Source organism: Phacochoerus africanus, chromosome 3 (genome assembly GCF_016906955.1).
Source record: "Phacochoerus africanus isolate WHEZ1 chromosome 3, ROS_Pafr_v1, whole genome shotgun sequence".
Classification (NCBI taxonomy): domain Eukaryota; kingdom Metazoa; phylum Chordata; class Mammalia; order Artiodactyla; family Suidae; genus Phacochoerus; species Phacochoerus africanus.
In genome coordinates, this window is record NC_062546.1 from 55,587,724 (window position 1) to 55,731,902 (window position 144,179).

General features: G+C 38.2%; 1 long non-coding RNA gene across 1 annotated transcript; it reads right to left on the minus strand.

The window, feature by feature from the left end:
- Nucleotides 1-48,650: 48,650 nt before the first annotated feature.
- LOC125122131 (uncharacterized) lies at nucleotides 48,651-119,639 on the minus strand. The gene is made up of 3 exons (XR_007133704.1): nucleotides 119,554-119,639; nucleotides 89,961-90,031; nucleotides 48,651-49,511 (listed from the first exon to the last, which is right to left on the minus strand). It is a non-coding gene; the product is annotated as an uncharacterized LOC125122131 (long non-coding RNA).
- Between the last annotated feature and the right edge of the window lie 24,540 nt (nucleotides 119,640-144,179).

The following is a 144,179-nucleotide window of genomic DNA, read 5'->3' on the forward strand; positions in this document are numbered from 1 at the left end:
ATTCAAAATAAATAAACATACAAAACTAAAAACTCACTTTTGAAAAATGTGACCTCTTATTGAGCTGGATGCTAGCTAAAAAGCCTTCTGGATCAATTCCTATAATCCAAGGTAATTTTCCAACAGGAAACCATGTACTAAAGTTCCAGTTCCCTTGTTCTAGAAGTGTCTTGGCTACTGGAGCACTTGTAGTGTTATCCAGCATTAGACACAGAACACACACACGCACACACATATTCACACTCTCAAATACCCATGCACACCTAATTTCTTGATAATATGAAAATAAAAGACAGAATAGAGCTAAAGATGAAAAGACAAGCTTTAGACAATATTTGCCCAAGTACTGAAGTCTGTACTTGAATTTGATGACTTATATACTCATTCTTAGTACAGTTAAGCTAACTTTGTTAGGCATTCACTGGACATTTAAATTATTATATTTAGTAGTTCTATAATATTAATATCTGCATGGTAAGAAATTTAGTCATTCAAAGAAATAATTTGTATGCAAATTTGATAAAGAAATGTGAAACTTTAAAGATTTCAGTCATTGGAACCATGTTATAAAACTATACAATTTTGGTTCCAAGCTTACCTACACTTAAAATTTTGAATCTGTCTCATTCAATGTATGTATCTATCTCAAAAAATGTATATATTGAACACATGTTATGTTCTCATTAATTAATAATAAGATATTATAGATTATGGATTAAAATGATAAACTGGGGAATTGGAAAATCCTGGTTTTGAAGAATCTTTTAAGCATTGGATTTTCCACATATACAGTCTTGATATGGTTGAAGTTTACTTTCTTGCCAAGCTTCAAAACTTTCATTTATTTTTCTTGCTTAAATGAATTGGATAATACCACCTGTACAATGCTGACTAGTAGTGGTGTGAGTGAACATCTTGATCCTATTTCCACAGTCATGGAGAAAACATCAAATTTTCTCCAATAAATATGATATTAGGATTTCCTGTCATAGCACAGCAAAAACGAATCCAGCTAGGAAGTGTGAGATCATGGGTTCGATCCCTGACCTCGCTCATTGGGTTAAGGATCCGGCATTGCCATGAGCTGTGGTGTAGGTCACAGACGCAGCTCAAATCTGGTGTTGCTGTGGCTGTGGTGCAGGCTGGCAGCTGCAGTTCCAATTCAACCCCTAGCATGGGAACCTCCAGATGCCCCAAGTGTGGACCTAAAAAAGTAAAAAAAAAAAAAAAAAAAAAAAAGGACCTGTTCTTCATATGTGCATATGGTCTTTGTAAATATGATGTTAGCCATAGTTTTCTGGACATCCTTTTTCAGATTGAGGAAGCATCAGAAATGTAGGGTTTTGGCTTCAAAAAACTTGAAAACTGTTGCCCTAGAAAAACTCAATTCAAAACAATTCTCTTTGTAACCTTGCTGTTGTTGCTCTTTCTTGCCCATTCATCATTGTGCCGTTGGGTACCACTCTACCAAACTGCATGTTTAATAAGCTTCTTCTTGTTTCAAAGCACAGTAAATGTACCTATAAATATATAAACCACAAAGTAGGGCTCAAAGAACGTTCATGTTCCTGCAGCCTTTATTTGGGTCAAAAACGGTAGACCTTAGTTGTTTCCTTTATGCTGCGTTGCAGTCTCTGATCCTCTTCCCAAATAATCAGTGTCCTGATCGCTACTGTCATTGATTACTTTTGCCTGTTTTGATAGTCTGAAAAATGTATATAAGTTAAGTATTCTTATATGCCTGAGCTATCTGCCATCATTTACTCAATATTGTGTTAATGAAATCCATCCATACTAGAGTGAGTAGCATGGTTTTGTTCATTTTCATTCTTGGATAATATTCTTTTGTATGACTGTATGTAAATCTGTTTATCTATTATACTGCTGATATACATGTGGGTTCATTACATTTTTGATTATAGAGATAATGTTACTATAAATATTCTTGTACATATCTTTTAGTAACCATAAGTATACATTTTCCTTAGGCGTATATGAGAAGTGGAATTTCTGAGTTTTAGATGTTTCACTTATATTAGCTTTAATGGGCCCTGCCAAGTGTTTCCTCAAAGTGGGGTCACTAATTTACTTTCCTATCAAAAAACATAGGTGAGAGTTCTTGGTGCCACATAACCTTGACAACACTTAACTACTGAATTTTTTTTTTTTTGTCTTTTTAGGGCTGCACCCATGGCATATGGATGTTCCTAGGCTAGGGGTCGAATCAGAGCTATAGCTGCTAGCCTGCACCCCAGTCACAGCAATGCCAGATCCAAGCTGCATCTGCAACCTACACCACAGCTCACAGCAACACTGGATTCTTAACCCACTGAGCAAGGCCAAGGATCAAACCTGCATCCTCATGAGTGCTAGTCAGATGCACTTCCATGGAGCCATGACAGGAACTCCTGAAAATTTTATATTATATTTAAATATATTATATTTATTCTGATAGGTGTTTAGTATTGTTTCTATCCTTAACTATGGCAAAACCAAACCAAAAAAACCCCAAAACAAAATAAAAAGCAAACACAATTTTCACTGTATTTTAATTTTCTTTATTTTTATTTTTATTTTGCTAAAAAAATAGATATTCTTATTCTTATGTAATTTTTTTCAGAGGATAGTTTTACAAAATCAATAGATAAGAAGTATATAATCTTGATATCAAAACAAGGACAGTTTGAGAAAGGAAAATTACAGGCTAATCTTGGACATGAACATGGATGCACAAAACCCTAAAAATATGCTAACCAAATACAGCAGCAAGGTATATAACAGGCAATCTATTGTGACTAAGTTGGTTTTATTCCAGAAAGCAAAAATACAAAATATATTTCTTCCACAGTAACAGCTTAAAGGAGAAAAGTATATATTCAGATCAATACTTATAGAGAAATCTTTCACTTAAATTCAATGCTTTTTTATGATAGAACCTTATTTTTCTCAAACTCCAGAACAGTAATGAGATTCTAAAAACCTTACAAAATATCATACCCAAAGGCAAAATACTTAAAGCATTTCTTCAAGCCAAAAATGCTCTCTATACATCTTCTATTCAGCATTCTACTGGAAGAACTAAACAGTGAAATAAGACAAGAAAAATAAGTGAATATATACAGATCAGAGGGAATAAATAAAACTTTCAGTATGTCCAGAATGGTATGATCGTCTTAGAAAAATCCAAAATAACGTAGAGACAAATTGTACAATTCATTGGAAAGTTTAGTAAGATTACTGGATTTAAGATTAACATAAAAGTTAATTACATTTTTACACACCAACACCAATGAATTAAACATTCTAACTAAACAAAGGCAATTTACAAATAGCAATGTCAATAAAAAGAAACTAAGAATAAATCTGATGAAAGCTATGTAGAATCTTTTTTTATATATTACTCAATGAATTTTTTACATTTATAGTTGTAAAATGATCGTCACAACCCAATTTCATAGCATTTCCATCCCACACCCCCAGCCCATCCCCCCACCCCCAAACTGTCTCCTTTACAAACCATAAGTTTTTCAAAGTCTGTGAGTCAGCATCTGTTCTGCAAAAAAGTTCATTCTGTCCCTTTTTTTCAGATTCCACATGTAAGTGATAGCATTTGATCTTGGAGTCTCATTGTCTGACTGCCTTCATTTAGCATGATAATTTCTAGGTCCATCCATGTTGCTAAAAATGCTGATATTTCGTTCGTTTTAATGGCTGAGTAATATTCCATTGTGTGTATGTACCACATCTTCTTGATCCACTCCTCTGTCGATGGACATTTAGGTTGTTTCCATGTCTTGGCTATTGCAAATAGTGCTGCAATGAACATCGGAGTACATGTGTCTTTGCAAGTCGTGGTTTTCCCTGGATAGATGTCCAGAAGTGGGATTACTGGATCAAATGGTAGTTCTATTTGTAGTTTTCTGAGGAATCTCCATACTGCTTTCCACAGTGGTTGCACCAATTTACAATCCCACCAACAGTGTAGTAGGGTTCCTTTTTCTCCACACCCTCTCCAGCACTTAATGTTTGTAGTCTTTTGGATAATGGCCATTCTGGCTGGTGTAAGGTGGTACCTCATAGTGGTTTTGATTTGCATTTCTCTAATAATGAGTGATGTTGAACATCTTTTCGTGTGTTTTTTGGCCATCTGTATGTCTTCATTGGAGACTTGTCTGTTTAGATCTTCTGCCTATTTTTTGATGGGGTTGTTTGGTTTTTTTTTTTTTTTTTTTTTTTTTTTTTTTTTTTTTTTTTGGTGTTGAGTGGTAAGGAGGTATTTATAAATTTTGGAGATTAATCCCTTGTCAGTCAATTCATTTGCAAAGATTTTCTCCCATTCTGTGGGTGGTCTTTTCATTTTGTTTAGAAAGCACAAAAGACCCTTTGCTGTGCAGAAACTTTTAAGTTTAATTAAGTCCCATTTCTTTATTTTTGTCTTTACTGTCATTACTCTAAGAGGTGGATCTGAGAAGATGTTGCTGTGGTTTATGTCAGAGAGTGTTTGCCCTATGTTTTCCTCTGAGAGTTTTATAGTGTCTGGTCTTATATCTAGGTCATTAATCCATTTTGAGTTTTATTTTTGCATATGGTGTTAGGGAGTGTTCTATTTTCATTCTTTTCCATGTGGCTGTCCAGTTTTTCCAGCACCACTTTATTGAACAGGCTGTCTTTTCTCCAATGTATATTCTTGCCTCCTTTGTCATAGATGAGTTGACTGTGGGTGTGTGGGTTTAATTCTGAGCTTTCTATCCTGTTCCACTGATTCATATTTCTGTCTTTGTGCCAGTACCATGTGGTTTTGATGATTGTTGCTTTGTAGTATAGTCTGAAGTCAGGGAGCCTGATGTCTCCAGCTGCATTTTTCTTTTTCAGGATGTCTTTGGCGATTCTGGGTCTTTTGTGCTTCCAAACAAATTTTAAAATATTTTGTTTGAATTCTTTGAAAAATGTCCTTGGTAGTTTGATAGGGATTTCATTGAATCTGTAGATTGCCTTGGGTAGTATAATCATTTTGATAATATTGACTCTTCCAATCCAAGAGCATGTATTTTCATTTTTATTGGTATTGTTTGATTTATCAGTGTTGAACAGAATATTGTAATTTTAATGTAATTTAATTTTTAAATATAGTGATTTAGTACTTTTGGTGTTTGGTTTCAGTAGTCTTTGCCTAGACAAAGCTCATTATTCTCTTGTGTTTACTTCAAGAAACTTTACTATTTTATAATTAACAGTTAGATCTATAATTCTATATAATGTGAGTTAGGTGTATATATATTTTTTTCTTTATATATATATTTCCAATTTCCCCACATCAATTTTTGAAAGGTCTACACATTTTACTATGAGATGCAATGCCATCATTATCATAAACTTAGTTTCATCTATGTGAATCTATTCTGGACTCTCTAATGTTCCTTTTGTGTGTTTTTTTTTTTTTCTCCTTACATCAAGCAATGTTGTTTTAATTGCTATAACTTCATAATGTCTTGAAATACAGAGTTAAGTTCTTTAGTTTTGATTTTCTCCTTAAAAATTGCTTGGCTGACTTATTGTCTCAGCCATGACTGAGTAGCTCATAAGACTAACCTTCCTTCTGACAATAGGAAACCTTGACAAAAATATAAAAAACAACTCTTTGAAGACATTGGAGAGCAAGAACGCAGAAACTACCTGAAAAAAAGAAATTAGAGAATTACCTTAGTTTATGCCCTTGGGACAATGGCCCAAGCAGAAAATAAGAGCTTCACTGTGTTCTGGAGGCAAAGGTAGGCAGCCAAAATTATTAAAACCTGAGAGGCAGAGACAGAGAAAATCACAAACTCCCAAATATGAAAACATATTTAAGTCTTTTATACTTACCTGCTTATTTATCATTTCAGATATTTGCCATTCTTTCCTTCCAAGTCTTCCTTAAGTATTATTTCCCTTTATTCTGAAGAGGTACTATTATTTCTTGCCGTGAAGATTTACTGTCAATGGATTCTCTCAGGTTTTGTTTACGCGAATCTCTATTTGAATCATATTTTGAAGGATATTTTTATTAAAAATAGAATATTATAATTCTGGCTGGTACTGTTTTCCTTAAAACCCTTTAAAGATATCATTCCATTATCTTCCAAACTTTATTGTTTTCGATAAGTAAGCTCTCAATTAAATCATTGTTCTTCTGTATATATATTATCTTTTTCCTCTTGCTGCTTTTAAGATGTTTTGTTTTTTTTTAATTTTTCAGCAGTTTGATTAGATGTGCCTAGATGTGCTTGTCTTTGCATTTATCTTGTTCTGAGTTTGCTGCAATTCTTGGATCTGGGCTTATGAAGAAAATCCAAGCTATCTTATTTATTTATTATTTATTTTTTTCTGTCTTTTGTCTTTTTAGTGCTGCATCCATGGCATAAGAAGGTTCCCAGGTTAGGGGTTGAATTGGAGCTGTTGCTGCCAGTCTACAGCACAGCCACAGCAATGGCAGATCTGAGTCGCATCTGAGACCTACACCACAGCTCACAGCAACGTCGGATCCTTAACCCACTGAGCAAAGCCAGGGATTGAACCTGAAACCTCATGGTTCCTAGTCAGATTTGTTTCTACTGCGCCACGATGGGAACTCCTGAGCAGTTATTTTTTTCAAGAATCTTTTGGATTACTCTTTCTGGCATAAAACATATATAAGTATTATACTGCTAATGTCATTTCACAAGTAACTGCACTTTTTATTCTGAAAGGAAGCAGAGAAATGAGACTGTACCTGGACAGAATTTGGAGTAGGGTTCTCTCATTTTTAACATGATAGATCTGAAATCAATCCAATATTAAAAGATTTGTTGCATAGCATAGGACAGGAACCGAGAAGGAAAAACTAGTTTTATCATTCTAGTTTGATGGCTTCTGGAAAAGTGATACTTGCAGTCTTGAAATGTTATGTGAAATAAGGCAATGAGCATTACATGGTCAGTTGACTTTATTTTGCCTTTAGAAGTGTAGTCTTTAAAAAATCCTATTATACTGAGACTTCTCTGTTTCAGAAATTGTTGTCAAGCTCCTTAATTTATTTTTTTATTATTTATTTATTTTGTCTTTTAGGGCCACGGCATATGGAGGTTCCCAGGCTAGGGATTGAATCAGAGCTGTGGCCACCAGCTTACACCACAGCCACAGAAATGCCAGATCTGAGACACATCTGTGACCTACACCACAGTTCACGGGAAGGCTGGATCCTTAACCCCCTGAGCAAGGCTAGGGATCGCACCTGTATCCTCATGGATACTAGCCAGATTCCTTTCTGCTGAACCATGATGGGAACTCCAAGCTCCTTAATTTTTACTAATAAACTTGAAATCAAGGATTAGTCTTCGAAAATACCCATAGACACAGAAGAAGTTAAAGGAGGAATAACTCAGAGCAGGACTGGGATAGGGAGTGAAGAGGGTCATTCAATTCTGTTGAGTACAGAGTATAGATCGTGGGAGAAAGGCTGTTGATTTCTATCTAGGAGAAAATGCAGGTTTCAGTGACTTTAGGGAAGATGGAAACCAAGTTGCAGAGAAAAGTGGATGTTCACTGGGAGGGAACCATCTCCTCAAAGCAATGTTGGCACCATTCTCACCATGTAGGAGAGAAATGAAGGGTAGAAGGGAGAGGGAGAAAAAAAGTCAATCCATCATTATCACCAAATGAGAAAAATGTGATGGTTTTGGGCACTGATCATGGCCCCCCCCCACACCCACCTATAACTTTTGGCTCTCCCCAAAATTTAACTACTAATACCCTACTGTTGACCAGAAGCCTTACTTATAACATAAACAGTTGATTAGCGCATGCTTTGTTTGTTATGTGTATTATACACTATATTCTTACAACAAAATAAGCTGGAGAAAAGAAAACACTACTAAAAAAAATCATAAGGAGGAGAAAGTAATTTACAGTATTATACTGTATTTGTTGATACTGTAAGTTTCCACTGTCTGTTTATAAGACCAATCCTCTGTCAGTACCTTCTTAATGACATATTATATGACCCAAAACACTATGTTATATGTCTTACTCATACTAGACATCAAAAAATGAAAAGATACTGTGAAAAAAGTTTGTATTTATTTACAAGCATAATAATTCATGCATTGATAACCAAGAAGTAGCAATATGATTGCTTTATGGTAGCCTTGTGTAATCAATAGGATTGCTTCATGGTAGCCTGGTCTTTACAATAATGAATGAATTGTTATACAATTTTTGTGGCATACAGTATTGTCAAATTTATAATACTGTATTGGAAATATTGTTACAATTAAAAAAAAACACCTATGATGATAGACTGATGTGTTTTTTTTTTCTCCATTTACAGGAGAGAGAGATGGTAATATGAGTCTTTGAAAACAAAGTTATAAAACAGTAAGAAAACCAATGTATTATTAATTTTATATTAAATACCACTCACTTTATGTCTCTGAAATTGTGGACTACTAATGACATTTATTTTATGCATTCAGAACATAACTTTTTCTTAATTTTTTGATATTTCTAGGCTACCTACATGTGTCATCTGAGAGCTTTTTTCAAATTATTGCAAGTCTCAAAATTTTTTCAAAATATTTATTGAAAAAAAACCTCCTTATAAGGGGCCCTGCACAATTCAAGGGGCAACTGTAAAATTTCCCTGGTGGCCTAGTGATTAAGAATTAAAGGCTGTCACTACTGTGGCTCAAGTTCTAACCCTGGCCCAGGAAATTGTGCATGCTGTGGAAACATGCATGTAGCCAAAAAAGCGGCAGGGGGATTATATACAAAAGTAAACATGTCGACTTTTTGGTATACTTAGAATCTTTGTTTTTCACTGAAAATGTTCATAAAGGCACCCATATCATCAGATGAAAATGAAAGCAACGTTCTAGAGAATTTTTGGCTAAAAAATTCTCTTCATAAGGAATTGTGAATTTTGTTTTGGAATTTTATTGTGTGCCTGCTCTCTAAATCATCCAATTTTGTGTAATAAAAATAAAATCGAGCTGTGGATCAGAAGTTTTACTAAAAATGAACTATAACCTGGCAGGCTTCGGCTTTCTTATTTATAAAGCAAATGGTTTAGATTAAACTGTTTTGAAGGTCTAATTCAGACTAAAAAATGCCATGATTCTATAATTATTATATTTGCAGTTTTGAAGTTGGATACAAAGGTGGATGAAAAATATGAAGGGATCACCAAAGGCAAAAATGAAGATCTTGAGTTCTATAAGCCAGAAGAGGTCCTGCAACCAACGGATATTTTTTTCTTGCCTACAGATATAAGATGTATGGAAGAATCAGAAGAGATTATCTTAACTCTTAATTCTTTTTTTTTTTCCTTTGGCTTTTTAGGGCCACCCGCACCTGTGGCATATAGAGGTTCCCAGGCTAGTGGCCCAATAGGAGCTATAGCTACTGGCCTAGCCACAGCCACAGCAATGCCAGATCCAAACCGCATCTGTGACCTACACAAGAGCATCCTTGACCCACTGAGCGAGGCCAGGGATCGAACCTGGGTCGTCATGAATGCTAGTCAGATTCGTTTCCACTGAGCCATGACAGAAATTCCAGGATCTTAATTCTTAATTTACATTGAATACAGGCTCTATGAATGGAACCATATATATATATATATATGTATATATATATATAGGTTTTTTTTTGGTGTAGTTTCTGTGGTTGCCTTATGATTAGTAGCATGTGTGGATTAGCATAAAGGGATTTAGTTTTTTGAGAGCTTGGAGACATTATCTGATTATTTAATACTTCTTTGATTGATGCTGAAACCAGATAATAGTAACCTGGTGTTTGTCACTATTCAAATCTTACTTCAAGTGCTCAGTGTAATCCTAGTAATCTTAGCAAAGAGTTACAATAAAGATCAAGCTAACACCTGACAACTGTTCAACATTTCATTTGTTTTTAAAATACAAAGCAAACATTCAAATTGAATTATTGCCTTAATCCACGTGGATCACTTTAGTCATGAGCAAACTAGATGAAAGTCAGCAAGACTCAATACCGTAGTGCTAAAAAGATTTTGCCACTCTAATATTGAAGAATATAACATTCAGACGGCATTCTTTTTTTTCTTTTTCTTTTTTTAATGCACAAGCTTTGAAAAAAGCAGCTGCTCACTTGTGGACACTTCAGTCATCCTGTAAAGGTAACTGGGAAGAATGTATCAGACAGAGATTAAGTGTTTGTCCTGGGATCTCTCCTTGACTGAAAAGTGAAATTCCCAAGGTGTTACTTTGACTCCAAGAGGGGTTTTTTTGGCAATTATTGCAGCACTAGCTGCCCTTAGCCCCAAGTAGGCCAATTAATTGTCATGACCCAGAATAGAGCATGAAAAGGGACATATTAGAAAGCAAACCCCTCAATTTACACATCCTAATCACAGCAGTCGGATCTCTAGAAAGACGTTAATAAAAGCAGCTTTGTGTTTCTCCAGATCCTTTCAGGCAAATAATCCCAGGGCTCTGATTGCTGCATTCATTTTCTGTAGCCAATGTAGAAGGTACAGTCTTTTAACAGGCCCAAGTAGACCTGCACTGTTTTCCATAAAGTAAACTTTCCTTTGTAAACCAAAATGTAAATCTTAGAACAAGAGAGTTTGTAGAACACCCTGATCACAGCCTTCCAACTTTTACCCATAGTGATTTTTCCATGATTGTGTTCAAGCACGTATCTAAAACAGAAAGTAATATTTTGCTCTTTTCTGTGACACTAGGTCCTGGAGTTATTCTAATGTACTCTGAGAATTAAAAGAAAGAAATTAGAGCCTCTTTCTTCTTTCTATCTGCTCCTGTGGGATGGACTCAAGGTTCAATGAACTGGGCCTTGAAATATATAGTTTGAATAACTTTAGGATCAAAATCATTATGGCATAAAGCATCTCTAAGAATTTGGCATATGGCAAAATGGCATATAGGTTGGTTATAAGTGTCTATAAGTGGATGGAGTATGGTAGAAGTCAAAATTTCCAGAGAAAATGGCCTCATTTTGTGACTTCCTCATTATTCTCTGGGTTTATCATAACTGTATAAGCCAATGCTAGTATATGAGATAATTTATTTATTCTATAGACTGACATTAATTTTAGATAAAGAAAAGTCTCTATAATTATTCCAATCTGATTAAAACTTTCAGAGACATCATTCTTAAAGCTCAGCTTCTTTTCTTCTTTTGTTAGCTGGAATATTGCTGGATTTGGTTTTCTCTGAAAATATGGATTTATAATAATTAAATGAAAATGTTTTTAATGTTACATAATGACTCATCATGCATTAATGATTAAACTTATGGCAAGAGAAAACAGTAAGTTGATTGTACATAGATTGGTATTTTTAATTAATTAAAGCATATAGATTAGCCTGGGTTAGTCCACTATATAGCAGAAATTACTCACAAATTTATGAAGTACAAGGCTGTCAAAATTTACCCTCCTCCAGTAAATCAAGCTGGCCCTGAGCATATGTTTTCCTTTTAATTATCACTTAATAATAATTCTGGGCCTTGCTTATAAAACACATTGGCAAGATAATTTGGCATAGAAGTTGACATATTTTGTTTATTGGCAAGTTCCATCTAGCTTCTTTCCTGTATTGTTGTGTTTCTTTAAACAAATCTGTCAATACTCCCAGAATTAGATAAATTAGAATCTGAAAAATCTTCCTGCATGATGGAGGCTTTCCTCTGACTCATGCCAAATTTCTGCCTACAGATTTTTTCTTACCATTTGGGTTGGTTTTACCATATTAAGAGTAATGTATGTGAACTCACTTTCACTCATGTCTATCCCAGATTCCCTGGTTAAGGAATGACTATTTTTAATATTTCTGTTTTGCTTCTCAAAACCTATTTTTCCAAATTGGATTCTGTTAACATTACATTGAATCATTTTGTTCGCTTTTTGGTTTCTAGGTTTGCACGTTCCACCAAAGAAATTGCATATGGTAGTGTTGCTGGATAGCCCATCCAATAGACTTATGGGAAGATCTATAGGATCATTTTATTGCAGACTATTAAGTTGCCAGGATTCCTTTCTAGAACCAAAGGGAATAGAAATGCATAAACAGATGAAACATTTTAACCTCTAAGGTGAACCAAAATTGTAGAATTGATTTCTCCATTCTGCTGTCCTTTCCTTTCTCATGGGTCCTCCTCCCTCACCTATCCTGGTGTCACACTGAAATGTCTACTAATTGAGGGACCCAGAACCCCTCTCTCAGGCTTCCATGGATTTGTACATTCTTTTTTCTCTTCCTAAAATGGTCTTCTCTTTATTTTAAAAAATAATATATTTATTCATTTTTAACAACTTTAAGGTATAATGGGCACACAATAAACCACACACATTTAAGGTGTGCAGTGTGATGAGTTTTTGTTTTCCAACGTCATTGATATATAATGGACATATAATACTGTGTAAGCTTAAGATGTACAAACATAACAATTTGAGATTTGTATATATTGCAAAATGATTACCACAATAAGGTTAGTTAATACATATATTAGTTCATGTAACTGCCATTTTTTTTTCTAGTAATAAAGTTTAAGATTTACTCTTTACTCTTCTAACAACTTTCAAATGTACAATATAGGATTGTTAATTATAGTTACTGCACTATACATTGCATCCCTAGAGTTTATCTAATAATTGGGAGTCTGTGACCTTTGACCAACTTTACCCATTTCTCCCAGTCCCCTCCCTGCCTCTGGCACCAGCAGTCTGTTCACTGTTTCTGTGAGTTTGTTTTTTTTAGATTCCACATATAAGTGAGATCGTAAAATATTGGCCCTTCTGCCAAATAACCACCATGGTGAGAGATCCCCAGAAGGGTTTCACCATGGATCAAGCTTATACTCAGAAGTAGCCATAGCACCAGTCACCAAGGAATGGTCACAGTCCTCAAACAGAGTAACTAGAACAAGTGACAATTTCACTTGGTCCTTTGGAACAAAGACAAGTGCAGATGCAAATATAAACTCATTGACTTAAGTCTCTCTCCCCCTTTTGCTAAGAGAGCATCTGATTTCCTCTTCATTCACCTGGATACCATCTCGTGAAGGAGCTGTCTGTATGTATTATATGCATTTATAGTTTGTGCATGTGTGTACATACATGTACTATGTACATGCCTGTGGGAGGGTTGTGTGAGCTGCAATCCAAAAGACTGAGCCTTTATCCAAAGTAGGTGAAGTTAATGCACAATCACTGTTTAAATAACAGAAGAATGACATATACCCCCCCCCTTTTTTTTTTTTGGTCTTTTTGCCATTTTCTTGGGCCACTCCCACAGCATATGGAGGTTCCCAGGCTAGGGGTCCAATCAGAGCTGTAGCCACCGGCCTATGCCAGAGCCACAGCAACGCAGGATCTGAGCTGCGTCTGTGACCTACACCACAGCTCATGGCAATGCTGGATCCTTAACCCACTGAGCAAGGCCAGGGATCGAACTCGCAACCTCACGGATCCTAGTCAGATTCATTAACCACTGAGCCACAACGGGAACTCCCAAGAATGACATATACTCTTAATGGTTAAATGAAAGTACTCTTTTTCTTCTACTTCCCAGTTGAATGATGTGGAAGAATGTTAGACCTATTACAGAAAATTAAAAACGTTTTACTTCCAAGCATGTATAATTGTGGTTGTCACCCTGTAACCCTGAGGTTAAATATACAATTTCTTTGGGGAAAGAAGAGTAAAATTATATTAAAATGTTTAAATGTGTTTTTTTTTCTAAAAATGGAATCAATTATTATGGCCACATCCATTCAATTTTCTGTCAGGTTGTTTATGCACTTTCTATATAAATAGTCATCAGTGTCTGAGAAGGAGAAGATGAGGGCATTTCTCTGTGATGTGATTCTGTTTCCTGCTGGCTGTGCTTTTGTGAACCAGGTTTATCTTGCCGCCTCTGGTCCTCCTTAGGGAACTATCACACTTTGAAGGAGACAAGCTCAATAAGACAGGGTCCTTGTGCTCAAGAATTGTATGCCTTATTAAGGGAAATAAGTCAGACATACACAAATCGATAAAATCAGGAAGTAAGGCAGTGTGTGACAAGTGCCTGGTGAACAGAGCGAGTCAAGTCTATGCCTCAGGCAGGGGAGACCGAGTCTTACTGAATTTATTTTCACTTAAGTTACATCCCAAGCGCTCCACCTGTATTTCATGGAGGAAAAAAAAATAAATGATAAAGGAAGATTTCTAAGGCGAGATGATTTAACAAACTCTTACTTTTATTTTATTTCTGATCTTTAGGGCCGCACCTGTAGCATATGGAATTTCCCAGGCTAGGGGTTGAATCGGAGCTGTAGCTGCCAGCCTACACCACAGCCACAGCAACTTAGGATCTGAGCTGCATCTGCAGTCTACACCGCAGCTCAGGGCAACATGGGCTCCTTAACCCACTGAGTGAGGCCAGGGATCGAACCTGCATCCTATGGTTACTAGTCAGATTCGTTTATGCTGCACCACATCAGGAACTCCCTTAACAAATTCTTTAAAAGAATTAGTAAAAAGTATATTTTGATTCATAGCAGTAGCTGGAGAGAGACACTAGATTTTCCCATTTTTCGGTATTTGATCCTACATGCTCCAGAATAAATGGGTCTTCTTTTGATTTTCCCTTTGATTTTAATCTTTATTCTTTCCACTCCTGCTGACCTAGCGAACACCCCTTCATTCTATCTGATCCACAAGGTCTCTGGGTCACCTCTGAAAAAGACTGGTGTTAGAACAGCATCAAAGCCACTGGCTCCCCTTAAAGGAGGAGGGCTAGCTGTCAGGAGACGGTCATCCCTGGGGGTGGGATTTTTGACCCTGGGATTCCCATAGTCATAAAATTCTTATTTTTGGAAGACTACGTAGCTATTTCCAGAGCAGGCTGAGTTCTTTCTAGGAGTCGTCATACACAGCATTGCTTTTTTTCTGTGAGAAAGTAAGCTAATCCCCTTGGGGATGCTGTGGGAATAATAGCCACAGTGTTAGAACTAATCTACTTGAAAAGCCTAATTCTTAAAAGATGCATTTTACAATTTTTAAGACATATTATTTTCACAGTTGAAGCACTCAGGGTAAAGGGGCATCCAGGATATTTTTAAAAGATTATGCAGTGTATTTTGTTGGGACATTTTTTTCCCTATGATTTCATAGCCTCTCCCTCCTAGAAGGGAAAAACAATGTTTCTTTTTCTCCCCCTTTTCTTGCTTTTGTAACTGTACTCAGCTAGGGGACAGGAAAGGGTTTAAAGATGCTTGAGCCATGCGCTGGTCAGTAATTAGATTTTGATTTCCCATGTAATGTGTGTAGAACTTTGTAACCAAGCTGATATCTGGGCTAGATGCCCAGTGGAAATTTTAGGAACAGAGGACAGTGTGTCTCTGTACGTTGTTTCAAATAACTCTCCTTGGCTTCTTTCAGGAGATATAGAGGCGTTCACATTAGGCCAGAAGGTTATTAGATCTCCATGAGGCTCCGTCCGGCTACATGCCATGCATATTATTCTGTCAACACCAATGTCATTAGAACCTGCTAAAACTGAATGACTCTTAGCAGCTTTACGGCTGTCTCACAACGTTTGACAATGACCAAGAAACGCAGCTGGGCATCGATGAGGATTCTTCACTGGGCTGGTTTCTATCTAAAAAGTGTGGGAAATGAGGTGGAATAACAGTATCACTGTTTCAATGTAAAATGTTTATAGAATAAGTATTGAGTTTTTTCTCTCCAAGGCTGGGATTGATTTTCCAACACCACCCACACCCCTCTCCCACTACCTTTATAGCCCCAGTGACTATAAATAAGTTGCAGGAAAATTACTTCTCTACTATTTCACAATGCTTTCCTTATCTGACTGCCACAGCTGTCACATATCCAAATGCTCTTATTTAAGATGTCTAAGGATGGAGACGCTATTGCTTGTGTTCTGCAGTAGCTGAAGAACAATCTCGTAGTATTTTTATGAATGTAATTCATTTCTTCTCTTTTGCTTCACTACTATTTTACTGTCTAGTTCTCTCTCAAATATATTCACATAGATGTTCTCTAGTCTCTTCTGTATGGTTCTCCTGTCTACTGTTAATATTTATTCAAAAGAAAAATGAAAGATTTTAGAAGAATCTGTGAATCTGAGCTTCAAAACTTGCTCTTAGATTTCAGTATTTCTAATGTGAATTCACAAATAATGCTGGTCCTTTTCATTATTAGTAATAAATCTTCAAGGTCATTGTTCAGGCTCCCAAATATTCAACAGTAAGCATTTTCACACTTTCTTCTCCACATTGTTCTGTTTTCTTCAAAATTAGATGCCCTTAAAAATGCACACAGAGAATGAATACTGCCTAGAATGAAACACTCATAGAATTTGAAAACTCATAGGATTAAAGAAATTTCATGTAGTTAAATTCTGTATACTTATGTTTCCTTTAAAATTTACTACTGTTAAGTTTTCCCTTTAGTTAACATTATTTATTCCATCTGAGAGCTCTTGTTATCTAACGTATACATTCTGAGTTTAAAAAAAACAAAATGACGTAAAAATATCACATAGAAGATGCTAAGTTATTATTTTATAGTATGTTGTTCAAGACCTAGAAGGATCTACACCAGTACAAATTTCACTAAATATTCTTTTCCAATAATAACTCTCTTATTATTTATTTATTTATTTATTTATTTATTTATTTATTTATTTATTTATTTATCTTTTAGGGCCATACCCATGGCATATGGCGTTTCCCTAGCTAGGGGCTGAATTGGAGCTATATGTGCTGGCCTCCCCCGTAGCCAGAGCAATGCCAGGTCCGAGCCACATCTGTGACCTACACCACAGCTCACAGCAATGCCGGATCCTTAACCCACTGAGTGAGGCCAGGGATTGAGCCTGTGTCCTCATGAATACTAGTCAAATTTGTCCCCGCTAAGTCACAATGGGAACGCCCTCTTATTATTTTTAAAGTATTACTCTTGGATACCTAGCATACTTTGATAACTTTCTCAGGTAAATTAAAATCATTTTAAAAATCATTTCATCTTGTCACTGAGTCTTAGAATGAGGTAAAGAGTAATTTAGATTAGTTACAAGAATTAGGGAAGACTATTAGTGAAGTTTATAGAAACAGCAGAATTTTACATGGAGCACTGCAAGATTCTGCTTTGTAAACTTTCCTGCAAAATTATTTATATGAGAACTATATCATCTATCAAGTAAATGGTAAATATTGAGAGAGGGTCAAAGTTATTACAGAAAGAAAACACCCAAATCCATGAGGAAAAACACTGCAAGAATGTATTATGAAATTATTTTCCACAACTCTTCAAAGTCTACAGAAAAAGCCCCTGGTGTCAGGTAGAAAGAAATAGAAAGCCTAGCCATTATTTTGAGGATTTGATCAAACTAGACACTTAACTGGGGTCATTGTAGGCAAAGTCCTCCCACTTTCTCCACTGTAGAACTAGTCTTTAGTTAAGTTCCTCTTCCTGAGTTGTCAGAATAATTGTTACAACTCAAGTCTTTCCCTTTTCCACCTCAACAGTGGATTATTTCTCATCCCTAACTCTAATTTCTTCTGAGTGTCTGGGTGTCATGTTGTGATTGGTCCAACAATGACTTCTCACCATTCACAACAGATGTCAAACAGCATAAAAATATGATCAGGTGTCTTTCAAAAAATATAATTGCTGGTGTAACTATAGAAGACCCTGTTAATTGTGGAGGAAGATGTTGAATTCTAAAAGTGAGGAAGAAATCGAGGGAGTTGACATTAGGTTGGAGTGTCAGAGAATGAAATTTTTTATTATTTGGAGGGAGGAATTTTAGTTTACAAGCAATAAGAGAGATTATAGAAATATAGAATATAGAACCAAATATAGAACCAAATTCGACTAGATTTGGTACTAAAGCTTAACTAGAAGTTACTAGAAGGTCTCCACTAGAAAGGCAATGTAGAAGGATGTTTTTTATTAGACAAATAAAAGGTGTGAACTCTTACAAATCTTTCAAAGTATAAATAGTCACATCAGAATGGACTTAGAACATACCACATACACTGTTTATACTTAGAGATATATTCTAAGGTTAAAAAACAGAGTTCTCATTTGGCTCAGTGGGTTAAGAATCTGACTAGTATCCATGAGGATGTGGATTCAATCCCTGACCTCACTCAGTGGGTTCAGGATCTGGCATTGCCGGGAGCTGTGGTGTAGATCGAAGACGCAGCTCAGACCCTGTGTTGCTGTGGCTGTGACATAGGGTGGCTACGGCTCCGATTCTACCCCTAACCTGGGAACTTCCATATGCTGGCTCTAAAAAGACAAAACAAAAGAAGAAAAAAACCCAGAAAATGCAGGGGACTCAAAATTATCTCAGCTGTTTCATTTTCATAGTAATAGTCATATTAAGACCCGAGAGTTGCAATAAAATAGAAAAGAGATATACATGAAAATTATTAAAAAGTTAAAAAAATGTAATGTTAAAAGTTGAAAAGTAGCAAATAAAAGTATAATTTTACAAATGTTCTAGCTCTATCAAAAAAAAAAATCTAGACACAATAATGTTCTGGTGGCAATCAGCACTCCCCTACTCATATTTCATTTCCCAATTATTATTCACACTGAAGGAATCAGAGACCTTTAGGAAATGGATGATTCTAAAGGGGGAAGCAAAGAGGTGAGAGGGTGTGGTAACAGCTGAGCCTTTAACAGCATGAATATCTTACATATTCCGAGAAAGAAAGTATTCAGGGACAAACGGATTGTATTAAAAGGACACAGTTGCCAGCCTGAAGTACTGGTCCAAATTGGGAGTATTGAAACATCAATAATAACAACGGTAATTATAATTCATTGGAATCCTTCACATAAATACATATCATTGAATTAATAGTAATACCAAGAAAAAGGGGAGTTCCTGCTGTGGCTCAGCGGGTTAAGGATCTGGTGTTGTCACTGCAGTTTTTATAATAAAGATGTTATAATAAAAAGTACATTAGCTTCATTCTCTGATCGCTGACCTAGGAACGTCCACATGCTTTGCATGAGGCCAAAAGAAAAAAAAAAAACTAAGAAAAAAGAATAAAAAGCAAACTCACATATTACCACTGGAGATGAGCACCATACCAACTTCTTACTTTGAAAATGGGTAATTAAGGGATGAGAACAAAATACGATTTCCTATTTTTTCAATAATAACAATAGATTCAAGGATTTTTAAAATGTGACCCCAGTTGATTAAAAAAAAAAAAAAGCTTTTACTTTGAGAAGAATAAAAATAAATGTAAAAAAATAGAATTAGAAAATCACCATTTGATAACCTTTTTCGTGTGTGTCTTTTTTTTATTTTTGGGGCCGCACCCATGGCATATGGAAGTTCCCAGGCTAGGAGTCTAATCAGAGCTGTTGCTGCTGGCCTAAACCACAGCCACAGCAAGGCCAGATCCGAGCCAGGTCTGTGACCTACACCACAGCTCACAGCAATGCCAGATCCTTAACCCACTGAGTGAGGCCAGGGATCGAACCTGAAACCTCATGATTCCCAGTTGGATTCCTTTCCGCTGCGCCACAATGGGATCTCCACCATTTGCTAATCTTAATGAAACAGATAAGGGAAGAAACTTCCATGGATGGAAACACTTTTTGGTAAAATGTTGGTAAACAAAATATTCACAGATTGCTGAGTGTCTTTCCATGGATTACTTTTTTTTTTTTTTTCGTCCTTTTGCTATTCCTTGGGCTGCTCCCGCGGCATATGGTGGTTCCCAGGCTAGGGGTCCAATCGGAGCTGTAGCCACCGGCCTACGCCAGAGCCACAGCAACGCGGGATCTGAGCCGCGTCTGCAACCTACACCACAGCTCACGGCAACGCCGGATCCCCAACCCACTGAGCAAGGGCAGGGACCGAACCTGCAACCTCATGGTTCCTATTCGGATTCGTTAACCACTGCGCCACGACGGGAACTCCGGATTACTTGTTAATTGCAAAGGATAAAGCATACGTTATGGTGGAAAGGTGTGACTATAACAAAATTAATCCAGTGGCACCATTTAATTGTGAACAACGCAGACATTCTGTAAATGAAATGCAATAAGAAATACAAATGTTCTCCATGAACTGTTTTTTACAAAAGCACCTAATTTGTATCTAGTCATGATGTTAGCTTTAAATTTCAGTTTATAGAAAATAAAGGTGATTAACACATAAATCATGAAAACACGATCAGACAAATGCAGAATGTAAGACATTCTACCAGACACCTGGTTTGATACCTTAAAAAAGTTAATACCTTGGAGAGAAAAAAAAGAGGTAGAAACTACTTGATTTAGAAAGACTTAAGAGACCATAACAAACAAATGCATTTAGTGCTTTTTTTTTCTTTTTTTTTTTCTTTTTTTTTTTTTTTTTTAGGGCTGCACTTGCGGCATATGTAAGTTCCCAGGCTAGGGGTCCTATTGGAGCTGCAGCTGCTGGCCTAGGCCACAGCCACAGCAACGATGGATGCGAGCCTCATCTGCAACCTAAACCACAGCTCACAGCATCGCTGGATCCTTAACCCACTGAGCAAGGCCAGGGATAGAACCCACAACCTCATGGTTCCTATTCAGATTTGTTTCCCCTGCGCAATGACCGGAACTCCTGCATCGAGTGCTTTTGATTGAATCCCAATGAACAGGCATTTCGGAAAATTGAAATATAGATGGGATATCCAACATTATTAGGGAATTATTGTTGATTTTGTTAGGTATGTTATTATGGTCCTATGGGGACCATTTTCTCACACACTAAAGAATCTATGAGAAAGAGTCATGATATCTTTGTATTATGCTAAGCGATATAGCCAAACAGATAAACACAAGTATGATACAAGCGTAGATTTACATATAGAGTATAGATCTAGAGTAACAAAACGGCAAAACGTTAACAGTTGTTGAATCTGGGTGGTAAGATAGCTCTTTTTTAATATTCTATTTTTCTGTATAGTTTTAAATTGTTATAGTACAATAGTTTTTATTTGTTTAAAAATGTGTGCAATCATAAAGTCTCAGAAGTTATAATAAAAAGTACAGTAGCTGGAGTTCCCGTTGTGGCGCAGTGGTTAACGAATCCGAATAGGAACCATGAGGTTGCGGGTTTGGTCCCTGCCCTTGCTCAGTGGGTTAATGATCCGGTGTTGCCGTGAGCTGTGGTGTAGGTTGCAGACGCGGCTCAGATCCCGCATTGCTGTGGCTCTGGCATAGGCCAGGTGGCTATAGCTCCGATTGGACCCCTAGCCTGGGAACCAACATATGCCGCGGGAGTGGCCCAAGAAATAGCTAAAAAGACCAAAAAAAAAAAAAAAAAGTACAGTAGCTTCATTCTCTCAAAGCCTTTGCATTAGAGATTCAAAGTCTGCTTCTATGATCAAAATACAAAGAGATAAAATTTTGACTTGGGCAAATCAGCAGCTCTAACATGAGCTCCATTATTGGAAACACTGGAACGCATCCCTATAAAATGGATTGTATGTAATTGTATGTAACTACCTTCAGGAGTTTAGAGTATTTAGGACAATTCTTGAGTCTGGAAGTTCTCTGGGCATTGTTTAAAAGTGGGATGGCCCCTCATGAGTCTGCACCCTCTCCTTGAGCCTTCCTGGAGCCAAGCTGTCCTGGTGGAAGTCCTCCAGGCCAGCACATGCCTGGAGTTCTACCTCCTAACCCAGATATTCCTAAACCAAAGGAAAAGCACTGTCTTGGAATTTGCTTTTAATTCCAGGAGAGCAGAAAGAGAGCCCCTTAAAGTCTCATAGCCAGGCTACCCAGTGTTCCCACATCAAATTCCCCCCTGGGTTGTCAGGTCGGTCAGATCCATCAACTCACTCTGTAACACTTGGCTAATCTGTAAATAAATGCCTCGTCACTGGGAAAATACATAACAGACAGCATCTTGTCTGTAAACTTCCACCTTGAGTCCAAACACTATAACTCCTTTGTGCTTTCAAGAGCCTCTTTTTAACCTTTCCAGTCTTAGGACCGATTCTCTACTTCCCACTTCTTTGAATACAAATTTCTGTGAGAGTCAATTGTTTTATTGGGAAACATGTTTTTCACCAGGCAGGAAATTCTTTTTATCTTACTACAGTTGGAACATAATAGTTTAGACTTTCCATTCTCTAAAACACAAAACATTTAGTGCACTGCCATTACCCTAACTACTAAATCAAAGTGCGCTTCTAAAGTAGAATGTATTAGTACTTAGAAAACTCACTAGGTCAGAAAGTACTCTCCAACCTCCTACAGTCTGCAAAGTACACTGTTGGTCACTTAAGGAAGTGGTCAATATTCACCTGACTCAATGTCTTCAGGGAGTTACAAATATTTATGGGAGAGAAGGTAACCAATTTAATGTCTTTTTTGAATCTATAAAACATTAATTTTGCTCATATAGGTTTTATATTTGGTTTCTTTAAAACCTTAATTCTGAGAGTTAAAACAATGAATGTCTTTTTGGATAACAGTATATATAAACTTTCTGAATTTTTTTGTTCTTTATTATCATGAAGAAAAATCTTAACAATGGTTATATTTAGTTACTAAAAAAGACTATGAATAAATCACCAGAGTTTTTGGCATGTGGATACATGTACTAAGCAGTAAAATCTGATTCTTCCAGGCCTAAAGTGTTGAATTTAACTTGCAGTTTCAGAAAATGGATTGCCATTACATGTTGCTTTTCAAACTATATATAGATGTAGATACAGATATATATGCATCAATGTTTACTAGATTGTATTTATCAAAGCTTCTAAACAATCTCTATTTGGTATCCAGTGTAATAATTTCTGAATTAAAACATTTGAGAGAGTTCCCTTTGTGGCTCACCGGTTAGTAAACTCAACTGGCCTCCATGAGGAAGCTCTTCTATCCCTGGCTGGCCTTGCTCAGTGGGTTAAGGATCTGGCGTTGCAGTGAGCTGTGGTGTAGGTTGCAGACTTGGCTTGGATCCTGTGTTCCTGTGGCTGTGGCATAGGCCAGCAGCTGTAGCTCCGATTAGACCCCTAGCCTGGGAACCTCCACATGCCACCGGTGCAGCTCTAAAAAGGAAAAAAAAAAAAAAAAAGATTGATTGTGCCACTTCCCCCGTTAAAGTGCTTTCATGGATTTGTACTGATAGTAGGATAAAAATAAATCTCTTTAAGCAGTCTGTGGATTTACCGCTGTAGCTGCATCCCGAACCACACTTGCTCTAGTTCCTAGCTCTAGCCACCAGATGCTCTTTGACCAATATTTGCCCCAGACTCCACACAATGGTCTATTTGGGAAGTACTCTGCTCTTTCTCTCGCTCCCTTAGCCCCTGCTCATTCTTTAGTTCTCAGCTGAGCTATCTTGCCCCCCAAAATCCTTTCCCTGACCACCCTGACTAGATCAGCCCCCCAAATACAAATACACATCAGAGTATAGATCTTTTTGTCATACTACTTTCCACACTTATGCTTAACATTTCTTTCTTTTTTGGGGGAGGGTGTTTTTGTTTGTTTGTTTTTTGTCTTTTTGCCCTTTCTTGGGCCACTCCTGAAGCATATGGAGGTTCCCAGGCTAGGGGTCGAATTGGAGCTGTAGCTGCCAACCTACACCAGAGCCACAGCAATGCAGGATCCAAGCTGCGTCTGCAACCTACACCACAGTTCACGGCAACGCTGGATCCTTAACCCACTGAGCAAGGCCAGGGATCGAACCCACAACCTCATGGTTCCTAGTTGGATTCGTTAACCACTGACCCAGGAGGGGAACTCCGGCGCTTTACATTTCTATTGTGTGACTGCATCTTTCTTCCCCACCAGGGTCTAAGTACAGGGTACTTCCGTGAGCACAAAGCTCGTGTCTGATTTGTTCACCGTTATACTCAGCATCCGGCATGGAGTATGGCCCAAAGAAAACCTTCATAAATCCTTGTTGAATGAATGAATGATAAACCCTCCAATCTCTTTAAACACACATGCTAATGCGCTCCGCATTTACTCATGCCCTGTACACGTGCACTTCTCCCTTCTTTTAGGTCTGCAGCCATTTCCCCAGGAGAACCAATTTGCAGCGGTGGTCCCGGCAGCGGGCAGCGGCGGTGATGGTTCGTAGACGCTGGATTTGTGCGTGGTGAGAAATGACATCACATAATTCCCATGACTGTGGAAGGAAAGACACCTCAGGGGTTGCTACAACCTCGTATTGTTGGAAACAAAGTTCCCTTCTGAGTCATTCTTTTATGGTCTATGTCAAATCCAACTTTAATACATTCAGATTCCACTGCATCTTACTCAGATTAAATTTAAAATTCCATATCTGACCCAGTCTTCAACCAATAGACTGAATGTTTGTGCCCCACAAATGCACATGTTGAAATTTGAACACCCCAAGTTTATGGCATTAGGAAGTGGGGACTTTGGGAAATGACTTGGTGATGAAGGTAGAGCCTCCATTTATATTTTTGTTTAAAAGACACCCAGTTTACGGTATTTTTATCACAATGATCCAAATGAACGGAGAAACTTCTATAATATATATAACTTCTCAACTATTCAAGTTATGTTAAGCTTAGTGGCTTTGGGGTGGGCAGCCAGAAATCCTCCACAGATTTTTAAAATATTATATTTTGGCTGATCTAATATTTTTGGTAATGAAGGTTTTTAAGAAACAATTTCTAAATACAGATCAAATATCTCGAATTCTTTTAGTGCAGAGACTGTTAAAAAAAAATTCCTTGATTGTGCTAGAAATGGGCTCCCTTATATTTAAATCCAAAGCCATTACAGTGAAAAGAATTTTGACATACACTTTGTTTTGATGTTATTTTGATGCCTATTTACCTGTATATGCAACATCTGTCTTTCAGAATTTCTTATAAATAATCTGAAATCTGAAATCGATCTACCACATAGTTGCTAACTTTGTTCCAGAGGCACCACAAATTAAAATTAAAAAAAAAATTTTCTGATGGATTGTATGATACACACGAATCCATCATGCCACTTGGGAAAACCGTCAGTGGAAATTTCTTTGTGTGGGGAAGTTGGGGCATACGTTGTCTGCTTTTTAGAGAAATAGTTCTATTTGGGAGGAACTTTTTCAGGCAGTAGAAAGGAAGTTCCATATGGTGCTGCAGAGGTAGGAGTTGATGAGCAGTCCTTTGAGACTATCATTAGATAGAAGAACTGGTACTATCCACAACAAAATGCCTAAATTCCACACTGAGACTGCTCCGCTTGAGTCTTAAGAGTGGCTGCTGGTAGAAGTTAGGGCTGAGGTGGGGGTCGCCTCCTGCTTCAGGTGGAGGAACTAATGCTGATTTATGGATCGGTTTCTCTTGTTTGTGCTGTTGTTCAAAGCTTTTTTGCTACCCTTCACTTCCGCTATGATAAAACGGGGCACTTTAGGTCCAGTCCATGAATGCAATTAATGATAAGGATGACTACTCTTTGGCTTCAGAATTCCTAATGTACCAAGTGAGAACTTAATGAGAAACAGAATTATCCTTGGTTATAAATACAATTAAAACCACATTGTATCTAATAGGCTACATCTATAGGAGAGTATTTTTAATAAGATACTCTCAAGATGATCTTAATTGTATCAAGAGAAAGAAAGAAGGGGAGAGAGTTTACTTTTGATCCCTGATTATTATGGAACTAATACTAATATTAATATTTAATTTTAAAATCTACATGTGCTTTTTTATGAGATGAAAGGAAAGCTTTGGTGCCCATCAGATAAATTTCTCAAAGAAGAATTCAATGAAAATATATAAGATGAATGCTCTGGACTAATTGGGTGAAATGAAATATGTGCAACACCATGCTTCTGAAGAGTCTTAAAAGGTATTCCCCACTTAAAAGCAAATATTCAGTGCTCTGCATGCATTTACAGTGTGAATAATTTCTTTACTGTGGAAGAATGTTTGATTCTTATCATGAGATTTTATAAGTTAAAGTAATTGGAGTTCCCGTTGTAGCTCAGCGGAAACGAATCTGGCTAGTATCCATGAGGATGTAGTTTTGATCCCTGGCCTTGTTCAGTGAGTTAAGGATCCGTGGTGTAGGTAGCAGATATGGCTTGGATCTGGCATTGTTGTGGCTGTGGCATAGGCTGGCAGCTACACCTCCCATTTGACCCCTAGCCTGGGAATCTCCATATGCCAGGTGTGCAGCCCTAAAAAGACAAGAAAAAAATGTTAAGGTAATATTTTATACTTTGAAAAATATTTACAGGATTTTAAAATAATTTCATTATTTTAATCACTAGACAAGCAACTTAAATGCAAAAATTTTTACTTATTATTCATAATTAATAGCAGGAAATGTTGTTCCTACTATGCATTGATGTATAACTTTATTTTGTTCTTGTAATTTGACTGTGAATTGCTTTGTTTGTTCTCTCCCAATTTGTCATTAAAGGTTGGAATCCTCCTTTAAGCCATATAATCATAAATGAGAGGAAATTCTCCCTTAAATAACAAGACTCCCCCTTGAATTAGTTTACTGGTTCTGATATATTCACAACTGTATAGCAGGATCTTAACACTGTAAAACTTGTTTATATATCCACATTCCCCGTGTTAATTGGCCTGGTGTGTTCTTTGGATCCAGCAGATTTTGTTTTTATAGTGATAAACTGATTAAAAATATATTTTTAAAAAGTATTCTGGTGAGTTCCCTGGTGGTCTAGTGGTTAGGACTCGGTGCTTTCACCTCATTGCTGCAGCCTGGGTTCAATCAGGCTGGGAACTGAGATCCTGCATTAAGCTGCTTTATCCAGTGGCAAAAAAAAAAGTCTTCTGGTGTATTTTCCCCCTTATCCCCCTTATTCATTGTCTTCTCATTATGACTGATAAATATTCCAAGAAGTAAAGGCATTGTTTCACAGTATGCATGATATCACTTATTTTTTAGTCACTCTTATTGAGTGTCAGGACCTATATTAAGTATTTTGCCTAGAATATTTAATTAATGCTTACTTGAACCAAGCATTGACAGGGCCATCAGATAGATAAACAAAGTCTCAAGAGGGCATTTTAATTGCATACATCTCGACAAAATTAGAAGTAGTGATAGAACCAGAATTTAAACCCCTATTTAGCCTGACTTCAAAAACTGTATGCTTGGAGTTCCTGTTGTGGTTCAGAGGTAAGGAACCTGACTAGTGTCCATGAGGACACGGGTTTGATCACTGTACCCACTCAGTAGGTTAAGGATCCAGCGATGCTACAAGCTGCAGTGTAGGTTGCAGGTCTGGCTCGGATGCTGTGTTGCTGTGGCTGTGGTATAAGCGGATCTGATTAGACCCCTAGCCTTCAGATGTGGCCCTAAAAAGAAAAAAAAAATTGTATTCTTCATATATTTCAGAGATACATTCTGACATATTTAAAGATGACATTATAGGGTGTCTGGAATTTGCTCCAAGAGACTGAAAAATGGGAGGGAAGAAAATTTGATGAAACTATAAATAAATAAGATTGCCAGGAGTTGGTGTTTAAGGAAACTGGGTGATGGGACATGGAGGTTCACTGTGATATCCTTTTTTCTTTTGTTCGTTTAAAATTTCCCAAGGTAAAAAGTTTTTAAGCAAACAAAAAACCGTACTCTTTGAAATAAAACAGTTCATAAAATGATACAAAAAAACTGGCAAGAAAGGTGCTTAAGAATTCTTATCTATTTAAATAAGATAATTTACATAAAGTGTGCAGTATAGCACAGGCAGACCTCACGGATATTTCTAGGTCAGCTCCAGATCACCCAAATTAAGGAAATCTCTAAATACAAGTACATATACAAGATATGTTTACCCTATACTGTAGTCCATTAAGCAATAGCATTATGTCTGAAAAAAAAAAAAAAGTAAAACCTTAATTTAAAAATATGGTATTGGAGTTCCCGTCGTGGCTCAGCGGAAATGAATCTGACTAGTATCTATGAGGATGCTGGTTCGATCCCTGGTATTGATCAGTGGGTTAAGGATCTGGCATTGCCATGAGCTTTGGTGTAGGTTGCAGATGCAGTTTGGATCCTGTGTTGCTGTGGCTGTGGTGTAGGCCAGTGGCTACAGCTCCAATTCGACCCCTAACCTGGGAACCTCCATGTGCCATGGGTGTGGCTCTAAAAAGACAAAAAGACAAAAAAAATATACTATTGCTAAAAGGTGTTAACCATCATCTAAGCCTCTATCGAGTTGCAAGTTGCAATCTTTTTGCCACAGTAACATCAAAGATCACCAATCACAGTTCATATCACAAAAACAAATATAATAATGAAAAAGTTTGAGATATTATAAGAATTACTAAAATGTGACACAGAGACAGGAAATGAGTAAGTGCTGTTGGAAAAATGGCACTATTCGACTGATGCAAGGTTGTCATAAACCTTCAGTCTGTAAAATACACAGTATCTTTGAGGCACAATAAAGTGAAGTGCAATAAAACAAGGTATGCCTATACCTAACATAATAATAGAATTAGAACAAGTGATCACAACTTTTAACTAAATAGTTAGAAAAGTTGTATTTTACAGGTGTATTAGGAAAGACTAATTTCTATAAAGAAACTGACACTAAAATCACAGTTACTTAAAATAAAATTTATATCTTGCATCTATCACAATCCAATCAGCAGGGTCAAGATGGAGGGCAGTGGCTCTTTTCCATGAAGTTACTCAGGGATCAAGTTTCCTTCTATGCTGTGGATCTGAAATCTTTGTAGCTATTCACTGGATGACTCCACCTTTGCCCAGTTGGTGAGGAGAGTAATCACAGAGGCTCCTGTATGATGCTATAGGAGTCAAACCTGCAAGTGGTGTAAATCACTTCTACAAACATTGGTCGTATGGCCCCACTCTAACTCTAAGCTAGACTGGGAGACAGTCTTGTTGTGTCCCAGGAGGAAAATAGAGGAAGGTTTCATGACCATATAGCTTTATCTCTGCCTCAGGAAGCAAAATACATCATTGTCAAAATCATGAATGGGGACTGGAGTTTTGGCAATGAAGTTGAAATCCCAGTGAATAGGGATAATGTTAGAGGTGAGAATAAAATTCCTCCCTTTGAGAAGAAAACTAGTCTTGTTTCCAAAACTATAAAATGAGCTTCCAAAGATTATTCATTTAATTTAGTATTAAAAATGTGTCTTACCAGTTTGTCCTCTTTTACAATGCCAGGGGAAGCTAAGTCTGAGTGTTCTAATTATAATGGTGCTTTTGTTGCAAATTTAAATAAAATTGACGTGTTTAATAAATGTCCAAATTATGACATCGTTTTCCGGGACTATTAATTCACACCCTATTAAATGTGAAGACTATGAAATTAGAGCTTGTCTTTAGAAATAAAAAAACTAGTTTTCTTAAAATTGTAAATTGTGTCATTCTTGAAAGGAAGAAAAAGACTAATGATAATATCTTGTGCCCAAATATAGTAGAAGCAGCAGTTGAAAAACTGCCTTCCTCCAACTTTGCCAAAGTACACAATTTCTGAGATATATCACCCCACCCTATTTACTGTCCTTGGCTTGGCTTCAGCTGTAGACTGCCAATTCTTTTTGAGACAGCCAGAAATTTGTGGCAGCCTTATTACAGTCTATTTTTTCCCATGGAAATATTTCACTCCCTGTATTTTTCTATAGTATAACTTTGCAAAGAACTTTGTTCCAAGATGGTGGCAGTTGGACACTTCTACCACACACTTATCTACTAGGTACTCAGAAAATAATTTCTAGAAAGGAATTTTTAATATTAGGACTGTTGACATTTTAAATTCCAATTCCAAATTTCTTTCACCCACACATTTACCTATTCACTCCAGAATATGTTCGGCCTATCTTCTATGTGACCGGCACTCTGTTTAGTATTAGGAACCTAACTTGTATAGATCCTGACTCCCAACTCACACTCGTATGGGGGAGACAAGCAAGTAATCACATAAATAAAATAAAATCCAGACTGTGAAAAGAATTACAAAGAACAAATATAGGGTTCCTGGTCCTTATGTAATAATAATTGGGTCTCTATATTAGAGAAAAAAGTCTAGAGTACTTACTTCAAGATGGTTTGGAGAATGGAGCCCTTTATGGAAGTGAGGTTTAAACTGAAACTCAGTGGATAAGGATGATCTAGTCACATGAAAAGACAAGAAAAGAGGTAGGATTTACATTTTTAAAAAATTACTTCTGGGAGTTCCTGTTGTGGCTCAGTGGAAATAAATCTGACTAATATCCATGAGGATGTGGGTTTGATCCCTGGCCTCTCTCAGTTGGTTAAGGATCCAGTGTTGCCGTGAGCTGTGGTGCATGTCGCAGATGTGGCTCAGATCCTGTGTCACTGTGGCTGTGGTGTAGGATGGCAGCTGTTGCTCTGATTCCCTAGCCTGGGAATTTCCATATGCCTCAGGTGTGGCCCAAAAAAGCAAAAAAAAAAAAATTTACGTCTTCCTGGTTGAGAAGGTTGAAAGTTGTAAACACAGAAATTGGGAAAGCAGTGAATGAATAACCCAGGCAAAACATAATTATAATTTGAATCAGGGTGATGAGAGTGAAGGTAGAGGAGCTTAGGTGAGTATAAGATCTACATGGAAGAAACACCAGGATAGGCTGATGGGTGGATGTGAGGGATGAGAGAAGGGAGAGCTCAAAGTAAATCTTAGGTTCTTGACTAAATGAATGATGGTACCATTCACTGAAATGTGGATGACTATGCCAGGAATTTATCTGGGAAGTTCAGACAACATATTTGGAAACTTAAGCTACTTGAGATGCCTAAGAGGCATTTAACGTAGATTTCAAATAAACCATTGGATAAAAACCTAGATTGGAGTTCCCGTTGTGGCTCAGTGGAAACGAATCTGATTAGGAGCCATGAGGTTACGGATTTGATCCCTGGCCTCACACAGTGGTTAAGGATCTGGTGTTGCTGCCATGAGCTGTGGTGTAGGTCACAGACGCAACTCGGATCTGGCGTTGCTGTGGCTGTGGCTGTGGCCGGCAGCTGCAGCTCCAATTTGGCCTCTAGCCTGGGAAACTCCATATGCTGTGGGTGTGGCCCTAAAGAGCAAATAAATAAATAAATAAAACCCTAGATCTAGGAGTGCCTTTGAGGTTAATGATAGAATTAGTATTTTTCAGCCTAGAGATGTATTTCCATTCGGGGGGGGGGGATGGTTGAGATCAACCAGGACAGAATGTATAGGAGTAAGAAAAGAGTGCTTAGAACCTCGTTGTGAGAACCTTCAATCTTTACAAGGTAAGTAGAGGAAGAGGTTCATGCATAGAGTCTATATCCAAATGGCGGTGACTGAAAGAAAACAGAACTAAAAATCAATCGAGTGTTCTCTTTATCAGGAACTGTCTAAATTGTGGATGCTTGAGAAAATAAAAGAGATGTGATCATGTGTATCCACCAGATATTGGGTCAGCTTCCTTATTGTGAAGTCATATATAAGATGCTGTTTTAATGTTCATAACAGACTTCCTACCTAATGTATCATAATGTCCATGTGTATGGAGTTCCACAAAACCCTTACCATTTTTATTTATTTTGTCTCGATGTAAAGCAGACAGCCTGTCACATTATACATATTGTTAAATTTCCTGCAGCCTAATGTATACAGATTTCTGGATTTTGAATCATGGGAAGTTCATGAACATCTCAAGTTTGGTTTGTTTTGTCTTGTTCAAACCCTGGATATCATGTGTTTGCCGTGTAATGTATTTCTTGAGTGGAAAGAAATGTTTAGATTTTCATCTAGATGCAAGATTGTCAGAGAGAATGCGAGGTAAACATTTAGAGAAACAAAGGTAACATATCTTGGAAAATATTAGGAAAACTTTGGGGTTTTTTTGCCTTTTCTAGGGCTTCACCTACGGCATAGGGAGGTTCCCAGGCTAGGGGTCTAATCGGAGCTGTAGCCACCGGCCTACGCCACAGCCACAGCAACGTGGGATCCGAGCAACGTCTGTGACCTACACCACAGGTCATGGCAATGCCGGATCCTTAACCCACTGAGCAAGGCAGGGATCGAACCTGCAACCTCATGGTTCCTAGTCGATTCATTAACCACTGAGCCATGACAGGAACTCCCTGGAAAACTTTCAAAGAGTCTAGACAAATGTTTTCCAAATATTTTATTGTTATTCAAAAATCTAGACAAAAAAAAGGTTATCTTTGGAGAAAATTAGTGTATATTGTGGCCTTTTGCGGGGGCAGGGGTCATGTGGAAGTTCCTAGGCCAGGGATCAAGCCACACCAGAGCTGTGACCACAGCCGTAGCAGTGACTATGCTGGGTCCTTACCCTGCTATGCCATAAGGGAACTCACCATATTATGAGCTTAGACAAAAAATGATTATTAAGTGCTCTGTTTTTTTAATAACAAAATTTTTGGATCAATAATTCAACAGTAATTATACAGGGATAATAATGTTTAGGGACATTTTAATTTTCTACATTTTTATCTCATAGACTATTTCCATAAAAACCTGATCATCCACACTTGTCAAGCTGATAGGCGAGAAAGTCAACTTGACCTTGAATGCTAAATATTATTTCCAGACCCTTGAGTTGTCCCATTAATCCAATCCATTTTACATGCTTCTTACATGCCTCTTAGAAGGCCAATTTGCTTATATCTCTTCCTTAAAACCTATTCACCATCGTCCTCATTAATTAGCTCAGCATTTAAGGCTATCTACAATCTTGCTCTATCTGATCCAATCTATTTCATTTTCTACCCACCATTCCCATTGGAATCTCTATGTTATAATATGACCAATCTACTCATGGTTCTTTATGTCATTAAATTCCTGTTTAAGATACTTCCTATGTATTTCTTCCTCTGCATTGTGATCACTCCTTTGTGTCATCTACCCATTGACATGTGCTTCATTCTTTTATACAAGAGAAAGATCAGATTAGGTCTTATATTTTTTTGTGTTCCCCCACATTGCCTGGACTAGAGTTGTATTATAGACCATAGGTTATCTAAATGTTTCTTGGTTAACTAGACAATTTATATACAGAATGCTTTTGATGAAACGGATAAATAAACATGATCAGAGAGGTAGATGGAATTAGATTCAATTTCCCTTCAAAATTTACATCTTTTATACGATTTCACACTAACTCCCACAAAGAAAGAAAGCAATGCTACAGTCACATCCTAGATTCCTTTTTTTTTTCTCTAATATTTTTATGAGTAGAAATTTCCTGTTCAGTCTCCAGTGTTTTGCAACCAGAATGATCTCCTAATGCATGCAACATACAAAGGAATTTCAATTGAGAATATAAGGGGTTGGCAATCATAGCTATAATAGATTTGAGGAGACATCTCTTTTTCTTCCCTTTAGTTTTTCCAAATACTTCTTTTAGATTGGACTTCTGATAGCCAGGTAAAGAAAGTCCACTCAACGAAGAGATGGGATGTGTAGTTGATGCCGTTGTGTGCCACCTAGGACCACCCTTCCCCACGGGCTTCAGGAAGGAGAGAAGGGAATACCTGGGACTATTGGGTGCTGACATCTCATGGCTGAGTACTTATGTGAAAATCTCCCTTGACAGAAGGTAATCTCTCCGTCTAAGTCTATGTCTCCATCCCAGGAAAGCCTCCAATGTTGATCAATGAGGGCATATAAAGGACTGTTCCCTTGCCTCAATAAGGAACAGCTCTGTAGGTGTCTCAGGTGAATTCCCTGAAGATTCATTTGAGGTTTGTTTTGCAACTGCATCACGGTTCAGCCTTGCCATGTGCTCAATCCTGCTTCTTTTACTTTGTTGCATGTATAATTCCCCAAACCAACCCCCAATAAATTTACAACACACGAAAAGTCTCCAATTTAGAGTCTGTTTCTAGGGAACGAAGCTAAGAGAGCATATATTCATAACAGACATTAATAATAGCCTGTTCTCGTTCTTGCTCCTGCATACAGGAGAGATTTGAATGTGTAATATTTTGAGCCTTTGGGAGCTCAGTTTCTTTGCTGTTTTCTACTATCTCCCTCAAATTTACTGGAATTAATCTTAGTATCTTAGGGATGTATTCAATATTTCTTTAAAAAGTTATTTATTTATGCCTCTTATACCTTTGGAGAAGTAGCTTGGATAAAAGAACAAGTATACTCCTAGAACTCAGAAAACTTGGATTATACTTTATACATTATACTTTTTACTTACTCTTAACTTTTCTATGTCTTGGTATTTTTTACCTAAAAGTCAGTTTAACAGCATCTACCCTGTGGATTTCTGATGATATTCCAAATGAGGTTAGATACAAAAATAAATTTGTAAATTAGAAATAGTTATCATTTATAAACATAATATTTTTAAAAGAAAAATAGCAATATTAAAAATAATAGGTAAATTTTTCACAATCATACCCTCTTTAACTTCCTCTGACTTCTTTTAATCTGAATTTATATATGACTTAAAAGTATATTAATTAAGAGTCTCAGGAGACTTTAGACATTGTCTATTCCAATTCTCTTTTTCCCAGATGAAATGGAGGTACCATAGTGCTGAGGAATTGTCTATTGTTATATGATTAGTTAGAAAAAGATTCACAGCCTAGGAGTCCCCAGTTCCCACCACTTCATAGCTCTTTAGAATCTTTTCTATTTTTATTTTTTGCACAGCCACAGCAATGCGAGATCTGAGCTGTGTCAGTGACCTAACACCACAGCTCATGGCAACACAGGATCCTTAATCCACTGAGCAAGGCCACGGACTGAACCTGCATCCTCTTGGATACAAGTCTGGCTCATTACCACTGAGCCACAAAGGGAACTTCCAGTAGGTTTTATTTCAATCCAAAGGGAAAAAGAAACAAAGAAAAGAAAGAAAACAAAGCTGAATTATTCAAAATGGAAATAATGGACTAAATTTTACAAAACAATAAATACTTGTAAATAAAGATTACATGTCAAAAATAATTTGACCAAATTTCTATTATCACTGAAATTTTAAAAATGACTCTAGAAAGTTCCTGTTGTGGTGCAATGGAAATGAATCCGACTAGTATCCATGAGGTTGCCAGTTCTATCCCTGACCTTGCTCAGTGGGTCAGGGATCTGGCGTTGCCATGAGCTGTGGTCGCAGATGCGGCTCAGATCCTGTGTTGCTGTGGCTGTGCCGTGGGCAGGCAGCTGTAGCCCCAATTCGACCCCTAGCCTGGAAACTTCCATCTGCTGTAGGTACGGCCTTAAAAAGCAAAACAAAACAAACAAACAAAAACACTATCAAAGTGAGCTTACATAGGATTGTACTGAATATTGTCTCCAAAAAGAGCACACAAGCCCTTTAATATGAAATTGAGGTAATATTAAACATAGATTTGATTCAGTAAACTGACATCTTATCAAATGGTCTTTTTACCTCTGGGGACAAGTTGATGTGTGTGTGTGTGTGTGTGTGTGGTGCGCGCACACACACACGCATTGTAAAGAGTGGCATTTTCACTTTGCCAAAAAGCACTCTATGTAAGAAAATAAGTCACATTTGCCACATAGAAGTAGAAGCTCAGGGACTGGTTTTAGTTGATTTCTGTCTCTGATTTCTCCTTTGCCATTATTCTGTTTGACATTTCTGAAGCTAGTTTTACATTTTAGTGGAATGATAAATAATGGCAATAGCCTGGAAAAGTTGGAATATACCAGAATGGAGAAAAGCAATAAAGAACATATGCATGTTCTTACATTTAAAGGGCACGGGGGCATTAAATTTGGGGTAAACCCAGTTCTAAACAAAACAAACACACTGAGAGACTGGGAAAAAATAGTCTCTAGACCTCCAACCCAATAAGAGGGGGGTTCCCCCTAATCTTGAGGATGTTTCAAGGGTGTTCTACCAGGGCTCTTGCATGAAATGACCATGACATTTAGGCAAGTTTAAGGTGAGACGGGATCTGTCTTTAACCTGCCTACTCCTGGGGCAACTTTTCCCAAGTCCTACCCCCAAGCTGAGGCCTCTGCATTGAACAACTCCAGGGAGAACCACTTCCAGCTTCACCTTTGCTACAGGACCTGCTCCATCACCCTCGCAGCCCACACAGCTATACTGCAGCCCTGCATTAAGCCTTGTAGGAAAAGAATTCAACTTGCTTTCATTTTATTTTCTTTTGCTTGTTCTTTCTCGTGTTTATTTTTTGAGAAGCAGATATTTAAAATTCAGACTTTCCTTTTCCACAACAATGCAAAACCTATGCAATTCATTCACAATTTATAAGCTCAGCAGATATAGGCACTTCTGGGCATTGCCTGTTTTTAAATTTAGTTAAGAAAATGGCTCCGTATGGCTTGTTAGAGCTCAAAGGGCAGCAGAGTCTTGCCTCTGTCCCCAAACAGTATAACTAATGTTTTTCTTGTTTGTTTGGTTTGTTTTGTTTTGTTTTAGGGCCGCACCTGCAGCATAAGGAGGTTCCCAGGCTAGCGGTAGAATCAATCAGAGCAGCAGCTATGGGCTTAGGCCACAGCCACAGCCACTCGAGATCCAAGCCGAATCGGCTGTCTACACCATTGCTCATGGCAATGCCAGATCCTTAACCCACTGAGCTAGGTCAGGGATTGAACCCTCGTCTTCACGGATAATAGCCGGATTTTTTTACCCCTGAGCCACGACAGGAACTCCTAACTAAAGATTTTGAGACCATTCAATACTCTATTCCAAGAAGTGAGTGGTTTCCTAACAAGTTGCTGTTTCCCTGTGTGAGTAGTAACAAGCACAGCTACGGCTGAAGGCAGGCAGGAAAGGAGCCTCGGAATTCCTTGAAATCTAAAAATCTCACCTGCACGTTGTTTACAAGGAGGCTGGAACTGAGCTGAGGGTGGACTTCAGAATGGCCTGTGGAAGCCAAGGTGCCAGGGTGGCAGCATGCAGTTGGAAAGCCTGAGGGAAGCACTGCCTGGTAAGGACGATGATCTTACTGGTAAAGTGGAAGACTGAATTTCAAAGATTGAGAGGCGATTTGAAGTAAATGATTGTAAAGATTACAGAAAACACAGTGGTGATGCTTTAAAAACAAAACAAAATATAACTTTCCTGGCTGAGGAATGACAAGAATATGAAATCAGAAGCCTCAGTTGACATCCCTGTCCTGGTGTGGGAAAGAGGACAGGGATTTGGGTTAGGACTCAGCTACCCAGTTCATCTCCACACCACTGGACCTGAAACCAGATCATCATATTCTGTCTTTTCTTTCCAATTCATCCTTTGTCAAAAAGCTATATGTCCCTTCATATCAATAAAACCAACAAAAATGGCTGGGAAGTAAGTGTCCAGACATTTTGTGCCTCCCCAAAGCCAGGAAATTATATATTTCAACCAGTCATACTGATTTTTTTTTTTTTTTTTTAATGCCAAGCTACATGGCTCGGCTGTCGGAGCAGTGAAGTGAAAATCAAATTAGGGGCCAAATGCCTAAACCCTCAAGAAATGTCATGGAGAAGAAGCAAAAACAAGTAAGAGGTTTCCTTGTTACTATTTTCTTAATGTTTAAACATATGGATTTTGTTATCAGTGTTCTGAAAATGGAATCGGTGACCCATTGGACCCAATGCTTATGCTTAAGAAATGCCTTGAACTTTAAGTAAGCACCATTTTCTTTTCTCTTGGATTAATTTACTTGCAGATGTATGACATAGTTTGGGAATATATACCCAGCTGAAGAATGAAGACAAGGGCAGGGCAGAACCTAATTTTCTTACTATTGAGACTTTATTGAACAGACAACATAGCTTTCAAAGGAAACATGAACTTCTCTTTCTTATTCACTTCAGGGACAGAGAGATGGAATTGAAGGTAGAAATCAGTTTCCTCCAGTGACCACAAAATAGCATTTTAAAATCTTTGTAGTGTTTCATATTTGCTGCTGTTTTAATTTCTTTTTTCCCCCTCCTTGGCAGGCCTGTACATTTCTAAGCAGTCCAGTCCCCCTGCTTCCCTTGTCCTGTGCTTATTACAGTAAGGATGCATTAACAAGCTATGCTGCTGCCAGGGGTTCATGTCACTTCGCTGGGCCTCAGCTTTTCTCTGTAAACTGAATGAGCTGGACTAAATCATCTCCTGTTCCAGTGTTTTGGTCTGTTTTCCAGGTCTATGTGAGTTTATGGGTTTCATGTCCTCCTGTGGGGAGATGGACTCTCTTACTATAGCTCCAAATATTAGAGAATCAGCTAGTGAATGGGGGACAGCCAAAGAGAACATTCCCATCAATTTGTGAAAGAGACTGTGGGTAGTGATTCCAATCTACAGCCCTCAGAATCTAATTCCTCTTGTCCCTATTCCGAGCAGATGATTTTTTCCTGTTTTCAGTTTAGCAGTCTATAGATGTGTACTTCACTTTGGTATCTAAAGTAAAAGGCATAATCATTTCCATGGATGATTAGAAAACACAACCTTGAGAAATTAAATTCATACCAGTATTTTCACACTTAGAATAGTAGGGAAAATATTTATATTCAATGTGGAGCTTATGTTAAATGGTCAAACAGTGATTATAGGGAGGTCGCTGTCCTAGCTATACAGTATTTCCTTGGTATGATTCAATAGTTTAATATTTCAACATGATGTAAAATAATATTTTGTCAGGAATTCCAGTCATGGATCAGAGGTTAACGAACCCAACTAGGACCCATGAGGATGGGTTCGATCCCTGGCGTCACTCAGTGGGTTAAGGATCCTGCATTGCGGTGAGCTATGGTGTAGGTCGCAGATGCAGCTTGGATCTGGAGTTGTGACTGCTGTGGTGCAGGCTGGCAGCTGTAGCTCTGATTCAACCCCCAGCCTGGGAACCTCCATATGCCACAGGTGTGACCCTAAAAAAGCAAAAAAATAAAAAAAATAAAATAAAATAAAATAAAATTGATATCTTCTTGTCCTACAGTAACAATGATTTTAAATTTTGTTTTAATGGTTTTTTACACATAAGCTCTGTCTTAGTGAAATAACTTTTACTTACTATTAAAACTAAACATGTAAGCTTAAAGAGAATGAGTTAGAAGATGTATGGAATGTGTTAGTTTCCTAAGGCTGCTGTAACAAAACTGCCGAAACCAGGAAACCTAAAACCAGAGGAATTTATTCTCTCACAATTCGAGAGGCCGAAGGTCCAAAACCAAGTGTCAGAAGGACCACAACACCCCTGAAGACTCTGGGGGAGAATCCTGGCCTGGCCTTCATCTAGCATCTGGGGCTGCCCAGCTATCCTCACCACCCACTGGCTTGTCTAAGTATCAGTCCAAGCTCTGCCTCCATCTTCATATCATCTTCTCTTCTCTGTCTCTGCCTGTCTTCTCCTTTTCAGTCACCTAAGAGGACATCTGCCAATGGATTTGAGGCCCACCCTAATTCAGGATGATTTCATCTCAAGATCTTGACCCTATTTGTATCTACAAAGACCCTTATTCCAAATAAGCTTACATTCTGAGGCTTGGGGTTGACGTATCTCTTGGAGTTCACCATATATTTTAGTCTGGGTTGCAAGAGACTAAGTGGTTTAAACAATGAACACTTACTTCTCACAGTTCTAGAGGCTGGGAAGTCCAAGGTCAAGGTCACAGCGGTCCAGTGTCTGATGAGGGGCTGCTTCCTGACTTGCCATGTCTGTACATGTGCTCTGTAACATCTCTCCTTATGACGGCATGAACCTCATCCACAAGGCTCCATCCTCATGACTTAATTCTGCCCTCCCACCCCCCCCACCATATTCCATCACATTGGAGATTAGGCTTTCAACATATAAATTTGAGGAGTGACATGGACATTCAGACCATGACACCATTTAACCCACTCCCTAGGCGAAGGTCCTGGCACTCCAATAAAGAACCAGCGGCCAGGCTCAGAAAAGCCAGGGGAAAGAGCAGTTGGGAGTGTCCTTGGAAACCAAGATGGTTTTCTCAGTCATCCTCTCTCCTTCTAGGACTGCCCAGATCATCCGTCTGCTTCTCTGTGAGCATCAGTTCCCATCATTTTCCTCTGGAGCTGGGCTCCTTGAGGCAGAAGAGCACCCTGCAAATCTTAGACTTATATCCCTTTAGCACAAAAAGCCCACAGATAGTGACCAGCCTCTCTCAAGCCTACTTTCCTAAATCAAAATAACCTCAAGGGGCAGTTTAGATCAAGCCCCTCTCGTGGGTCCCTTCAGCTGCAGTGGTGGGGAGTGGGCAGGTGAGCAAGGTCCTGAAAGGGAAAGGCATGAAATAAAGTCACAACAACCTGGAGATTAGTCATAAATAAGAAGCTTTTATTCTCCCTCCAAAGTTGACTGAGAAACCATTTAAGCTTTAAAAACCCCTCCAAATAACTCAAAACCATCTAAAATTGTTTCTAGATTTAGACTTCCCAGACATGTATGATTTACATCATAACTTCATGATTGAGTTTAGTGTTCTGTTATTATAGTTGGAGCCTGCAAGGACTGTCATGGTAGTTTGACATGACTTTCCCTGAAAATCTTAAAGAAAATCCCAAGCTCTAGTGCCCGCATTTAGGAAATACACTGAGCTTTGGCCTGAAGGCTCCTTTTTTGAGTATATTGGGGAGGTGGCTTAAGGGGCCAATGAGATGTGCTCTCTTTCTCCTGAAGGAAGTTATGAAAGAACATACTCTGAAGTTCCCGTCGTGGCTCAGTGGTTAACAAACCTGACTAGTATCCATGAGGATGTGTGTTTGATCCCTGGCCTCACTCAGTGGGTTAATCATCTTAGCATTGCTGTGAGCTGTGGTCACAGACACGGCTTGGATCCTGTGTTGCTATGTCTGTGGTGTAGGCTGGCAGCCACAGCTTTGATTCAACCCCTAGCCTGGGAACCTTCATATGCCGTGGGTGCAGGCCCTCCCCCTCAAAAAAAACCTCTGAATACAGGGTATGCTTGGGGTCTGGTGGCTGGTGTGTGTGTGTGTGTGTGTGTGTCAATTAGTGTGGCAGGAGAAAAGTTCTCAGAAAACGTAATGGTGAGAGACAGAAATCAGAAGTGATATACTGGTTGGAAACAGAAAAATCTCAGGGAGACAGAGTAAAATATGATGATCACCATGAAAAGAAATGAGTTCTCTTTTTCCTTGACAAATCAGTGAGCTTTCAGAAGGGTGTGAAGCCTGAAAGTTTCAGACATGAAATGCAAACATACGGGTGTGAGGTGGCCACTGCTTACGGTACAGCCTCCAGCTCTCAGAAGGGTAGAAGGATAAACAACTCTAGGAACCTTCGTTTGGGAAATTCAGGTACTGGAGAAGCCTGGAGAGTCAAAGCACCATAAATTCAAACCTCATAAAACAGAACGGGCACATGTAAGGGAGGAAACTGGCTGGCGTGGGGAAAGCAGGGTTGTTAATTTCATATACCAGCAGGTGACATGATGCTGTGTGTGCTAACTGAACCCACCAGGAGAAGAATATGATCAGAAAAGCCATCGTGTTATGGAAATAGGACTAGAAATGAGAGAGAGAGTGTTTGGTAAGGGCTACACAGTGCGCTGGATGACCTGGCGATTCATTATAATAGATGATGTTAGTTTCCTAAATAAATGTGTGTAAGAGTGGTGTTGATATGGTTGTTGCATAGTATGGACTAAATTGTACCAATCCTACCCCACCCCATTTCTATGCTGAAGTCCCAACCTCTAATGTGACCGAATTTGGAGATAAGTGTTTTAGAAAGTAATTTAGGTTAAATGAGGTCTAATCTGATAGGGTCGATGGCTTTATAAGAAGAATTCCTCTCCCCACTCCCCTTCTCTTTCTCTTTGTCTCTCTCCACTCAAGGAGAGGCCATGTCAGGACACAGTGAGAAGGCAACCATCTGCAGGCCAAGAACAGAACTCTCACCAGAAACGGATCCTGTGAGACTTGACCATAGCCTCTAGAACTAGGAGAAAGTAAGTTTTTGTTATTTGACCCACTTGAACAACAACACAGACCCACCCAGTCTGTGATAGTTTGTTACAGCAGCTCAAGAAGACCAGTGCATATAGCCATAAACATCATCATAATTGTATACAGGTATGATACACGCTTACCTATTTTTTTCTTTATGGCATGACATTCCTCTGACATAATGCTCATATCTGGAGTAAAGAGATCACCTGCTGTTAGCTTCTTTTTTGGATGGGCACAGCACTTTGTGGGTAACTGCCTTCTGTTTGATGACATTCAGAGTCCGATTACCAATACAGTGGCACAGTGAGAGATAAAAAAGCCTGGAGGGTAGAAGAGGGGAGTGCTGAGGAGTTAGACAGACCAGGGAAGGTCATGCAGCCACTCCTGGCTCTTCTCCTAAGGAGAGATCTGGCCTTGCTGATCAGTGGTTTCCTCAGGAATCCAGAAGGGCACTGCTAATCTGCCCATACGTGTGTATATTTTTTGCGTATTTCTTCTGAATGGGTATGAAAAAGCCATGAAACACTGGGAAACAGAGATGCTCTGTTCTAGCAGGACCTTCCCTGGAGAGAACCCCAGGTGTGCATCTGTAGGGAAATATCAGGAACTTCGTCTCATTTTGCAGTGGTTGTTTTCGTGTGGTTTCTTCCAGCTGAACTCTAGGCCAGCCTTGCATGATGAACTTTCTGATTCCTTTGTCCATTCTGGGTTCTGTGCTGGGGCCAACCAAGTGCCATTTTAATACAGATAAGGTGGCCATTTCTCCGAGGATCATGAAATATTTGTTTTGAACTGGGGGAACATTTTAGTTTCCAAACCCCTCTCTAAGTAAAGACATAGGAAGAAAGCGGGGACTGCACTGACAGATTGAAGAAGGGTTCTTAGGCTTTATAGACCTGGTACCTATGGGAAGTTTGAGAATAAGAAACGAAAGAACAAGTTTATAAAATCAGCTTCAAAGGTTTCACAACGAAGATGCTTAAAAGGGATGGTTGAAAGCATTGAGCTACTAGAAGCAGGGGCGAACACAACTTACTGAATAAGTTTATTTGGAATTTAATTATGTTTTCTATTTGTGATTTGTATGTTGAACATATTTGCCAGATTCTTATCAGTTATGAAGATAGAATGAATGTGTGTTTTTTCTTCAAGCATGTGTTTCAGGGAGTTCCCTTCATGGCTCAGTGGTTAATGATCCTGACTAGGCTCCATGAGCCTGTGGTTCGATTTCTGGCCTTGCTCAGTGAGTTAGGGATCCAGTGTTGCTGTGAGCTGCAGTGGAGCTCACGGATGAGGCTTGTATCCCGCGTTGCTGTTGCTGTGCCATAGGCCAGCAGCTGCAGCTTCAATTCAACCCCCAGCTTGGGAACTTCCATATGCTGCAGGTGTGGCCCTAAAAAACAAAAACAACAACAACAACAACAAAAAGCATACGTTTCACTTGCCTTTCATTGAGGCAAAGTTAGTTTGCAAAGAGTGATCTGTTCATATGTTATCTGATCCCATAGCAGTAATAGATGGGACTTCTTGATTCTTTTCTAACTACGTAATAGTTCACTAAATCCTCACAACCATCATAGAAGAGAGTCAATATTTCCATATTCCAGGTGGGAACATTGAGGCTTGGGGAAATTCAGAAACTGGTCCAAACTTCACACAAGGAAGTAAAGGCAGTAGCACCAGGATATAGAAAAGATACCAACCTGGTTAGCCCCACTCCTTGTCACCTCCTCCTAACCACTTTATCAAACCAATTAGCCCATCATATTGTTTTATTGAAACTGTACGTGGTATTCTAGAGTTTGCAACTTAGATTCAGAATAATACCTATTTTCCTTATAGTCTGAGTTTTAGTCATCGAGTCCATTTCTACGGATCAGAGTATTTCTATCATCATGTCAATACAGCATCTAGGCATGAACACCGGATGTTTTACCTTGATTCACCTAAACCTGGCCAGTGGATTAAAGAGTCATTTGGCCACTACTTTTCCTCTTGACACTCTAGCTCAGGCCTTTTAAGGTGTAAGAGGAAATTGATGTTCTTGAAAGATCTCCAAAACCTCAACCTTGGCTAGAATGCATAGAAGCAAAATGCTGCTGAAGACAAACCGCAGGAGGGTAGCTGGGAGCATGAGAGGGCCACATGCCTGGGAGAGGTGTGTGGAGAACAGGAAGCTGGGGTCGCAGAAGACATTTGGGGTAGGAACTGCAGCAGCTCCTAGAGATAACAGGAGCACAGGTACATGTTAGAGCTGGAGTTCCCTTCGTGGCTCAGAGGTTAACAAACCCAGCTAGAATCCATGAGGTGCCATCCCTGGCCTTGCTCAGTGGGTTAAGGATCTGGCGTTGCCCTGAGCTGTGGTGTAGGTCACAGATGCAACTCCAATCTGGTGTTGCAAAGGCTGTGGTGTAGGCCGGCAGCTATAGCTCCAACTCAACTCCTAGCCTGGGAACCTCCATATGCCCGTGGGTATGGCCCTATAAAGCAAAAAAATAAAATAAATAAAAAGTTCAAGTTAATGTCTGCCTAGCCTGAGATGTGTACTGTTAACAGGAGAGGCAGCGGTCCAGGGTGTGGCCCACCCAGCCCTAGAGCATGCTGGGGGGAGCTCAGTCTTATCAGATCAGTGCTGGAAGCAGAGAGGGCCAAGGCTCCTTAGTTCATCCAGATCTTGTCTTCAGCTACCTGGCCTGGATTCCAGAGAGTTTGTGTGAATTAGAACCCTGAGGTCCCAGTAATAAAAATAGGATGAATATTGAGGGACTTGACTTTTTGCTAGTGAGCAGACTTCCCTGTGTCCACCATTTCATTCCTCATGACCTATCATGAAAGCCAGTGTGTATCTTTTTATTTTTTTTGGCTGCACCTGCGGCATGCGGAAATTCCCAGGCCAGGGGTCAAACTAGTGTCACAGCAGCAACTCAAGCCACTGAAGTGACAGCGATGGATCCTTAAACGCACTAAGCCACCAGGGAACTCCAGCCAGAGGGCATATCAAACAGCAGGCTCCGTGTTCAGAGCAATGTCTCTTGTGCCTGATCTTCGGAGGACATATGGAGGCTTCCTTTTGAAGCATAAATGCTGTTTGACATCCTAGGTTAGGTGGACACAATATGGAAAGATGAAGAATGGAAGTTTTGATGTGAAGCCTTGTGATACGGCTTCACAGTCTTATTTTCTGGTGATGAGTATTTTCAGGATTGCAGGGAACAAAAAAAGAAAGGGGGTGTTGAGGAAAAAATGACAGGGGCAAATCTTGATAAAAGTTTAATTCACTGACAGTCAATAGGAGAAAAGACATTACCAGCTGCATATATTAGCACATTATTAACACACCCACTCAGGTTTTGAAATATCCATTTAAACTAACTTAATTAAAACCCAGTTATAGAAACTTTCCACACTAACAATGAAACATCTATTTTATGATCATTCTGCATGTCAGTGGACTTTAATTTTTAAAGATGAACTGCAGTACCTTTTTAAAAAGAGCACTAAAAAGGGAAAACCTACGTAATAACCGTACTGTCTCAAAGATATTTTTGCCTTGATTTGAGAACACGAATCTAATCATCCCCTCTTAACATGAGAAAAACAAAAAGCATTTCAAGTAGAAGACGCCTGTCAGTATTTGTCCTGTGTGAAGAAATTTTAGGAGTTCCTGTCTTGGCACAGCAGAAACGAATCCGACTAGGAACCCTGAGGTTGAGGATTCTATCCCTGGCCTCGCTCAGTGGGCTAAGGATCCAGCGTCGCCATGGGCTGTGGTGTAGGTCGCAGATGTGGCTCGGATCTGGTGTTACTGTGGCTCCGGCATAGGCCGGAAGCAACAGATCCAATTAGACCCCTAGCCTGGGAACCTCCATACGCCACGGATGCAGCCCTAAAAAGAAAGACAAAAGACAAAAAAAAAACAAGAAATTTTAATCTCAGGCACATTAAGCAACTAAACTACAAAGTGTGAATTTTGACAACAGTGTAAAAACTAATTTAAAAATAAGTACATATTGTGTGCGATGTTTTTACAAGGTCATCCAATTTTAACTTTTTAAAAGTTTTTGCTTATAAATTTTTTTAAACTTCTTTATTTTAATTTTTTTTCTTTTCCTTTTTACGGCTGAACCTGCAGCATATGGAATTTCCCAGGCTAGGGGTAGAATTGGAGCTGCAGCTGCTGGCCTATGCCACAGCCACAGCCAGAGCCCACAGAAAGGAGGGATCTGAGCTGCATCTGTGACTTGCAGCAACAGTGGACCCTTAACCCACTGAGCCAGGCCAGGGATCGAACCCACATCCTCACAGACACTATGTCAGGCTCTCAACCTGCTGAGCCGCAAGGAGAACTCCTGGGTTTTTTTAGTTTTTTTTTTGCTTTTTAGACCAGCACCTGTGGCATAGGCTAGGGGTCCTATTGGAGCTACAGCTGCCCGCCTATACCACAGCCACAGCAATACCAGATCCGAGCAGTGTCTGTGACCTATACCGCAGCTCACGGCAACATCAGATCCTTAACCCACTGAGCAAGGCCAGGAATCGAACCCACAACCTCATGGTTCCTAGTCGAATTCGTTTTCACTGTGCCACAACGGGAACTCCTCCTTTTATAATTTTTTTCATAAATATTGCTTAGGCATTTTAGAAACCCTGAGACATGTAATAATACGAATATAAACAAGATTTCCAGAAAGTCGTTTCCCATTTTATAGTTTGGCCAATCTACTTTCAGCCAATATAGGGCTGAGCCAGACTTCACTGTGTGATGATGGTGCCCTTTCTTCCTGTTCACAAAGAATTTGGTGCCTCATGTTCCTCTGCTTGTTATTGTCTGAGTCTGGTTCAACAGCCCTGTGCGTGCTCTGCCCAGCATCCCGCTGGCCCCCATCAGAGCTTACACCAAGGCAAGTTCTCCTAAGCTGTCTATCAGATCCCACTAGATTGTTGTCTCCTTAAGATTTCTCTAGAGTGTGGGTTTTAGGGCTTCAGAAATAAGAATATAATTCCAAACCAAAAATAAAGTAGCACCAGTGTCTACTTTATCTAACTGCTCACAGATACAGTAACTACTGTGCACTTTCCCGTTGTCTTTTCCATGCTGTAGATGAAGCTATCACAGCCGCTGCCAGAATCTACATGTGACTGGATGGATTTTAAGCAAACTTTGAAAAGAAGGGTCCATGATTTTAAAGTTAATGCAAATTGAGACATGTGAAGATTCTCACTTAAGGATGTCAACACATTTATTTATTTCCTACCTCCTCCCAACAAATTTTTCCTTGCATGATATATTTGTACTGTAGGAGTGTGAAAACACATCCATGTTTACAGAGTGGAAAATGGGGATTTTAGCGTTATTGTTCATCACACTTTACCTACTCAGAACATTTAAGTTTTTCCTGATTCCCATGTCTTCCATCCCAAACTCCTCTGTCTGGTTGTCAGTCTCTGCTCCTACCCATCAAACAATGAATCCCTTGAGTTTCTGGGTGCACTCTTCACCTCTCACCTGTGTCCGTCTTCACCAACCTCCAGGCAACTCTCCCAATTCAAAAATCCAACATTCTCTAGAATACCTTGGTCCTTCTACATTCACCTTCCTAATTTAGCACTTCACTTGATATTTAGTTATACATTGCATCCATTTGTAATATGATGCTATTCTTTAATTATTTTCATTGTGTCATTCTATTTCCTGCCACTGTTCTGGAAGCACTAAACAACTACATCATGAAGGGGTGAGTATGAAGTTCAAAAACAAAATATTGATAATGCCATTTCCTGGGTTGGATGCAGAGTGGGTTGGGATGATTGAAGGTGGAAACCAGCTCCAGAACCTGCTGGCTTCCAGCAAGCGTAGCAATAGAAACTTCTCCTCTAAGCCACAGTCCCATCCTATTCAAGCCCTCACTCTACCAGGGGGTAGCTTCTACTGCTATGATCTCGCTGCCATGGCTGGGTCCTGAGAGACCAGGGCTGAGGAAGTAAAGAGAGGAACAGTAGTCTTTAACCAAAATTAGGAATTTCCATTGTCATAACCTCATTGCTCCAGGAGTTATTTTAAATATATAGTTGAAAGGAATTAAGTCTGCCTTTATTTTCAGGCCAGATGGAAAAAAAAAAAAGGTGGAATATTCCTGAAAGACAAATCTAAGATGACTTTTCTGAAATTGTATTTTCTCCCTGGAAGTGGCATTACAAAAGCTTTAATAAAATGTTTATAGAATTTTAATAAACTAAGTCGTTAAGTAAAATGCATGCATTTGAAATGCATTTATTGTACTTTTTTCTAGTTAAGCATATATATGTATATATATATACACACACACACATACGGATTTTTTTTGCATAGGTCTATCCAGATATCACCCTTTAAACATTTACATATCTTCATCTCCAGTGAAAAATACTGAAATGAAATAGGTCATTTCTTTCCATGGTGGAGCTGACGGTTGACCCCAAGCTGTGACCAAGTGATCTCTCTTTGAGGCCAGATGAGAAATATGAACATGGGCTTCTTTCTCCCTATGTGTGTCTTCAAGAGTCCATTAATATTCTCCTTTCATAATGATGAGAGTTAACTTTTAGAACCCTTTATTTTATGCAAAAAAAAAAAAGACTAAGAGAAGTGGTCTTTATCTTGTCAAGATGACATAAGTTTGGCTGTGGAATTTTTTTAAATCTTAGAGGACAATTGTGTGTTTAAGAGGAAAAATGGGTACTGACTCGGAATCCTGTAGTTAAAACATCTCCAGTTACTTTTATAAAGTCTGTATTCTGAAGACATGAAATATGTCCCAATTGTTGGAAACTTTTAGTTAAGATAAATTTGAGTTTTTCTGCTCAAAGTCATCAATTCGTTAGACCCAGAATCTCTCTTTCTTAACAAAGTGGAACATAAATAACTCAGACTTCCCTAAGACTATTGAAGAGTGGTAGGTAAGGTCCTTATACATAATTTCTAATATTTATTTATGCCTACTCTACATCCTGCTCTGTGCCAAATTCTTTGAACACATCATCTCATTTAACCTCAGCAATCCTATGAGGTAAATACAATTACCATTTTCTGAGAAGAGGACTAAAGTTTAGAGGGTTTTAGTTGCTTAATGTCATAGAAATTGGACAGATCCAAAAGCCACACCTAGACATTCTGATTCCAAAACGAAAGCCTTTAATTGCTCTTCTTCTTTTGCCTACAAAAATGAGCCTTAACTTTCAACTAAGTTTCAGCTGAGCATGAGAAACTCCTTGAGAGCACAGTTCTATAGTGGTAGACTGGAAAGAAGCCAAGAGTTTGAACCCAAGTCCAATGTGTGGGGTATTGCCTCTTACCAAGCAGTTCCCTGACATCAGCTGGGTATCCTACATTTCAGCTCAATTCTGACACCATCTACCTGGAGATAGTGTCAGATCCCCAGTTTAAAGGCTCACTCCTACAAGGCTGCCCTCCACTTCAGATGCCAGTCACAAATCCACGTTGGCATTTGCAAACATGGGCCACAGTTGCTGGCCAGCTAACTGGAAGGTGGTTCCTTTTTTTCTTATCCCAGGATGAGGTACGCTGAACTTAATCTTCTGCTCTGAGCATCTTCGCCCTTCAGTGTCGCCAGGAATGACTTGATAGACAGCACTACCTGTTTAGGGCAGAAAGTCACAACTTTCAGGCTCAGCACAACCAGAAAAAAGTTTTTGACTTTGTTGCTTGCTGTGGAAGGGTGGCAAACTCCTCCAACTTCATCTTTACAGATGTATCGCTATTGAGGTCAAGGGATCTTACTCTTCCTGTTTACTACTGTATCCCCAGTCATTCAGCAGGGTTTGGCATGTGGTAAATGCTCAATAAATACTTATCAAGTTCATGACTAGGTAAACATACTCCCTGTCATCACTTTCCTCATCCTCTCTTGCTTCCTGATTGCATGACTAAAGCATCCTCATGTTGAGCATTCCTAATATATCATCATTAAAATGAATATTATTCACAAAAGAATAGAATTTATAAAACAGAGCAAGATAGATCATTCAGTAGATAGATGAGGTTCTTGAAAACACATATTACTATAGCTCAGTGTTCTCTTTCTTGAAGAAAAGTTTGTTAATCAAAAGCAAAATCTTACTCCTAGAGTAGTAAGGCTGGACCAGCAAATGCATTTTTCAGAGGTTTACCATGTGGCTTCAGGATGGGAGTTTCAATAATTAATCAAAGGGCTGACATTATTTAGTAGTCGACAGAGAGAGAGGTCATTGTCTTTTCCTGGTCCAAAAAGTTCTTCCACATATTTCTTTTCTATTTTTTAAGAGCTTGTTTTGACTCCCAGTGATCAAAAAAAGTTCAGCTTGAATATACACAGTAACAATGATGCCTCCATGCCTTTCTTTTGTATTTTGGTCTTTCTTTGGACCAAATAACTAGGCTTTTCTTTGGACCAGGTTACTCAGTAAGTTAAAGTCAAATGGTTATACCTAAAAGCAATTTTTTTTAGAAGGCTCTTCAATCATAACAAGTACAAATAAAAACATGAAAATAAGTTTAGAAGGCTTGCTGGATTTTCTTTCAGATTCAGTGCATCAGTTTGCCGTTCTATTTGGGGACACTGGGTTATGTGAAAACTGGATAATCACAATCATTAATGATAAAATAAAGATAGAATATGTATTTAAAAGTAAATCTCATGTCTTTTGGCCATGACGAATCATTCATCACTGTAGGAAGCACCTATAGGAATTTACATTCCATAGCTGAATGGTTCCTGGCCTCCTTAATCAACAGAAACTGGTAAGAGGCCAGAGGAGGAATTCATACAAGGCTTTATTGGGACTCATGGAGCAGCAGAAGGGAATGAAAATTAGTAACAGGTGCCCTTGCTCATTCCCTGGTGGGGGTGGGGGGAACAGCAGCTGGCCCCTTACATGGGATGATTGTAGTTGTAGGCGCTAGACCAGGGTTTGGGCTAGAAGGGTGGCTTAGATGGTCTGCCCACCCCCTTGGTGGTACTGTGTGCAGGGTGTATGCACAGTACCTTGCTTTTGCTCCTGACTCCTCAGAAGTGGCAGGTGGGTTTTTGGTCTTTTTGTTTCTTGTTCATTATTTGCCCCAATGGCACATTCATGCAGCTATTTTCAGTCCTTTATAGTTTCTTTGTATTTTGTTGCTGGAGGAAAGGGAGTTTTTTGTTGTTGTTGTCTTTTTTTTTTTTTTCTTTTTTCTTTAGGGCTGCATCTGCAGCATATGGAAGTTCCCAGGATATGGGTCTGGGAGCTGCAGCCGCCAGCCTACACCACAGCCATGGCAACTCGGGATCCAAGCCACTTCTGGGAACTACACCAGAGCTCATGGCAATGCCAGATCCTTAACCTACTGAGAGAGGCTAGGGATCGAACCCACAACCTCATGAATACTAGTCAGGTCCGTCAACCACTGAGCTATGATGAGAACTCCTGGAGGAAATTTTTGTCCAGGTATAAGTGCTGCATCCAAGGGTCCCAGGTCCCAGCCTGTTCCAGTTGGAGCACTCATAACAATGAATCTATAGAGACAGAGAAAGTAAAAATGGGCAGATCTCAAGTGTAGGATATAGTCTTGTCAGCTGAGGGTGTCAGGGAAACATTTGGCTTCACTGTTTTTTTTTTTTATTAATTTTTTTTTTCTTTTTAGGGTCGCACCTATGGCATATGGAATTTCCCAGGCTAGGGGTCGAATCACAGCTTCAGCCACCAGCCTACACCACAGCCACAGCCACACCAGATCCCAGCCGTGTCTGCAACCTACACCATGGCTTATGGCAATGCCAGATCCTTAACCCACTGAGCAAGGCCAGGGATTGAACATACATCCTCATGGATGCTAGTCAGATTCATTAACCACTGAGCCATGATGGGAACTCCAGGCTTCACTTCTTATTGTGCGATGACTATGGGATTGGCGCAACAACTCTTTTCCCCTCTTCCTTAAACTTCAGGCACAGCTTATAGTTATCAGACATCTTAAAGCCAACAGTTTTGACACTTAATATATGATTCACTAAATGATTTTACTAAATTTAATTAATTTGTAAAAAAGTAATACTTTGGATTTAGAAAAGAGTAGTTTTTTTACATATATGAAGAAATTTTCAGCCCAAATATGGGCAACAAAATTAAGCTGAATGTGAACTCTTTGGTAAAAGACACATTGAGATTTATTTAGGTGATACTGTTTTTCCTGAAAAAAATGAAACAAAAATCTTCTTTGATATGTAAATCAAATGAATTAACTTAATACATTTTTTAACTGTGTGGACTGATGTAAATGTTAATTACATTTGTTACTACTTTGAAGTGATAAGTTAGCAAAAGTAAATGAGTGACTTTAGAATTATTCTATTTTAATAGTGTAATATGAGTGTTTTTATAAATCACAGTAACAGGCAAAGTTCTATTTAACTGAAAGGCAATACTTTGAATAATAGAAAAAAATTAAATTTCCCTGCATTATAACAGTGTCTAGAGCCCTTTCAACTAATTTTGTGAGTTAATGAGCCATGCTGTTTTTCCTTAAAGAACCTTTTTTCGAAGCATCAAGTGAATTTAGGTGATGAATTATTTTCTAGCAGCACAAAGAGTTCTAAGAGCAAAAGGACTATTTTTTGATGGTCCTAATAAGAAAGGAGACACAAAATTGATATCCAGAGAGAAACTTCCAGACCTTGCTTTGTATATATACTTCACAAGCTGCATATAATTCCTTTGTCCTGACCGAGCATCACAACCCCAACTCAGATGCAGTGGTTTCCACTGGTTTAGGGTTAGGATAAGCAACTGTCCTGGTTTTAGAACTAAATGTCCCATGTCCAAGGGTGCTCTTCAGTGCCAGACAAACATAGATGGTTTGTCCCCTTACCCTGGTCTCGGAGACATTCAAGTCTATGTCTTGTCTACCATGGTTTTGGCAAGTTCATCTTATGCCTCTTCTTTCCTTTCCTTGCCATGTACCATCTTCTTCCCTACACACACCAGCTCTCCTACGCTTTCTAACCCAAATCCCTCTGTGTGGCATTCTCTTCAAGAGGCAATGTATGCTTTCCAATAATCACAACAAAACCTACTCTTTGCCTTTGGACCTCACTCTCTGTGAGGGACTGCAAATTGACAAATTAAACTCTGCTAGTTAAAGATAGTGCATGGTGATCATTTGCATTTCTGGAGAAACTACCTTAGCCCAAAGAAGTACTTAATCTAGGAGTTCCCATCATGGCTCAGTGGTTAACAAACCCAGGTAATATCCATGAGGATGTGGGTCCGATCCCTGGCCTTGCTCAGTGGGTTGGGGATCCAGCATTGCCATGAGCTGTGGTGTAGGTTGCAGATGTAGCTCAGATCCTGCATGGCTGTGGCTGTGGTGTAGGCCTGCAGCTATGGCTCCAACTTGACCCCTAGTCTGGGAACCTCCATATGCCATGAGTACAGCCCTAAAAAGACAAAAGACAAAGAAAAAAAAAAGTACTTTTTCCATGGTAGACATATTACAAGCAAATAAAGTTTCTATAAGTGAACATAGGAAGAAGTAAAAAGCTGAACTGAATGAGTGCTAGGATTGTAAAGGACAACATCAGAGGTACAAAACAAGAGCTATTTTGATATAAGTAGATGTTTACATAGGCATAATTTAATGGCAGTATCTTTCTTGGAACTTGAAAATATTTGCGAAGTGGAATGTCACCTCTTTTGATTACATGACGGCAGAGAAATAAAGGATTGTTTGTGTTGTGTTCATTACTTTTCTTAATCAACTGGGTTGGCCTTTGTGTCACGGCTGACATGTGACCCTTGAGCAGAATACATTGTCTGGGTTTTAAAACTGCATTAATGTAGACTTAGTTCCCTATTTCATCATCATATATTAGAAACATGCATTAAAAATAGGTAACTGGGGAGAGAGTGTTTCAAATTTTGAGCCTCAGCTTTGTTCCCCAGAAAATGCAGATGTGTTTGGTTACTTGCAAGAGAAGGAAGAACAGCCACGGTGGTGAGGAGAGTTTCTAGGCTGACTAGGCAGGTCCCAGAACAGTGAGTCAGGGTGAGAGATCTGCTTCTTTCTCCACTTTCCCCCTGACTTACTCACATCAGAGACTTGTGTAAGAGCTCTTTACAGAGGAGATGACCACAACATGTATGGAAAAACAACGTCACAAAAGCTGCAGGTAGCCTTCTAAGTTCAGGGCAGCCCGCAGAGGGAGAGCAACGCCTGCTGTAAACCACATGTAGCCCAGGGCCTGGATCTAGGAAAACTACAACCTGTGACCAAGGAAACCCCGAGGCCAGTACCTGGACAGGAGTGAGACTCCTGAATGGGAGGGACATGAGCCATATCACACACAAACGAGGACAAGCTATTGTTTGCCCTTCACAGAGTCTCTGGAGGAGACATCCTTGACTGCCTTGGCCTCTTTCTTGGATGTGTTGCAGGAATTTGTTACCTAAGAAATGCTGATTGTATAACTACTTATGGGGATACTTTTAATCTCCTTAGGTGTATAAGCCTATGGAAACACAAGTGATGGTTCTAGAATATATTGTATATACAATATATTATATATAATATATGTGTGTATTCAATATACCTGCTTTCTGATTTCATATATATGCATTTATTCTATGTATATCATATAGTATAATATAGTCTGTATATTACATATATAGAATTATATATATATATATAAAATTCTGCCTGGTCTTCTAATTAGGGCAGCTTAAATCATAGAATCTAATTGTTGCCATCATCAGAGTGCTGTTCAGAGGGTGAGAGTGAAGTTAAGAAATAATCCTGTACTTCTAATACAGGATAATGCTTCATGTGTTAAAAAGTAAGCAACTAAAAATTGTCAGACATCAAAAACCTCCACAACATTACACATTTCTAATTTTTATGTTATACTCTCATTGTTCAATTTAATTGGGTTTTTAATCACTTTTAAATTCTAAAATTAGTTATATATGAAATCCCTTTTGGGGGAGAAATTGAATGATGAGCAGAGAATTAAAATATAATCTTCAAAGGAAATCAGTCCTCTAATCCATTTTAGATTTTAGTAGACTTTGAGAAGATACTCCTTTAAAAGCATGCCAAATAGAACTTAGGAACTCAGATATTCTACATTAATACAAAACCAAGTGCTCATGTTTTACTTCTGATTGTCTTTAAAAATCCCCAGCAACTCTGCAGATATACAGGAGGCACAATGGGGTGATAATATGCTAATGCTGCCAACTAGAAAGTCTTTACCACATTCAAAACCACTGAATCTTCTTTTGTCTATTCCTCTGAGCAAGGATTTCACTGAAATAGGAAGAGACAAGGTTATAGCAACCTTTTAGTAGCCAACTCTGCTCGACCTTCCTCAAGGATTCTGGTTATTCCTGGAACTTGTTCTCTTTGATATGTTTTACACTTTGATTACGTGTTGCTAGCCCACCTTGTTACCAATCCCCCCCAAGAGTTTTCTCAGGTACAGATGCTGTTTATCAGTCAGAAACTTCGAGGGTCATTCCCTTAGGCTATCAACCAACAAGCACATATTAGAGAATCAGGGAAGCCATTATTCCATCACAAGGACCTTATGATGAGTCCATTGACTTCATAGTAGTTTACTTGAACTTTGATGTATTACTTTGTTGCATTCCCTGTCCCCATCCACACAACCCCCTTCCCTCATCCAGCACCCACTCTTACCAAGCAAATCAAAGGGAGCAGAGACTGGCATGAACGGGATGAAGGGTGGTATGAAGACGCAGGGATGAGTCTGGGGGAGACTCGATGCCCCCTGAGCCCAGGGCCAGGTTTATTGAGCCACGCACATCACTGTCCTGCAGACATCACGGTGGAGCTACAAATCTTACTGGTTTTTGTTGCCTCTCCAGCAAACGCTCCATTCATCTGGTTGCTAATGTTTCAGAGTGCGCTTCTCCATATGAATGCTTTCCACCGCTGCGAGCAGATTTCGTGAGAAAATACAAAATTGTGGGAAATATTTCTCATCACATATATCAATCTGTGTGAATTTTCTTCCAGGCAATGTTGCTGAGGACTCTATAAAATTGGTCTGTAATTATAAAAGTGGTAAAAGAGTGTCTCTCTGAGCATATTTGAAAGGAATTATGCAAGAGAGGTCATCTCATTACATTTGATCTCGCTGGAGGGTATCTCAGCTTTAAAAGGGTAGAAGTGATTTTTTGCAAATCAGGAAAAAGAGTGGTGATGTATGGCTCATTGATGCTTCCTTATTTGAAAAACAAACATGACAAAAGGGGTCATATGTTAGCTGCTGAGATTATATATGGAATAACTACATTACATGTTATGTGTGAATTGTAGAATACCAAATCAGAACACCTAAGCTGAGAAAAACATAGTGTGAGAAAAACCTGGGACTATTGTTGAATTTCATCACAACCCTTCACTGAATTCTCATTCTAGTATTACATTCAGAAAGGTATTGAACACATCAGTTGAATCAGTTTCTTGGTGTATGAATACAAGATGTCAAAATATGTCCCTTTTCCTCTTTCAGAGTTGGCAGGCGTCACTGCAAGCAAGGGATCCTATATTGTCCCTAGAAACAGGGCTTATGTCCCTCCAACTCTTCCAAATGTTTTTTCGACAACTGTGTATACCTTCTATTTTCAAGGGAATTTTTTCTAGTATACATGGGTGCTGTGGTCGGGGTAGGAAGGGGCCAGCAGGGGGAAGGAGAGGAGAGGTTATCTATTTGGCCTTAAATCTTGTGTTAATTCATGTCTATTGATTTCATCAAGCCTGGAAAAGTAATCATTTCATGGCTCTCAATGAATTAAAAAAGATAAGCCATGTCATTTCCAAAACTGTGACTACGTTGCTTAAAAATTAAGTCTGTTTCATGGAGTTCCTGTCGTGGCGCAGTGGTTAACGAATCCGACTAGGAACCATGAGGTTGCGGGTTCGGTCCCTGCCCTTGCTCAGTGGGTTAACGATCCGGCGTTGCCGTGAGCTGTGGTGTAGGTTGCAGAAGCGGCTCGGATCCCGCGTTGCTGTGGCTCTGGCGTAGGCCGGTGGCTACAGCTCCGATTCAACCCCTAGCCTGGGAACCTCCATATGCCGCAGGAGCGGCCCAAGAAATAGCAACAACAACAACAACAACAAAGACAAAAAAGACAAAAAAAATTAAAAAAAAAAAAATTAAGTCTGTTTCAGAGTACAGTTCACAAAGTGACATGGAGTCATATTTTGGAATACATGCAAAATATATGTAATATATATTCCATGGACAGTTACTGTTAGGTAATTGTGGATTATGGTGGGGACATGCCTGTGGGAGGCTGAGCGGTGACTAGTGGGAAGGGGCTTCTCTCCGCCCTGTGTTCATCCTCTGCTCACACTCACCACCCATTTCCAGTGTCTCTGGGATTGAAGTCCCTGATAAAAGGGTAGCACCTGCCTCCACAGCCTTTGCTCTATGGGGACCCAAGTTAGATAACCATGATACTATTTATTTTGTCCTTGACACTTTGGTCTATAGCAAAAGTGAATCAAAATAGCAAAACAAATTTTTTTGCATAGTATTTTTGGTGTGATGAGTCAACTCTTTTCTTTCTTTTATTATTATTATTATTATTATTATTTTGCTTTTTAGCTCTGCACTGCACATGGAGGTTCCCAGGCTAGAGATCTAATCGGAGTTACAGCTGCTGGCCGATACCACAGCTACAGCAACACCAGATCTGAGCCATGTCTGCAACCTATACCACAGCTCACAGCAACACTGGATCCTTAACCCACTGAGCAAGGCCAGGGATTCAACCCGCAACCTCATGGTTCCTAGTTGGATTCATTTCCCCCGTGCCACAGCGAGAACTCCTCTTTCTTTTTTTGAATTATTGTTGATTTACAACGTTGTGCCTATTTCTGCTGTACAATAAAATGACTCATTCTTTTCCAAATTTTTTAAAATATTCTTTTCTATCATGTTCCATACAGGAGATTGGATATAGTTCCCCGTGCTCTACAGTAGGACCTTGTTGTTTAACTCTTCTCTTTCATATTAAAAAGTTTCTGATCTGTTTCATGTAAAAACTAATCTATCGTCTCATATAGATGGGGACATCTATGACCGCCATCTCTTGATGGCAGAAGAGACTAAAATTCCCCTAGGGAGGCCTAGAAAATGACAGAAAATTTTGACAGAGAAAAAGAGATGGGATTGATTGAAAAGTAATATTCCCATGAAAATTCATTATCCTTAAAGATAGCAAGGATTTTAAGAAAGCCTTTTAAACATATAGCCTTATTTTTATAGACTCAGAGCAGACCCCTGGAAAGCTAGCTTTTCAGGGTAGAGGTGGAAATTCTAATGCAGAAGATGAGCTTCATTGTGTAGCCCTGCTTTGGGGCTTTGGAAAAGCCAGATGCAAACTCAAGATGTATGGAGGTGCACATCCGTGGTGGCTCAGAACTCTGTGAAAGGGGAGTCCTTTCCCTCTTTTGGTCATCAGCCTTATGCTGCAGAGAGGCAGGACCAGTTAGGAGGGAAGAGCGCTAGGAGAGGCATAGCTTCGGCCTGGCCATCCCCCAGGTCAGGTGCTGCATCTGTTACAAAAGCCATCACCAGGTCCATAGTCCACAGTGGATTTCTCAGCCAGTGATGGCCAGAATCTCAAGATCCTAATGGTGTCTTTAGACAGAAAACTAGACATTAAAGTATTCCTGCTAGGCAAAGAGAGTATAAATTTGTGTTGGCGTCATGGTAACTTTAAAACACCTGATTGGGGAAGTTTCATCGTGGCGCAGCAGGTTAAGGATCTGGTGTTGTCACTGCAGCGGCTGCTGTGGTATGGGTTCAGTCCCTGGCCTGGGAGCTTCCATATGCTAGGGGTGATACCAAAAAAACCCAAACAAAAATAAACAACAACGAAAAAACCCCACCTGATTGGAGTTAGAGAATCCGGGGGCCAGTTGCTTCTATAATTCCTGGTGATTCTTGGCTCCTGGGAGTGCATGTCAGGGTGCAAAGTGTTCAAAGGAGACGGTGATGGTCTGCATTTTCTAAAGAAAACTGTTGATGGTTCTGACTTGCAGAGGATTTAATGAAAATTACCTAGTAGTTTCATCATTCACCACATGGTCACAGAGGTCCATTGCAGTAAAGTTTCCTCAGTAAAGTGGAAGGATGGAGAAGCTCTCAGATAGGATGATGAGACATGTAACCACTGCCTAAAGCAGCAGCCAAAGCCACTCTGGGCCAGATGTAGTGACTCAATAGATTGTCAAGTGCATGAATAGATGTTGACCATCAGAAAATTTAGATGACTGGCTCAGCGGTTAACGAATCTGACTAGCATCCATGAGGACACAAGTTTGATCCTTGGCCTCGTTCAGTGGATTAAGGATCCAGCCTTGTCATGAGCTGCGGTGTAGGTCACAGACGCAGCTCAGACTCTGCATGGCTGTGGCATAGGCCGGCACCTGCTGCTCCAATTAAATTCAACCCCTAGCCTGAGAACCTCCATATGCTGTGGGTGTGGTCCTAAAAAGCAAAAAAAAAAGAAAAGAGAGAGAGAGAATTTAGAGAGTTGTCTTCTTCCTATCTGTAAAAATAGTAGACAACTATTGAGATAGTAGACAATAGATGAGAATGAATATGATGAATATTTCGAGACAAAAAAAAATCACAGTTTGATATCATGGGACAGGGTTAATAGGCAATACTGAAATACTGAATAAAAGTTCAACTTTATGTATTCCAAACTGCCTAAGCCATTTTAGGTTTTCTTATCAGTATTACAAAGATAAATAACAATTTTCTCATCTTCCAAATTCAGATCAACATTGTATTAAGAATTTATTTAGTAATGCTTATCTGCCCTCCAAGGGTTATTAAAAAGAATAACTAAAATGATGGTTATGAACTAGTTTTATAAAAAAAAATGTGTGGCATACTAATATCAGTTATTGTTATTGCTGTTATAGTAATAGTTTGGATTTCATCCCAACCTTAAGGGGAAAATCTTAGAATATGAACTGCATATATTTGTAGTAGCCTAATGCCAACACATGTTTTAGGAGAATCCCTTCCAATTTCATTCTACTCTGTCTTGCTATTAAGTACTTGGTAAATGGAGTTGAAAGCGTGCTAATTGGATTTCTGGACAATCCAAAGCCAAGAATAAATTCTTTAGGAGAGGATTTGAGTATAATAGGATTCTGATAAACTTTAGGAAATAGGCCACTGTCCACCAAATGAGATTTCCTAAACGTGTCCACAAAGGCCCAAACATGAAATAAAATGAAATGTGTAAAAATAACATAATGCATTCACCCGAGTGATACTGATTGCACATACACTTCTTGAATTTTTGGTTTTTTATTTTTTCTCTTTTTCTATATTCAAGGTTTTGGCTCTTCCATTTCTCCTGTTGGTTTCCTCCATGAGTATTTCTCCCATACTGAATTTTCTCCATTGTGACTCTTTGCTATACTGAGTTCAAATCTGCCTGGGTTATACTGGTTGTAGTGAAGGAGTGTATTGGCGATTTGAGGAAAGCTGCCAGCTGGTTCTGAACTGTGGGATGCCAAAGGGACTCGTGGAAAATTTCATGAAGTCTTTCCACAAAGCCCAGGGTCTAGGGAGGATGGTACCCCAAGAGTCACTCAGCACAGAGGGAAGGGATGCCCACCATCCAGCCTTTTTCTTCATGTGCATTTTTAACACTGGGCTCTGGATCTCGCTCCTAGAGTCATGACTTGAATCATCTCACCCTTTTCAACTGCTCAAGATTGTCATTTTCTTTAAAGGTTCTTGAGGGGAGTTCCTATTGTGGCATAGTGGAAATGAACATGACTAGGATCCATGAGGATGCGGGTTTGATCCCTGGCCTCCCTCAGTGGTTTAAGGATCCCGTGTTGCTGTGAGCCATGGTATAGGTCGCAGATGGGGCTCGGATCCCGCGTTGCTGTGTCTGTGGTGTAGGTCAGCAGCTGTAGCTCTGATTCGACCTCTAGCCTAAGATCCTCCATATGCTGTGGATGTGTCCTAAAAAAGCAAAAAAAAAAAAAAAAAGGTGCTCGAGATATTGTCACAGCCCTTGCTTTTCGTTGCCTAGGATGTTAGAACTGCTTTAGCTTTCTTTTCTGTCCAGCCCACAGTGTAACGACTTTCTGTGTTGTGCTAATGGTGATCTCTAGAAGGCTTTTGATAAGGATATTGAACCTGTGTGCTCATCAGGCCACACCTTCAGAAATAATCACTCAGCCCACGATCAATCTCTACCTCCTTTTCACTATGTCTAATGGGTACCTCCTATAATTATCTAAAAGTAGTATTAATTGTGGCTGCTTGAGGCTCATGTGTTTTTCTCAGTGAGAACTTTATTGTTAAAAGAAAAGACTGAGAGGGGGTGTAAAGGATGTTCCCAGGCCCCCACCAGGGACCATCCTGATGCCTCCTCTGCTGGGTGCAGGAATCAGAGCCTTCAGCTCTTTTCTGTCTTCAGGGACAGACATGGTTTACTGGGTCTAATTTCTGGATGTGAGTCAGTTTTCAGACTTAGAACCACTTGATTGAAAAAGAACGGAAACCCCTGGGGTCAGGACTCTGAAACAACACAACATTGTTTACAGTAACGATTTTCCAGCCCTTCCCTAGAAGGACTGCTGGCCATTTATTCAGGTCACTTCCCAGTAGAGAAGGGGATATATTGAAACTGAGCTGTGCTAGGATTGAGGCCCACATTGATAATAAGCCTAGAGAGCTGAAGAGGTGTTTGAATTCCTCCACTAGGGTGGGGAAGGTGGGCCCAGGTGACACATGATGCTTCCCCTGGGACCAGGCTCCGAACGGGTCCATGTGGTCTACTAACTGCTCAGAAGTCATTTTCCAGGCCCTCAAATGTAGAATGGGGGATTTGGCACAGTCCACACTGGGCCCTTGGTCTATAGACTAAGAGATAGGAGAGCAGGAAGGCCGGGTGAAAATGGTTAACAGTTGTCTCTCACACACCTCGAATGGTTACATTTCTTTTCTTTTTTTGGCTGCCCTGAGGCACATGGAGTTCCTGGGCCAGGGATCAGATCTGAACCATAATTGTGACCTAAGCCGAAGTTATAGCAACACCAGGTCCTTAACCCCACTGTGCTGGGCCAGGGATCGAAATTACTTCCCACTGTTCCCAAGATGACGCCGGTCCCGTTGCACCACAAAGGGAATTCTGAAAGTCGTTAATTTAAAGTAGTACTGCACCCCAGGGTAGTAGGGGAGGTGGCAGAAATCAGCGCCTCCCTTGAAAGCTAGAGGATCATGTCTGCATTTAATTTAATGCTCTGGATCCTCCTGAAGCCAGAAGGATCCTGAGGGTGACAGCTGACCACAAGCAGTAGCCTCAGTTGCAGTGTCCATGCCAGACACTGCCATCAGCTGTCCAATTTGCTAGCAACAGAGACCAACACTGAGCCTCAGTTATGGCTACTGCTTCTCAAGAAAATGAACTGGCCACTTGGTGGCAAGTTGAGTACATAGGACCCTTCCACCCTGGAAGAGCAAATAATTTGTTATCACAGAAATAGACATATTTCAGATTGAGGTTTGTCTTTCCTATTCTAAGGGTTTACAGGGGGTTTGATCAGCTGGCCTGGGATTCAGCATAAAATGGACTGATTTTATAGCAAATAGGAGATCATGGGGTCAGTCCACGAGTCATATTACAGAGTGCTGCAGACAAGACAGAGCAGTAGAATGGCCTGCTAAGCATGCAGCCAAAGTACCAGCTCACTGTCACTTTGTGAGGATGGGTCACATGCCTTCAAGATGCTATATGAAACTTGAATCAAAGACTCTAAATAGGACTGTGTTTCCCAAATAAGGAAAATACATTGGTTGGGAACTAAAGTTTAGAAGCAGGGTGACCTTGCTTATCATCATGCTCAGTAACCCACTAGGAGACTGGGCTTTCCATCTTGGTGACTCTGGACTCTGGGGGATTAGAGATTCTGATCCCTAAGTCAGGATGATGGAACTGTCTCTATCTGGAAAATGTATGGCCTTTGCAGAGGAAAAAAAAAAAAAAAGGCAAAACATCCACTGGACCTTAAGGATTTCTCTAAGAAGTGACAGGTATCATTTCTACAGAGTTTCCATTGTTCAAAGTAAGTCATAGGGCCAAGACTAATTTTAATCTTTATCCAGGAAAAGGCAATAAGTATTTTAAAACAAGAACACCTTTGATCACAAGAATTTATATTATTATACATAATTATGAAATTCACCATGAAAGAAAAACAGTCAGGAAGCCTAATAGTTTATTCCTGTTACTATGCTATGCAAATTGTTAACAATATTTGCAGATAGGAAAAGTCAAGGTGTTGAATGTAATCACATCTTTAAAAATATTTATTGTTGGTATCCTAGCATGGCATAGTTAATGCTGGAAAGACGTTATCTAGTTTCTGGAATTGCTTCAGTTTTCATAATTTTAACTACATCTTGATGTTGTAAATTTCAAATCTGAAGACTTAAAATTCTAAAGTCAAGTTGAATAAATAACAAGGGCAAAGAGGGAGAATAAAGTCAGGGCAAAAGAGAAATGTAGTTCAATGGCCAAGAATCCAAGTTTACCTTAAAAACTCGCAAACATTGACCTCTAATAGATGTCAGGTCTGCTTTTAACTATATTTTCATTAAACTTTTCCTTAAAATTCTTTAGTGGGCTAATATTTTTTTCATCAGTGAAAAAAATGTATCAACTTCATCAGCTTTTATGTGGCAGAACTGAGATTTAAACCCAGAATATCTAACTTGAAGTTTATTGCTTTTTTTCTATCAATCCACACATTTAAGTTTCGAACAGGCTACACATGAAATTTACAAAGGCGTACGTAGGTTTGGGATCAAACAGAGAAATTCTCTAACAGCACTCAGGAGAGCTTTTGGTGGTAGATAATTTGGAAGCTGCCAAAACGCTGCCATCTTCAGCTCTAGCAACTCACAGCTTTTCAGTCAGGGCCACCTGGCCTGTCCAGCCTGGGAAGTTACAGGTTCTTCTGCAACATATGTAAACAAGTTCTCCCATTACCTCCAAAGCCCCAGGAAAGAGGGGCTCACAGTTTGGTTGAAAGAAGGAGCTGGGATAGCATTTCAAATCCAAGCACAGAATTCAGGCTCGGGGCTCTGGAACTTCATATGGCTGCAATCCTCCCACGTTATAGGAAGAAGCCAGGGCACAAGCAGTATTACAGTAGGTGAGATAATCGGTGGTTGATTACACAGCCTTATTATTTGTAGGGCATGTACTTGGAGAATTCTGTGTTAATGTTTTGTTTTCATGGGCATTTCCCCTCCTATCTAGTCCCACTTATGAGCTTAGACCCATTTACAAGATGACTAGTTGGAGGAGGAGCCATGCCTGCCAGTAACCCGAGCAGCATTTGTACAATCCCCATACTTGCTCGATGTCACCTCCATCCTTGTCTGTGCATTCTGATTCCCCTCATCCTGGCTGGCACCTCTGCCTGTCCCCAGAGCTTACTTGGGAGGATGATTATACTCTCAGCCCTGAAGGATAGAAAGAGAACCCAAGTGGATCACTGTGTCCCATACATATTCCCCATGTCCCGTTGTGACCCGTGGTCCTACTTGGTCAAGTCAATCATTTCACCGAGCTGGCTTTTCCTTTCCTTAACTGCACATCTCTGGATGCAGAGAACCCAAAGCGGCCATGCATCAGCATTCGCTTCCAGCAGAATAGGACTCAAATTATGTCCACTGATGATACTGTTATTTTTCCATTTTCCTGTGGATATAGGAATATATTTCCAATGAAAATGGTATTATATAATACATATAGTTATAATTTTCCCTTTATTTATCAACACACCTTGTTAATGAGGACATTTGCAAAGCACCCATTTCTACTAGTCAGGGTTCTTGAATAATAGTTTTTGTTTGTTTGTTTGTTTTGTTTTGTTTTTGTCTTTTTAGGGCTGTATCTGAGGCATATGGAGGTTCCTAGGGTAGGAGGCTAATCAGAGTTACAGTTGCTGGCCTATCCCACAGCCATAGCAATTCCAAATCCAAACCTCATCTGCAACCTACACCACAGTTCATGGCAATGCAGGATCCTTAACCCACTGAGCAAGGCCAGGGATCGAACCCAAATCCTCATGGATACTAGTTGGGTTCCATTACTGCTGAACCACAATGGGAACTCCATCATTTTTTTTTTTTCAAAAAGGATAAATGAACAGAAACTTTTCAGAGAAAAGGAAAATATTGGAAGGATATTGGGTAGAACTAGTCAAATTTGAAAACCTATCACAGCAGGAATCCGGGAAAGGAAGAGTTGGCCTTAGGAACGGGATTTCAGACCCTCCTTCCCTCCCCCACCTCCAATGCTGGCACCATCTGCTGCCCTTGGACCCCACCAGCCTTGTCAGGACTCTTGCCTGCACTTGGCCAATTGAGTCTGATGCGTGGACCTGTCATGCTTATTGTACTCTCTCACTGTAGTAAAAGGAAGAATGTTCTAGATGTTAGAGGGGAATTATCTTTTCAATAGTCTCTCAAGACATTTTAAGGACCTCTGGGCCTTGAGTGCTTGTCAGTCCACGGCGGTGAGGGGGCAGTCTTGACTTTGTGGGCCTTGTGGATAGGTGACCCTTCAAGAGCCGCTGTTAGTTTTCTAAGTATTAAGTGCAGTGGGCAGTGTAATCTGCGCTCTATTTTGAGTCATCCCTGGGTCTGACCTTGGGGAGGCTCGAGGGGGTGAAAGTGGCTCTTTACCTGAGGATGTTTCACAATGTGGAGCTCAGGGAGGCCACTCAGCAACTCGGAAGAAAGCGCTTAGCTCCTAGAGTGAGGCAATTTTTCTCTCAGGACCAATTTGATTCTGGGCAGTAAAATCCTATCTTCATTACTAAGGAGCACTTATTAAATGTTCAAATGTGCAGAGTGCTGTTCTAGGACCCATACAAAGAGAATTATCCTGCCCTGTAGGACCTTAAAATCCAAAGCTGAAATTTACTACCTAAGAGGTGCCATTTAGCACCCAGGGTCTGATGACAAGTCAGCTCTTCCATCACTTTGGAACGACTTTGGTTCCTGAGCACGCTGTTTTCCCTCATGGAAAGCTTTTGAATTTTTCTGCGCTACGCCTTTTGGACCCCAAAGCCTGGGGATAATCCTGAGCATACAGAGAAAATGCAAATTAAATTTACACTGGGATTTTATTTATTTATTTTAGCTTCATGAACTCTGTATAATGCAAAGGCATGTTTGCTTCGTGGGTTTTGAACCTCTGATTTCTTGAGCAAGTCACACTAGGTAGTTTCGTGTTGCCACGGTGAGTATAAAAGAAGCTCTGTGGGCCTTGTCCATTGTAATCATCGCAGCTGTGTCTTACACAGTCTGATTCCTTGTTCTTTTCAAGCTGTAAAGAAATCCCACTGCAATTTTCTCCCAAGCTGTTGCACTATTTATTACATTCATGACGACCATATGTTCTAAATATTCTGATACAACTCTGGGTTTTCTGAAGCATTATTGTTATATTATTAGTCTCATAAGTTTTAAGATTATCCTGGAAATTCTAAGTTTTTGACACTCAAGCCTCATCTGCTAAAACATGTTTTCATCCTTAGAAATGGCATACAAAGTCTTCATGAAATGACCTACCCCAATTATGGTTTAGTAATATGTACAAAGCTGTGGCTTTACCATTACTAGTACGCCATTACTAAACTCCCTCTCTCCCCACTGCCACTATAATAAAAGCACAACTTTCAGAAAAGTCAGTGCCACCAAATTAAACATAGAAGGACAGGGTTGACATATGGCTGCCCTGAGAGATTCCAGGATGAGTTGGGTAGAATAACATTGTAAGATCTCAATAATTTTATGCAAAAGTAAAATTCTTTGCTGTGTTGTTGACTGTCCCTCCTGGGGAAATATATGATTTGATTTTGGTCACTGTGAAAGTTCTTTTCATTGTCCCCGTGCCGAGGGTGTCTGCGTCTCTGCTCAGTCTAGTAACAGCAGAGAATAAGAGCCTGAAAGTTGAGAGGAAGGGCATTAAGAACCATACCTGGCTCTTCTGCTTCCCTAGGAAAGATGCTCCTGCCCTTTGTCCTATCAGAGAAGGATGCTGTGCAGGTCTTCGTGCTGGGTCAGGCAGCCCAAGAGGAGGACTGGTGAAACCTTTGCCAAACAGCATAGCAGAAACCATCTTAGTGGGTGGGACAACCACTTCTTGGTATTTGAGACGTCTGGCCAGAACCTAGGTTTCAGGGAAGGCTTCTACCTTATTCCTGGACACAACAGGTGACTAAGGAGTTAGCTCTCAAAATAAGGACTCTGGCTCGTTATTCTGCTAGCTCTAATACCTGGGACCAGGGATCTGACAGTGGCCTCTGAGCAGCCCAGTTCTTTAGGAAGGGGTAAGGAGCTTCATGTTATGAAATCTGCAGCTAGCAGAACTCCTGAGTCTGTCCTGTAGAACAGTGGTAAATATAGTCACAGTCTTTAAAGATACAGTAAGCGTTTTTAGTCCATCCTTAGGTTAAACAGGGATGGAGCACAAGGACTTAAGAGTTTCTGCGAACAGATGCAAAGATGATATAAATTATAGACAGGAAATGTAAGTCTATAAACAGGATTTAAAAATTAATAATCTATAATAAGTAAATTCAATATAAAATAAAAGGAAAATATCCACTACAGCATATTATGTTTTTATTAAAATTATCCATTCTATTTTATTTCACTTTAGTTTCTGAAAACATGGTTTTCTTCTGTGTTATCCTGATTAATTAAGATTAACTCACTTTTCATTAAATTCCTCTCTAATCTTTAGACAGAATTTCAAAAGCAACTAGAGTGTTAGTTATTCTCCCCAACACTCTGAAATCTTTATAACCTGGCAATTTACTTAACCAAGCTAGATTATTTTTCAATTAAAATCCTCTTCAGGATTTCCTTGGTGGCACAGCTGGCATCGTCACTGTTGTGCCTTGGGTCACAGTTTTGGAGCAGGTTTGATCCCTGGCTCTGGAATTTTCACATAATGAGGGCACGGCCAAAAAAAAAAAAAAAGTCCTTTTCAGGTTTAAAGTTATTCAGAACATTGTTCAACTTTTACTCATAGAACTATTTCAAACTATTTCCTTATCCTAAAACTCAAAATGCATAACATAGAAGTTAATGAGAAGTATTTGAGGAGGTTGACAATATATAACAATAAATTTTAAATCACCTAAACAGTCATATACCTAGTAATTGATTCATCAATTTTAAGCGCTATGAATATGTCACTTGTTCAGCTAAAAACTAAGCATAAAAATTTAACTGGAAGAGTAACGTCAGGGTAGCTTCTGTCAGATTAACCTCACATTTTTTATGTAATCCTATATGAATACAAATCAAAACAAAAAATAATTTACAGGAAGTAGAATAAATTTCTATATTTCTACCTCTAATTTGAAACTAACAAAACTATCTAGCTATACATCTAATTTATTATCTTTTTGCATACAAGTAGTTTCAAATACACTTATATCAGTTATATCATACCTATTTAGGTAGTGAAATAAATAGTTGCCTAAATATTTATAATACTCATATAAGAAAAATTTGTTTCATTAAACTACATTTAAAATTCTCATTTTATAAACAATTTTTGAATTTTATGCTCTCTTTGGGACAGAGATAGGCACTTGATTCTTGTGTTCAATTTAATTGCATGTTGTTGTCTTATTACAAAGTAAATTGCATGATATTATAATGCATCGAAATATCCGGGAATTAAATATTCATTAGTATGTGAAAATCTGTAGGAACCTATATTTGAACATTTTGAAATTTGAAAATATATTCCAAAGTAACACCATATGTGGCAATGCATCCAATAGAACAATAGTGGAAAAATTAGGAGATAAATATAATTAAAAGTATATATCATATTTGTTTCATTGAGTATTCAAAGCATTTTATTATGAGTATTTCTAGAGTCAAGTTTTAAAATGTTCATTATTACTGAAGGTGTTGATTGCAGAATTAAACTACATAATTAATGAAGGATGATAATTTAACAAAATTATATAAAATCTCTTACTGTTTTCTAAGAATTTAAAATGTTAATAGTTCAATGTATCTTACAAAATATTATTTTATTTAACTAATGAATTAAAGAAATTTAGGAATTTCATTTTCCATTATCTTCCAGACCTTTTACTTTTTTTTTTTTTCATCTTTTTAGGGCCATACTGGCAGCATATAGAAGCTCCCAGGCTAGGGGTCAAATCAGGAGCTGTAGCTGCCAGCCTATGCCACAGCCACAGCAACGCCAGATCCAAGTTATGTCTGGATCCTAAACCACAGCTGACATTTATGCTGGATTCTTAACTCACTGAGCAGGGCCAGGGATTGAACCCACGTCCTCATGGATACTAGTCAAGTTCATTACCACTGAGCCATGATGGGAACTCTGATGTTTTATTTTTTTAATCACTAATCTTTATTTAGATGCCACTGAGGTATAGAAACAATTCACAATATATTAAAAACAAATTTTCATAAGTTTTGATGACGGCCAGCTCATGGCTACTTAATTCCACTCTTCATTATGTCACAGGAATCTCACAAGAGCAACTGTTAAAGGGAGAAATAAATTAATTTAGAATCTTATCAAGCCTCCCTGTCTCTCAATACTGGACAACAGCTCACACACACTTTCTTACAGGTTATATTTGGGGACTTGTAATAAATGTGTATTCGAGCCTAATTTATTTTACTGAAGCATCTTTTTGTTTAGTACAAAAGTATTTTTCAGGAGTTAATAAGCATTGAATAGTTGGAAGAAGATTCTGAAAATGTCTCTGTATCAAAAGGACAACTTATTTTCCTAAATCATTTCTTTTTAATTTTAAATAACCTAATAAGGTAATAAGTAGATATGATTTTCAACAATAAATAATATTGTGGAAATATCCATTAAATATAATTATGCGGGATATAAACTTAAAGAGATTTTGAAAAAAATATGAATCCTCTAAGAGAGCTTAGTTTTTTTTAAAATTTGGATCATATTTTTTAAAAAATCCAGTTCAACTTGATACACATTTATTGATAATTCATTTGTCCTTAGCATTTGTTAAGTTAAAAAGATGTAAAGAAGATATATGGTCTCTGCCCTCAATAAGAACTAAAAGATACTTTCCTTTTTCTGGCAAGTTTATCTCTTGAATTTTGAAATTCCACAAGATCATTGTTGCAAAAAACAAGACAAGGGAGTGTGAATGTTTGGAACTGGTTATCCGCTAGCATAAACTATGGTATCATGTGAGGGAGAATCTGTATTCTTTGGCCATAATTGTAAAATTTAAGCTGTGAGGCATATTTAATCTAAGTTGTAAAGTTGTAAGGAATATAACCTTACAACTTCCTGAAAAATCAAGGGGAAATTTGGGGGCCGGTAGCAGATACTCTGCCCAAAATAAAATACGTGGAAAACATACTCATGTAAGCGTTTTCAATAATTAGATACATTGAGCTGAACTGGGTTTCCAAAATTTATTCTGTTAGAGATAGAGGAAATGGGACAGCCAGTAGAAAGCAATTATCAAGTATGATAAAGCCGTTTATATGTTGAGAACTATTTTTTTTTAAACCTTCACTATCTATCGATGGTAAAGTAGTTTGATAAAACTGTTTATTAATAATCTTCTACTTTGAAAAGTCACACAAATTTGAAATTAGAAGAAAACAAATAGAAAGTGATCTTGCTATGCTATACTTCGAAATTCAAAGTTACTTTAAAAAAAAAAGAACAATAACAGGTAAAGAACACAGTGAATAAAGAACACATACACACACACAAATCTGGGAAACTCCGTATTCATTCACCCAAATATGAGCTGTAGGTTTGAGTCTGTAACTTGCTTGTCGTTCTTACTGAGACTACTTCTGTGGGCACCAAGCTCAGGACTGGATTACTAATTAGATCACTAAAGTTGAAAATGTCCTTCTTTTATTCTTTAGTCTTTTGTAATTTCTGAATAGTATTCTTAGCTTCCCTATAGCAAACACCACACACACACACACACACACACACAACCCCCCAAAGCTTATATACTATTAAACATGCCAACTTAAAAGTCAATGACCTGAATCAAAATCCTGGCTATTAGTTTAGCCAGTTGTTTGATGATAAACAAATAAAATAAACCTCTCTTGATGTTACTACCTCGTCTGTAAAATAAGTGTGTTGGACAAAGCTTATCTAAAAGGGTAGGCTTAACCCTGGGCTGGTTCCCATATGGCTCTGTGGGTTTCATCATGTATGTATCTCCTCTGGTAATACTGATGTGAAAACTGATAACCAGCAATGTAACATATATGATTTTTGAAATGAATGAAAATCTAAACACAAAGGTATGTGAACAAATTTTGGTTGTCCAATAATTTGTTCCAATATAAGTAATGTGGGTTACTCATAACATACTCATATAGTATGTTACTATACACACATATATTTACACTAAGCAATTAAGTAGCTAACACATATAATATATAATATAGTTCTATAAATAAATATATATACACACTTACCAAAAAATGAGCACATGTACAGAATGCTCAATATATAATATCCTTAAAATGGTAATTATTTTTCATATTTTTTGAGAAATTTTTTTCTTTTGCTTTTTAGGTGGCTTAATTTTTGTTTCTGAACAAAAGCTTTACCATATGGGTGCTGCCAGTTTCCAGCAGTGATTCTATATGACTGGATAAAAACAGCCAACCCTTCAGATACAGAAATATATTCTATGGTTTTTCATGTGGAAAGTTGCTTAATAAGAATTTAATGAGGATCAACCACATGCCAGATTGCATGATATATAATGACACAACGATTAATAAGCCAGCATTCCTGTATTTCACCCACTATATCTAGACCTACAGATCATGTGATCTTTGAATAAAATCCCCAAGTATTTATAAACTTGAAATTCATACTTGTTTTTTTTGTAATCTGATTGTAATTCAAATTGTGACAATGCATGAAATTCTATCGTTCTTTCTGTAATTGCCTTTGTTTTACTTATGTCCAAATCACTTTCAGCTGATTGAAATCACATTAATAATTCAAGCAATTCTATTGATTATGAAGAGACTCAGCTCGTCTAGGCAGACAAACCCAGGTATGCTCAAAAACCACCTCTTGGAAAAAGAAAAAGAGTCCCTATGTATATTGCTTGTCAATTCATGGGTATAAACTCTATCACGGTCAATTTTAAGCTACTAACCAATTTAACAACCAGCCTGCAAAATACCTGACTATTTAATGATCATCTCTAACAAGCTAGTACTTGCTAGCCAAGGCAAAAGTATAGTCTTCTCACATTCAGAGAAACAGGAAGACAGAGTATCATTGCTTTAGTGAAAGTTCTCTGGAGGAATGCACAAGGAAGTAATAATGAGTGGCTGGGGAAGGCTTTAGAGAGGCTGTAGAGATATTTGAACTGTATCTGTTCCCTGCCTCCATCTGAATAGTGGAGTGACATGCCTGGCTTTCTATTTTAGGAAGAATACTCTAGAAACAGAATAGAGGTTGCATTGGAGGTAAGGAGAGAACAGTGGTGGTAAGACCATTTAGAAGGTTACCGTTGTATTTCATGAAAAAAGTAATGACAGCTTGATGGAATTGTTCAGCTTGATATGCTTATGAAGATTATTTATTTGTTTTGCTGTTGTTTATTGAGATATAATTGACATTGTATAATTTTAAGGTGTATAATATAAGGATATGATATGAATATGTATGGTTAAATGTTTACCACAATAGGTTAGTTATTACTTCTTTATCTCAATTACTATTTTGTTGTTCCTACAGTGACAACATTAAAGTTCTACTCTACAGCAACTTTTCAGTGTACTGTTAACTATAGTCACCATGCTGCACCTTAGCTCCTTGGAATTTATCTATCTTGTAACTGGAAGTTTAACCAACATCTTCCTATTTTCCCCACCACTCAGCCTCTGGCAACCACCATTCTACCCTCGGTTCCTATGAGTTTGATGTTTCTGGATTCCACATATAAGTGAGATCATATAGTATTTGTCTTTCTCTGTCTGATTTATTTCACTTAGCATCATGCCCTCAAGGTCAACTCACATTGTCACAAATGACAGGATTTCCTTCTTTCCTATGGCAGAATCATTCTGCTGTGTACAAACACGTATACCTCACTTTCTTTATCCATTTATCTCTCAGGTGGTTTCCATGTCTTGACTATTGTGAATAATGCTGCAATGAACACAGAGGTGGTGTAGGTATTTCTTTGAGACAGTGATTTTATTTCCTTTGAATATACACCCAGGAATGGAATTGCTGGGTCATATGGTAGTCCTATTTTTAATTTCTTGAGGAACCGCCATACTGTTTTCCACAGTGACTGCACCAATTTACATTCCTACCAACAGTGCCCTAGGTTCACTTTTCTCCACATCCTTGCTAGTCCTTATTATCTGCCTTTTTGATAATAGCCATTCTGACAGGTGTGCATTGATATCTCATGATTTTGAGATGTATTTCCCTCAAGACTAGTGAGTATCTTTTTCATGTATTTGTTGGCCATTTGTTTGTCCTTTTTTGGAGCAATGTCTATTCAAGTCTTCTGCCCATTTTTTAATCAGATTGTCTTTTTTGTTTCTGAGCTGCGTGAGTTCCTTATACATTTTGGATAATAAATCCTTCTAAGATCTTTATTATTTTTTTTTGTCTCTTTTTTTAGGGCCGTACCTGAGGCATATGGAGGTTCCCAGCCTAACGGTCAAATTGGAGCTGTAGCTGCTAGCCTATTCCACAGCCACAGCAACGCGGGCTCCAAACTGTATCTGCAGCCTACACCTATCCTGTGTCTGCTAGGATCCAGCATTGCCTATCCAGCTCATGGCAGTGCTGGATCCTCAACCCACTGATCAAGGCCAGGGATCAAACCTGCATCTTCATGGATGCTAGTTAGATTCGTTTCCGCTAAACCATGACAGGAACTCCTAAGGTACTTTATTATCCAAAGATGAAATGCTGTTTTAGCAGTCATAGTAACAAAGAACATAGAATATTTTTCTCAATGTGCTTTCCATTTTCATTCTGAGACAGTTGTTGGCAGACAAATCTTATGGTCTTTTCCTTCTTCGTGTAAATAAAATAGTAAATTGCGGGGAATGTGCTTTTCTTGTCATATGTCCATAAACCCTTGCTTCAGTCAACTAAATTATATCTGATTCTAGATGCAGAAACAAATCAAAGGTAGACAGAAGATACAAACAAAAGAGCACATCTGAGTTTATCAGACATTGCTGCTTAGTCCCACCTTCATCAGATTAGATATTTTATGGAAATTCAGTAATCTTGCCAAACATGTGTAAATAAAGTCTTAATCTTAGTTTAAGAGGCATGTTTTATATAAAGAACACCGGTTCTTCAAAAGCTGATTCAGTGTGCAAAGAATCTGTGTACTTTTCTTATCACACATTTGTCTCCTCATCCACATCTATTCCCCCCTGACACATCCCCACCCACCCCCCTGCCTTTGAACTGACATTTGTGGATTTCTAATGCAATGGCAATTCTCTATTCTTTATCTGAAACCCAAAGAGTGTCTCAGGGCAGTGAGAATGTTGGCATACGTGTAAGGTTTCCAACTCAGACATCTGGCACCGTCAGTCACAGCTGATAGTGCGGTGTGGAGGTGACAGTGGAAGCTCCATGTGGAAATTTTAAACTTCAGGCATTTGGTATTTGAATTTCCTTGTGGCATTCTGCCAAACTCAAATGCAGCCACTGTTTCTTATGATATATTAGCAAGGATATTGGGGGTGGGGGTATAATCCAAAAACCATTGGTGTATTTGCTTATTTGCAAAGCTACTTTTCTGCTAAGCATAAGAGCATTTATTTCTTTCCATTAGAGAGAGGAGATAAACACAGACTTTTATTTGAGAAACAAATTGTAAACCCAAGTGGAAACTGCTTTAAGAACATGTCTGTATTAGAGCAAGTATATTAATGAAGTAGTAAATTATTATGATTCAGTCACAAACTTGTGACTTTCAGGGGAAATTGGTCCCTTTCTGTCTTTGGAGGGGGGCCTCCTAATGTCTAATAAATTTTGTTGTACTTTATACATAGGTAAAACACTGTTAAGCACCACTCTTTCCCAACTTGAACTTCACCTCACATGTTGAGTCCAGCAGATCTTTGTGTTAGCTATCTTGGAAGTATAAAAATGCAAAGATTGGAGTTCCCATCGTGGCTCAATAGAAACGAATTCGACTAGGATCCATGAGGATGCAGGTTCGATCCCTGGCCTTGCTCAGGGGATTAAGGATCCAGCAGTGCTGTGAGCTGTGGTGTGAGTCACAGACCCAGATCAGGTCCCAAGTTGCTGTGGCTGCGGCGTAGGCTGGGAACTTCCACATGCCGTGGGTACAGCCCTTTAAAAAAAAAAAATGCAAAGACTTAGGAATCAGACCATGCTGGATTCAACATTTGACTACTTCAATGACTAACTTCAGCTTTCATATGAGAATAATATTGTTTAATTTATATAGGCTTTGAGAAATCAATGACATCAGCAAACAGTGAAAAATGCTGTGTCATTTAGTGGGAACTCAAGATGCTACCTTACTTGGCAAGTATAATTATTTATATATTCTATGTTGAACTGAAAGAATTTAGCTAGAAAGTCTTGATGTATTCAAATAGTTCACTTTGTCTCCTCAATCACAAATTTTCTGCCCTTTCTCTTTCCATACTCCTTATTTTATCCTTTGGGGAAGTCATTTTAAAGCATGGAAAATCATCCTGGAGATGAATAATCTTTTGTGAATTCTACACTATAGTTTGAAAGTTTCTGTCCCTTCAAAATTCCTTCATCTAAAATCTAATGCCCAAGCTGATGGCATTAGGAGGCGAGACATTTGGGAGGTGATTGGTGCCTTACAAGAGATGCCGGAAAGCTAGCTCAGTCCTTCCCTCACATGAGGTTTCAGTGAGAAATCTGCTACCCGGCAGAGGGCTCTCCCTCAGCCATGCTGGTACCCTGGTCTCAGATGTCCAGCCTTCAGGATTGTGAAAAGTAAATTTCTGCTGTTTATAAGCTCCCCAGTCTGTGGTCTTTTGTTACAGCAACCCCACCAGAGTAAAGACCTCCTATGTTCCATGCTGGCAGTGGGGCTAAAACCCAAGCTCTAGAAGCAACATTTCAAAGACACAGTGCAGGGCTGAATATCTGATTTCATGGGGTAATAGAAAAAAATATATATACAAATACATGATCAAAAAAATTAAAATATAAAAAAATCTGAATTTCTCAAAGCACAATGAAGAAGAGGACATAAAGTTAGAAAGTGGTAAACGTTTCCAAGATCAACGAATTTTCAAGAGAGAAAATCTGGGTATAAGAAATTATGAGAAAGAAGGAACCCCCAGGACAGCTGTGAAAACCACAGGTCATTTTCTGTGTATTTTGAAGAGTATGACGAACTAGGAATAGTCTTCTTTCTTGTTCACAGGTGGAAACTCTTCCTACTATCCTTGGGTTTCCAATGTTCTCATTTTCTCTTCCCAAACCAGTTCATTCTGCACTCTTTTCCCCAGGGATATAGATGCCATTCTAAACTTAGTTCTCTCACTTTTTCCCTGGAGTTATTTTCTTGTCCTGTCTTATTTCTTCTCCTGCCTCAGGGAATCCTTTCAATACAACTGGTAAGGGTCACATAGTCCAAGAACAATATTCACCTTCGTTTTCCATGAACTTCAGCCTTCATCCAAGGAGTTCTGAGCATTTCCCAAGGCGGGTGGGCAAGAAGGAAGATTGACCTGGGAGATTTCAGAAGCAAGGAGCCTAAGCAGGGAGAGGAGATCTTGCTTCTTACCCCCCAGGGCCCCTTACACATTTGACGCCTTCGATTCTGACTGATCACCCAGGGCTGGAGTCAGCTGTCCCCACTCTTCCCCACCTTTCCTTTGGTTGTCATTACTGTTAACATGGTCTTTGGGTGGGGAAGTCTTCAGCACACAAAGCCGACTTACACAGGAAACAGATATTCCAAAAGAAGTATCTTCTTCTAAGCCATGTTGTAAAAGCAAAGAAAATCTGTTCATGACTCCCGTCAATCTTCTTATATGTCTCTTCTTCCTGAGTCTTCACCATCTCTATCAGGCTCCTTCCTGGCTGGTCCACCTCACTGGGAAATGAATTTTTCCTTTCTCCTAGCCCCACGGCCTTTCGTGTTTTTCTAATGATACATAAATAAGACGTAAGATACAGTGCTTGCCTTATGCATCAGATTGTCAAAGATTGGTTGAATTTAATCCTATTTCCCTTTTTCATGCTAGATAGAAATTACTTGAGGGCAGAGATGGAATCTCCTCACCTGTCTGTAGCTTTTAGTACTGAGCACACTGGCATGAACATATACTATGCCCTGTAAATTTTAATTGAATTGAACAGAGCTATAGTTTTGGTTTTGACAGGAGATGAGAATAATAGAAATTCCAAATGCATCATGATAATCTTGCCAATAAATTCCCATGTCCTTAAATAATTCCCATTAAAGCATTAAGGCAAGCATAGAAGTAAAAATCAAATTTTGGAAGTCAGAAGATAGAATTTTAATCTAAGCACTCAACTGGGGTTTCAGTCTCCCTGTTTAGAACTGTGAAGTGAAGGAAGGTCTTCATAGAAATGTTGTACAATGGGTTAAGAACCCTACATAGTGTCTATGAGGATGTGAGTTTGATCCCTGGACTCGCTCAGTGGGTTAAGGATCTGGCGTTGCCATGAGCTGTGGTGCAGGTCACAGACATGGCTCAGATCTGGCGTTGCAATGGCTGTACCAATTGCTATGGCTGCAGCTCCAGTTCTACCCCTAGCCTGGGAACTTCCATATGCTGCAGATACAGCCATAAAAAGAAAAAAGAAAAGAAATGCTGTACAGAATGAAAGGTACTGACATGTATCCCAAAGCAAGGAGCTTTGGTATCCTAAGAAGGGGAATCTGAGACCAGCCAAAGCATTCAGCATAGATGAATACATCAAAAGGTAAGGTTTTATTCCAAAAACCTAGATGGATCCCTCTCTTCTTCCACATTCAAGTACTTACTTTTTCTCTAAATTATTTTATTTTTTTCTTATGTAATTACAGATAGCAATTATACAAAAAAAGTATACCTTACCTGATGTGTTGAGATATTTTCTATATTTTCTGCTAAGTGGGTCTGAAACCTGGCTTAATGGGAAAAGGTCTGAGAAATACTCTCCATGAAATTTTCCTGAGAGAAGGTAAAGGAGCCAAGAAAGAAAAATTAAGTCACAGAAAATTTGGCAGATCTCCATCTGATGCTCATTCTTCATCTTCTTCATCTTCTTCTTCTTCTTCTTTTTTTTTTTGAATGAATAAATTTAGCAAAAGCAAAGACAAGAATCTTTTTGGTGCCCACATATATAGTGGCCAGCAGTCTCAAAGAAATGAGCCCCTGTGTTCCTAACTGCTCTTAAACTGGTAGGAGGGGAGAGATGAAAGACAAAAGCCATTGGAATTTACCAGATCCTATTATCATCCAGAATTAGCAATCATAACTGTAGAAGATACAAACTGGGTGGGTCTGCCCAGTCCTGAATTGATTGAATGCTGAGGCTGGTTCTGCTGTGGGGTGAATTGTGCCAGCTCCTCTGGGTATCCAGGGGAACTTATACAAATCTTACTTGTTAAAAGATCCAGAGAGTAGTCAGTCTAGGCAAACTTGATCCATTTGTGCAGTCAGTCTGATCAGGTCCTGGGTGCCATCTCAACCTGTTTGAGTTCTAGAGGCAGATTCTACAAGTCTTGAGAAGAGGCACCAAGATCACCAGTCCCCTGCAACCATGCAGGGTGCACTTTTGGACCTGCAGCAAGTTATCTCGGTCCCATTTCTGTACACATTGGTTTGCTGGTGCAGAAATGGAAAGCAAGCCGCTGTCACAGGAGTTACAATCTGTGGGTGCAAAGCACCCCTCACAGGGGACCCAGCTGGGGACTCTGGCCCTCAATGCCCACTGTTAACTTTTACATAACCCCAAGATCCGACCAAAGTTATTGTGTCATAGGAGCAGAGAATTATCCAAGTAGTTCTTCCTACCGTTCAGTGAGGTCATGACATTCTACAACATAATCCCGCAGGCAAGGTTAAGTTATGCCAGCAAAGCAGCTATTGCCTGGATTTATTCTTTACAAGGCTCATTTACCAAATGTATAAGAGCGCTGTGTGACCATTTTTATTATCACAACTTTGTGTGGCCATTCTTTCTAGTTCCTTACTATGTGCTTTGATTGCTTGAGAATGACACTTTAAATTCTCTGAAAATTTTGAAGAAAAACTGAAAATTTTGAAGAAAAAGTTAAGGTATACTGAACTGTTAAACACGGAGCAAACACTCACCTCAAATTATCCTTCAAGTTTTCAGTATTTAACTGCTCTTTTGACATTCGGGTACACATTAAATGAGAGGTAGGCACAGGAAAATACATTGGTTCTTTGCTTTTGTAAATACCTAATTAAAAATGATTTAAGAAAATTAAGATAGACTTGTACATTTGCAGCATCCTGCATGAGACGGGGACTTTAAAGTAAATTGGCCCAGAAAGTCCTTTATGTAGAGACAGTTGGGATTCTAATGAGCAGAATGAAAAGAGTATTAAGCTAAATTAGAATCATATTCTTTATTTTGATATTGGCAATTTACTGAGTATTTGACTGTTAGTAATTTATACTGAAAGTATGTTGACGTGTAAGTAATTCCATTTTCTTTTTTTAAATTCAGGTGTAATTTTTTTTCTTTTTACCATCACACTTGTGGCATGTGGAGGTTTCCAGGCTAGGGGTCAAATCAGAAATACAGCTGCCAGCCTATTACACAGCCACCTGCAATGCTGGATCCTTAACCCTCTGAGCGAAGCTAGGGATCGAACCTGAATCCTCATGGACACTATGACGGATTCTTAACCTGTTGAGACACAACAGGATCTCCTTGAAGTATAATTGACATACAATATTATATTAGTTTCAGGTGTGCAACATGATTCAATATTTATATACGCTGCAAAATGATCGCCACAATAAGTCTATTTACCATCTGTCACTGTATGAAATTACAAATTTTTCTTCTTGTGTTGAGAATGTTAAAGATTTACTCTCTTAATATCTTTTAAATATTCAGTAAACTATTAATGATTATAGTTGCCATACTGGACATTACATCCCCTGCAATAATAAGTAAATACTACATATTTTATAATTGGAAGTTTGTACCTCTTAACCCCCTTTACCCATTTCACCCACCTTCCAACTCCCTCCCCTTGGGCAACCACCAATCTGTTCTCTATGTCTCTTAGTTTTGTTTTGTTTTGTTTTGGTTGGTTGGTTTCGTACATTCCACATATAAGTGAAATCATATGGTGATTGTCTTTTTTTAACTTATTTCACTTAGCATAATACCCTCATGGTTCATCCATGTTAGTTCTAACAGTTTTGTTTTTGCAGAGTCTTTATAGAGTTTTCCATATATAGAATCTTCCATCATCAAATATTGACAGTTTTTCTTCTTCATTTCCAATTTGGATGACTTTTTACCCTTTTCTTGCATAGTCACTCTGGCAAGGACTTCCAACACTGTTAAATAAAAGTGCTTAGCATAGTTGTGTTGCTCTTGATCTAAAGAGAAAAGCTTTAAGTTCTTCACCATTGAGTACAATATTAACTGTATGGTTGTCATATATGTGGAAGTAATTACCTCTATACCCACTCCATTTAGAGTTTTTACCATAAATTAATGCTGAATTTTGTCAAATGTTTTTTCTGCATCTATTGAGATGATCATAATATGATTTGTAGTCTTCATTTTGTTAATATGATGTCACATTGATTGATTTGCAGATGTTGAACCATCTTTACATCCCTGGAATAAAGCTCACTTGATCACAGCGAAGGGTTCTTTAAATATATTATTTAATTTGGTTTGCTAATATTTGTTGAGGAATTTTGCATTTACATTCCTCAGGGATATTGGCTTGCACTTTTCTTTTTGTGATATCCTTATCTGATTTTGCTATCAGGGTAATGTTGGCTTTGTGAAATGCGTTTGAAAATGTTTCCTTTTCAATTTTTTGGAAGCATTTGGGAAGGCTAGGTACGACATCTTTGAACATTTACTAGAATTCACTAGTGAAGCTGTCTGGTCCTGAATTTTTGTTTATTGAGGGCTTTTGATTGTTGATTCAACTGCCTTACTAGCAATTACTCTATTCAGATTTTCTATTTCTTTCTAATTCAGTCTTAGAAGAGTGTATGTTTCCAAGAATTTATTAATTTCTTTTAGGTTGTCCAATTTATTGATGTATAATTGTTTATAATAATCTCTTATGCTCCTTTGTATTTCTTTGATATCAGTTATAATTTTCCTCTCTGGGAGTTCCCATCATGGCTTAGTGGTTAAGAAACCCCTCTGGTATCCATGAGGATGCAGGTTCGATCCCTGGCCTTGCTCAGTGGGTTAAGGCTCCAGTGTTGCCGTGAGCTGTGGTGTAGGTCATAGACATAGCTCAGATCCTGCATTACTGTGGCTGTGGCATAGGCCAGCGTCTACAGCTCTGATTGGACCCCTAGCCTGGGAACCTCCATGTGAAATAATAATAATAATTATTATTATTATTATTATTATTATTATTTTTGTTTCTAGTTTTGAGTTCTCTCTAGTCTTTTTTAGTGAGTCTAGCTAAAAGTTTGTCAATTTTGTTTTTTCAAAGAATAAGCTCTCAGTTTCATAGATTTTTTTTTTCTATTGTCTTTTTAGTTTCATTTCATTGATTTCTGCTCTTTTATTGTTTCCTTCTTTTTACTAACTCTGGGCTCACTTCGTTCTTCTCGTAAGTGTTCCTAATCTCTCTCCATTCACAGCTGAGGTACCATGGGAAGCATATTCACTGTTTCAGACCATTAAGTAAATTTTTGCTGCAGAACTTTATGGCATAATTTACTCTTGAAGAAGATTTGGCTTAGTGTTTTTGAACTTTGTTTTCTGAGATATTCTCTGCATATAGTCTAAAATTTTAGTGTATCTGTGTTTTTTAAGAATAAATTATATATTGCATTGAATCCACCAATTCAAATACCCTCATCGCCCAAAAAGCTCCTGAAATTGTACCTGGTCATGAAATCTCTCCCAGAAAACTGTAGGTGAAGAGTAGTTCCATTTCTTCTTATCCTGTTTGTACCTGAATTATTCATGAGTCTTCAGATTTACCGTCAAAAATCACTTACTAAACTGCATGCATGTTTCTTGGCTATTAGTTCGGAGTGCCTTTGTCTAAGACATAAATATTTATTTTATGCTTGAGACAATGTTTCCTTAAATCATGAATCTTTACAGAACAAACTTTATATCTAACGTATATGACTTGATCCCTCAGAACTCTGATGAGAATTTATATGGCTGAGCGTTAAATGGAAGTTTGAGGTTATTCACTTTTCCTGAAAGGCAGGCAAGTTGGCATTGAGTCCCAAGCCTTTTCAGTACTTCTTTTAATTACCTTCACAGTAAACATACTTCCCTTTTGAGTTGTGTTTCTTCAATTAATGAGATAACAGAGTAGTGTTTACAGGACATTAGCTGCTCCTCGGTGATAGCAGGCAAGGTGCAGAAGCTACATCTGTAATTGGTTTTCTGATATAGCTTTAGCAAACACACAGTAAGAGTGAAGTTCGTGGAGGGGATAAATGGATTTAGTTACCTTCACACGTTGCCTTCAAAGAGTGGTTTAATTATGGTTCCTTACAGCAGCTTCCCTTCCCCCAACCTATTAGAGCTTTTCGATTTATGACAGAGTAGTGGTAGCATTCCTAGTAAACACAAGATTTTCTCTTGTCTGAAAGTGCAGCTCTTCTCTGGGAGAATAAATGGAGGTTCTAATAGTTCTGGATTATGACCAAAGGCGGGGTCAAGGAAATAACTTTGATTATTTTTTTTCATTAACCACACATACCAATGAAAATTCTCAATTAATAAGTTAATTTATGTGATTTATACACATACATACACACAAACATATATATATATACATGAACCATGAGATATCAAAAAATGCTTCCTAATAATAGCATTTTTTCTGCAGCACCCAAACCACTTTACTAGTTCTATGATTTATTATAGTTCTATATACACATTACTTTTGCGAGTCAAAATTATACTCGAAAGACCCAAGGCTCATTTGTTTTTACTAGTGATACACACTTTTCTCTTAATCAGTGTCAAGAATTCTCCTTGGTCTTACAAGGGCAATTTCATTTACAAGGCAATAAGTGACAGTGTTCTGAGGACTGTGTATCAGAAATGGTCTCATAAGTGGTTTGTTACCAATAAATAATTAAATAAACACAGGCCACAGGCCCCTATCTTAGAAAAATTTCAATGGTTTTGAAATGCATTTCCCATTTTGTATCTCATAGGTATTACCACTATTTAATGGGTAAATAGTATTTATCCATAACATTACATGTGGGAAACCTTGTTATATAAAGCATGGAATCTGTTCCCAAGGAACTCATGGTCTAGAAGGTGAAAGCACCAAGACAGCACATCCTTGTATTACAGTCCAATCACTGCATAGTTACCATAATATCACCAAAATAAGTGTGAGCATCTCTTGGAATAACATTTAGAACAACACATTCCATGTACCTCTCATTTTAGTGGGAACGCCTTAAGTTTAGTCACTGGTCACAGACAGCAGAGGAAAAAGAGTCGTTAGGATGATTCAGGAGCCACAACAAAGAACCAAGCTCCTCAAAAGACTCTTGGAACTTCTGTATTCAGAAAAGCACCATCAAATGAATGATCAAGTAATGGTCATTATGAGGAAGTCACAGAGAACAACCAGTTCCTAGAAAGTGAAGATTAGCTTTTGGCCTCTGTGGGGGAGGAAGGCGCAGGAATCCTTCATGTGTACCTCTTCTGTATACATTTCCCTTTCAAGTTGTAAGAATGGCCTTGAGTCATGTAAATAGGACCTCCGTAAAAGATATTTTTGATTAAAATTTTTAAATCTAATTATACATTGTTGCTTTCCATTACAAGTTGTAGGGCAAGGTATTTAATCTGAAATATTTCTCTAGAATGCACTGCAGAAATTGAAGAAATAGCCCCTAGATTTAATTCAGACAACTCAGCATTTCAAAGTTTTTTTTTGCCTTTTTTTTTTGTCGTTTTTGTCTTTTCTAGGACCACATCCACAGCATATGGAGGTTCCCAGGGCAGGGGTCTAATCGGAGCTGTAGCCGCCAGCCTACACCACAGCCACAGCAACGCCAGATCCGAGCTGTGCCTGTGACCTACACCACAGCTCATGGCAATGCCATTTGCAGCAACATGAATGAACCTAGAGATTATCATATTAAGTGAAGTAAGTCAGACAGAGAAAAACAAATATCATATAAGATCGCCGGAGTTCCCGTCGTGGCGCAGTGGTTAAGGAATCCGACTAGGAACTATGAGGTTGAGGGTTCGGTCCCTGCCCTTGCTCAGTGGGTTAAGGATCCGGCGTTGCCGTGCGCTGTGGTGTAGGTTGCAGACACGGCTGGGATCCCGCGTTGCTGTGGCTCTGGCCCAAGAAATAGCAACAACAACAACAACAACAAAGGCAAAAGACAAAAAAAAAAGATCGCTAATATGTGTAATCTAATTTTTAAAAATGATACAAAATCACTTACAAAACAGACTCAAAGATTTTAAAACCAAACTTAGGGGTTACCAAAGGGGAAACATGAGGTTGGGGGGGGATAAATTAGGAGGTTGGGACTGACATATACACACTATTATATATAAAATTGTTAAGTAATAAGGACCTGTTTATAGCACCGGGAAATCTACTCAGTACTGAGTAATAACCTATATGGGGAAAGAATCTGAAAAGGAATGGATATATGTATATGTATAACTGATTTACTTGTAATACACCTGAAACTAACACAACTTTGTAAGTCAACGATACTCCAATAAAATTTTCTTTAATGGAAAAAAAGATTGGTATCAGATAAGCAAGAAGTCTGAGATGAGAGAGGGAAGGACCAGCATGCTTCACACACTATAGGCACTGTCTTTGCTGCCACGCTTGCATGAGATGTGTTTGTTGCAAAATGCAAATCACCAAAGTGCAATCTAGGAAAATGTTTCAAGTCAGTCTTGAACGTGTGCTTACATACCTGTTGGAAATATTTAAGTTTGGGAGTGAAATGAAAATTAAGAAAGCTATTCCAAGAATGGTGCCTATGAATATCAAAGTTAGCCACTGTTTAGTTCTGCCAGTGACCAATCTATTCACAGATGCTGCTTAGAAACTCTGAAACTATTCTCCTTTACACACATAATCACTCTTCTAAAAAGAGAGCAAAGAAACAGGCTGAGAAAAAAAAGATGGTTGATGATAAATAGAATGGAATGTTGGCACTACAGAAAGTCAATCTTTAATCTGAAGGCTACGAAGATATATTTTGTTGGGGAGGGGGCAGTAAATGAAATCATGGAGTCAGTAAACACCTTTCCCGAGTGTGTGTTCTCTAACCCATGCTTTTGGCTCTGTATGCTTCTTTTCTTTTTATCTACGTATTAAATAGTTTCTTTATACTTTCTGTGTTTAAAACTAAGAACAGTTGGGTTTTCTTCCTGATAAAAGGAACCTGGCAAGTAATTGGTTGCATTTTTTGTTTTGATGTAGACTTGTCACGACTAAATGGCAGAACAAAGCAGTTATTTCACATTCCCATATTAAAGACTTAAACATTTGTTTTCTGTTGCCAACAAGACCCACAGAACCATAATAGCAGAGCCTGACTTTTACAGTTATGGCTTAAATAGTGACAGAAGTGTCAGCATATCTGAGGGAAAGATGCTTTTTTTTTTAATCTGCTCTTCATGAAGCAGATGAGACCTCAGTGAATTTTACCCAGATTTATTATGCTTTTTATTTAATTGAATTGTGTTTGGAGATAGAAGTTGTTTTTCAAGTAGCACTAGGCAAACATGTTAAAAATTCAGTTCAAATAGTTATTGAAAACTGGAACTCTAGGGAAGGATGCTTTGCTTTTGGAATTTTCTTCATCTTTCTCTCTCTCTGTTAATTGCTGGAAAATAACCTGACTTCCACAACATTTTTTCGTGTTTTTCCTTGGAATTTTAGAAATTGAAGAATTCATTCATTTCTGTCCAATACAAGCTAGCATAAACCTGGATGTCTCTACTTGGGGAGCAAGTTCTCCTATTCAGGATATGAGCATCTTCATGCCCTGTGGGAAGCAACCGGCATCTAGATGGAAGAGCAAAAAAGTAGCAATAACAATAAGACGTTATTAGTTACTTGCAACTTCTCAGTATTTTTCTCTTGTGTGCCTTTTTATTCTCCAACAACTGTGTGAATTAAGTTGGACATGTAGTAAATAGATTTTTTTTTTTTGTCTTTTTAGGGCCGTACTCATGGCCTATGGAAGTTCCCAGGCTATGGGTCCAATCAGATGTAGCCGCAGCAACACCAGATCCCGGCCTCACCTGCAACCTACACCACAGCGCACAGCAAGTGGGGGGCAGGACAGGATCTTAATCCATTGAACGAGGCCAGGGATCAAACCCAGTCCTTATGGATACTAGTCAGATTCGCTACCACTGAGCCACTACAGAAACTCCCTCAAAATGTCTAAATGCCTTAGATAGCACACATGTATCTCACTGGAAAGATGGGATTTCTGAGAGTATGGACTCTGAAGGGCACAGGGGATACGGAGGGAAGCAAGCAAGTGCCAGGCAGACACCTGTGCTGCACCCATGCACACCCACAGGATTTCCCACATGATTTGCAACCTCGTTGTGTCCCACCTCAACTTGAAGTTGGTGTATATACATCCCTATGTTTGTATTTCTGCAAGGGTTGCCTTATTGTTCCTATTACTCTTCGAATTCTTTGCTCCTTTTGCATCCATTCAGATGGGAGGCTGGGCACAGCAACGTGCTCAGCTTCAGCCAACAGCAGGTGGAAATTAGTTACAGGCACTGCTTCTACACTAACCCAGGGAGGCATTGCATGCTATGGCCTCTGTCTAAAGTTCCCCTGGACTCAAAGAGTCTGCTGCTCTGAGGGGAATGAGAGAAGAATGGAGCATAACTAGATCCAGCCTGAAGAGTGCAGCCAGCCCGGCTGGGTTCAGTCTAGGTCAGCTGATTTCCCGATAACCCACTAAAGAGTTCGAGAGAATTCTGATTGCTGTTGTCACTCACTATCTGTGGGTGGGCTGTTTCCTAGCACTAACTGATAGCTTGTGTGCTGTCAGCAGTCAGGAAACAGATTCTAATCCATCCAGGCTTGTCTTTTGCCTTCTCTGTTCCTGGGTTATAGTAAATTAAAGTAGCCTTTTGAACTCATAGAAAATGAGCTCAGTAACATCCACTGTTACCTAATCAACAGCTCTGTTAAGAGCTTGCTGTCAAATTCATCATCTGTCGATTTTCAATATTCTTCTTTATAAAATGGAGAAGATAACACCTCAATTCTAACTCTTGGAATTCATTCATTTATTTACTAAATTATTTTATTAATAGTTACTGAGAACATGTTATTTTTCTAGACTATGCAATGATGAATATGATAAAGTCTCTGATGGCAAAGTTTTCTAATCTAGTAGGTATTATAGAAAAACAAAGTTACTCTTCAATATAATACCGTCATGAAGTTAAGTTCTTGGTAATAGAGGTATACAGTGGAGAATATCTTAGGTAGAGAAGCAATATTTTAGTTGAACCTTAAAGGGTTGGAGGAAAAGGAAGGAAACAAGATTGTGTTCTCACAGTCTTAATAAATACAAATTAATAACCACACACTAGACAAAGCTGTCTAAACAACCTTAACCAAGTGATCAAAGTTAATATAACCAATAATGGCACAAATAAACTTTTTTCACCTCCAAATATGAGGCATTGAGAAGAACATAGTTACCTATGTGGTATTTTTGGCTAAAAGTGCATAGCCTGACTCTAATCACAAGGGGAAAAAAAAAAAAAAAAAGGACCAATCTAAATTAACAGATATTCCACAAAATAACTGGCATGGGCTCTTTAAAAATGTCAATGTCATGGAAAACAAAGGCTATTGAGGAAGTGGTCCAAATTAGAGGAGACTAAAGAACATGACCAGTGACTTCCTTTACTGTATAGGGACAATTGGCAAAATCTGAATACGTTCTAATATGTAATGATATTGTGTCAATGTTAATCTCCTGGTTTTGAAAAAGTACTGGGGTTGGAAAAAAGGATGTCTTTGCTTCCAAATAAACACTGAAGTATTTAGAAGAAAACATGTAAAAATGTGCATTTGCATATGTATGTATGTATGTGTGGGGGGGATGGGTAAAGCAAATGGGATAAAATATGCATACTTGAGAAATCTGGCTAAATGGAATATGGGATTTTTGTGCAATTCTTGTAACTCTTACCAGAGTCTGACATTATGTCAAAAATTAAAGCAAAACAAAACAAAAGAATGAGAGAAAATATTGAGCCTTGTGTATGGCAATTACAGAGTTAAAGGTACTGAAAAGCATACAACTCAAGTTATGGGTCCATGCCAAAGCTTGGCATAACCAATGGCTTTTTTTTCCCTGCATTTCAGATGCAGTGTATCACTGTAGAATTAAAACACTAACTTTCCTATGTAAGAATAAAACCCATAAAATCAGAGTAAGCTCTTTGGATTGTACACTGTCAATTTCCTGATTTCAATATTGTGCTATAATTATGTCAGATGTTACCATTGGGGGAGACTGAGTGAAGCATACTTGGCAGCTCCTGTACATATTTTGCAACTTATGAATTTACAATTATTTCAAAATAACGTTTTTTAAATTGCCTTGTAAACCCTTCCCCCCAAAAATCATAAATCTCATATACTTTTTCAACTGTATGTTGATATGTGAATGACTCCATATGCTAAGATTTTTATGTCTAAACAAGTCAAAGGATTTTAAAATTTGTATTAGTAAACAATATTAGCAGTTTTAAAATTTAGAATAAACTTCCAAAGCCCATTTCTCTAATATCCCTTTTTAACTTGACAAAGATTCTCTGCTTGACCAAACTCTAGCCAGGATCCTCTAAACTTTCTTCTTGCTGAGTCCTCATGCTTGACTTACAAAGACTTGAACGGGAATCCCCAATGTGGTTCAGCAGTAAGGAACTCCACTAGCATACATGAGGATGTGGGTTCAATCCCTGGCTTCTCTCAGGGGATTAAGGATCCTGCGTTGCCGTGAGCTGGGGTATAGGTCACAGAGGCAGCTCAGATCTGGCATTACTGTGGCTGTGGTATAGGCCTGCAGCTGTAGCTCCAATTTACCCCTAGCCTGGGAATTTCCATATGCCACAGGTACAGTCCTAGAAAGGAAAAAAAAAAAAAAAAAAAGAGGGAGAAAGACTTGAAAAAACACTAACATAGTTTCTAACAGCTCAAGGCTGTAGCCCCAGGAAGACTAAGCCACCCCTAAAGTGTTTGCCTGAGGCTGCCAACGAAATTCATGGTTCCAGCCAACACCTGAATCACCCCAGTCTCCCAGTCTCTGTGGGAAAGTAGGAGCTTAACTTCCCAACTTTTTTTTGACGAGTACCAGTTAGCAAACCCAGACAGGTTTTACATAGACCACGCCCCACTTCTGTTCTTAGTAATTTTTCACTTACCAGACTCTATTCACCAAGCCCTTGATCGCCTCCTTCCTAAACACACCTTTTGTCTTTAAAACTCCCATTCACCTCCGTTGAGTTCAGTTCATGCTGGACTCTTTCCTCCATTGCAGTAGTTATTACTAATTAAAATCTGTCCTTGCCATTTTAACTAGTGAGCCACTTTATCTTTGGCAAAGTTTAAACTTGATTTTTATTTCATCTATAGCTACAGCAACCAAATTTGCCATAAATGCCAGAGTTTAAGAAAATCTCAAGCAAAATACGCTAAGACTTACTGTTATTGACCATTTGCCTGGTGCACGGATGTTTTGCATCCATTTATTCTCGCCCATTGCTCGCTAGAGCCCTGTGAAAAGAAAACAAACAAGTAATAACATTAGAATGTGAACAAGGCTCTTGTTCCTTCTGCTGTGCTTGTCAGGTTGCATGGTACAAAGCATTCTTAACCTCCTAAGGGAGCTCAATATTCTGTAATGGAGAACATTCCAAGCAAAATTATTCTTATTATCATTATTAGTTTTTTGCTTTTTAGGGCCACACCCAGAAGTTCTCAGGCTAGTGATAGAATCAGAGCTACAGGCCTATGCCACAGCCACAGCAATGTAGGATCTGAACTGTGTCTGTGACCTACACCACAGCTCACAGCACTGCTGGATCCTTAACCCACTGAGCGAGGCCAGGGACTGAACCCACATCTCATGGATGCTACTTGGATTCATTTCCACTCTGCCACAACAGGAACTCACCCTCGCATAATTATATTGTTGATTGATTGTTGATTATATTGTATATAGATTGTTGATATTTGACTGCTGACTGCTTTGAAGCCTAATAGCTCTCTTCTCTCCTTGTGTCCTACATGTGGACAAGCTGACACAAAAGTCTGGGTGCTCTTTCTCTTGGCACCAAGAAGTTCATACCACTTGAAAAAACTCATTCCCTCACTTTCTAACCACCATAGAAACCCAAGGCCAGGCTTCTTTCTTGCTCTCTTCCATTTTGGGGTCGACTTGGGAGGTTTTCCCTCCTCTGTTTAAAATATTATGTCAGAAATGAGTTGTTCACACCCTTTTAGTATGTGTATGGAGCCATTGGTTTTGACGTCCTGTCCAAATTTTCTGGTGGCAGGGAGGTCATCATATTCCTTGAGTGGCCATAACAATGACAAAGCATTTACACGTTTAAATGTAAAGAAATATATTTTAAAAGAGTATTTTCAATTCACCTTAATATTAAAATCAGAGAATACAACTTTTCTCTAAAAATAGGGCCTACAGCTAACAGATGTATAGGTAAAATAAATGTACCCAAATTCACTATGTGTGTTGATGGTGACAGTGTCTTCATTGTCCAATAACTGGACAAATTTCCATTTTATTCTCAAAGATACAAAGATTTCTGGTTCATAAAAGTAGCTTGGAATGAGCTTCATGTGAAAACAACCCATTTACAAAAACACCTTCAGTGTGTTTTCTCCTGAAGGGAGTATATATTTCTTTAGGGAGTTTAGCAATGGTTATCAAAACAATATAAAATCTGTCAATATTCCATTATGACCTTATTTCATACCTTCATTCCTAATAAATATTTTGCACTCATTACTGACTTTTGACTTTGTGTGTGATATAAAGAAAACATAAAATCATGAAATGGTGGTAGTAATTTTCGGTTTAAGAAATCACTTAATGTTTCTTTAGAATAACCTGTCTTCTGATGAAAAGAGTCAAAAAAGTGTAATTTAAAAAAAAAAAAAAAGGTTAAAAGTACATACTGTCAGGAAAATTCAATTCTCTCAAATTCTATTAAACAAAGACAAACTTTTATACAATCCTTGCTTTGGCAATCCCATAAATACATTTATCTTTTAATGATCAGAATGAGAAATTTAGTAGAAAGTAAAATTTTATAAAGTTAGCTGCACATTTCAGCATTAACAGAAATCTTGTAATAATTCTCAAGCCACATTGAAATATAAATCCCCATAAAAGAAAAGACCAGTGTTCAGAAGTCATAAAATAGCCACCTGCTGTAATTTGTCCCCTTAGAGTAGAAGACACTTTCTACTACCTGTTCTTTATACACGTGAAGCAACAAATAGGGATATTCTCTGTACAAGCACAGAATGGAAAAGCCTCTGAAGGAATGTTCCACTTAGCATGAGTCTTTAAATGATTATCCTCCAGCATATTTTGAAGATTCAGCCACAGTATCTATATCAAACAAGCTAAACAGATCCAATTCTCTCCTCTGAGCATTTATGCTATAAATCAGATCCTATTCAAATGCAAATGCTTTGAGTGGGGTAAATCAGCATGAAAACAGCCATAAAACATGTGCAAATGCTGTTCATGAGGGTGGAAAATTTTAATGCTTTACTTTATTCATGGCTGGACAACATTGTCATCCAAAAGGCCACTATTATTTATAGGCAGCTGCAAAGTGTCCCAAGCATAGGGGGATAGAAATAATATAAAGCCATTGAGAAGCCATGAATAATTTCCATTTATGCATTCAAGTTTTTATTAAGTTACTATTATTAATTTTTTAGACTTTTGAGAAAAATGGGGTTCAAGGTATCTGAGCTCAGAGAACTAATAGTCTAGAAGAGGAGTAGAAATCTGAAGGCGTCCTGCCATGTGGGGTGACAAGTTCAGCCACAGATCTACATACCGGATGCAGAAGTAGTTGACTTAGTTCTAATGAAGTAAAGAAATGGAAGAAGATTCTTAAGCATGCAGTGCAAGAAAGGGAATCAGGGAGGAGGCAAGAAGAAGGGGGTGGGACATGATTAAGAGTAAATGGCAGGTCCACAGCACAGAAATATGGACATGCATGATAGATTCTGGACGGCGTGATGAGAACACACTGTCTGGCAGGAGTGCTGAGTGCTGAGACTGGTGGAGGCCTCCTAGGAAGGATGGGTCTGGAAGTCCCTGGAATTCACATTTTCCATGTAATGGGGGCAGTGTATCAGTCAGGGCTTGGTTCAGGAACCAGAAAGAACTCCAGGTGTTTTAAGCAGAAAGGCATTCAATACAGTAGGTTAGATATTTGCAAGATCTTTAGAAGGTCCAAAGAACAAGTCTAGGTTTAATCTCTTGGAATTACACACAAAACAACACAGAACAGAAAATAGAACTGAGACTGCAACTTGGGAGCTTTGCTGCAAATAAGAAGCTAAAACTGACTCCTTTACCACCATTTAGTCTTCATGTCCAAAAGTCCATATAATGGACAATGTCTGGTGCTGGAGGAACTTCGTATTTCTATGAACTTGCTTGGAAATTCACCCTCTTCCAGCAGCACCATCCAAAACTTTCAGGAAGATGGACTCGGCACACTTCTGCCTTCCATATTTCTCACAAGTGCATCATTGTAGAATCCTAGCATTAAAGAAGTCTGCATAGGTTACTTTTTAGCTTTCTAGACTTCCCAAGTAAAGGCAAAGAATAAGGGAGTTTGTGAATCAACACAGAGTAACCAGTCAAACATTAGTAAGAATTTTGTACAGAAGAAAAAAAAATAATGTATTGGGGAAATTAAAAAAAAAAAAAGAATTTTATGGAGTTCCCATCATGGCTCAGGGGAAGCGAATCTGACCAGCATCCGTGAGGACACAGGTTTGATCCCTGGCCTCGCTCAGTGGGTTAAGGATCTGGCGTTGCCATGAGCTGTGGTGTAGGTCACAGATGCAGGTCAGATTCTGTGTGGCTGTGGCATAGGCCAGAACCTGCAGCTCCAATTCAACCCCTAGCATGGGAACCTCCATATGCCGTGGGTGCAGCCCTAAAAAGACAAAAAATAAATTTAAAAAATTCATGAAAAATCTTGCATATTTGATATCTTTTATTACCTCTTATCTGGTCAATATGGAACTATGGACATCCCTGCAAGAGGATAAATTAGAATCAAGATGTTTTACAAGTATATTTCAGCTTTGAGGGATTTTTTTTGCAATATGGAAATTGGTTGCTAGGACAATGAAGGGAAATTGTTATCTTGTATTTAATTAGGAAAGCTCAAGAAAAGAGATTCTGAGAGCTCTCTGAAGGAGAAGAAGGAAGACTCAAACAAAGAATCATAATTTATTTTAGCTCTGGAGAAATGTGTAAAATAAAGGAGTTGAAATTCAGAGTGAAAAATTAAGAGTCATAAAAATAGACTTTGCCTGGCTGAGTGGGACACTCTTACTTGAAGAAGCAAAAGCGGGGAGGGTAACTGGGCTCCAGCATGTGAATTCCATGTTTATGCTCCCAGAGGTTAAATTATTTAAAGCAGGGCAGGAGGAGGTCTCCCCATATAGGCTATCACCCAGGACATGGGAACTGGGATACAGAAACCAGATCAACACCATTTATGGAAAGAATGTGTCAGCAGGATGGGAACAGTCAGCCTAGAAAAGCAGAAGTAAACCTGTCAGTGTGAGTTGAGCCCCCTGTAAGCGGAAGAGAATCCAGGGAACTTGCTAGAGAAGTGTTCTCTATGTGCAGTGGGGAACCTTGCCGTCAACTTTCCCAATACTTTGATGACATTCACACACGTCACTCTTAAGTCCCTTGTTCTGGTTTGAAAGCCATGAATCAGTCTTAGATAAAAAATAATTTGACCTTGGAGTTCCTGTCTTGGGTCAGTGGAAACAAATCTGACTAGCATCCATGAGGACACAGGTTCAATCCCTGACCTCACTCAGTGGGTTAAGGATCTGGCATTGCCATGAGCTGTGGTGTAGGCTGGCAGTTGTGGCTCCAACTTGACCCCTAGACTGGGAAGGTCCATCTGCAGTGGTGTGGCCCTAAAAAGACATAAAAAATAATTGACCTTAATATCAGGAAGCTTATGCTCAGATGGGAATGAGAAGAGACACTCTCTTTTATCAATGTACACATTCACCTCTGCTTTATTGATAACTTTACATGATGCCAATGCCAAAGGAGCTGCTATTGGTGGTTCAAGTGTCAGGACGAAAAAGACTGAGATTGATACTGAGAGCAATGACTGAACCTTGAGAGTCTGAGGTCCTAAACCATGGCCCAATCTGCATCTCCCACAACTACCAAGGAATCCAAGGAAGGCTTAGTGATATCTGGTACCTCTGGAGTCAGATTTAAATAGATTATTCCACCATGCATTTTATAAAGTAGGACTTAGCACTTTTTTGATAGGAAAGAAAGTCTGGCAAGTGTTTATTGGAATAGAAAGTGAAATTAGGTGGAGGAATCTTGTCTCTCTATTAGTTTCCTTGTGCGACCCCTCAAATATGTCCACATGCCAAGACAGCTATTTCATCCTAAATACTCCATGCTGATTTGATTTGATTTTTTGGTCTCCATATACCTCCACCGGGATGGAATATGACAGCAAGATCCCCACAAAAGTCTGCTAGAGGAGTTTCATAGGCATCTGGTAATGCTGAATGAAAATAAGCATCATGTCCTCTGAGTAACTGTCCTGCTGGATGGACGCAACGCCAAATTATTCAACTGCTGCATGAATGTCTGCTTCCATCAACCTCTCCCTTAAGATTTGTCAAGATTCTGGCTCTTCAACATACTTTGTTCATTTATCATTTATTTATTTTTAAAAAAATTTTGTTGAATTCCTATTATGGACAAGGCATTGTGGAGTACAGAAGACCAAATCTGGTTTGGCAGACATGCTTTTATGGTTAGGGAAGAGAAATAATGAAGGCATAAAAGAGCTCTTAGATGAGGAGGATAATGAATGGCAACCATCACAATGAAAATCTGGAAAGAACTGTTACTTCCACTTAGGAAAACTGGGAAAGCTTGCATATCTTTTGAACCATGAGCATGGGCAACATTTAAACAGGCACAAAGTGTGAGCTTTCATAGAGAATCAAGAAGAACATGAGTCATTGTGGAAAAGAGTGAATTCATCATTTAGCTGGTGGGTACAAGGCAGGGAAGAAATCATGAAGTCTTTTGGAATGCTTGCAGGTAGATCTGTTTCCTGCTGTTAGATGCCCAGAATATGCAATTGTGTGGCATCATTTAATGATGCCTCAGTGACACATTTGAAAGGAACCCAACATAAAACCATTCAACGTAAGCCAGATAATCCTCCCTGGTGTTAGAGGCATTTCTGAGCCAGATTCCTATGCCAGTTTGCTGTATCGCCATATAGTGCTGGGGCAAGGATCTGGGCCAACAGGAGTCTGGCTTTCTTTAAACCACAACCACCTTTGACCAGTGTTTATAGCATTTTGGGCTGAAATTGAGCCTCAGAGAGGAAAGGATGGTAAACAAAAGCAAGGTCTTTAGAGTCAGACGGCTTTTATTTCAGTTCTGGTTCAGCTCCTTACTGGGTGTGTGGTCCTGAGTAAGTCACCTTACTTTCCCTTAATCCTACCTTTGAAACAAGGACAATGACTGCACTCCTTCTTTAGATTATTATGAGAAGTAAATGACTAATAAATACAAAGCAACTGGTTCAGAGTCAGAGCCCATGGTGCTTGTGGACTACAAAACACTTCAAAAAGAAATGAGCCCAGGGGTTGCAACAGAATTCCCACTAGCAGATCAGTCTTCTAAATCCATTTTCTTTCCAGAAGGTGCACTTAGATTAAAGGCTGTCTCCTAAAACTAATATCACTTCTCTAGTTACCGTGCTGCTCCAGGTAGCTTTAAAGACAAATTTGGAACAAAGACCCATCTAGGGTCCAAGAGATGACATGCTAATGGAGCGCTTAGTGTTGGTCCAAAGTTCAGTGCCCATAGTGGGGGTTGGTTTCCTTGTTCTATTTTAACATCCACAGAGCATTTGTTTCTCATAAAATAGTATATGTCTTAGACATTCTTTAAATTCAGAATCAAAATCTGCCTTGACACTACCTCCTACCACACACACACATGCACACACACAGAATAAGAGGATACATCTATAAATTTTAATTAGTTTTGTAGAATTTCATTGTATGGATAAACCATAATTTAACAATTTTTCTGTTATTTGACAGCTGAATTATTTCCAGTCTTCTGCTAGCAATATAACAGCAAATAAATTGTATTTTTATAAAAAAGAATAAACTGGTTATTAAATTTCATGGAAAAATATCTGATGTTTAACTTTGATGATGAGAACTTGAGACACAAGTAAGCAAAGCTTTCCCAGTTAATGCTTTATTCCTTTCTCAACACCTTTTGAGAAGGCTTGAAGTTTTCTGATTTTAGATGAAAGATACTATTATTTGCTATTTCTCTTCATCTTTTTTTTTTTTGTCTTTCTTTTTAGGGCCTCACACACGGCATGTGAAAGTTCCCAGGCTTGGGGAATTGGAGCTACAGCTGCCAGCCAACACCACAGCCACAGCAATGCAGGATCTGAGCTGCATCTGCAACCTACACCAAAGCTCATGGCAATGCCAGATCCTTAACCCACTGAGCAAGACCAGAAATCATACCTGCATCCTCATGGGTACTGCTCAGATTCATTACCACTGCGCCATGACAGGAACTCCTCTCTTCATCTTTAAGTGACATTTTAATGAACTGTATATGGAATAAATAATTTGAAGATGAAGAAGTTCAGAAACAAGGTTCCATGTAATCTGAGAGTTAAATACTTAGCATCTGCTCTTCCCTGTTCTGCTCTTCTAGCCACATCTTTTGCACAGGGAAGAGAAGGGAGCCCCAAACATATCTTTCACCTGTTCTCCTTTTGGAGTTCAATATTCAGCTATTTGTGCAAAAAAAAGGGGGGGGGGAATATGCAATGATTCTTAGTGTGCTCTTTTGTCCCTGAATTAGGAGGAGAATTAATAAAATCCCTTGATCCTTTGTTTACCTATTGTTTTAAACCACTGTAATATTTTCTTTTAATGATTACACAACTGAGAATTATGGAACATAGTAGCAGGCTTGGTAATATCTAAACTGAAGAAAGTATTACACAGTGAGTTTAGTCAATATTTTACAATAACTATACAAGAGACTAGCATCCAGATGGAATTAAGATGGTTGGATAGAAGGACTGGAGCTCAGCTTCTCTTCTAAAACCAACAAAATGTACAACAAAATGCTGAGCAATCTCCAACCAAATGGACTGGAAACCTTCTAAAAGATATCTTATTCCGGAAGACAAAGAGGAGGCCACATCAAGAGGTAGGAGGGGTGATTTTGCAATATAAGCAGCCCCATACCTCTGGGTGGGAAGCCCCACAGACTGGAAAGTAACTGGTTCACAGAGACTCACCTACAGGAGTGAGAGTTCTGAGCCCCACATCAAACTCCTACGTGTGGGGATTTGGCACTGGGAGAAAGAGCCCCCAGAGCATCTGGCATTGAAGTTCAGTGGGGCTTGTGTGTAGGAGCTCCATGGGACTGGGGGAAATGGAGACCCCATTCTTAAAAGGCTCACACAGGCTTTCATGTGCACTGGGTCCCAGGGCAAAGCAAAGTCTCCATAGGAATCTGGGTCAAACCTGACTGCAGTTCTTGGAGGACCTCCTGGGAAAACAGGGGTGAATGCTGCTTGTTGTGGGGGAAGGACACTGGAAGAAAAGCTCTCCAGAATATTCAGCAGTGTGCCTTTCTCTAGAGGTGGTCATTGGGGAAAATCTGGCCCCATCCATCAGCACCGAGAAGCCCCAGGGCAACCAACAATCTAGGTGGGACCACAGCCCCACCCATCAGTAAACAGGCTGCCTAAAGGACCACCCCACCCCCGCCAGGCACACAGACCCAGCTCTAATCCCATCGGGAGACAAAGCCCCACCCACCAGAGGGATAGGAATCAGCTCCACCTACCAGTGGGCAGGCATCAGTTCCTCCCATCAGGAAGCCTACAGCAAGCCCCCATACCAACTTCAGCCACAAGAAGTAAGAGAGGCTACAACTCTATTATCTGTAAAAAGGTCACCACACCAAAAACCTATAAAAATGAAAAGACAGAGAACTATAACTCAGATGAGGGAGAAACAAAAAACCCCAGAAAATCAGCTAAGTGATGAGGAGATTCTCAGCCTCCAGGAAAAAGACTTTAGACTGGTGATACTGAAGATGATGCAAGACATTGGAAATAAACTGGAGGCAAAGATGGATAACTTATAGGAAACACTGAGCAAAGAAATATAAGACATACAACTTAAACAAGAAGAGATGCAAAAATACAATAACTGAAATAAAAAATTCACTAGAAGCAGCTAACAGCAGAATACAGGAGGCAGAAGAACGAATAAGCGAGGTGGAGGACAGATTAGTAGAAATTATGGATGCAGAACAGAAAAGAGAAAAAGGATTGAAAACAAATTAAGAGAGTCCCAGGGAAATCTGAGGCAACATTAAATGCACCAACATCCGTATTATAGGGGTGCCAGAAGGAGAAGAGAGAGAGAAGGGGACAGAAAAAATGCTACAAGAGATAATAGCCAAAAACATCCCTAACATGGGGAAGGAACCACTCACTCAAATCCAGGAAGCACAACGAGTACCATATAAAATAAACCCAAGGAGGAATACACCTAGACACATATTAATCAAACTGACCAAAATTAAAGACAAAGAGAAAATTTTGAAAGCAGCTAGGGAAAAGAAACAAGTAACATACAAGGGAACCCCAATAAGTTATCAGCAGATTTTTCAGCAGAAACTCTGCAGGCCAGAAGGGAGTGGCATGATATACTTAACATGATGAAAGGAAAAAACCTCCAACCAAGATTACTTTACCCAGTAAGGCTCTCATTCAGATTTGAAGGAAAAATCAAAAGCTTCACAGATAAGCAAAAGCTAAGCGAATTCAGCAACACTAAATCAGCCTTACAACAAATACTAAAGGAACTTCTCTAGGCAGAAAAGAAAAGGCTGCAACAGGAAACAAAAACACCACAAATGACAAGGCTCACCAATAAAGGTATATATACAATAAAGATACAAATCATCCATGCACAATTATGCCACCAAAATCAGAAATCATGAGAAGAGGTAGGTACAAATGCAGGACACTGGAGATGCACTTGCAATTAAGAGACCAACAACTTTAAAAAAAATCTCATGTATATATATATAGAGAGAGAGAGAGAAAGAGAGAGAGAGAAGGACACTCATATCAAAACTTCAGAAGAACTGCAAACCAAAAATATACAATTGATACACAAACAAATAAGAAAAATCAACGCAAATACAACAGTAAAGATAGTCATCAAACCACAAGAGGACAGAACAAGAGAAGAAGGGAAGAAAAAAGAGCAATAAAAACAAATCCAAAACAATTAATAAAATGGCAATAAGAATATACATATCAATAATTACCTTAAATTTTAATGGACTAAATGCCCCAACCAAAAGACATAGATGGGCTGAATGGATACAAAAGCAAGATCCATATATATGCTGTCTTCAAGAGACCCACTTCACTTCTAGGGACACATACAAATTGAAAGTGAGAGGATAGAAGAAAACATTCCATGCAAACGGGGATCAAAAGAAAGCTGGAGTAGCAATACTCAGAAAAAATAGACTTTAAAGTGAAGAATATTTTAAGGGACAAGGAAGGTCAATACATAATGATCAAAGGATCAATCCAAGAAGAATATATAACAATTTTAAATATCTATGCACCCAACATAGGATCATCGCAATATATAAGGGAACTGCTAACAACCTTAAAAGGAAAAATCGATGATAATACAATAATAGTGGGGGACTTTAACACCCCACTTACAGCAATGGACAGATCACCCAGACAGAAAATCAATAAGGAAACACAGGCCCTGAATGAAGCATTAGACAAGATGGACTTAATAGATATTTATAGGAAAGTTCATCCAAAAGCAACAGAATACACATTCTTCTCAAGTGCACTTGGAACATTCTCTAAGATTGATCACATCCTGGGCTATAAATCAAACCTAGGTAACTCAAGAAAATCAAAATCATATCAAGCATCTTTTCCAACCACAACACTATACAATTGGAAATCAATAACAAGAAAAAAACTGCAAAAAACACAAACACGTGGAGACTAAACAACATGCTACTAGACAACCAATGGATCACTGAAGAAATCTAAGGGGAAATTAAAAAATACCTAGAAGCAAATGACAACAAAGATACGACACTCCAAAACCTATGGGATGCAGCAAAAGCCGTTCTAAGAGGAAAGTTTATAACAATACAAGCCCACCTCAGGAAACAAGAAAAAGCTCAAATAAACAAGCTACCGTTACATCTAAAGAAGCTTGAGAGAAGAACAGACAAGACCTAAGATTAGTAGAAGGAAAGAAATCATAAAAATCAGAGCAGAAATCAATGAAATAGAAATGAAGAAAACTATAGAAAAGATCAATGAAACTGAAAGCTGATTCTTTGAAAAGATCAACAAAATTGATAAACCCTTAGCCAGACTCATCAAGAAAAAGAGAGAGGACTCAAATCAATACAATTAGAAATGAAAAAGAAGAAGTAACAATGGACATCACAGAAATACCAAGGATCATAAGAGACTACTATATGAAACTATATACCAATAAAATGGAAAACCTAGAAGAAATGAACAAATTCTTAGAAAAGTACAATCTTCCAAGACTAAACCAAGATGAAATAGAAAAGATGAATGGACCCATCACAAGAACTGACATTGAAACTGTGATTTTAAAACTCCCAACAAACAAAAGTCCAGGACCAGATGGCTTCACAGGCAAATTCCATCAAACACTTAGAGAAGAGCTAACACCTCTCCTTCTGAAACTATTTCAAAAAATTGCAGAGGAAGGGATACTCCCAAACTCATTCTATGAGGCCACCATCACCCTGATACCAAAACCAGGCAAAGATACCACAAAAAAAGAAAACTACAGGCAAATTTCACTGATGAACATAGATGCAAAAATCCTCAGCAAGATACTAGCAACCCAAATCCAACAATCCATTAAAAGGATTGTACATCATGATCTAGTGGGATTTATCCCAGGGATGCAAGGATTCTTCAAAATCTGCAAATCCATCAGTGTGATACACCACATCAACAAACTGAAGAATAAAAACCATATGATCCTCTCAATAGATGTGGAAAAAGCCTTTGACAAAATCCAACACCCATTTCTGATAAAAACCCTTCAGAAAGTGGGCATAGAGGGAACCTACCTCAACATGATAAAGGCCATATATGACAAACCCAAAGAGAACATCATTCTCAATGGTGAAAAGCTGAAAGAATTCCCACTGAGATCAGGAACAAGACAAGGATCTCCACTCTCACTACTACTCTTCAACATGGTTTTGGAAGTCCTAGCTATGGCAATCAGAGAAGTAAAAGATATAAAAGGAATTCAAATTGGTAAGGAAGAAGTAAAACTATCACTATTTGCAGATGACATGATACTATACCTAGAGAATCCTAAAGACTACCAGAAAACTGCTAGAGCTCATCCATGAATTTGGCAAGGTCTCAGGATACAAAATTAATACACAGAAATCAATGGCATTTCTATATACCAACAATGAAAGATCAGAAAGAGAAATTAAGGAAGCAATCCTATTTACCATCATAACCAAAAGAATAAAATACCTAGGAGTAAACCTACCTAAAGAGACAAAACACCTGTACTCTGAAAACTACAGCCCACTGATGAAAGAAATCAAAGATGACACAAATAGATGGAAAGACATACCATGATCATGGATTGGAAGAGTTAATATTATCAAAATGACTATACTACCTCAGGCAATCTACAGAGTCAATGCAATCCCTATCAAATTACCAAGGACATTTTTCACAGGACTCGAACAAAATATTTTAAAGTTTGTTTGGAAGCACAAAAGACCCAGAATTGCCAAAGCCATTCTGAAAAAGAAAAACGGAGCTGGAGGCATCAGGCTCCCTGACTTCAGACTATACTACAAAGCAATAATCATCAAAACCATATGGTACTGGTTCAAAGATAGAAATATGGATCAGTGGAATATTTTATAATAACTATAACCTTTCAAAATTGTGACTCACTATGCTGTAAACCTGAAACATATCCTACTGTACACCAACTCAATTAAACAAAAGTTTTAAAAAATGTATTACATGGATTAGCAAAAAAAAATTGTTTCCTCTAAGTTGGCAAGAAATCACAGAGTATAGAGCCCAAGCACATCAGATCTCCCACTGTCCTATCTAGTAACTTAAGAACTTATTTTTTGAAAGGATGGGCATTTAATATGCTGATGGGCCTCCCCTTCCTTTTAAAGAGTTTTAAATTTGCAAACAATCAATCAGCTCTAGTGTTTTCCTTTTTTTCCCTTTTATTTATTTATTTATTTTTTATTTCCCCAATACATTATTTTTTTTTCTACTGTACAGCATGGTGACCCAGTTATACATGTATACATTCTTTTTTCTCATCTTATCATGCTCCATCATAAGGGACTAGACATAGTTCCCAGTGCTACACAGCAGGATCTCATTGCTAATCCATTCCAAAGGCAATAGTCTGTGTGTATTAACCCCAAGCTCCCAATCCATCCCACTCCTTTCCACTTCATCGACAGATGATTGGAATAGGAAGATGTGGTATATATACAGAATGGAATACTACTCAGCCATAAAAAAGAACAAAATAATGCCATTTGCAGCAACATGGATGGAACTATAGACTCTCATACTTAGTGAAGTAAATCAGAAAGAGAAAGACAAATATCATATGATATCACATATCTGGAATCTAGCGTTTTCTTTAGATGAGTTTGCCGTGACAGAGATCCTTTCTTTTTTCATCTCATATCTTGTTAAAGTTCTAGCATTTTTGTCCTTGTGCATCCAAGAATGCTCACGTTAAAGGTATGGTATCAAATGGTAGTTAGGAAAGCATCTCATCTTAAGATAGGAAAGTGAGCTCTAAGCAGATAAAGAAACAGTGAAACTCCATATTTTAAAAGAATATTTTAAAATTCCTATTTTAAAGGAATGTCATTCCTAATGACAAACACTTAAGGGTAGGAATTTGTTTTATTCATCATTAAATCCCCAGTGATGTGATTGATGTTGGGAAAATACTAAATGCTCAAATAATCTTTGAAGAGTGGAGATACCTCTGTCCCAAGTCACACGGTGTCAGGTTCAGTGGCACACCCAGGATAAACCCTGCATCTACTGACCACCACTCATGGGCTCTGCCACTGAATTCTCCCCCCCACCAGATTGTCTTTTCCTTGAAGAAAAAAAAAGTATATATATATATATATATACATATATATATATATGTATATATATATGTTGTTTTGTTTTGTTTTGTTTTGCTTCCTTTGTAACAAATTCTAAACCTTTTTTTTTCCAAATACTGATTAACGTGTTCTACTTGAAAAATTTCTTCAAACTTCCAAGTAGACTTTACCATGATAGTAAATACAGAATCTCTCAGGTCCAATAAATTATTAACAAAAAATTTTGGCATTTCCACTATCATTTAAGGATTTGGCATAGGTTCCAGCTATAGCTCAGATTCAGTTCCTGGCCCAGGAACTTCCATATGCTATAGGTGTAGCAAAAAAAAAAAAAAAATAGCAATAAATTTAGAAATCAGAAAAAAAAAAAAAAACCCACACAGACTAGTGGGAAGTAAACTAAGAAAATGTAACAACACTGATACAGATTTTGGAGAAAGAGAGAGAATGACGAAAAAAAATTAAAAAGATAAAGGAAAGAAAAATAAGTTTTCTCCCTTAACCTTGTCTCACTCTTGGATGGATGGTACATGGGATATCCACAGTAAAACAAAACAAAAAACAAACAAGGCTCCATAGTGAATTGGTATCAAGTTGAAGACAAATCATCCTCGGAATACAGCATATTTAACACAACTTCAGAAAAGAGAAAGCTCAGATCCACCAAAACCACTCAGCTTAGCTAAACTTAGCTCTCTGTCCCAGCTCTGCCTGGTGCACAGAAGCCAATGATTCAGAATGACAATAAGCTCTCAGGTAAGAGGATGAGAGTATCAGAATTTCCAGTATCAGGTGGGACATGTAAAGAGCCTGGACGTTGTCACCCTTTGTCTTACAAGAAAAACAGCTGAACAAACTAAAAAGAACTGTGCAACAATTTAAAATGTATAACATATGCATAATAAGCACTTCCTTAAATGCTAAATATAGAGGTGCTCTATGACCCAGCAATTCTACCCTTTGGTCTATACCCGAGAGACATGAAAACATGTCCATGCCCAAATGTACCAAAATATTCATAGAAGCATTATCCATCACAGCAAAAAGCAGAAACAACCCAATTATGCTTTAACTAATCTATGGTTAAATATAAAGTAGTAAAACTACACAACAGAATTATTTGGCAAGAAAAAAGGATGGATTCTGACATATGTTACGACATGATGAACCTCTAAAACATTATTCTAAGTAAGAACTATATATAAAAGACCACATAAAATATGATTCCATTTATATAAAATGTCCAGCCAGAATTGGCAAATTTATAGACAGACAGTAGATGAGCGGTTGCTTAGGGCTGCAGAGGATGTGATGAGTCGGGCAAGGTGTGACAACAAAGCTTTGGGGTTTTTTTTCTAAGGGTGATGAAAATGGTCTAAAATTGGTTGTGCTGATGGACACTCAAGTACTTGAATGTACTGAAAACCATTAATTTTACACTTGAATGGGTGTATTTTATGGCATGTGAACTATATCTCAATAACACTATATTTTTTTAAGACAAAGATCAGAACAATATTTGGAGAAAATAATTCTTATACTAGAAATAGCAGAAATTTAGAAATTTATGGATCTTCAATTTTTTAAAAAAATTAGGAAATATAAATTCTAGAAAAAAATCACATTTTACAAAAAAGGCCTTGGATCTATTTTTCTGTTTTTGAGTAATATAAGTAGACTCCCAACTCTGATGTTTTATTTCTCATATTCACTATTATTTAGCTTATTCCCTTTCTTATTCAATTTTAACTTATCCTTTCATTCATTGCTGTTTTGAGGAATAATTTTAGATAGTTATTTTTAGGGTTACAGATGCTTTGGGGAAAAAAATGATGATTTATTTTGAAATATAATTCTTCACCATTAACTTCAGAGTAAATATGCCTCAGAAATGACTCACTTTTAAATAACTACAGATAAAATCCAGGAACTATATGTGAGCAGAGCCAGAATGTCAGCCTGTAGGTCCTCTAAGGCTTTGAAACTACAGCCTGTGGTTACACATCCGGCTGCTCTTAGGATCTTTAAATGGAAGAATTCACCCCAGCTCATATTTTTCATAGCAATTTACCCACCACAAGGCATATTTGTGTGAAGACCTCCTCAGTGACATTTCACAATAGTGAGAGTAAATTATAGATTTCTATGATTTCAACTTTTCAGTCCTAGGGGTTGGCCTAACAACTTCGTGAAAATGGCTAAACGTTTTCTTCTTTACTGCTTTTTACTTCAGCCTTATGTTCATGCGGAAAACACGAGTGTTTCTCTCCTTTTGGAGAAGTTTTCTGTGTGTGTGCGTGCTTTGCATCCTCTTGGAAGAGTCCACATCGGTGGTCGGTCTCCTCACATCCACAGATAAAGAAAATGTCTTTTACATCATCTGTACTTTAGTACGTCATGTGATAAAATTAAGCCAACTTTTGGAGGAAGAGCAGCCCAAAGTATCTTTGAAGCTGAGAACGAGTTAAGTTCAGAATACCTGGGTTTCTGGAATGGATGTCAAAAATAGTTACTCTGTACATTACTATGGAACTGCATTCCTTTCAGTGTGAGAACTTGAGTTTTTGGAAAGGAGTGCCCCTAAGTTAAAAATGGTGTTTGAATCTAGCCTCCTACATAAATTAGCACAGGTGCCTCTCATAGCAGAGTGTGGGTCTCACACAGGCTTTGGGATTATGGACCCCTTCTTTTTATTTTATTTTTTTGTCATTTTAGGGCCACACCCAGGCTAGGGGTTCCCAGGCTAGGGTTTCTCAGGCTAGGGATCCAATTGGGGCTACAACTGCCAGCCTACGCCACAGCCACAGCAACACCAGGTCCAAGCCGTGACTGCAACCTACACCACAGCTCACAGCAACGCCCGATCCTTAACCCACTGAGTGAGGCCAGGGATCAAACCCGCAACCTCATGGTTCCTAGTCGGATTCGCTTCTGCTGCGCCACAACAGGAACTCCTATAGACCCCTTCTGACAACTTCTATTCATGCCACTTGGAGCATATTACTTCAATTCTTCTCATTTCAGTTTTCCCACATATAAAAGGCATATTTTGCCTAGTAGATAGGATTGTTGAGCTAATTCATTGAAATAGCATATGTAAATTACTTAGCCTCATACTGGAAATACAAACCAATTTTAATAGTGGAATGAAAGATATACATCTTAAATATAGAAGCTAGAGATGCAATATACATTAGTTCTTTATTCTGCCTCTTTGACATTCTAATGCTATGGATAACAGAGCTTATTTGTATAAATTTAAGCATATATAACATCAAATTGATTATTACATAATCCTTTGAGTATGGCCATTATATGCTGTTATGAAGAGATTATTTTTTGTGTCATTTTTAAAATAGAAATTCCAAAATAAAACCAGTGAATTTCCAGGTCAACATAAGAAAAATATCAGGCCATGATTTTTTTCAAAAGTTACATGTTTGAAGAGGGGAGACTTCTTAAGATGAGCTTTATAGATTGACATGAATTATTAAAATTATAATATTAATTTACACTTACATCTTCTATAATAAAAATTTTATACCTCTTAAGCAACTCTAAATTGGTTCTCACAAAGTAATAAATATTTTAGCACCTACTATGTGCCAGGTAATTTTTTTTTTGTCTTTTTGCCTTTTCTAGGGCTGCACCACGACATATGGAGGTTTGCCAGGCTAGAAGTCCAATCAGAGCTGTATCTGCTGGCCTACACCACTGCCACAGCAACGCCAGATCCGAGCTACATCTGTGACCTACACCACAGCTCATGGCAACGTTGGATCCTTAACCCACTGAGCGAGGCCAGGGATTGAACCCTTAACCTCATGGTTCCTAGTCGGATTCGTTACCCACTGAGCCACAACAGGAACTCCATGTGCCAGCTAATTTTTAAGTGCTTATAGTACATCAGTGAACAAAACAAAGATCTCACCTTCGAAGGGTTTATATTCCAGAGGCTGGAAGATAGACGATAAATTCTACACATAAAACTATGTAAACAATTAGTATGTTTGAAAGTGGTAAATCCCTTGGGAAATAAAAAGAAAAATACAAGAAGACAAGAGGAATTAAAAGTTCAATGATAGTACAATTTCTATCAGGTGATCAGGGTAGGCCGTTCTGAGGATTTTAAGTGAAATTATTTAAAAGATGTGAGGAATTTAGCCATATGCATCAATTAAGGAGAGATACATGCAGACAAAATGGCTGGTACAAAGGCCCCAGGGCAGGAATATGCCTGGTGTATATGAGGGACAGCAGAATGCAGGAAGAGGAAGTTTTAATAAATGTGCTTGGAGTTCCCCTGTCATGGGTCAGTGGTTAATGAATCTGACTAGGAACCATGAGGTTGCAGGTTCGATCCCTAGCCTCGCTTAGTGGGTCAAGGATTGGGCATTGCCATGAGCTGTGGTGTAGGTCGAAGATGTGGCTCTGATCTGGTGTTGTTGTGGCTCTGGCGTAGACTGGTGGCTACAACTCTGATTAGACCCCAAGCCTGGGAACCTCCATATGCCGCGGGTGTGGCCCTAGAAAAGGCAAAAAAGACCGAATATAAACAAATAAATATGCTCAAAGGGACTTCATCATGTAGGAACTTGCGGCCTTTGCAAGGTTTTGGATTCTTACTCCAAGAAATTAGAAGATTTTTGGCTAGAGTGACCTGTTCTGACCTACATTCAAAAGGAACACGCGCTCATGTGCTGAGAATTGATACAATGGGGAAACAGGTAGAAGCATGGATACCTATCATGAGGCCACTGAAGCCAGGGAAAGATGGTATCACCTTAAAAAAAGTAACAACACAGTTCCCACTGTGGCTCAGTGGGTTAAGAACCTGACTAGTATCCACAAAGATGAGGGTTCGATTCCTGGTCTTACTCAGTTAGGTTAAGGATCTGGAATTGTCTCAAGCTTCAGCATAGGTCTACAGATGTGGCTCCGATCCCGTGTGACTGTGGCTGCTGACATAGGTCAGCAACTCCAGCTCTGATTCAACTCCTAGCCTGGGAACTGGTTGTGATTTTTATTTACTCACATTCAGCTGCCTGAATGCAGATAAGGCATAAATCTGCACATCTGCAGATCATATTCTGCAGGTTAAATTCTGACGTTGAATTTAACCAAGGTTGTGGTTTCACCCAAGTATTAAAAATGGAATTATCACTTTCCTATGGCTACTGTAACAAATGGCTACCAATAGGGTCCATGTAAAACAACAGGAATCTATTCTCTCACAGTTCACAAGGTCGGAAGTTCAAATCATTTATCAATGGGCTGCAAATCAGTATGCCAAAAGGGCTGCATTCCCCCTACAGGAGAATCCATTTCTTGCCTCTGCCAGCTTCTGGGGGCTGCCAGCATTCTTTGCTTGTTGTGGCTGCATCATTCCAAGCTCTGCCATCATCTTGCTCACAGAACCTTCTCTTCTTCTCTGTGTCTCCCTTTGTCTCCCTCTCATGAATATTTATGCGATTGCACTTAGAACCTGCACGAAAAAGCCAGGATACCCTGTCCATTTCAAGATTCTTAATTTAATCACATCTGCAGCTTCCTTTTTTGCCATTCGCAGGAATATTCACCAAGTCTGGTGATTTAGGATATGGATATCTTTCGTGCGGTGATTATTCAGCCCACCACGCTGAGCATGTATTCAAGAAAGAGCTTATGATGGTTGATCATGGAATTTAGCCTTGGTAGAATTGTTATAGATTGAGGTGGAAGGAAAAGAGGAGATGGTCATGAAATGGGGACTTGTGGCTAGAAATAATGGCACTTTTTACATATTGGTAATTGCAAGGTCTAGCACATAGCTGAGGTCGGGTGAAGTAAAAGATTATTGGGAAAGAGGAAGTCAAGAAACTGATGGAGTTCCCTCCCGTCGTGGCACAGTGGTTAACGAATCTGACTAGGAGCCAAGAGGTTGCAGGTTCGATCCCTGGCCTTGCTCAGTGGGTTAAGGATCCAGCGTTGCAGTGACCTGTGGTGTACGTCGCAGAAGAGGCTCGGATCCCACATTGCTGTGGCTGTGTTGTAGGCCAGCAGCTGTAGCTCTGATTCGACCCCAAGCCTGGGAACTTCCATACGCCGCCGGAGCAGCCATAGAAAAGGCAAAAAGACAAAAAAAAAGGAAAGAAAGAAACTGAGCAAGCAAACAGTTGGAACACATTTAAGTACACTGGAATGGTCAAAAATTGAGGTAGAGGTAGAGTGATTAAATACAAGTAGTAAACCAGAAATAAATGAAAATAGAATTAAATTCATGCTATTGACTCTATGTGATGTATACATCTGTGTAAAATTCTGATGTAAATTGTAAATTCACCTCATTCCCCTACTGAAAGTACAAAAATAGTGTGACAGGTTTTTTTTTTCCTAACATATTTTATGCTCACCTGTGTTATTAGATGCAGCGCAGTCTAGCCAGGGATCACCATTATGGACGTGAGTTTGTCCTTTGGATTAATGTGATGATGTTTCCGGGGTCTATCAAGGTGTCTAGAAATGTTTACTTTTTTCCTTTTGCTCTGGACAGCTGTGTTTTTTAAGGCTTGTCTTCTATTTATATTTTCTGTCACTTTTCTTGCTGTTTGGCTGTCATCTGTCATTAAATTTCGCTATTAGTGTGCTTTTAAGCTCTTGCATTCCAATTTGTAGCTTCTAAAATGTCTTAGGGAGGGCAAACGGAGAGCCAAGCTAATTGTAATTGTGTCCTGAAAATGAGAAATGTGATTCTGAATGAGATACGCTGCTTCTGACTAAAGTTTATAGACTACAAAGTCTATGGCAGATAGTGCATCTTGGATGGCTATTCCTCATTTTTACTTGTGCCTTGGCTGTCTGCAAATTTACTATTAAGTGTCTATTCTGACACCATACCTATGAACACTAATAAATCTCCATAGAAACTAAAGGACCGAATATCAAAGGAAACACTCAAAAATAGTGTATGTATCAGTCCGAGTCGTGCCTCGAAACAGACCACTCGCTCAAATTGGGTATTTTGAGGAGAATTTAGTAGAAGACTATAGGCATACCTCAGAGAATTGTGGTTTTGATTCCAGATCACCACAATAAAGCAAATATTGCAATAAAGTGAGTCCCAAGAATTTTTTGGCTTCCCAGTACATGTAAAAAGTTATGTTCACACTTTATTGTCTGCAATAGCATTATGTCTAAAAAAGTACCTACCTTAATTAAAAAATACAAAATAAAAAGTTAATTACAATAGTATCACCAAAGATCACCAATTACAGATCACCCTAACAAATATAATAATAATTTTAAAGGTTTAAAATATTGTGAGAATTACCAATATGTGATGCGGGGACCCGGAGGGCACAAAGCCTGTTGGAAAAAATGGCCCCTCCGATGCAGGGTTGCCACAAAACTTCAGTTTATATAAAATACAATATCTGTGATGCATAATAAAATGAAACACAGTAAAACAAGGTATGTCTGTATTTACAAAGCCATAGGTAGGGTTTAAGAAAAGCTACACAGGATTGAGTCATAGCTGGGACTAGTAGCAGGAAGTTGCTTCTAAGACAAGGCCTGCAGGAGCAAAGCGGGGATGTTTTTTTACCAAAATCTGAAGAATCTTGTACAGAGAAGGCTGCCAGAGAAGAGCTGTGGTCTTTTCTGGACATGCAAAGCTTGCCCACAGATACCTAGCAGAGAGAAAGCCAGAGAAATAAAAAGCCTGATCTCACTTTCCTTCTGCCACGATTTCCTACTGATGCCTCGCATCAGCCAGGTTCAAGCGCAAGTCAGGAAGCAAGCCCATTGATTTAGTTTGTATTACTTGGACTCCTAGGGGTAGAAAGCCAGTAGAGGGAGTTCCCAGCGGAAGTGAACCCAACTAGGATGTGGGTGCGATCCCTAGCCTTGCTCAGTGGGTTAAGGATCCAGCGTTGCCGTGAGCTGCAGTGTAGGTCGCAGATGCAGCTCTGATCCCATGCTGCTGTGGCTGTGGTGCAGGCCAGCAGCCACAGCTCTGATTCGACCCCCTAGCCCGGGAACTTCCATATGCCACGGGTGAGGCCCTAAAAAAAAAAAAAAAAAAAAAAAGAAAGCAGGTAGAGCTGGGTGAAGGGTGGATATGAAAGGGCAATTGGAAGAAATCCAACATATGAAAAAATCTGAACCAGCCTCAGCAAAAAATCAGTGTATAATTACATATAGTTATTTAAATAATGTGATTTTTATATCAGTAGTGATAGAAATATGTAGCTAATGTAATTGTAATGGCATCTTATCTCTTTTGGATTTCCTAAAAACAAATTATCTCTAAAACTTGGAAACAGTCCCAGAAAGAAGGTAATAACAAACTATTTTTGCTGATGCTAATTCTTAATTAAAGGTAAAAAGCGAGGATTTTTCTTTTACTATCCATAAAGTCTAAGAAAACACCAGAATCAACATATTGACTTTTTACCAATACCAAAGAACCATTATTTTCATTAGCCATTTTTAATAGCAAATTTATGAAAAGTGTATAGGTATGACTAAAATGATACAGAGATTCTTTGAGGAAAAATATTATCTTTGTTATTTTATGGCAACTATTTTACCTCAGGCTTTGTAGAAGGAAATACATAGCTCACTTCCATCATGAAGTTATTATGTGGAGTATTATGCTTTCCTTTCCTATATAGTATATTCCTATTCAATCCAGTTTTAAAATAGAAAAAGTCTACATTCTGCTCTTGACAATATGTTTCTACTATTCATAGTTCACAGAACAGATGCTATTTTCTGAAGTGCAAGTAATTAATGCAAGAATTTTATGAACTTTTATGAGGGTATTTCAGAGTGAGTAATACAATATTTAGGCCAGAAAAAAAAAAAAAAAGAATACAATCTTGTTAAAAATGATCAAAGGAAATCTAAGAGAAAAAATTTATATTTATTTTCTCAATGTTATTTATTCTATAAATGTCTGAGAACACAGTCACCCTCCAATTATCTAGACACTGTTTTTTTAGAAAAAAAGTTTTGTTCCTATGGTCAGAAGGAAAGTTCTGCATTCTGTTCAACTCAATGAGAGATAAATGCTTTAGAATGCTTGGCAGAATGACCCAGCAACAATACTGTAGCTGCAGGCTAGGGGAAAAAGATAAACAAAATCTCATTATCTATGAGTAATGTGCTGTTATTGTTGTTTTTCCAAACCCATAGACTCTATCCCATACCCATTTTCTATAATTGAAAAATTTTGGTAAATCCTCTTTTTATAACATTAAGCAAAAGTAGAGGTATTAATGTTAAGTGAACCTAAATAGATGTTAATGTCCCTTTAGGAGTTTAAACTTTGCAGTTCAAGACAGATGTTGTATATTCCATCTATGTGTAGGCATCGTTTTAGGCGTATAAAAAGAGATGTGATACAATTAACCATCTGAAAAGATGACATTCGGAGGCACCGACCTTGCTGAGACCATGTTAAGTGTTGAAGGTGTTGAGTACCGTGACCCAGGACTGTTCCAGAGGAACTTTGATCAGATAAGAGGGGAGCAAACAAGTAAACGACTTAGTGTGATAAGTGCTAAGAGTGACATACGCAGTGTTTTTACAGTGTCAAGGAGAAGCCCCTAATTTCGTCCCTGAAGGGATAGATCAAAAATAAGTTCTTCAGAACAGGAGCCCATTAGCTAAGCATGACAGGGTGAATTCCAGTATCCTAGGCGGAGGGGAGCAGCATGGGCAGAGAACCATGCTATGCAGTAAGAAGCTACAATGAAGCGGGACATTAATTGATCAGGATTCTCTCTCTCTCTTTTTTTTTTTTTTTTTGTCTCTTTAGGACTGCACCTGCGGCACATGGAGGTTCCCAGGCTAGAGGTCGAATCCAAGCTACAACTGCCGGCCTACACCACAGCCATAGCAACATGGGATCTGAGCCCGACTGCAACCTACACCATAGCTCACGGCAACGCCGGATCCTTAACCCACTGATCGAGGCCAGGGATGGAACCAGTGTCCTCATGGATACTAGTCAGATTCCTTGCCTGTGACCTATAACAGGCGGTCCTGATTAGGATTCTTAAACAAAATCAAAAGTTGTCAAACAACTAAATATGCCTGTCAGTGATTTTTTTTTTATGCTTTTTTTTTTAGGGCTGCACGTGTAAGTTCATGGTCTAGAGGTTGAAACAGAGCTACAGCTGCAGGCCTATACCACAGCCACAGCAACACCAGATCTGAACCTCATCTGCAGCCTACACCACAGCTCACAGCAATGCTGGATCCTTAACCCACTGAGCAAGGCCAGGGATCGAACCCACATCCTCATTGATGCTGGTTGGATTTGTTTCCTCTGAGCCATGAAGGGAACTCCCTGTCAGTAATGTCAGTAATGTTTTTGATTTAAAAAAAGAAAAATGGGGTGTAATTTTTTACACCAACATCAACTCATGAGGAAAAGTTTTGCTGATAAGAGAAAGGGGAAACTTCCCTCAAGTATTTTCACTTTGGGGTTTAGATTGGGAATTGGATAAGAGGGAATTGCTCTCAAAAATGTTAATAATGATTACAGCTGAGTAGAGATATTTTCCAAATAGGAACTCACATAAAGGGAGTTGTTGTGGAGATAAAGGAATATATTTGTATGTCCCTATAATATTTAAAATAATTTTTCTTAATAATTAAAACATATTTTTATTATTATTACAGCTTTTATTTCGTTAAAAGAAAATGGCCCAGCTGTGTAACTCACCACTGTATAATGATGTACAATGTAATGCAACTGTAAAAAATGAACGAAGACTCTGTTAACTGACATGGTAACATCACCAGAGTATAATGCGAAAAAAAAAAATGCAGAACAGTGCTTATTGTATAGCTCCCTTTGTTGTAGAAAAGTGAGAAAATTCTATGACATACTTATAGCACATATATGTCTATACATGGGGGGGGTGCGCTAAATAGATATAACCACCTGTAGTTTTAAAAAGACATAAGGGTTATCTAAAGGGAGACAGACTGAATAGGGTATTCAGACAAGGATGGAAGCTCTAATTCTCTGAATCTACTTTGACACTTTAAATTCATGTAAATACTTAATACTTACTTAATAGATAGTAATAGTAATAATGCATAATTACTAAAAGATTAATTATACCAAGAAGAAAGAATTCTTAGAAGTGAAAAAAATACACCAGGTAGTGTTTTCTATTATAATTACACACCCATGATTTTAATCAATGTAAGTGATAAACTATCCCCCTTGGTAGGGAGATCTAACTGCACTACCTCCATCCTCCCCCACAACCCACTTGGTTTCTCACTAGTTTGAGCTTCTGCATAGATACTTCCATGGCAAGGTATGTTAGTTGCAGGAGCCAAAGCAGCCACTTTTCTAAGTTATTTTTCCTATAACTTCCCACCAAAATAACTTTAAATGACTCACTGAATGATAGAAATTATGCATATGGATTAAATATGAATGCTGAAAATAATTTTTTAAATATAGAATCAGTTAAGAGAGAGAATATGGATAGAGAATAAACTCAGTCACAGGAGTTCCCATTGTTCAGTGGAAACAAATCCAACTAGGAACCATGAGGTTGAGGGTTCGATCCCTGGCCTTGCTCAGTGGCTTAAGGATCCAGCATTGCTGTGAGCTGTGGTGTAGTTTGAAGACGTGGCTCAGATCTGGTGTTGCTGTGGCTGTGGTGTAGGCTAGTGGCTACATCTCTGATTGGACATTGGACCCCTCGCCTGGGAATCTCCAAATGCCGTGGGGATTGCCTTAAAAAAAAAAAAGACAAAAAACAAATTCAGTCACAGGATATTGGGGACGCATATGCAAGTGGGAAAATTAGTTTTTAATCAAAAGCAATATTTAAGAGAAGGAGTTAGGTTAGAATTGTTGAAAAACTATATGATAGTCAAATATTTAGAAGCAATGTAACACATAAAATGGTTGTATTATACTATGCAATATTTATCCACGCTTTGGCTTGTTACTATTAATGATGGTTGGAGTTCCCCTCGTGGTTCAGCAGTTAATGAACCTGACTAGGATCCATGAGGATGTGGGTTTGATCCCTGGCCTTGCTCAGTGGATTAATGATTCGGTGTTGCCATGAGCTGTGGTGTAGGTTGTGGATACAGCTCAAATCTTGCATTGGCTGTGGCTATGGTGTAGACCAGCAGGTGTAGCTCTGATTCGACTCCTAGCCTGGGAACTTCCATATGCTATGGGTGTGGCCCTAAAAAGAAAAAAAAAAATGATGGTGATGGACTTAAAACTAATTCATGGTGTTGGACTTCAGGTGAAAGAGATAAATTATGTTTAAGATACAAGTGGCAAATTATAAACAGGAGCATTTTCAAACATTGGAAGTTTGAGTGAGAAAAATAACAGCATTCTTGCAGACAAAAATGGTAACAATTGGGATAAAGTGAGAAAAGTTGTAGAAAAAGGTTGTAGAAAATAGAGGCGTGTTCTGCTGCCTCACCTCTGAGCTCACTTTCTCTCTCACTCTCTCTCTCTCCATATGCATATGTGTATAGACATAGACATAGACACATACAACCATAACGGTCTTAGAAATCAGGACTAGAAACAGCAGCTTAAAATAGAGCAGATCATTGCCGAGCAAGGCTGGCAGCTGTAGGACTGTGCACTCAAAGCACAACATTAAAAAAATTATGGAATTTCCATAAACATCAAAGTCATAATACATTCTCTTCCTACTTCACTGCATCTCATTCCTGGCTTACATACAGTTGGCCTAAAAATTGCAGTTATCTTTTTTCTTGAAAATGTGTTCATGTACCATAATCAGGGAGAACACTCCAATCTTAGGGTACTATCCAATATTAACATGTTTTTAGAAATAAATAGAAGAAACAGTAATGAAAGAGGTATTCAGTAGAAAAATCTCTGGGGATCCAATTTGTATGGTACTGGGGAAAATGTCCAGAAGGTCTGCAAACAAATAATGGGCAATATACACAATGTTCAGAATAATATAGCAGACTTTAAAAAAAGAATAGAGCCTATAAAAAGGCCTTTGTGTTTAGAATGTGAAAATCCAAACATAAGAACTTCAAAGAATAATTGAAAAGAGCTCTCTGCATTGAAGCTATAGCAAATTTTACTTGATAAGAGAAGATTTAGTACATGGAAGATGTGTCTTCTGAATAGCAAAAATATCACCAAGGATATTCATTATCTTTCTTATTTCATGTGACCATTTTTAAAAAGATAGGAACATGAATTCCACTGAAAAAATTGCTTCAGTGTTTCTGGTTTATTTTAATGTGCATCTTTTCAGTAAAATCCTTTATAATAATAGAAATTTTACTGTCATTCAGAGACAAATAAGTGAATTACTTTACAACTTTATAGGCAAGAAAGACAAACTAGAAAAACGATTGTAGCATCATGTATGGGTATATAGAAATTACATCTTTTATATTTTATAAAAAAGTCTTAATAAGGGGGTTGGGAAATTATACTATAAAGCTTTCTATATTGATTTGTTATCTTCCAGTGCTCAGTTCTGTCATGTACACAAAGCTCCAGAAGATTAAAAATTGGTAATCGTTGTAGCTTGGTGCCAATTCTGAAGTTCAAATAGCAAGTAAATGTTTATATTAATGAAAATTATGTGAAACTAAAAATTTACTGAATTTGTTCAACTTCAGTACATACATATCACCAGTTTTCATGTTAAAAAAAAATCTCTAAGAAAGAAAGAAGAAAGTAACATGAATGATTTTTCTAATACTTCCAGGCAATCTTTTATCCTTGGTCTTGATATTCTGATGGTTTTCTTAACACATAGAGGTCTGTTTGGTTTGGGATAATTATGCATAAACAAGTACAAACCCTAATGCCAAGTATAAGCCAAAATGAACCTTTTTCTCTACCCATGAAGTGCACACAAGAACACATCAGGAGAGTGATAAGACAGTCATGCATCCAATGGACCACTGGGGACAGGAATATGTAGATGATTGAAGGCAGATTTAATCAAAAAGAATAGTTGCAATATTTTACATACATTTTAAAAAAGGATTTTCCACACCCACTTGGAGAAGGTCACATTTAAAACTCAAAACAGATTGACATTGGGAGTTCCCACTGTGGCTCAGAGGTAACAAACCTGACTAATATCCATGAATACACAGGTTTGATCCCTGGCCTCGCTCAGTGGGCAAAGGGTCCAATGTTGCTGTGAGCTGTGGTGTAAGTTGCAGATGTGGCTTGGCTCCTGCATTGCTGTGGCTGTGGTGTAGACTGGGAGCTGTAGCTCCAATTCAACCTCTAACCTGGGAACTTCATATGCCACGAGTGAGGCCCTAAAAAAAATAAAATAAAAAACCAGCTTGACATCGGCCTAGAATTAAGACCAAAAGAGTACCATCTTGGACTAATTTAAATGTCAATACGTCTTGTTTTTGTGGTGTGAATTCATCTAAATGCACCTTCTCAGAGTCCTTTTTGAAAGATCATTCTGAATAACCTTTAACAGTGGTGTTAGGCAGGGCTGCAAGTTAGAATGTTAGAACTGGTAGATCAAAAAGACTGTCAGCATTTCCATCATAAACCTATGTCACCTGGAGTTTATACATTGACAATAAAAGACAGGCAGGATCTAGGCATTGAAACCCTTTTGGAAAAGTATTGTATTTTTAGTCCATGTAGACCATGAGGGTGGTAAAAACACAGGATTTTTTTGGGCACAGATATAGCTATATTTTACACACATTTAAACACATTAAAATAAACCAGAAATGTCCTATTTCTAAATTCACAAGACACAAAAAAAGAACACATAATTTTAGGCCACTATCCAAGCTCTCTAGTCTGATTTTGTGAAAATCTGTCTTCCATCATGATTATGCAGAGAGCATTGAAAGCATTTGCAAGTTTTTAGAAACAGATCTAAAAAAGTTGAGGTTTTACTAACTTACTCATCTTTGAAGTGTTGCATATGTTCCAAAGCATGCATATGAAATTCATTGTGGAATTGCTAAAGTTTTTACCTTACCTTTGACTTTCTTTTTCTCTTCCTGTATGCTCAGACTTAATAAAAGTGTTATTTTTGTAGAGCACATTTTATTGTATACAATAATTTAATATGCAGAATTTAACTCTACAATACAACCAAACAACCTGTGATATTACCCTCATTTTACAGAGGAAGTGGTTGAGACTCAGCAGGTAAATGTTTTACTCAGGTCACACAGAGAGGATCAAAGTTCAAATCCAAGTCTTCTGATTTCCAAGTTCTATCTGATGCTATTACCAACACCCTGGATTAGTCAGTGTTCTCCAGAAAAACAGAATCAACCGAATATATATATAAGAGGAGATAGCTTCTGATGTGACTCAGTCCCACCAGAAGGCCCGAGAATCAGGAGTGCCAATAGCCCAGCCCAGAAGAGGATTGTTCCAGCTCAGACAAGAGAGCAAATCCTCACATCCTGCATCCTTTTATGCTATTCAAGCTCTCCACAGATTAGATCGTTGCCTCCTAACATCAGTGAGGGCCATTTCCTTTCTTGGTCTCCTGATTCAAGTGCTGGTCTTTTCTGGAAACACCCTCACATACACGCCCAGTAATCCTCTTTCTCCAGCTGTCTGGGCATTCCTTAGCCCAGTCATGTTGACATTGAAAGCAGCCTTTACACTCCCCTATCACTTCAACTCTCCTGGCCCCTCACTCACACAGCCACTGCTACTCACCCTTACTATGGCCTCTTTTCTTCTCACTCCTCTGAGTTTCCACATAACTCCAGCCACCTTCTTCTTCCTCTCTCCAGAGCTGGACCTCAGTGAGTCATGCCTATAGTATTTTCTCTCACTCAGGCCGCTTCCTTGGGTGATTTCATCCTCCAGAGAACATCTGGCAATTCTCTAGATGTTTTTAGTTGTCACAACTTGGGGGTTGGGAGTTGCTACCCGCCTCTGGCAGCAAGACCAGGGAGGCTCTACTACAATGCACAGGACACTCCACATATGAAGAATTATAGTGCTGAGATTAAGAAACCTTGTTTCAGCTAGAAATCTAGACTTGCAACTCAGGAACTTTTAATCTTCTGTTAGAATCAACTATTGAACCTCGGTGACACCATCTTCAATGTCTGGGTTTCGGCACAGCTGTTAAATGTCACATGCTATTTGATTAGCATCTTAGACCTCCAAATTAGATCTAAGCTCACAGAAAACCTAGAAGTGAGGTCTATGAAGGCATTTTTGGGGCTGTGGCATTTTTCAATGTCTTTTGTTTAGAGCTAAACTTGTAGAAGGGATTCAATAAATATTCGCTGAAACAATGAAGAAATCCAGGAAGATTCTTTCTCTAGGCTGTAGAAATATTTGTCTGACTGAATCAAATCATGTTCTGTCTTGAGGTCTCCATCCCTCTCCTATCTCCCCTCCCCTTCTGCATCCTCTAAGCTGTCATACAAATCACCTTCCCTCTTATCTTTTCAATTATTACACTCTATTAGCTTCATCTTCACTATCTTCAAATCTGCTCAAAAATCTTACTTTTAGAATAAATCCTGCTACCAGCCTTTTTAAACTCATTTCTTTTATTGCTAAGCTCTGGAGTAATTGTTGGCTCCAATTCCTCTAGTTGCACAGTGTACAACCTTTTGAAATTTCAGTGGATTTCCCAAATCTCTATAAATACTGCTCATCTAAAATTCAATACTGGCTTTCTAATTGCAAACTGAGAAAAGGCTAATGTATTTCCCGTATCCTTGACCCTGCTAAAGCATTTGATAGGTGTTTATCCCCTTCATGAGATTCCTTCCCTTAATTTCCATGAGATTGTGTGTTCTGTCTTTTCACTTTGACCCTTAAATACCTGTTTCGATCTTCCTTGGAGGGAACTCTCCATCTTCTGTCTTCCTCAACCAAATTTTTTCTGAGATTATGTTGTTTTCTGGGGTTATTTTTCTTTTTCTAAGTTTTCTCCCCTGGTTTTCTCATTTATTTCTCTGTGAATAACTAAAATATTTCCACCCTCAAGCTTTCACTGTATTTTATTTTTTTACACATATATGTGTGTATATATATATGTGTGTGTGTGTATATATGTACATATATATATTATTTTTCTCACATTATCCTCCATCCTGTTCTATCACAAGAGACTGGATATAGTTTCTTGTTCTATACAGCAGGATCTCATTGCTTATCCACTCCAAATGCAATTGTTTCCATCTATTAAGCCCAGATCCCAGTCAATCCCACTCCTGCCCCCCCACCCTTGGCAACCACAAGTCTATTCTCCAAATCCATGAATTTCTTTTCTGTGGAAAGATTCATTTGTGCCATATATTGGATTTCACATATAATTGATATCATATGATATTTTTCTTTCTCTTTCTGACTTACTTCACTTATTATGAGAGTCTATAGTTTCATCCATGTTGATGCAAATGGCATTATTTTGTTCTTTTTTATGGCTGAGTAGTATTCCATCATGTATATATACTGTATCTGCTTAATCCATTCATCCGCCAATGGACATTTAGGTTGTGTCCATGTCTTGACTATTGTGAATAGTGCTGCAATGAACATAGGAGTGCATATGTCTTTTTCAATGAAAGTTTTGTCTGGATATATGCCCAAGAGTGGGATGGCTGGGTCATATGGTAGTTCAATATTTAGTGTCCTAAGGTATCTCCATACTTTTTTCCGTAGTGGTTGTACCAATTTCTAATCTCTGGCTAACCAGGTCTACTGTTACTTCAAACTCAACATACATGAACAGGAACAACTATTTTCTCCCCATCCTTTCCCACTTCCTTCAACCCTCAGTGGCCAGAGGGTTCTATCTCAGGCCAGAGCTGATACAAGAAACCTTCTTTCTCTGAGCATACTCTATACTTAAACCATCCTTGCCATATTGTCAAGTTATTGACCTAAGATCCTGAATTTCATCTGTCCCATATAAAATTCAGTTTTGCAGGACTAGCAATTCCACTGACTATCCTGGGGGGTGAGGTCACACTTCAAAATAGTAGGTCCTGCTAAAGAAAGCAATTTCCCATAATGATATTTGGCAACATTCATGTGTCTATGCTGATACATACTACCTTATTTAATGAAAAAATTCTATGAACTATGTGTTATTATTAAGTACATTTTACAAGTAAGATACCCAAGGTAGAGTTAAGTAATTCATCTAATATTAACTGCTAGTAAAATAGCAAAGCCAGGATTTGAACAAAGGCTGTTTGGCTCAGGAGTCCATGCTCTTAGCCACTGTATTTTATTGTTATCTTAAGGCAGAACACATATAAGATTGATGGCCAATGATTGAGTGAACAGTTAGAATAAAAAGGTATACATATTAAAGATGAGTATAGCAGGTTAAGCAGTGGCTCCTGAAAAGGTATGTCCAAGTCTCAATCCCCAGAACCTGTAAAGATGACATTATTTGGGAAAGGGTCTCTGTAGAAGTAATTATGGTAAGGATCTTGAGATCTTTCTGGATTTTGAATAAACCCTAAATCTGATGATAAATGTCTTTTTATAAGAGGAGGAGAAAACACAGAGACCCAGAAAAGGTGTCATGAAGATGGAAGCAGAGATAGGAGTAATGCGTCTATATGCCAATGAATGCCAAGCACTGCCAGCAAATATTCATCAGATTTACTTCCCTCTCCTCAGAAATATATATTAATATTTTTATACCCTCTCCTGTTATTTCAGAGCCTATATCTTAAAAGTGAAATAAAAAGGATCTTGAAAATGTGATCTGATTGAGAACTTAACTTTTGAAGCTCAACTATCCCATATGAAAAACACACATATGAAAAATAAATATCTGAGAAATACATAGCTCTGATACATAACTGAAATACACATACAGCCCCGATATATTATATAGCTCTGATTTCATCCCATTTATCATTATCTTAATTTAGAAATCTAAATATCAAGTGTTTTTACTTTGTCACACATTAGAGACGTCTTGCAAAAGTAATCATGATCAGCACGCATAGGACTCAGCAGCAAAAGGCAAAGAAGTAATGAAAACATATTTAGGGCCAACATTTACTTAAGTATCATATCAATGCCACTTATTTCTAAACAAAAACAAAATGTTTACTTATACATTTACTAACTGGGCCAATTAATTTTTTCTCACTGATGGATACCTGCAGCAATTTAAAGCTAGAATATTTTGAAGAGAGAGAAATCATGAAAAGTTGAAATGCATAAACAGAGAACTTGTTAATTTTATGCACCTTCATACCTAGAGATTGGGCTTCACCTATGCTCTTGTACAAAATACCCAATCTTGCAATGCTTGGATTTCCACCCTTATAAAATGTGGCAGAAGATGCCTCCGGCATTTCAGGAGAAAATCAGTGCCACACGGAGTGTAAAATGCCATCCATAGAGGTTGCCCTGTTCCTCCTCCTCCTCATTATCATTACTATCCTAGGGAGCTCTATGCTATGCTGATGTTGTTCCAGATGAGCAAATTAGAGTTATCCAGTGGATAAAATTGCACTTGTTTCCTTTCTATTTTAAATATCTGCTGGCCTTGGCTAAACCCCAATCCTGACACAGTTAACATCTTTAAGGGATCCTAGAGCTTCTTTGCTAAGTCATTAACCTACATACCTTCGATTATTCACTTAAACAATGTATTTATAACATTCTGTGTACCAGGAGGTATAAAGCACAAAAGGAAAAGGTACAAGCTTATTAAAGTCCATTTGTTGGAACTGGATATTATTTTTAGTTTGAATAAAATGTTAATTGGGGAGTTCCCGTCGTGGCGCAGTGGTTAACGAATCCGACTAGGAACCATGAGGTTGCGGGTTCGGTACCTGCCCTTGCTCAGTGGGTTAACGATCCGGAGTTGCCATGAGCTGTGGTGTAGGTTGCAGACGCAGCTCGGATCCCGCGTTGCTGTGGCTCTGGCGTAGGCCGGTGGCTACAGCTCTGATTCGACCCCTAGCCTGGGAACCTCCATATGCCGTGGGAGCGGCCCAAAGAAATAGCAAAAAGACAAAAAAAAATGTTAATTTGACTGGGAGTGTTTCTAGCAATACATAAGATCTATTCTGAATGAACAATATAAAATTTGATGGATTCATTAAGCATGATTTCCTTGGTACCCACATCAATGCTTTTAGTTTTTGAAATAAATTGTATCATTTTTTGTTTAAAGTTCACATTGATGAAAAAAATCTCCCCGTATTTATAATTAATTTATGAAGGGTATTTGAATTAAGTCCACCACAGTGGACACATTAATAAGTTATTTCTATAGCTTTGAAAATGTCCATTGACAAATGAACAGATTAAGAAGATGTGGTATATATACACAATGGAATACTACTCAGCCATAAAAAAGAATGAAATAATGCCATTTGCAGCAACATGGATGGAACTAGAGACTCTTATACTGAGTGAAATAAGTCAGAAAAAGAAAGACAAATACCATATGATATCCTTTATATCTGGAATCTAATATAAGGCATAAATGAACCTTTTCACAGAAAAGAAACCCATGGACTTGGAGAACAGACTTGTGGTTGCCAAGGGGGAAGAGGTGGGAGTGGGATTGACTGGGAGTCTGGGGTTAATAGATGGAAATGATTGCATTTGGAGTGGATAAGCAATGAGATCCTACTGTATAGCACAGGGAACTATATCCAGTCACTTGAGATAGAACATGATGGAAGATAATGTGAGAAAAAGGAAAATGTGTGTGTGTGACAGAGAGAGAGAGAGAGAGAGAGAGAGACTGGGTCACTTTGCTGTAGAGTAGAAATTGGCAGAACACTGTAAATCAACTATAATGGAAAAAAACAAAAAAATTCTTTAAAAAAATCCAAAGGAGAAATAGAAATGCTTATTACCCTCTGTTCTCACTAAACCTAGTTTCCTTATCTGTAAAAATAGGAGTGATAAAGATATGTCCCTTTATGTTTGATTTTAGGACCAGAAAATACGTAATTGGTAATTTTAGCAATTATTAATGATTATATAAAATTATATATAGTACATAAAATTATCTAACAATTATATATAATATAGTTACGTATATATAATTAAGGTACTGTGCTATGCTCTGAAAAAATGTAAGCTGGGCAAGATATAATCATTAACCTTGCATAAGTTTTCTACTGCTGCTTTAACAAATTACCACAAATTCAGCATCTTAAAACAACACAAATTTATTATCTTAGGTAAAAAGTCTGCTGCTCATCCCATGGGGTCAATATCAAAGCAGCCTGGCCGGGTTCCTGTCTGGAATCTCTGTTTCCTTATCTAGGTTGTTGGCAGAGCTCAATTTCTTGCAGTTTAGGACTCAGGTTCCCGTTTCCCTCCTGGCTATAAATGAGGACCATTCTCAGCTTCTAGAGGCCACATCCTTTGCCTCATGGCCACTTCTTCTATTCTCAAAACCAATAGCAGTGGGCTGAGTCTCTTTTACGTCACATTTCTCTAACCTATCAGAAAAGATTATCACCTTTTAAAGGCTCTCGTGATGAGACTGGACTCAGGTGCGTAATCCAGGACAATCCCACTCCTGAGCATGTATCCAGACAAAACTTTCATTCAAAAAGATACACATACCTCTAGGTTCACTGCAGCACTATTCACAATAGCCAAGACATAGAAACAACCTAAATGTCCACAGACAGATGAATGGATTAAGAAAATGTGGTACATATACACAATGGAATACTACTCAGCTATAAAAAAAAATGCCATTTTGAGCAATATGGATGAAACTGGAGATTCAGGAATTAAGTAAAGTGAGTCAGAAAGAGAAAGACAAATGCCATATGGTATTACTTAAGTGTGGAATCTAAAATATGGCACAAATGAACCTATCTACAAAACAGAGTTAGATTCATGGACATAGAGAATAGACTCATAGCTGCCAAAGGGGAGGGAGAAGGAGTGGGATGAACAGGGAATTTGAGGTTAGTAGATGCCAACAATTACATTCAGAATGGATAGGCAATGAAATCCTACTGTATAGCACAGGGAACTATATCCAGTTTCTTGGGATAGACCATAATGGAATAGAGTATGAGAAAAAGAATGTATATATATATATATATGACTGGGTCACTATGCTCTGCAGCAGAAATTGACACAACACTGTAAATCAACTATACTCTAATAAAAATAAAATAAAGTAAATGCAGCAAGTATATAAATAGCCACAAAAGGCAGAATTTACATCTTGCTATAGAAAACTACAAAGATGATATTCAATGTTGATTGTCTAATTAGAAGTAATAAACTATTCCTTACTCATGAATTAAAAAACTTCAAAAACTGTTTTTCGTCTCCTATGTAAGGGGCTATTTTCTGTCATCCTGATTTCCTTTAGCCTCTCTTTTCTCAGTCCTGCTTCTGTTAAAGCTGTAAATGTGAAATGGAAATGCCATTTTTATCAGGAGGAAAACCATTTTCCACTTTTAAAAATATAGCTCCTAAACTGATGGACTTAGGCATTCAGAGTATTTTGCAAATAATCAACTTTAAGCCTCTTTTCCACAGAAAAGATTTTGTGGATTTTTCCACAGAAATTCTCCTGTTGCTTCTTTCTTTACCCTTCAGAGATTATGACCAGAGGTTAGTTATCTAACTTTGGTTTTCCCCACTGTGGCTGAATTCTTGGGAACATTGCCAGTATTAGCAGATGATGCTGTATTCCTCCTATCTTGTTTATTTTTTCCTTTTCATATCTCTATCATTATCATCCGTTGCCCTTCATCACAACTTAATTCTACACTTTGGCTCAATCACTGCGGTATTGTGGGGGATTTTTTTCTTGATCCTGATCTAGATGTACTGAATTTTTCTTCCTTTAAGAATAAAAATATTTCTTTCCATGACTTGAGTATTCTACTTCTAGGTCTTTTCAACGTAAGCCATATAAACGTGTGTGTGTCTGTGTGTGTCTGTGTGTGTGTGTGTGTGTTTTCCATCTCTTCCTTTCTGCAGGGTTTCACAGAAAAACAACTTAAAAAAATTCTGAGATCAAACTGGTTAATATCTAGCTGGTTTCATATAAATAAAATAATTTTAAGAAAAAAATTAGACTGGGATTTGTGATGGAAAAAAAATAATTTTAACAGCTTGTGAGCCTAGTAACCTGAAGACAGGAAGCATTTCCTTTAGCATTATATAAGACAAAGCCATCATTTGCAAGCTCAAAAAAAGTGTACTTTGGAGCAATATTGAATTTAAAAGGACCAAAAATATTAAATTACACAAACAGAAAAAACATAGCATGTTTGAGTGTATAGGTTTTGAAGTCCAGTAGTTGGGACTTAGATTCAAACTCTTTCACTTACTATCTATTAGAGCTTAGGCAGATAATGTAAAGGGTTTAAAGCATGTTTCTCATTAGATAGAAGAGAGTAATAATATCCACCTTGGATGATAGCCATAAAAACTAAAGGAGACAATATATGTAAAATATTTGACATATGCTAATTACTCAATAACAGAGTTTAATATTTGCTCAGATGTGGTTTCAAAAGAACTAGACCTAGACTAGCAACTAACTAAGCAATGGTGAAGAGGAGGGTGAGGAAATGACATGACGGTGTGGCCTGTTTTGTGCATCTGACATTATATGCACAAGTGCTTTGTGCCAGGAATTGTGTTAAGAGCCTAAATGTATTATGTCTTTTAATTATCACACTAACTATGATAGAGGCATGGTAACATGTTTAACGGAGAAGAAAAAAATCTTTTAGTTCATGAGGAGTAACGTCTAGTGCACACTTTAATTGGAAGTAAACAGAACATACAAATCCTGGTTTCTGACCCCAGAACCTGTATGTTCATATTTTTCAAACTAAGCTATCATTTTCCGCAAAAAAGCAGCCCCTTCTCCTGACATCTCAATGCCTCTCAATGGAATGAAATTCTTAGTGGTTCCTTTTCTGAAGTTAAATAAAAGAAAATAGGCATGTATCACTGATACAACCAAAGTAAAGCAGCATGTTGCTTATTTACCTATTGCAGCATCATAAACAATCCCAGCACACAGAGACTTCAGCAGCTGTTTCATTAGCTCTTGATTCTGTGGACTGGCTGAGGCTCTGCTGGGTGCTTCTTCTGCTGTCTCACTGGGAGTTTCTCTGCCGTTGCAGACAAATGGAGGCTGGAGAAGCTGTGGCTTCATGTTTAGCTCCCTAATGGCCCTCCCACAGATTACATATCTAAAAAGAGGTAGAATTTATTTTTTTGAAGAGTTTTATATTTATAGTTTTATATTTATAGTTTAGAGTGTTTCCACACAACCCACACCCCATTCCCCCTATGACTAACATCTTACTTTAGTTTGGTACAGCTGTTACAGCTGAACCAGTCATGATGCACAATTATTAACTAAAGTCCATACTTGTGGGTTTTTTTAAAGTTTTTATTATAGTTGATTTACAATGTTCCGTCAATTTCTGCTATACAGAAAAGTGACCCAGTCATACATACATATATATATATACACACACATACATCATTTTTCTCACATTATCCTCCATCCTGCTCCATCAAAAATGACTACATATGGTTCCTTGTGCTATACAGCAGGATATCATTGCTTATCCACTGCAAATGCAATAATTTCCATCTACTAACCCCAAACTCCCAATCCATCCCATTCTTTCCCCTTACCCCTTGGTAACCACAAGTCTGTTCTCCATGTCCATGAGTAGTTTGTTTCTTTTCTGTAGATAGGTTTATTTGTGGCATATATTCGATTCCAGATATAAGTGATATCATATGGTATTTGTCTTTCTTTTTCTGACTTATTTCACTTAGTATGAGAGTCTCTAGTTCCATCCATGTTGCTGCAAATGGCATTATTTTGTTATTTTTTATGACTGAGTAGTATTCCATTATATATATAGACATTATATATAGGCAATATTTTGTTATTTTTTATGGCTGAGTAGTATTCCACTCTGTGTATACATGTGTATGTGTGTATATATATATATATATATATATATATATATATATATATACACACACACAGACTTCTTAATCTATTCATCTGTTGATGGACTTTTAGGTTGTTTCCATGTCTTGGCTACTGTGAATAGTGCTGCAATGAGCATAGGAGTGCATGTATTTTTTCAATGAAAGTTCATCTGGAGTGGGATTGCTGGGTCATATGGTAGTTCTATATTTAGTTTTCTGAGGTACTTCCATACTATTTTCCATAGTGGTTGTACCAATTTACATTCTCACCCACAGTGAAGGAGGGTTCCCTTTTCTCCACTCCCTTTCCAGCATTTGGGGTTTTTATTTTTATTTATTTATTTTTTGTAGTTTTAGGCATATGGAGATTCCCAGGCTTGTGGTCAAAATCAGAGCTGTAGCCACTGGTCTATACCACCACCACAGCAACACCAGATTCAACACCAGATTCAAGCCATGTCTGTGTCCTACACCACAGGCTTGTGGTCAAAATCAGAGCTGTAGCCGCTGGTCTATACCACCACCACAGCAACACCAGATTCAAGCCATGTCTGTGTCCTACACCACAGCCTATGGCAATGCTGGCTCTTAACCCACTGAGCGAGACAAGGGATCAAACCTGAATCCTCATAATACTAATCAGATTCATTTCCACTGAGCCATGATGGGAACTCCCAGCATTTGTTATTTGTTGACATGTTAATGATGGCCATTCTGACCAGTGTGAGGTGGTACCTCACTGTAGTTTTGATTTGCATTTCTCTAATAACTAGTGAGGTTGAGCATTTTTTCTTGTGCCTGTTGGCCATCTGTATATCTTCTCTGGAGAAATGTCTTGTATTTTTTTATTTTCTTTTTCAGATTTCCTTAGTTTATACCTAATGTCCTTTTTTGTTCCAGGATCTCATCAAGAACACCATATTGTGTTTAGTTGTCAAGCCCTTAGACCCCTCTTAGTTGTGACACTTCTGGTCTTGCAGTTTTTGTGATGTCTTGTCCTCCAGGTCCTCTCCACATAATCTCCCCGCCACACACACAAACTCTTACATGCATCATACAGGATAATCTGGATTCCATACCTAGTGGCTCAAGGCTCTAAGATAAAGGCAGTGGAAGCTATCACATGCTGAGGCCTGGGCTCAGAAGTCCCACAACATCACATCCTCCTTATCCTCTTAGTCGAAGCCATCACAGAATTCAAGGGAGCCAGCAAAAGTTCCACCTCTTGAAGGTCAGAGCAGCATGTACAGGGATCATGAACAGAACTGTTAAGTCATCTTTAGAGGTGCGTTACCACACAATGCCAGGCAAACACTATTGATTGTTTAGTTGATGTTTAAGCAGGTAATGATGAAATCATTACAATGAAGTGAAAACAAAATGGCATATTGATATTGAATTCAAATTCCTATGTAAGCTCTATATCTCAAAATCAATTATTGCCATGGGGCAACCTCTTAACACAAATACATATTTTCTCATGGAATGTAATCACTCATAAAAATGTCTAATGTACCACATATAAATGTGGTACTTTTTTTCTTTGGTAAATATAGAAATCATGTGAATGCTCACAGTAAAGTTAGTCTTCACTTTTACCATAGACTGAGGAACTGTGGCTCTCTTTAGAAGTCTAGGTTGTCTCCAGGCATAAAAATGGAAATATGGATATTATGACAACACGGCCTGAATTTTCTGCTTTGCAGACGCCAGATTTATTTTTAAATGGTGTGAATCAAATCTGTGCTGAGAGGCCAACTTCAAAATATAAAAGAAAAATTGGCAATGGAAGGATTTTGCTGGTTTGGCTGAAGTGAAGTGCTCTGCAGCATTTCATTCTAGTGGAGTGTCTGACTGTGAAAATCTTTCCAATTGTAATTCTCTTTGGCTTGCCAAAAGGGGATTATGAATTAAAGTTAATGTTGCAGGAAATGTCACCTGTCCTTTGAAGGAAAATAATAAATCAAAATGGCTTTGTTCATCATATTTAAAAGGAAAAAAATGTTGATCTACTTAGGGGTCTTCTCTCATTCCTTGACAAAATAGGTAAATAAACAAAGGAGAATTTCATTGTGGCTTTTCATGTTAATTCTTGCTCACCTCTAAACAGGGAAAGGGAATTTTTTTCAATATATATTCATTAAGAAAAGAGAAAAATAAGAACAGAGAGATAAAGAGAAGGGAGATGAAGAGAGGAGCATGACTCCAGAAGTAGAATTCTCCACGTCTGAATTAAGAAAAGCTCTATTGAAAAGATGTTTTCTTCCTTTCATGGATATCGGGGTATAAATTCAAGAATAAAAAGTAAATAAAAACAGAATCTGGAGACTGATTCCTCAAAGACTTTAAGTATTTATATATTATGTTTTAAGGAAATAAAAACAAACCTACAAAACCAGCACAATAGAGCTCAAAATTATCTGTATTTCTTTTGCCTCAATGCTTTTTTCAGGGGTTTTTAGCAATAAATGTTGCCTGTGATGAGTTTTTATCACTTTAGAGAAAGAAAGTGATGTTTCTGGCTTATGTAGACACCATGCCCACAGTGATACAACTTATTTGTAAAAAGATAATTAGCAATGCTACTTTTTACATATTAATCTGAAAAGGCAGAAAAGCAATTTGGTAGTTGACGCCGCTACCTTGAACTCCACTTGTTGTTTTAATCACCTCTAAATAATATTTGGAATATTAATGGGTTGACAAATTTAGAAATGGCCATAGACTTGAAAGATGGAAGATAATGGATTATGACATTTGCTTACTAATATTGCAATGATGTGATTTATGAAATTAAAAGAAACCTATAAACCAATTATAAAGGACCTATAGAATATTTATAGAGTGTTATTTCTTTGACTGTGTATTCCCTGGTATGGTTTGGAAGAATATAAGCAACTTTTTAAATGTGGTTTTAAAATCGGGACACATTGCATTGTATATTTTTAGTTATTGGTTTGTAACTGAATAACATACACTGAATCAAATACAACTGGACATTTTCATTTGAATAATACACGCACACTAAATATACATTCTCTTTTTTTATCAAGCCAGAGTGATGACTCAAACAAATGCAACTTTTGGGTATAGTGAGGACACAGACTTGTAATCTTGTTCTGCCCCTTCTCTATCACAGAGATTAAGATGTTTCCCTTGTGAAACATCTTATATTGTTTCTATATTGAGATAAATCATAAAACAGTTATCAGATTAGGAGGAAGTTAACAACTTAAAGTTCTGATTTCGAATCAAAATAAAATGATAATGGATAGACCATAGATATATACATAAAAATGTACCCACACATAAAAATAGATACATACATACTTATAGATACACATACCCACACACATAGATTGATGGAAACATAGATGCATAGATAGACAGAACCCTCAGTCAAAACTTGCATAAATTTACATAGCTGCTATGTCTTGATTTCTTCCTTGACTTGGATTTCCAGATATATAGAGCAAATTTTAAAAAAAAATTTATTTTAACTATGTTACTGTTCAACCTTATCATCATTGAGGGTTTAGGATTATCTATTTAAATTTTGTGATTAGCCATTGATTCTGGGTCAGTTCCTCACCTCTCTATCATCTCATCTGAATTTTTACTGGCAACGAAAAGTCTCTTTCCTTTGTAGGAGCAAAATCTGAAGAGAGCCAAATCTTCCTAGACTGGATACATTTCCCAAGGTTTTTCAACACGTCTGCATATAATCTACTCCACTGCTCACAGCACCCAGTGAGACTCCAATAAATGTTGTCGATGGACTGCTTCCTACCTAGTTAGAAAATGGGGGGGGGGGATTAAATATACTTTTGGTATATTTCCTAGCTTCAATATTTTAACATTTTAAAGTAGCTAAATGTGGTTCAAAATGGTGTAAGCCATTTCAATTATGTTGCCAGAAGAGTCTGAGAACAATAAAATGATATAGAGATGGAGCAGAAAGTAAGAGAACTGGCTTTAAAAATTACCTGGTGTTTCTCTCTCAATACTTTGACCCAAATTTAAGGCATTAAATCTAATTTCAAAATGTGATTACATACGGAAAGCACAAAACACATCCATGCATAAACAAAAGCAAGGGTTAGGCCGAAGGACACACCATTCTTTGGCCAAAACGTGGAAGTTAATTATAAAATGTACATGAATAAAAAAAAAGAAATATAAAATGAGAAAGTTTTGAAATAGGACATTTTGAAGTCAATACATTACTTTTGTACTCTCTTCAACAAAAGCAATCATTTTTGAAACCCCTTGAGCATTATTCAGATAATAAAAAATATGTTTCCTGAACAATTGTAAAATACCAGGCTTTGGCTATGCTTCTTGAAAATAATGATATCAATAAATAGAAAAGGGAAAACTGCAGCTCATATGACTGTCAATAGTATATAAAAATATTTTGTTCCATTTTTCCCTATATGTTAATTTTTCTTACTCTATTCATGTTTAAAACTATAAGTACTCTGGAAACATATTTTGATTATATTTTACAAAGTTTGTTTTTTTCTATCTTCAGAACTTAAAAGATTTTCTATAGTTTCTATTGTTCTTTAGTCTTCTAATTAAAATTTTCTTTAACATGACTACAATATACAGGTTGTATTTATTAACATAGGTAATTTAAAGATTTGGAATAAACTGATCACTTAAATTCAGATCTAAATTATCATATTAATGAACATTTAGATAGTTTTCATGACATATTTAGCTGTAATAGTAGGAGGAGACATGACAATATATGGAGGAATTATAGTTCCATATGATACAATTTGTCATCTTCCTGTGTGAAACAATCCAAACTTGAAAGTATATGGCTTTACCAAGTCGAGGTGAAAAACTGCTTTAAAAATGAAAGCTTGCTTTACATCAGTAATTTGTCAGTGTAAATTTTACACTGGAGAAGAATAGCTAAGCAAATGAATTCTCTTTAGTTCAGTGAAATTAATTTGTGTATGCAGACATAGGGTATGTATGTTTCTAGCAAATCTTTGCCCACAAAGAGCTACTAACATTTCTGCTATGATGGGTCAGAGGATTATAGATATTTGGGGGTCCCTTTCTTCCAATTCTCGTGCCCATTTTCCTCTTGGTTCCTTTCAATTCCTATCCATCCTCCAGAGTCCAATGAAGTGCAATTATAACTCTAGACCAAAATAGTTTTCCGAGAACTGGATGCTGTTGACTGAAATAGAAACACATGGGAGAGCTGTGAGTTTCAATTATATTGGGAGCCTCACTGAGGACCACAGACTGGAGACAGCCTCTGAGGAACTCCTACAAAGAGGTGAAGGAGATCAGCATACATGTGATTTTGGAGAAAGGGTATGGGCAATCAAGCAGACATCTTCATAGAAGGTCGCTGCTAGTTAAGAGGAACAGATATTTTAGTTAATGACATTAGCAATTTTCTAAATAAGGGAAGATGCTAGAAATTGGGTTCAAAATTTTTTCTCCTAAAAATATCTACCTGAAGGCCTGCTCTGCCAGAGCGCAGTTCCATCATTCCTAATCTGCACCCTGAACTCCTTTCAGGGTATGTTGAAAGTCAGCTCAGTGACTACAGTGGCCAGTGACTCAATCCTTGTAGAGCCAGATGGCAAGCAACACTCTTTAGTTGGCAATGCGCAACCACGGTTTATTTTCTGATGCTGTTTGCCAAACATGTTTTCTTCAGCTACTGAAATTAGCATTCCAACAGTAACAGAAATTGCTAAGTATTTCATCAACATTCACACAACTATGTTTGCTGTCCTTTGAAGCCTTGCATGAGCATCAGCCTCTCCAAGGAAATGAACTTATTTGCCCTCACTATCAATTGCCAGTTTCAATCAGCTTTGCCTCCCATTTCCACAATGAATCTTCCCATTAATACCTAGCAACTCAAAGGATGGTAGCCTTGGCATCACCTGGGAGTTAGAAATTCATAACTACTCAACTAGAATCTGCAATTTAGTAAGGTCCATAAATTCATGTGCAAATGGAAGATTGGGAAGCACTGATCTTTTCTTTCTTTTCTTTTTATTTTTTTTATTTTTAGACCCACACGGGCGGCACGTGGAAGTTCCTAGGCTAGGGGTCAAATTGGAGCGGCAGCTGCCAGCCTACACCACAGCCACAGCAACTGGGGATCTGAGTCACATCTCCAAACTACACCATAGCTCATGGCAATGCCAGATCCTTCCCTACTGAGCAAGCCAAGGGTCAAACCCACATCCTTATGGATATTAGTCGGATTCATTACCACTGAGCCACAACAGGAACTTCTTGGGAAGCATTGAACTAAATGCATCCACCATCATAAATAGGACAGCAATGCTGCCTCCAATCTTTAGCTCTCTTTCTATTGCTTGCAAAGATCTTGTCTGGACTTGTGTGCGTGATTTCTCATGTGGAAGACCTCTTTCAGATCTTAATTCCTTTCACACCCTCCCTTACCTGGGCAGGACAAAAAGGTACAGTTACATACCCCTATAACCCCAGAGAGAACCTACCTTGGTACCAATGCCTACTGCAGGGGTATCATCCTCAGAGGACTAAAGATTTTTAAGAGTTTCATTAAAGATCAAATATACATATATGTGTATGTGTGTATGTGTGTATGTGTGTGTGTGTGCATGTATTTTATCTCTCACCCCATTTTCACCCTCACAATTTTTCACATAACTAAAATAGGGGAAATTCATTATTAAATACTTTTAAGATGAAGTTTTTCTGCAAATATTACAATAACTATTCTCTTTATATCATCCTTGTGAGAGAGATCATTGGCTTTATCCTAGATTAGAGACCTGGAATGGACTATCCATGGATTTTGAAAGTATTGTAAATTAGTTTTTCCAAGCTACAATTATTTTTCTGTCCTAAACTCTGCAGGAATTATAAGGCTTGAGGAAAAGAACCACTGGTAGTTTGGGAAGCTCTGACAAACAATTAAGTAGAGAATGATTTAGTACAAAGTTCAGTTCCTGGACAGACTCACTGCTGACTCTGATTTAAAAAAAAAGAAAAACGTTGCCAAGACAAAAATGCTCCTTCTATTCTGCATAAGTGCCTTTCATTCGAACTTAACAAAAAAACCAGTAATATTCAGAATGATAAATTGGATTATATAATTAGTGTTAAGTGGGTTTTAAAATATGGAAAATGTCTCTAACTTTCTTGGCTTTACCTAAAAATTGTTTGAACGAATGAGAGTTTTCATATGCATATATTCCTATACAGTGTGGCTCTGACACCAATTGCAATTCAATATTCCACCTGGTAAAAACAATTTTCACTCATTTCTCCTCTAACTATATAACTTTCTTGAAAACATTGCTCACTTCTCCTCTTTACGAGCCTTTAAAATGCCTTGAATTTATCACAGACTTATATGCCCAGGGAGGTTCACTACAAGAAACCTTGAATTTCAGCGGAGCAAAATTTGCCACCCTAAAATATTTGCCACCCTAAAATATCTCTTTGGCATGTGGCTTGTTTTGAGCTGAAAACAGTCAATGCCCAAAAGATTCAGGAAGAAACTTTGACCTCCATCTTAGCTGCCCAAAGAATGTAGACAGAGGACTTGTTCCAGGCAGGGAGCAGTAACCATAGATAACTATAGAAACCAGGTGTATAGATAGGGAGAAACCTAGCAAAGCCTGTATGTTAAAAGTCCTTTCTGTGTCCCCTGTCTCTTCAGGGCCCAGCCAACTGTTGATTACCAAAACTTGCTTTTCCATGGCCATGTCTTTTTGCCTTCCTCCCTTAAACTTCCAAACCATTACCCCCAATAGCCTCTTTCATCTTTAGCTGAAAGTAATAGTTAAAGTGAGGATTTTGGCCACTTTGGCAAATTACTGTTTTCTTGAGTCTCTCCCATGTATACTATTACACTTTTGTGTGATTTCTTTCCTGTTAATCTATCTCACATCAGTTTAATTTTCAGACCAGCCAGAAGAATCTAGTTGGGTAGAAGAAAAGATCTTCCTCCCAAAGGAATCTAAATGCCTATAAATAAGGAAGTGATTAGATTTTAAAAATTACACACTTATGTAATAGAATATTTTGCAGTGAAAAAAAAATAGGAGATAAAATACAATTGCTGATTTGAAAAGATGTCAAGGTATGTTGTGAACTTTTAAAACACAAGGGAACATTGAAAAGCGAAATGTGTAATAATATCATTCCTGTTAAAACTCCATGTACCCATGAACAGAGAAACATAGATTGATACTGATAGCCATAGACAAAAGATGGATAAATAAGTAGGTAGATAGGTAGGTAAGCAGGCTGGTAGGCAGATGGATATGGAAATAAAGATGGAGGTGTGTTCAAGAAGTTTTAAAAAGGAATCAATAGACACAGATAACAAATATTGCTAAGAAGTTCAAATTAAATGTGGGAAAGGAGACTTTTACTTTCCTCTAAACGCCTTTACACAGTGTCTTAATTTTTTCATGAATGTGTGTTACAGTTTTTAAAAATCATGTGTTTCAGAGTTCCTGTTCTGGCTCAGTGGGTTATGAACCCAACTAGTATCCATGAGGAAGCAGGTTCAATCCCCAGCCTCACTCAGTGGATTAAGGATCTGGTGTTGCCATGAGCTATGGTGTAGGTCACAGATGTGGTTCAAATCCTACAATGCTGTGGTTGTGGCATAGGCCAGCAGCTGCAGCTCCTCCAATTTGACCCCTAGCCTGGGAACATCCATATTCTACAGGTAAGTCTCCTTAAAAAAAAAAAAAAATGGAGTTCCCTTCTTCATTCTTGGCTCAGTGGTTAACAAACCATTCGGATGTGGGTTGGATCCCTGGCCTTGCTCAGTGAGTTAAGGATCTGGCATTGCAAAGGGCTGCAGTGTAGCCCTCAGACATGGCTCGGATCTGCTGTTGCTGTGGATGTGGCTTTGGCCGGCAGCTGTAGCTCCAGTTCAACCCCTAACCTGGGAACTTCCCATATGCTGCAAGTGTGGCCCTAAGAAGTCAAAAAAAAAAAAAAAAAAAAAAAGAAGGAGAATCATGTGCTTCTATAGTGTACAGCATTTACTTTGAATCCCAAATATTCTGCCTATTTCACTTCTTAGCTATTTCTATTTACTCAGTTATTAATCCTGTAATTTAGAATTAACTTTATATACTCATTGCCCTTGGTCTAAAATAGCTTTCTACTTTGATTCTCCTTTCTTGTCTTTTCTGAACTTTAAGGTAGACTCTCCCAGGAAAGAAACCAATTAAATAGATTTGGGCAATCATTCACCTCCTGAGCATGGCTTAACCCCTATCCTCTCTTAATCCAGAGACCAACTAACTGCATTTTTAACTTAGATATTTAAATTAAATGCTTTCAAAATGAGGAACATGACTTTAAATAAAGATGGTTTCTCTTACAACCATAAATGCATGCTCAAATTCAACAATTAGAGGAACTGTCCTAGAAGAATCATGTTATAGGAAAGAATAGAACTAATTAGGAATGTTAATATAATTTAGAACACATTCTCTCTAAAGAATTGATCCTACAATTTAACATTGAATGACAGAGCATACGAGATAATGAATGAGTACTTCATCTTCCTGGATGTTTCAGGACTATCATTCAACTTCTAAAATCTTACTCTTTTAATTAAATCAACCTTTACTAATGTGCAAAAGATTAAAAGATTCCTTGCAACCTACATTCCTCAAGAGAAATCCCCTCTTTAGGAGTCACCTGATTACCAGCACGTCACACCAACCCCCACCCCTCCACCATGTTTACAACTTTAATAGAGTCACCTGCTTTAATGTGATCTGTCTCATCTTGTGATTGCTTCACTTCAACTCTATTTCTTGAGCATCTACCACTGTTTCACATAGAAGTGGTAAATAAATGCTGCCAACCACGTAAAGGTAATGAGAACAGTTAAATTCCATTTATTCAACCATGCTTATTGCATATTTACCATGTACATTGTGTTATATGTTAATGGAGACTGTAAAATAATTCCATTTGTGAATCATTACAATGAGGCCATTGAACTGGATGGTCACTAAGGTGAATTGTGGGCCTAATACTCTATGATTCTAAGTGTAAATTTCTAAATGAGAGAACAAAGTCTCGTTACTGGATTTAACCTATGAAAGGGGAAATAAAAATTTGTATGGAAAATATTTAAAATACGAACAAATAATACAGAGATGGGCTACTGAATTCTAAAGTAATTTGAGATAGAGAAATAAAGAACGTGTTTTAAACGAAGTGCATCTTTAGCTGTAACGTGAAGGATGTGATGAGTGGAAATTAGGGTAAATTTGAATGAAATCCAAGTTAAGGTTGGAGGAGTATTAGAATGTTTTGACTTATAATCATTGATAGAAGAAGCAACAGTTTGCAGAATCTAAGGGTGGAGTTTTGACTCCATAAATGCTGAGAAATGGAGTATTGTGTCTAGTGCATGGGGGAAAACTGAGATTTCAGAGAAAGAACTGAGGAGAAAAAGGTGATGGCGAGGAAGAAAAAAAAAAAAAAGGAATTCTCCATGGAAATTGGAGAATGCCCCGGGGAACATTTAATCACCTAAACTCTAAAGCTCTATGCTTTGCATGGTGATGGTCAGCAAGAAATCTTAGAAAGAGAAACACTAATTTTTCCATCACCCCAACTCAACTTTGTATAGTTGAGGTTTATAAAAGATAACAAGTTAACAGTTATGTGAAATTCTTTCTCCTTGATGTATATACTTGGCAAGGAGCTAGACATGAGTGTAGGAAACGGTAGCCAGGAAAGTACTTGGTTCAACATGGCTAATAAAGACCCTTTCTGAGTCAAAAAGGAGAGGGTGTGGAAAGCAAACTGATTCCCCCCCGTAAGAGCCCTTAGGGCAACCCTATTTGGGATTAACTCCAGGAACGGCAACAGATCCAGAGTAGTAGGACTCATTTTTTAAAATCTAAATTGTCTTTTTAAAAAACCACCAAATTTGTTGACCCATTTTCAAGACTTTTTCTCCAATACTTGCTCATAAAGCTGACACAAACTAACTGAAATATGCTCGATTTGATATAATCCTACTCCATATTACCACTAACTGAAATCATGAGTGAACTAGACTCTTTCCCTTATACAATTATATAGACATTGTTGTTTTTTTGTTTTGTTTTTGTCTGTTTGTTTTTGCTTTCTAGGGCCACACCCATGGCATATGTAGTTCCCAGGCGAGGGGTCAAATCAGAGCTGCAGCTGGTGGCCTACACCACAGCCACAGTGACATCAAATCTGAACCATATCTGCCACCCACACCACAGCTGACAGCAACACCTGATCCTTAACCCACTGAGCAAGGCCAGGGATCAAACCTGAATCCTCATGGATGCCAAGCAGATTCATTTCTACTGAGCCATGATGGGAACTCCCATTTTTATTTATTTTTTTTCTGCCTATTAGATGAAGACAGTCAAAAGGTACAAATGTCCAGTTAGTTATATGATAAGTAAGAATTAGGGATATAATATACAACATGGTAAATACAATCAACACTGCTGATTGATATATATAAAACGTTGTTGAGAATAGATCCTAAAAGTCCTCATCACCAATATATATATATATATTTTTTTCTATGTCTTTAAATTTGTATCTTTATGAGATGTTGGATATTCACTAAACTTGTGATAATCATTTCACGGTGTGTGTCAATCATTGTCCTGTACAGCTTAAACTTATACAATGCCGTATGTCAGTTATAGCTCAATAAAACTGAATAAAAAAATACAGTGATTTTCTCTACTTATCCAGAAGCAATTCAGAATTGAATGTGCCAAAAGTGGAGTTTTCAAATGAATGTAGTTTTCTTTTGTCTTAAACCTGCTACAGATGTATCTTCCAGATTCGCTTGTTCACATGTCTGCCTGGAGAAATGATTTTTAAGGAGTTCTTCTGGCCAGGTTAGTGAATATAATTAGTAACCTAGGAATGTGAAATAAGTGATCCAGGAGTTCAGGAGTTTTCTAAAGATCATGTTATAGAACAACTAGAGTTCACAGAAAATTATAAGCAGGGCTATAGTGCGGCTAGAGGTAGAGGACATGGTTTGGGCCTTGCAAAATCTTACAAGACAAATTTTGAATTTTCAGATTCATTAACGTCATACCGCAATAAAATTAGAAAGAAACATACAGATTTCCTAATTCAAACCCTTGCATTACTAAGACAGATGTGGACACAGCTGGGTTGTTATGTGAGTGAAAATGCCCCCCCCCATATTGATCTTAGAATTACACTTGATGTATCTGTCCCCTCAAATGAGTAGGAGTTGTTATGGCAAAAATATAGAACAGAAAACCAGACTATTTCTTCTAAATAGCCACAATGGGTATAATTTTTCCACATCTACTAACCTAGCAGGCATGTGACATTGTTCTGGGCCAAGTTGAGACAGGTTATTTATTTTTGGTCTCTGCATTTCCCAGGAAAACTCATAGAGCAAGCATGATTTGAAAATGTTTCCTTCAGTTGTGTAATTCAATCAACCTGAACTCTTAAGCCTCTCAAGACCTTAAGAACAGGTTAATGTAATTCCCTCCTAGCCAAGCTTTCAAGCTGAAGAACTCTTTGAAACATTCAATTTATACCTGTTCTTTGTCCCTTAATTGTAAGAGACTTAGATGAAGTTGGTTTGGCAGATTATAAAGCTACTACAAAACAGAGTACTGTGTTGTTTTCTGCTGAATAAAACCTGAGAATATACTTCCTAAGATTCTAACATAGAGCTGTGTGTCTGTGTGTATGCATATATGTGTGTGTAAATATATATATATGTATGTGTGTGTGCAATTTATATGTATATTATACCGACACATTTTCCTTTATACCATTACTAGGTGACAAAATGTCAGCATTTGAAAATCTTTCCTATGATTAAATAACAATTTTGAATTGTCAAAGTAAAACACTATTGTATCTCACTATAAATGTTAAGTCTAAATATCTAATTTTTGCCTACAGTTTCACAAATGCTTTTAAACATGTTAAGGTTCCTACACATTCATTATGATTTGATAAAATATGTTTAATGAAATATCATTCATTCTTTTAGTCATTCACCAGACACAATGTAGAGCATTACTCTGGGCTGAGCCCTTGTCTAGGCTCTAAGGATGCAGCCATGAAATAGACCTAAACATCATAACATGAAACAGATGAATAAAATAAACACACTATTAGAAGGTGATGAGTATTAAAGAGAAAAGTATAGTGAGTGGGTGAGGGGAACAGAAGGTACCGGGATGCATAATGTGAATTACGATGGGCAACCAAAGATTCCAATGAAAGGATAATGTTTGGACCAAAAGATGAATGTAGTGAGAGAGTAGACATCTGGGAGAAGTGGGTTCCAGGAAAGGGACAAGCAAATGAAGAAACCCAGAAGCAGAAGTGTGCTGCTCAAAAGGAATAAGGAGGTAGAGTTCCCATTGTGGCTCAGTGGTTGGCGAATCCGACTAGGAACCATGAGGTTGCAGGTTCGATCCCTGGCCTTGCTCAGTGGGTTGAGGATCTGGCATTGCCGTTGCTGTGAGCTGTGGTGTAGGTTGCAAACACGGCTTGGATCCCGCATTGCTGTGGCTCTGGTGTAGGCTGGTGGCTACAGCTCCAATTCGACCCCTAGCCTGGGAACCTCCAAGGGCCATGGGAGCTGCCTAAGAAATGGCAAAAAGACAAAAAAAAAAAAAGGAGTAAGAAGGATGGTGGCTGGAACAGAGAGAAAGAGGGCAGAAGGAAATGAGATCAGGCAGGTGCTGGTGAGTCAGGAAGCCACTGGAAGGTCAGAGAGGACCAATGATATGCTCAGACTTACGTTTTAGTAGAATTACTCTGAGTACTGTGCTCTGGATAGACTGATGGGAGATGGGGTGGAAGCAGGTGAGACCACTTAGGACACTAATAAGTGTCATCGTGTGCACTGTTTTTACAAAGGGAAGGAGGAGGAAAAGAGGAAGAAAGAATAAAAATTAAAAAACCCTCAGATCCTTAAAAAGTAAGAAAGATGTGAAAATACTGTCATGAAAACTTTGAATTTTTATCATTTAAATTTAGAAATTAAATTTCTAGGCAGAGGAGTTCCCGTTGTGACTCAGTGGTTAACAAATCTGACTAGGAACCATGAGGTTGCTGGTTCGGTCCCTGACCTCACTCAGTGGGTTAAGGATCCGGCGTTGCTGTGAGCTGTGGTGTAGGTAACAGACATGGCTTGGATCCCACATTGCTGTGGCTGTGGTGTAGGCCGGTGGCTACAGCTCCAACTGGATCCCTAGTCCAGGAACCTCCATATGCCATGGGTGTGGCCCTAAAAAGACAAAGGGACAAAAAAAAAAATTTCTAGACAGAGAAGTTAAAGATTAATATATTTAGAAAGAGACTAATAGCAAAGTAATCAAGATTGAGAAAACTAATTGCTGAGAAATCCATTAAGTGGATCCCCAAAACATAGATTTTTAAAAAAATGTATTAACAAATAGGACAGTAGAAAATGATGATGGTTAAAAGCTTAGGCTTTATGGTCAGCATAATCTGTAGCATTTGTCTATTACCTTGAGACTTTTTTTTTTTTTTTTTATCTTTTTAGGGCTGCACCCATAGCATATGGAAGTTCCCAGGCTAGGGGTTGAATCAGAGCTATAGCTGCTGGCCTATGCCACAGCTACAGCAATGCCAGACCCAAGCCACATCTGTGAACTACACCACATCTCACAGCAATGCCGGATCCTTAACCCACTGAGAGAGGCCAGGGATCAAACCTGTGTCCTCACGGATGCTAGTCAGATTCATTTCCACTAAGCCACGACAGGAACTCTCCTGAGACTCTTGATAAGTAATTTCACACTTTTGAGCCTCAGTTTCCTCATTTACTAATGCTGATAACACTAGTATTAAATACAGTGCTGTTAAAAAGATTAAATAAATAATTGATTAAAAACACTGAGCAGCGTACCTGTTAAGTTTTGAGTACTTGGTAATACTTAGTAGTTCTCAGCTACAATTTGGTATGTTATGAAATGTACCAATTATGTAAACATGAAATAAACTTTATTTGGGGGAATTACACAGGATCGAGATAACTTTTATATATTATACGTACTTGAAATAATCAACTACCTTAGAGATTCAAATCTTTGTCAGCAAAGATGTCCAAGTGCTGACAAATCTAAGGAAGAAAAGGTTACTTAACCAATCTTTACTTAACTAAAACAACAGTTAACTAATGCTCTTTATTTATTCTGTTAAAAATCCCTGCCACAGCCCACTGAAATCATGTGGCTGGTTGCTATGCTCCACTATTATGGTGCAATTCTGCTACCAATAGTTGAGTCCTATGCTTAGCAAGTGCTTGTATTTTTTCT